The sequence below is a fragment of the Apium graveolens genome, chromosome 10 (assembly GCF_009905375.1).
Source record: "Apium graveolens cultivar Ventura chromosome 10, ASM990537v1, whole genome shotgun sequence".
NCBI lineage: Eukaryota > Viridiplantae > Streptophyta > Magnoliopsida > Apiales > Apiaceae > Apium > Apium graveolens.
Window position 1 is genome coordinate 83823000 of NC_133656.1, and position 144179 is coordinate 83967178.

General features: G+C 35.7%; 1 protein-coding gene across 1 annotated transcript; it reads right to left on the reverse strand.

Annotated features, from left to right (window-relative positions):
* Positions 1-79521: 79521 nt before the first annotated feature.
* Positions 79522-79974, reverse strand: LOC141690716 (uncharacterized). The gene has a single exon (XM_074495491.1). The coding sequence runs from the start codon at positions 79972-79974 to the stop codon at positions 79522-79524; it is 453 nt and encodes a 150-aa protein (XP_074351592.1).
* Positions 79975-144179: the final 64205 nt, after the last annotated feature.

Sequence of the window (144179 nt, forward strand, 5' to 3'; positions counted from 1 at the left end):
ATTAACCCAGATTCAACCAACAACAGTTTTTATCCAATCAACAACCTAAAACATCTACTAGAAAATTCAGAACATCTACATCAACCAACTAACAACAAATATATAGCGAAAATAGTTGTAACACATTGTCAAACATGCATCTTACAAGTTCGATCATCAAGTACATTATGAAACCAGAATTTATAGTAGCGAGGCAAGGAAATTTACTATCTACATTTTTTCTTGAATGAAGCCGATAACATCACAGCGAACCTGGTCCAGCTCCTCTAGAGTGTAAGACTTGCGAGTCTTGGTCGCCCACTAAAAATTGAGTAAACCGAAAAGGGAAATCAGAAAAAAATGCATCTAAAATGTCACATTCAGTCATACAAAAATGAATGTACAAACCTTAGAAGTAAAAGAAATTTCCTTGTCCTCAATAATTTTCTTCATGTACCTCATGACCACATAACCACATTCAACCCCACCAGGCTGTTTCGGGGATCCCTGTTAAGATAAAAATAAAAAAAGCTAGCTTTACAAACTAATCAAATCAGAATTACTGTCGTACTACAAAAATTATAATATAAATTACTTACTATGAGATTCTTGATTTAAGGAGCTTTGTTTCCCCCTCCTGTTTGAGAATTAACTTGTTTTATTGTCCTGCATATTATAATGACACATTATCAAGAGTCATATTTCGAATACAAAAAATAAATTAAAACAGCCTAAAAAATAATAGGATTAATGTTACTCTGATAAAGCTTTTTCCAAATCATCAAAATGAGTTAGATGAGGCAAAGGATTGAGAATGTAAATGTCACCATCCCATATTACGACCAGAATCCAGTGACAATTGTATTATTATAAATTTATACAAGTCAGATTTTTTTAAAAATAGCCTAAAAACCTAAAGAAAATAAATTAATAGATTACAATATGCATTTAAAAATACTTACTGATGATTATGTGGCAGGAAGAATATGTGATTTTTATTACCCTCTTTCAACCGACTACCAACATTTTGTTGAAATTTAGCATTCAAAATTAAAGTTGGCGCCGGGATCAAAAAATCCATACATGACCACATCATCATTCTTGCGAACCCTCTTAATTGTACTATACAAGTGCCTATACATATGTGGGAGAAATTAAAATTACTAACAGATATAGCAAAAAAAAAAAAAAAAAAAAAATTACTAACAGACCTGTTGTGCGATAATTCTAACAGTACCTATAACCACGAAAATAAATTACTTACGCCATATACGCAGATATCGCAGCTTGTCCAATCATGTCAAACTCTAACAATGCTTTAAAATTCTCATGCAATATATATATTATCTTCTCAACTCCAAACACATCAGAATCACATGGAATAAGGATCGATTCCCCGCTGGCTTTCATAAATATTGTAGCATGTTTGTACAATACCTTGTATTGACGTGGCACTTTCTTGCTGACCTTGACGTGATTGAACTCTTGCTGAATTTTTTGCACCTCACCCTTGTTCTTTGACTGCGACACGTCTCTTTTCTTTTTCTATAAAAAAATGAAAAAAATATAAGTAGACATTTATTCACCTAATTAACCCCTATTTTTCAACTTTTATACAACTTTAGCAACGAACAAGCACATGTAAATACCACAACTATCCGTAGGCCGATTAAATTTTGAGGCCATGCCAAGTGTGAACCAAAGACTTCACGAACTTGTTCTATTTCACCAGGTTTAGGCACGGGAACTAAAGCGTCTGGTTGGATATATCCATGAACCAACACATGATCATGTCCAGGCTTCAGGGGCACTCAATGAACCGAAACATTCATTTCATCATCTTTGAAAATAGTACCAAAAGCAACCTTATTTTTGATACTATCCACCGAAAGCTCACAAATTTGTGGACCCTATAATTATAAGGAGTAAATTATATAATTACTCTACAATTTGAGGAACCGTATAATTACAATAATATTTGTGAAATATACCTTCTTATCTGATGGAGGGGGTTTATCATAAGCAAGACAATCATCATTCACCAATATTTCTTTTGCTTTTGGTGGTTTACAATTTGCTTCTCCTTCAACTGGTTGGCAACTTGCTATATACGAAAAATTCAGAGAGTGCTGATTAGATCCAGTAAACAATGACTTGAGCTCAGCCATTTCCCGCCTTGTTTTTTCCAACTCCTCTTGTTGCACTCTATCACGGGCCAACAACTCCGCCTTGGTAATTGCAGGCTTTCTCTCTTTTGGCAGATTAAAGAACATTTTTGGGGTGACGAAACCTCCAACTCCTCGAACCCTGCCTGAATGCTCAGGAGTTCTGAGTGCCGTAGTCAACACATCATTAGTTCCAGATGGTATGAATTCACCCTTCTGCTTCTTTTCGAGTAATTCATCCTACCAATAAATCAAAAATAAACATTAGAGCCAGATTAATGGACCATTTCTCTAACTAATGCAGATATGAATAAAGATCAGATCTTAGGGACATATTATGAATAATGAAGGAATAAACAGATTTCTCATTATAATCTGTTTTTATCGATTAAATGCAGTTTTTTTCATAATTATTACTTACAATTCTGGAAAATACTGTTTCTTTATCTTCATCAAGCTCCTCATCATCTAGCTTTGACTTTCGAGCCTTTTTCCAAAATATTGCCCGATCTGGTTTCTCCTCGGGCTTCAGTTTGCCTTTCTTTATCTGTTTAAGATGAGAAAAAATTAAAAGGTGCTATTAAAAAGTGATATTTTGATTGACATTATAGCTAGGTTCTTACTTCATCCTCTTGTAAACCAATGTAACCCTTCCTTAACAAACGATGATGATATTTTTGATTACGCACTCTTTCGCTCTGTAGGGTGCGTAGTTTCTGCATCATACAAAGAATAATTATATCCAAGTAAATATACTAAATCCAAACAAAGAAAGGTGGAAAATAAAATGCATCCATACCAGGCACTTATCACCTGTCCTCTACGCGATAAATCTCGTCCAAGCTTCTTGACCCACAAATCGATAATTTTTTGGAGGCCTCTTTAGTTTCTTCTTTTTTCAGCATATGGCATCACGTGTTTAGTTGTTAAATCAGTTTTAAACTGTCTCCACTTATCTCCTACAGACTTAAGCACCATAGCCTCACTTTCCGGAGCAACTTTAAATGTACCCTATGGACAATAAAATACACAAGTTTATAAGGCTTAGATAGTAGTACTAAAAACAAGTTATGTGTGTCAACTATAATTTAATACCTTAATATCAAGCCATAATTTATCTTTCAATTCCTGATCCATATTTGGCCAACTTTCCATGTCGATAGGAATCATAGTTCTTGCCAGGTGCCCTATATAGGACTGTAAGGTACACCTAGTATCTCCGAAAGGAACTCCAAACTCATTGTATCTGATTTTAAATCTCTTGCCTTGGGCCTTCCTTACCAATACTTTTTTAAGAAAGGAAACACCTCGTGCGTCTCCTAACCTTCTTGTTAGATATATTTGTGATGTCATGTCTAATGATGATTTGTGTTTAGTTTTCAGATCTAAACTAACAGGACAAATCAGGACTTAACTGGAAATTAGTACTTATACTGAAGTGAGGACTTAAGATATTAGAACTTAAGTTGTCAGAACTTAAGTTATCAGAAGATATTTATCAGGAGATAATATCAGGACTTAAAGACATTCAGATAAGGAAGGCGGCTGATTGTAGGAAAGAAGATCGAGACTAAAACAAGAAGAGATATGCATGGAGAAGAATTCTATGAAGAATATAATACTTGGAAGAAAAGATAACTGATTGATATATTTTAGGATACAGAATCATATTCGATATCAATTAGAAGATTATCTTGTAACTGTGTGTCTATATAAACACAGCATAGGGTTTACACTATATGTGTTATCTTAATCGAAAATATTATTCTTTGTAACCCTAGCAGCTCTCGTGATAATTTGTTCATCACTGAGAGAGGACAGTTCTTTGTAACAGAGTTTATTGTGTTGAATAAAATCTGTGTTCTGTTACTTGAGTTCTTATATTCTATTTGATTGTAGTAAACACTGTATTCAACCCCCTTCTACAGTGTGTGTGACCTAACAAGTGGTATCAGAGCAATCTGTTAACATACATACAATAAAGATCCAAAAACAATCATGTCTGAAGAAACACAAACTCCAACCAAGCCCACCAAAACTGAAGAAACTCCAAAGACTCAAATCCATAATCGATATGAGACTATTAGGGTTCCCATACTGAAACCTTCTGAGTATCCCATATGGAAGGTGATGATGTCTATGTTTCTGGAAGCTACAGATCCAGAATACCTTGACAGAATTAATGAAGGACCACATAAGCCAACCAAGCTCTCTGTTGTAGTTACAGATCAGCCAGCATAGACTGTACCAAAGGAGAAAAGTGAATATACAGCTGAAGATATCTCATCTATTGCAAAGGATGCAAAGGTAAGACATTTGCTGCATAGTGTCATTGATAATGTCATGTCAACCAGGGTAATTAACTGCAAGACTGCAAAGGAGATATGGGATGCTCTGGAAACAAGATGCCAGGGAACTGATTTAATTAAGAAAAACAGGAAGACTATACTCACGCAAGAGTATGAGCACTTTGACTCAAAACCTGATGAGTCATTAACTGGTTTATATGACAGATTTGTCAAACTTTTGAATGATCTGTCATTGGTGGATAAGGAATATGATCTTGAAGATACTAATCTTAAATTCCTTTTAGCTCTTCCTGAAAGTTGGGACTTGAAGGCAACTACTATAAGAGACAACTATGCTCTTGATGAAACTACTCTTGATGAAATTTATGGTATGCTCAAAACTCATGAACTTGAGATGGATCAAAGAAGCAAGAGGCATGAGAGAAAGTCAAGAACAGTTGCTCTTAAGGCTGAGGAGGAATCCCCTAAAGTGGCTATCTCAAAGAAAGGCAAAGGAAAGGCTCTCATCATAAAGTCTGATACTGAGTTATCAAGTTCTGATAGTGATGAGGATTCAGAAACTGAAAGTCTATCTGAGATGGATGATGATGAAGAGATGATGAAATTGTGTGCTCTTATGGTGAAGGGTATCACAAAGATAGCTTACAGGAAATTCAGAAGGGGAAAGAAGTTTTTCAGGAAAAGTGGAAGTTCTGATAAGAAGGGATTCAGAAAATTTGAAGGCAAAGCTGGAAAGTTTGACAGAGGAGATTACTCAAATGTTAAATGCTACAATTATGGTGAGAAAGGCCACATATCTCCTGAATTCAAGAAAGCAAAAGGTGACAACTTATGCTTATAGCAGTTCTGAAGCTGCTTTGATGGTAAATGCTTATAGCAGTTCTGAAGCTGCTAAATTAAAGGTACCTCAAACAACTTATGCTTTTCATACTGATGATATTACTGAGTTGAGAAGATATCTTAAAACCATGTTCATTAGTTATAGAGATCAAACTTTAACATGTGAAAAGTTAACTTCTGAAAATTTAGCTTTTAAGAAAAGGAATGACTATTTAGAAAATGAGTTAGTTATGTTCCATCAAACTCAGAAAGAAAGAGATGATGCTTTTTATGTTAGAGATGAAATGTTAAAATTGAATCAATCTCTAAAAACTGAGTTAGAAAAGGAAAGAGAGATTATTAGGACTTGGACTAACTCTGGAAGAACAACTCAGAATTTGTTAAATAGTGGAAACTGGAAAGAGGGCTTAGGTTATGGAGATGATAAGAATAATAAAGGAACTGTAGAAATTGAGCCTATAGTTGTTAAACAAAAGCCAAAGGTAAATCCTGTTAAGTTTGTAGCTGTAAAGTCTGATATTGATAAATCAGAAGTTAAAGAAAAATTAACTTCTGACAAACCAAAACAGGATAAGCCAACTGAAGTTAACATAGGCTTAATGACAAAGAAGCAACTTAAGCATAAGCTGAAAGATGTTAAGAATGTAAACAAGGTAAAGCCACCTAGGAAAAATAGGAATGGAAAGGAAGGTGTGATTTAAAGCAATGATTATAAGCCTGTTCCTAATGCTCCTAGAAAGAAATGTTATAACTGTGGAAATTCTAACCATCTAGCTTCTTTTTGTAGGAAGAATAAAAAAATAAACTCCTTACCTTCAAAATTAGGAGTTAAGAGTCAGTCTGTTAGATATAGGCCACAAAATCCTTGTTTTCATTGTGGTAGTTTATGGCATTCCATTTATACTTGTAAGGAATATCATAGTGTGTACTATGATTATTATCAAATAAAACCTTATTTGAAGAAAGTTAGCATTATTCCTTCTACTATGATATTCCTTGTACTATGATAAAACCTACAACATTATTCCTTGTACTATGGCAATATCAATATTGGGAATGTCATCATTGAAAAAGTAGCTCTAGTCTCAGGATTTAAATACAATCTGCTAAGTGTTAGTCAAATCTGTTACAGAGGTTATCATGTGGATTTCTTTGAAGAACACTGTGAAGTTGTAAGCAAATCTACAGGCAAAGTTGTTCTGAAAGGATACATGCATGGTAACATTTATAAAGCCAAGCTTTCAACAAGTTCTGATGGTTCTGCAATCTGTCTGTTAAGCAGAGCATCAATTGAAGGAAGCGGGGATTGGCACAAAAAACTCTCTCATTTAAATTTTAACAATATAAATGAACTAGTCAAGAAAGATCTTGTGAGAGGACTGCCAAAATCAGTATTTGCTCCTGATGGCCTTTGTGATTCATGTCAAAAGACAAAACAAAGAAAATCTTCATTCAAGAGCAAGACTGAATCTTCAATTCTTGAGCCTTATCACTTACTACATGTTGATTTATTTGGTCCAGTGAATGTCATGTCTATTGCAAAGAAGAAATATGCTATGGTGATAGTAGATGAGTTTACCAGATACACATGGGTGTATTTCTCGCATACAAAAAGTGAAACTGCATCTATCTTAATTGATCATGTCAAACAACTGGATAAATTGGTTAAAGACTCTGTGAAAATCATAAGAAGTGATAATGGCACTGAGTTCAAGAATTTGATTATAGAAGAATTCTGCAAAGACCATGAAATCAAGCAGGAATTTTCTGCTCCTAGAACTCCACAACAAAATGGAGTTGTTGAAAGAAAGAATAGAACTCTTATTAAAGCTGCACGAACTATGCTTGATGAAGCAAAGCTACCAACCTATTTTTGGGCTGAAGCTGTGCAGAATGCTTGTTTCACTCAGAATGCAACACCTATCAATAAGCATGGTATTATGGATAAAAAACTAAGGTTATCATTTCCTATATTTATTACTAAGGAACGTGAGCTTCGAGGCTCGATTTGACTGCTCTTGTGTTTCGTGACTCGATCTGCCTTACAAGATGCCTACGTACCTTGCTGTATGCCAAGGACCAAGTCAAAAAATGTAGTTCTTGGTGATACTTGCCCTCGGGGCTATGGTGGCGAGGGCTCACCAAGGACGTAGTGACTTTCATGTCCTCCAAGGACTAAGTCTAAAATGTTTTTCTGCTTTGTGGGGTGAGGCCCCTTATATAGATGTTGGGAGTCCTTGAATTGGACTAGATCTAGGAGACTTAGTGGGCAAATCTCTGAATTAGAATGGACTTTGGAGTCCTGAGTGGTAGGAAACTGATTCCTTATCCTTTTAGGTCCCTTGGAGGCTAATGTACAAGGATTTATATCCCCATTGGGACTCATCTTAACAGCTGATTTCTCCATTATTAATTAATTACGAAATTAATTAATATTCAGGGTTTTGGGCCCTTTTCTAATTGGGCTTTGTTATTGGACCGTATCAGGTCTAATTAATTTTAACACTAATTATATTCCTGGGATATTTTTGGGCCCTATCAAGGGTCCTGGGCCTCTTATCATGGGCTTAACAACCAACCCAATTTTATTATAATTAATGCGATATTAATTACGCAATTAGGGTTTATTTTATTCCCTATCATTTGCCCTCCAACTTCTGGGAAACCGTAAAAGATTTTGCAGAAGTTAAGTCCATTCATTCCCTAACAGGGTATCATTTTTTGCGTAAAGTGTGGAGCGACCTACACATTTACAACGATTTACTTTTATCCCTATTATTTAGGAATTATCTTAATTTCCAGGAATTTCCCCTGAATTCTGGGATTTTTCCTTAATTATGGGATTTTTCCTTAATTTCCAGGAATTTTCCCTTAATTTTCTGGAATTTTTCCCTGAATTCTGAGATTTTTCCTTAATTTTTTGGAATTTTCCCTTAAATATGGGATTTTTCCTTAATTTTCAGGAATTCTCCCTTAATTATGGGATTTTTCCTTGATTTTCTGGATTTTTCCCCGATTTTCTGGATTTTTCCCTTAATTCTGGGATTTTTCCTTAATTTCCAGGAATTTTCCTTTAATTCTGGGATTTTTCCTTGATTTTCTGGATTTTTCCCTTAATTCTGGGATTTTTCCTTAAGTTCCAGGAATTTTCCCTTAATTTTCTTGAATTTTCCCTGAATTCTGGGATTTTTCCTTAATTTTCTGCAATTTTTCACAAACCCTTTTTTTAGCCCTTTTTCGACCAGGATCCTAGTCGAAAATTCGACCAAGATCTTAGTCGAAAATTCGACCTGGATCCTAGTCGAATTTTGGGCCAGCCACTCAATCCTAGTCGAAGGATTTCGACTAGGATCCACGACCTGGATTTTGACCAGGATCCTAGTCGAACCTTCGACCTGGATCTAGGTCGAAAATTTGTCCTTGTTTTGATTCCTGGTAGTAAGGTTTCGACTAGGATTCACGACCTGGATTTCGACCAGGATCCTAGTCGAACCTTCGACCTGGAATTAGGTCGAAAATTCTGTCATTTTCCTTGAAAAATATCGTGCTTGATTTGGGAATTCGACCTCAATCCTGGTCTTATTTGCCTGGATTTCGACCTCAAAATTCGACCTCAATCCTGGTCTTTATTGGGCTTCTTCTTTATTCAACTTGGAATGGGCCTTGTTTGGGCCTTCTCTTTTTCCAAATCCTAATTGGATTTGGCCTTTGATTTGGGCTTGTATCCTTCCAAATCTTAATTGGACTTGGGCCTCTATTTTTCCAAATCCTAATTGGATTTGGGCCTTTTATCGGGCCTCTTCCTAATTATAATTGGACTTTAATATATTTAAATACCTCATTTAGAATTCTCTAGAATTCTTGGGAATATTCTTGAATTTTTCTTCCCTGTTCATTTATTTCCTTTAGAATTTCTTGGAGTATTCTGGAACGTTCCACTTCGGGGTTTTCTTCTTTGGGATTTTAAACTTACTGGGCTTTTTGTCCCTTAAGACTATCGATTTGTGTTTAGCCTCAGCCAGGCTATTCTGACCGTTTTCTAGTAAACGTTCTATTATTCATGAAACTTGTTTTCGTGGATGTCCTAGTCTTCACGAAATTTTTTCTCATGGACTCTTTAGCCTTCGCGGAACTTGTTATCATGGACTCTTTAGTCTTCGCGGAACTTGTTCTCATGGACGTTCTAGTCTTCATGAAACTTGCTCTCGTCGGGTGCCTGATTTTTCAAGAATTCTCAAGGAATTTCATAGGAGTTCCTCCAGAAAACCTTTAGGAGGGTCTGGATCAACCCTACATGGGTTCCCGTCGGCTATGAGGCCTTCATGTGGCCTGGTCGGCCAATTCTGCTCTTTTTGGACGTTTGGCCCTTTTTCTAATGAGCGTTATGTACTTGTTCTCGTGAACGTTCTACTCTTCACGAGACTTATTTTCCTCTGTGAAGGTTCTAGTCGGCCTAATCCTTCCTTGTGGAGGACTAGGTGTCACTGACTCTTAATAGCCATAGAGACCAAGCCCTTGAGGCCCTGGTCGGCCGTAACCTTAATGTCTAGAGCTTCTTGGCCCTTCGGGATCCTATTTCATGGAAGTTCTTGAACTTCAATATTCTCAATATCAATTCGTGGATTTGACTTCTCTCTTTTTTATTCGAGGGAGTGCCTTACCAGGTGGGGACCTCATCCAAGGACCCTTTAGACGGTCAAAGGTCTTCGTGTATGGCTACTCGGCCTCCTCTGGTTGGTCAAAGGGAAACATTTTTGCTTTCTTGGACAACATGTCTTGATGGACCTCGAACATAAACTATCACGTTCGTGTTCTTGATGGGTCCTCATAATTCAAAGGAACCTTGTTAAAGCTGGCCTAACCCCCCTTATTTTTTCATTGGTTAAGTTTATTTCAATTAGGCGAACAGCTTCCTGAGGCGGGGATGTGCGGGGCTCATGCCTTGTATTTGGTACATCTATTCTTTTTAGATCTTTCAATACTTCACAAATTAAAGGAGGAGCCTGGCTGGCTTAAGGCATCTCTTGGAGGCCGGTCTGCTGGAGTTTGTAATGTAGACTTCAATTGACCATATACATTTCGTGAAGTTAGCTTTCTAATATCTTTTTCTTATTTGGCCAACGCCTACTTCGCAGCTTCTTTCACTAGGAGTGCAAAATGAAGGAGGGAGCACATGGCCTTGGAGGCTTTTGATGAAGAAACTTGAGAAAAAGCTTCTGAACTGGGATTCTAGAGCTCTCTTAGCGTTTATCGATGGTCGGAAGACTTATTCAATATGATGGACACCCATGATGATGAGGTGCGCTCCGTTAATATGTCCCTTGGCTCTATTTATAGCTTTTACCCGGATATGGTAAATTTGCAGGGCTTTCCTAGCTTTTGGGTTGTTTCTGAGGTTGCCATTATTGGCCAATCATCTGATTTTGGACTATAGATTGTTCTTCAGTGTTTAGGCCTTGCATGGCTTTGTTTGCCGTGTGTGGCTTTTATCTACTCGCGGTCCTTCATGGACTTGAACATCTTCAGTGTTTAGGCCTTGCATGGCTTTTCTTGCTTTTTCTACTATTTCTTTCAAGTACTTGTACTATTTTATGGGAGTTAGTTTGCTAGCCTTTTCATAGCTTTCCCTTATTTTTCCTCGTACTTGTACTAAAATAGATAAGCAAACTCAACCATATATGGTATGAACCAAACAGTTCTAAAACAAGTTTATGAAAACTCTTAGGATTCATCCCTTACACAAGTCTTAATAATCCTCAAACTAAAACATGTAAATCCTAAGCAAGCAAAGCCTCAGGTTTTGTGCATGCCAAGTTCTCGGGATTTTAAAACCATCCCTAGTCTCTAGCTTGTAGGTTCCTCTTCCCTGAACACTTTTGACCTTGTATGGCCCTTCCCAATTTGGGGCAAGCTTCCCTCCCTACACCAGAAGCTTCCACCTTCCTTAAGACTAAGTCACCCTGTTTGAAAAACCTTTCTTTAACCCTCCGGTTGTAGTAGAATGAAGCCTTTTTTTGATATTCCACTATTTCACATGTGCCTCATTTCGCACTTCATCAATTAGATCCAGGGCTAACCTTTGCCCTTCCTCATTTTCCTCAGCATTGAAAGCTTGAATCCTGGGGGAGGAATGTGATATCTCTACAGGAACAACTGCTTCTGCACCATATGCTAACATGAAGGGAGTTGCTCCAGTCGTGACTCTACAGGTAGTCCTATAGGCCCATAGTATTGGGAGTATTTCATCCACCAAGTTATTCCTTGACTTCTAGATCCTCTTCTTTAGTCCATCCAGGATTATTCAATTCGCCACTTTTGCTTTCCCATTGGCTTGCGGGTGAGCCACAGAGGTGAATCGCAACTCAATTTCATTCTCCTCACAATACTTCTTGAATTCCTCATTGTTGAATTATGTTCCATTGTCAGTGACTGGGATGCAGGGAATTCCATACCGGCACATGATATTTTCCCACAGGAATCGTGCAACTTGCTTAGTTGTGATTTTGGCCAAAGGCTTGGCTTCAATCCACTTAGTAAAATAATCAATGCCTACAATCAGGAACTTCCTTTATGTCGTGGCCATGGGGAAAGGCCCTAGTATATCCATTCCCCACATAGCAAAGGGGATGGGCGAGTTGATGGAGGTCAGTATCTCGGGGGTTGTCTAATGAGTGGTGCGTGCTTTTGACAGCGGTCACACTTTTTCACATATTCTTTGGCATTAGCCATCATTTCTGGCCAATAAAAGCCTAAACGGGTTATCTTATGAGCTAAGGCCCTGCCCCCCAAGTGTTGCCCACATATGCCTTCATGTACTTCTTCCAGAGCCAAGCGAGCCTCATCGGGCCTGAGACACCTTAAGTAGGGAACCATGGAAGATCTTTTATACAAAATTCCATCTATCAAAGAGTATCTTAGTGCTCGAACGACCAATTTTCGTGCTTCAGTAGCATCATTTGGTAACCAACCGGTTTGAATGTGAGCCTTAATGGGATCAATCCATGATATCCCCAGGCCTATAGGAGCCACAAGCTTAACATCAATGCTCCGTGTTTTCAAAATGCGATAGTATACACTTCCAGAACTTTCTTCCATCTCAGATGAAGCAAACTTTGACAATGCATCTGCCTTAGCATTTTCCTCCCTTGGAATGTGCTCAACATGGAATTCATTGAATTAGGTCATCACGCCCTTACTAGGCGGACATACTTAGCCATCATATTATCCCTTGCCTCAAACTCTCCCTTTACCTGGGATATGACCAACTTCGAGTCTCCACAGACTTTTAAGTTCTTGACTCTAAGTGTCCCTGCTAAGCCAAGACCAGCTATCAGAGCTTCATATTCTGCCTCATTGTTTGTGGTTGGGAAGTCTAACTTCATGGCATACTCAATTAAGAACCCATCAGGGCTTTGTAAAAGTAAACCTGCTCCACTTGAATTCGTTTCTGATGCACCATCAAAATAGAGAACCTAACATTCTTTCCCCTTATCATCCTTCTCTTTGTCCCCATTATCAACTTCCTTGTCTTGAGGTATGGTAGGTATGGTATCTTCCTGCCCCCTGACTTCTTAATTGGCTATGGTACATTTCACAACGAAGTCAGCTAATGCCTGGGCTTTTATTGCCGTCCGTGGCTTGTACTTAATGTCGAACTCTCCCAGCTCTATTGCCCACTTGATCAACCTCCCACTAGCCTTGGGACTATGAATGATGTTTCTCAGGGGCTGATTTGTGAGTACCTCAATTTGATGAGCCTGAAAGTAAGGACGTAACTTTCTTGAAGCCATCACCAAGGCTAGAGCAAATTTCTCAATAGTTGAACAATTCAACTCAGCACCATGCAGAATTTTGCTGACATAGTATACAGGTTTCTGGATTTTCACTTCCTCCTTAACCAATACAGCGCTCAAGGCACTCTCTGAAATAGCTAAGTACAAGAATAAAACTTCATTCAAAGCTGGCTTGGCGAACAACGGGGCCTGGGCCATATATTTCTTTAATTCCTCGAATGCCTTCTGATTTTCCTCATTCCACACAAAATCCTTAATGTTCTTTAGTGATTTGAAGAATGACAAGCACTTGTCTCCTAACTTGGAAATGAATCGTCCCAGCACAGCAACCCTTCCTGTAAGCTTCTAAACATCCTTGACAGTTTTTGGTGGTTCCATGTCCAGGATTGCCTTTATTTTATCGGGGTTGGCCTCGATCCCTCTCTTGGAGACCATCAATCCTAAAAAATTTCCAGATCCTACTCCAAAAGCACACTTTGTAGGATTTAACATCATCTTGTGGTACATCAGGACCTCAAAAGTCTCCCTCAAATGGGTTATATGATCAGTATTTACTAGACTCTTGACTAACATGTCATCAACATAGACTTCCATAGTCTTGCCAATAAGATCCTTAAAAATTTTATTTACTAATCTTTGATAGGTGGCTCCTGCATTCTTTGGGATGTCGCCTTAGTGCATCTTAATCTGATTGTATCCACTAAATCCATCCATGAAGCTCAGCATCTCATGCCCAGCAGTGGCATCAATCAAAGTATCAATCCTTGGCAAAGGAAAATAGTCCTTAGGGCATGCATCATTCAGATCAGTGAAGTCTATACACATCCTCCACTTTCCATTGGCCTTCTTCACCATTACAGGGTTTGCTAACCATTCCAAAAATTGAATCTCCTCAATGAAACCATCCTCTAAGAGCTTCTCTTCAACCTGTTTTATAGCTTCCTGCCTTTCTGGAGCAAAACTTCTTTTCTTTTGTTTCACCGTCTTCCGATTTGAATCCACATTCAATTTATGAGTGATTAGTTCCGGGTCTATGCCTGGCATATCAGCTGCTGACCATGCAAACAAATCACTATTTTCTTGCAGAAATTTCACCAATTTCCCTCTAAGGGGCTCCTCTAGTGTGGCTCCAACGAAAGTCACCTTCTCAGGATCATCAGGAGCTAAAGGAATCGAGACTAAGTCTTTTGCTGGCTTCCCTCTTTTCTCATCATTCTCTCGAATATCTAGATCTTCAATAGGCAGAACCTGCCCCCCGACTCCATCTGCCCTCATTGAGGCCACATAACAACTTCTAGCCATTTTTTGATCTCCTCTCTCTTCTCAAATCCCATTCCGGGTGGGAAACTTCATAACTGAATGATAGGAGGAAGGGATGGCCTTGAAGGCATGTATCCATGTTCTCCCCATGATAGCATTATAAGTTGAACTAGTCTTTACCACCACAAAGTCCAGCATCTGTGTTGCTTGCCTTGGTTCCTGACCTATGGTGGTTGGCAACTTGATTATCCCTTTCACGGGGCACTCCACTCCCGCAAATCCATATATCGGCATATCGGTCGGGGTTAGTTGAGAATCATTATAACCCATCCTTAAAAAGGTGTCATGACCAACATCTTTGTGAAATCTACAATACATGCTCTTATCTAACTTGGCAGGGTCGGCCTTCAAGGGCTTAGGCCAGCAAATATCTCGATCTTTCTCGATTTCCATTAAAATTTGGCTCCTTGGAGCATTCAGCTTAGCATACTCAGTAATTTTTGTCCAGGTCCTCCTCTCTTGGGAGTTGAGTCAGGGTTTTGCTCGATTCTAGGATACTTGTCCTAAGCGATATACTCCAGATCAGTTTTTCGCTTCTTGCCTCCAGTGGGCTCATTACTAACTACGGTCTTCCTCATACTCTCTTCCACCTTGATATACTTCCCTGCCCTATCTTGGAGCTGCAACATGCTTTCAGGGGGACGTTTGGCCAAGGACATCTTAAAAAACTCATCCCTAGTTCCTTGTTGCAGTGCTATCATGGCTACCTTATCATCAAGGTCTGGGACTTTTAAAGCCTCCTTTGTGAAACGATTCTGGTAGTCTCTCAAGGATTCCTTTGTTCCCTGCACAATGCTCATAAGAGATGCTGAACTTTTCTCATGTACTCTTCCGCTGATAAATTGCTTAATAAAAGCCTGACTTAATTCTGTGAACGACCCAATACAGTTTGGAGGCAAACGACTATACCACCTTTGAGCCATACCCGACAGGGTTTGAGGAAAGGATCAACACTTAATAGCGTCGTTCACAGGCTGCAACAGCAGTGCATTAGAGAATGTCCTAACATGATTAGCGGGATCTCCCGTGCCATCATAAGCTTTGATAGTTGGCATCTTAAAATTTTTTGAGATATGGGCATTCATTATATCTTCAATGAAGGGTGGAGTAGGATCATCAGGATCTCCAAGGGGAAGAAGATTGCTTGGATCAGCCCTTGGGACAACAACCCTTCTCTGCACTGGACCATCCAGGTCTATGATAGGAGGAGGATTTCTCCCCCTAGGAGGTACTGGGGGTCTGGTGGTTTGGTGCGCCTCCAAATCGCGCCTCAGCCTTTAAATCTCAGCCTCGTGAGCCCTGATTCTTTCCGGCACTTCTTGGGGATTCGTCCCTTGGGTGCTTTGAGGACGTTGGCTACCATCAGGCATCGGCTCTTTGCCAGCACATCTCCTTCTTGGGGCTACTTCATCATCCGAAGATTCGGAGTCTCTCTCAGTGTAAGGACCAGAAAATTTCTGGTCCTCAGGAATATGAGCCAAACCTTGTATATAGGGGGCAATCATCCTCGTGCATCACTCCGTCCAGCATGTCCGCTTCCTCCAACCTTGGGGTAAAGGAACATCCCATAAGGGGGGTTAGTAGTCACAACAGTTGAATATTTGTACCCAATGGGTCGAGAATTCAAAGGTGCATGTAATTGTTGAACTTGGGGATTCGTACCTTGAGTAGCCGAGGGAATCGTCCCTTGTGGCTGAGGTTCAGTTGCCCCTATCTGGGCTTCTCCTTGTGTGGTTGCATAAGTTGAATGAGGAGGTACCTCCACAGTTGAAGAAATCACTTGGGTTGTCCCTGTTGGTATTCCTCCTCGAAGGGCTCTAACTATTCTCCGTGTATTCTCCATGGTTATTGTTGTGCTTTCCCATAGACGGCGCCAAATGTTATGGATAAAAAACTAAGGTTATCATTTGCTGTATTTATTACTAAGGAACGTGAGCTTCGAGGATCGATTTGCCTGCTCTTGTGTTTCGTGACTCGATCTGCCTTACAAGATGCCTACGTACCTTGCTGTATGCCAAGAATCAAGTCAAAAAAGATAGTTCTTGGTGATACTTGCCCTCGGGGCTATGGCGGCGAGGGCTCACCAAGGACATAGTGACTTTCATGTCCTCCAAGGACTAAGTCTAAAATGTTTTTCTGCTTTGTAGGGTGAGACCCCTTATATAGATGTTGGGAGTCCTTAAATTGGACTAGATCTAGGAGACTTAGTGGGCAAGTCTCTGAATTAGAATGGACTTTGGAGTCCTGAGTGGTAGGAAACTGATTCCTTATCCTTTTAGGTCCCTTGGAGGCTAATCTACAAAGATTTATATCCCCATTGGGACTCATCTTAACAGCTGATTTCTCCATTATTAATTAATTACGAAATTAATTAATATTCAGGGTTTTGGGTCCTTTTCTAATTGGGCTTCGTTATTGGACCGTATCAGGTCTAATTAATTTTAACACTAATTATATTCCTGGGCTATTTTTGGGCCCCTATCAAGGGTCCTGGGCCTCTTATCATGGGCTTAACAACCAGCCCAATTTTATTACAATTAATGCGATATTAATTACGCAATCAGGGTTTATTTTATTCCCTATCACATGGAATGACACCATATGAGATGGTGAAGAAAAAGAAGCCAAATCTGAAGTATTTTCATGTATTTACATGCAAGTGTTTTGTTCTTAAGACTCATCCTGAACAGCTATCCAAATTTGATCTAAAAGCTGATGACGAAATTTTTGTTGGATATCCACTTTCCACAAAAGCCTTCAGAGTCTACAATTTAAGAAAAAGGGTTGTAATGGAATCTATCAATGTCTCTTTTGATGATAAGAAGATTACAGGACTTGAAGATTTCAAAGATCATGATCAGCTGAGATTTGAGAATGAAGTTTTAAATTCTGATTCTGTAAATTCTGACAGTCTAAATCCTGATGCTGCAAACTCTGATGGGTTAAACTCCAATGTTATTAAAACTGTGGTAACTACGCCAAAGGAAAATGCACCTGTACATGGGGAGCATATTGAAGATACAACCACATCTCAAGAAGCATCAGAACTTAGAACAGGCTCTTCAAGTTCTGATTCATGAAGTTCTGATGGGCCAAGTTCTGATAATTCTGGAAACTCAAATTCTGAAGGATCCAACTCAGAGAGCATAATTTTAGGGGGAGTATCAGAATATGTTGATGGAGATAGCAAGGATCATGGGAGAGCATCCAGTTCTAGAGATCACCTTCCATCTGCAAGGAAGTGGACTAAAGCACATACACCTGACTTGATTATTGGAGATCCTAAAGCAGGTGTTAGAACTAGAATAGCAACATCAAATGAATGTCTCTATCACTCTTTTCTTTCTCAAACTGAACCAAAGAAAGTGGAAGAAGCTCTTCAAGATGCTGATTGGGTGCAAGCAATGCAGGAAGAGTTAAATGAATTTGAAAGAAATAAAGTCTGGACCCTAGTGCCAAGACCAAAGAACAGATCTGTTGTTGGTACAAAGTGGGTGTTCAAAAATAAAACTGATAGTGATGGCATAATTACAAGGAATAAAGCAAGTTTGGTTGCAAAAGGATACTCTCAACAGGAGGGAATTGATTATGATGAAACATTTGCACCAGTTGCTAGATTGGTAAATGAACTTTGAATGGTTTCAGGTTCTTTCTCTAAATTTGCTTAGTTTATGTTCTGATACATCAGATTTTATAATCAGTATTTACAGATATTACTATCTTTGTGTATTATGTGTATTAATTGAAATTTTTCTAAGTGCTGATTATTGTCTGATGTGAATTTCTAAACTCTGATTGTGATATGAATGTTTCTGTGACTATTCAATCCAATGAGGATAACTGTGCTAAATGCTGACCTAGTAGTCTCTAACATACTGATGATCCCATGTATGAATTAATTGTTTATGTGGAAAACTTTTATCACAAGAAAATTCTGATATTGAGCTTGGTTAGGTTTACTTTGTGTATCTTATTACTAAGTCAAAACTAGAATAGTGCTTCTTATCTGTTAAGTTCTGATGTTGGTAAATCTTATGAATGTACTAAGTGCTGATAAACATCACTTATCAAAAGAAAAAGTGAGGAAAAGTATTAAATGTCAGGTACTCCTTTGAGATCTAGAGTAAAAATGTGGAAGGAAGACCCAAGTGTATTGCTGGTATTAATTAATATGCATTAGAAAAGCAAAAAATTTCTTGGTGACTTTTCATGCTCTATGATTACTGGAAAAATACTTTGACAATAGCATAAGTTCTGATAAGCAGTTGTGACTCACTTACACTAAGAAGCCACTGTAAAAAGGAATTTCAAAGGATGCATAAAATGAGCACAAAACAGTTGAGGGGGACTCATGCATGAACTCATTCTATAGTAGACTTCAGCATAATAACAGATTTTGAGCACAGTTCTTAATTATGCCTTATTTCTAAGATGTACTGAAGTGAATCAGACTTTACTCTTTGTCTGATATTTAGCTTAATGCACACATTTACACTCCATATGAATGATGAAAATTACTGTGGTGATCAATGTTGTTTTAGATGAACAATTTAAGTGTCAGTTGCATAAGTTCTGAGGACAAGTTCTGATGGAAGTTCTGATGATTAAGTTCTGAAGAAACCATATCAGTATTTGTGTGAAGAATTACAGAAATAAACATTAACTTTTTGAGTTAAGAAGCCATATTCTGATGACTTTTAAATTCTGATAATAATCAAGTTCTGATGCTGACGTGGCAGTATTTATTCACTTAATTTTCTTTTAAGTCATTACTTAAACGGTTATATTTTTCAGAATATTGGATTATGTGAGATAAAGCAGTAATAATCATTTGTTTAGTGGGAACAGTTTCTTTTTGAAAAACTGAACGTGCAAAGTAATCATTACTTATTTACCGTGCCCATTAACTTTTGTCTTAACTGCTGCATGGCTGACAGGTGTAAGGTCTGTTCCACTTCTCAATAACTGTTGTCACGTGGGTCGTCTAAGTAAAAGAGATAAAAGATTTTCAAATCTTTTATTCACATTTCTATTCTATTCAATCTCTCTCTTTTTCTTATTCTCTCACATTTTCTGATGGTTTTCTATACAGACATTTTCTCAACCACCTTTCAGGCACTATATTTTCTGACTTCTTTTCAATGGCGCCCAATGATATAATCATCGATGGAGCTAAGTTTGTACCAAACAACTATGCTGCCATTCTCACTAAGAGTGAAGCTCCATCTGAACTTCATTTTATTCAGGATTTCTTATCTTATAGTGAAATTGGGTTCGCCTTGACGCAGCCAGAAACTTTTTCTGGGACTCAAGTCCTGAAATTCTGGAGAACTGGGTTATATGATGATGGTGGTGCTACTGGTTCTCCAAGTATAATTTTCACATCAAGAGATGTCGAGTATGTGGTTACTAAATCGATTATTCGTAAAGCTCTCCATTTACCTGAAGACTGTACATTCTCAACAGTGGAGGAGCCTATTTTACAGCAGCTTATGGCTAATTTGGGCTATGAGCAAAGCTTGGGAAAGCTAGGTCAACTGAAAAGATCACATATCAGAAAGGAATGGAGCTTTTTCTTTTACTGTATCACCAAGGCATTCGCCAATAAATGCTCCAACTTTGATGATATTCCCATTTTGAGTCAGCAAATCGGGTATGCTCTTATAAATCAAACTCATTTTGATTATGCAAGTGATGTGCTAGGTTTTATAGGGGATAGGATGATAGAAGATAGGAATGTAGTATATTTTGCTTGATTCTGTCACCTTATATATAGTTTCTGTTGTGATGATGAACCCCAACTAGCAAGTAGCTTAACTTCACCTTTTAATCTTGCAAAAAGGGCCTTTAATGACCTGTTAAACTCTGATACTAAGAAGAGAGTTTTGAGACCATTACAAATCCCTCAGTCAGTAAAAAAAATCTTGGTAAATGTTGATCCACACACTTATACAACTGTCTATCCTGATGTTCAACCCACCAACTCATCACAACCAACACAACAACCATCAGAACATACCATCTCTCAACAACCTCAAACTCAACCACAACCTTCAGCACATCCAGTGAAGCCTTCATCTTCTAAACCCAAGAGGACACAGACTGTGCCTCAGTCTCAGCAAAAGAGAAGGAAAATTATTCTGAGAGATGAGTCAGATACTGAGGAACATGTTCCCCTATCAGAACCTATTGTTGTAGAAGATGAGAAGATCTCTTCTTAGAAAGATACTGAAACTGGGAGTTCTAGGCCCCTCAAAAGGCTTAGAAAGCTAAATTCTGATGATGAAGCTCCCAAAGTCTCTACTCCAGCAAAGAGACTTAAAAAGCAAAGAGCCAGTAGGGCTGTAAGTGAATCATCACACTCTGAAGAAATCCTGGAAGCAGCAGCTAAGGAAGGGGGTCAGGAATCTCTAATCCCAACAGAACCTATAGTAATTGAATTGCTTCCCACTGCTGAATCAGCTCACAAGTCTCCTATTCAAGAACAAGCGGATATTCCAGAGAAAGTGCCTACACCTCCTGTGTCTCCTGTAATTGATCCAGTACATGCTGAAGACCCAGGTACAATTGCTGAAATAGACATTCATAACTTGGTTGTGCCTGAGGTTCTGTACTTGAAATAGACATTCATAACTTGTAACTGTGTCTCTATATAAACACAGCATAGGGTTTACACTATATGTGTTATCTTAATCAAAAATATTATTCTTTGTAACCCTAGCAGCTCTCGTGATAATTTGTTCATCACTGAGAGAGAACAGTTCTTTGTAACAGAGTTTATTGTGTTGAATAAAATATGTGTTCTGTTACTTAAGTTCTTATATTCGATTTGATTGTAGTATACACTGTATTCAACCCCCTTCTACAGTGTGTGTGACCTAACTAATGGTTCACTTGGTGCTTGTCCATCCTGATCACAGTGCTTTTCAACCTCCTGATCACAACGCTCTTCGACCTCCTGATTACTTGGTGCTTGTTCGGACTCTCTGACCTCCGGAACCATTAGTTTAACTTTTTTAGATTTGCTTGTGTTGGTTCTCTGCTTTTTTGCCATTTTGGTCCTTCACTCTGAATAATAAAACAAGAAATCATTAGTCACTGAATAAATGAAACTCTACATGAATTAAAATGCATTCAAAATTACATATGCATGAATAAAAATGCATTCAAAATTACAACTGGAAAATTATAAAAAAATACAAAAAAAATACAAAAAACTTACAAGCAGTTGAAAAAATTATAACTAAAAATTACAAAAGAAAATTATAAAGAAAAATTATCAAAGAAAAATTATAAAAGAAAATGCATTAGTCACTATAATTCATTTACTCAAAAAAATTATAAAGGAAAATTAAATATGCTGATTAAATTACAACAAGCAAAAAGTACACAGAGCTAAATTAACAGGATCATTTTTTAACCCAAATTCCCTCAACATTAGGCCTAATACTATGCGCAACGTCTTCATTGGTCACATCAGAAGCAGGGATGTTAGAGAAAAAGGGAGGATGTTCCATGATTGTGTCACCCAAATCATCGTCGTTATACAACTTTTAATAGTCTCAAGTTGTGGAAGTTAACACGATCAACCAAGTAGGATCAACCGGATCTTTAATGTAAAAAACCTAGTTGACTTGGTCAATAGAGACATATTTATCCTTCTTATGGCCTTGTCAATTGAAATCCACAAGTGTGAAGCCAAGATAGTCGATCTTTATGCCATTATCATTCTCTGCCCATTTACACAAGAAGAGCGGGGCTTTGAACTCATGGTAATCCAACTCCCATACTTCCAAGATTATGCCATAAAAGGTCATATCACTCTCAATAGGGTTTAAATCTTTCGCACTGGACACCTGGACTGCCTTAGGAACCACAGAAACTCCACTTTTTTGAACTACCCGCGTATCATCTCGGTCTTTCGTAAAGTATCGGACTCCATTGACTAAAAAACCTTGATAAATTAAAACAGAAAATGATGGTTTTTCAACGAGCCATCGTATCGTCTCTAAAACAACATCGGGATTTCCCTTCATTTCATTACTTACCTATACATAATCTAATATAATTAAAAAATCCATCAATTGCAAACTACATCTAACAACTATTTAAGTAGACACTACACAAAACCTACTTTTTTTTCAAACCAATCGGCAAATAGCCGATTGTGCTCTCCCATGAGCCAATGAACACTTTTTTCTTCCCTCGGTAAATTTCATCCAAATACTCCTTGTGCATTCTGAGAATATGCATAAATATTAGAAATAACCCACAAAAATTTCATCTTCAAACAAATAGGACAAGTTAATAAAATAAACGTGCATGATATAGGGATACACTTCATCATTGTTTTGAAGGACATGCAGATGAGCCTCATCTCGCTCTTTTTCTTCCACGACCTTTATTATCGCGGAAGATAATGGACCAGATTGCTTGCCTTGCTCAACTGGAATGCCAGCAGTTGTACAAGTCTGGCTCATAAAATCTGTGCAGAATTTTACTGATTCTTCTTTAAGGTAGCTTTCCGCCATACAAGCTTCAGGATAATATCGATTTCGTACGTAGCTCTTTAGCACTTTATTGAATCGTTCCAAGGCATACATCCATCTATAAAATATCGGTCCATATAAACGCACTTCTAGGACCAAGTGGACAAGATGTAACATTACATCAAAAAATGATGAAGGGAATATTTTTTCTAGATCGCATAAGGTTATTATTACATCTGACTGCAATTTATCGAGTTTTGAGACATCAACAACTTTGCTGCATAAAGCATTACAAAAGAAGCACAATCGTATGATTGTGACCCTAACATTTTTCGGAAGAACATATCGAATGGAAACAGGGAGGAGTTGTTGGAGAAGGATATGGAAGTCTTGGGACTTGAGCCCGTATATCTTCAAATCAGACATGGATACACAATTTTTTATGTTTGATCCATGTCCAGAGGGAAGTTTCATAGACAAGAATGAGTTCAACACTTTCTTTTTCTCGGCCTTCAAAAAAGTAAAAGGGGAAGGGGGCAGATAGGTCTTCTTTTCTCCTACTTGAGGAGCTAAATCATGTCTAACACCCATATTAATCATATCACGACGTGCCGCCTCACTATCTTTTGACTTTCGCATATTTGATAACGTCCCAAGCAGATTATCACACACATTTTTCTCGATGTGCATAACATCGAGACAGTGGCGAACATGATGATATTTCCAATATTCTAACCAAAGAAAACAGATTTTTACTTCCATGGACATTCCACCTTCTTTGACTTTTTCACCTCTTTTCCAAAACAGAAATCAATTCGTTCCGGACGCGCTAACCCTTCTTCTCCGGAAAGGGGTTGACATGCGTTCCCCAACTCTTGTTGTCCGTTAAAGGATGCTTTTTGTATCCTATAAGGGTGCTGCCTAGGCAAATACCGACGATGACCTTGGAAGCACATCTTCCTACTGTGACTTAAATATTTAGCCACAGTATCTTCACCATAAATTGGACAACTCTTATAACCCTTATTCACGCAGCCTGACAAGTTTTCATATGCTGGAAAATCATTTATAGTTCACAAAAAAAATTGCTGTTAGAGTGAAATATGATTTACTATAGGCGTTATAAATGTTTGGTTCACCTTTTTCCCAAAGTTTATTCAGATCATCAATCAACGGTTGTAAATAAATGTCGATGTTATTTCCCGGCTCATGTGGACCATGAACTAAAAATGACAACATCATGAACTTCCTTTTCATGCATAACCACGGAGGAAGATTGTACGTTACCAATACTACTGGCCAACAAGTATATCGATTGACTAACCCATTAGTATGTGGGTTTATACCATCCGCTGATAAAGCCAACCTAATATTCCTAGATTCACTACCAAAGGAAGGCCACCGGTAATCGATATTCCTCCAAGAAGGAGAGTCGGCCGGATGTCGCATCTTGTCATCATTTATTCGCTGATTTGCATGCCAAGTCATGAGTTCAGCAATAGAGGGAGATTTAAATAACCGTTTAAATCTTGGAATTATAGGAAAATACCACATAACCTTGGCTGGAACATTGACCCTAAGCTGGCCATTCTTCCGTACTTTCCAACGTGATAGCTTGCAATGAGGACACTAAGAAGCATCAGAATGTATGCCCCTGTACAGTATACAATCATTGGGAAACAAATGAATTTTTATATACTCTAGACCTAAATCGGATAAAGTTTTCTTCCCTTCATATGCGTTAGGTGGCAACACATTATCTTTGGGAAGGATCGAGCCAACTGAAGAAAGCAGCTCAGTAAAGGCAATGTCGCTAATACCAAACCTAGCTTTCTAATTGTGCAATTTTAACATTGACTTTAACTTTGTGCACTCGCTGCCCTCAAACAACGGTTGTTCCGCATTAATAACAAACCTTTGAAAATTATATGAATCCTTATCATAATTATCCGAATTAAAAGTCGCTTCACAAACTTCAACAGTTTCTGATGCAGCAAAGTGCTCTGTAGGTTGGTCCGAAGCAGGACGTGTACTACCTATAGATGACCTAGTACTCCTAGTAGATTTATCTTCATGTCAAATCCAATCAACATACCCCAAACTAAAACCATGATCGTAGATATGACCCCTTATGATTTTGGTTGAGAATTTTTTAAAATTAACACATCGACCACATGGACAAGGAATTCTTTTAGGATCTTTATAATTTTTTTCAGCGAAAATCAAGAATTCTTCGACGCCAATTTCAAATTCTAAAGAATCCCTATCTTTCGATATCCACGACTTATCCATAATTGAAAATGTATGATCTGCAACCTAGCAACCTAACCACCTGATGGTCATTTCAACATCAAAATATTAGAGTAAGTTTATATATCATTTATATTCATTACATACTCATAATTCTACTATACTATATTTCTTGGTTATTAGTTTTAAATATTTATTAATTTTTATAGATATACTATATTTTATGTTTTATCCTCATTATGCAGCTAAAATACATACTTCATACTAAGAATTAGCGGTATATATTTATCACAAGTTATGCATCGCTTAATTTTCATACTAAACAAAACCAAGAAAGTCAACATTGTTAACTAGCATAATTAAGACAAGTGCACATATTCAAGCACGAATTAATAACAAACATGCCCTTAAAAAATTGAAAGATTTTACACAAATGACAACTAGTACATTCATGGCATCTCATCTATTAAAAAAGAATGATACACTAAATCTGATACATAAACAACAATCCAAAGCAAATAATGTATACATAAATAATGACAGATCGGTTACTGGTGAATCCCTTTCTAAATAATGTATACATAAAAAGGGAAAAAAGCAAACGAATAAGAATTTTTAACCTCCTTCTTGAAGTAAAATGTGCAGGCACTGTCAAATTCCGAGACTTGATGAGATAATCTGCAAATGGACAAAATTGAATGTAAATACATACTATTACTTAAAACTTTAAACGGACAAAAATCGGAAGATATCAACTAGAAAAGAAAAACACATGCAAATATCAAACCTAATTGATATATTTAGGCAAACCTAAATATATATACACAAGAACACAAACCTAATTTATGTTCAAAAAAATGCAGATTTATGTAAATATATATGCATGCATATTTAAAACAACTCAAGAAAAAATAGAAAATTAGAGTACAAACCTTATGAAACTCAATGAATCTCAAAATTTGTTCAAAAAATAAAAAAACCCATTAAAATTTATGAACAAACCTAATTGAACAAATTTAACCTAATCGAACATACAAACCCAAATGAACAAACATACCTGTTAGGAATATGTGTATTAGTTTGATGATAAGTTAAATAAAACACTTAAGTAGAAATCTAGTGTTTGTAGCCTCAACGGATAAGACCATCTTGGCTATCCGTTGAAGGAGTAGCTTTACTTAGAAATAAGTTTAGTATTGTAGCACATTTCATTCTCTGGATTCAAGTTGTAATTCTTAGATGTTGTAGGAAATTATCAGTCATGTTGACTACTAGTGGATATGCAAATAGGAGGGCTAATTGTAAATATTTCATGCCTTGTAATTTTGTATAAGTGAAGAAGTATCAACTGATATTGAAGACCTTCAACGGATAAGAAACAAAGCTTCAACGGATGTCTCTAAAGCTTCAACGGATAATATCCATCAACGGATAAGTGCTTCAATGGATAAGACTTCAACTGCTAATGCATCAATGGATAAAGCTTCAACGGATAAAGCCTCAACGGATAAGGCATCAACGGATGAAAGCTTCAACGGATGCTTAGTTCAATAGCAGTTGATAGTGACAATTCATAAGCTGACAGAGGCACATGGGTTGACAGAGACAAACTGGAATGTGGCAGCCTCTAGGAGGAATCAAGAAAATGCAGCATTTCCATTCTGGTGCAAACAAGGGAGTATTCAAAGATTAACAGCTAAACCTAAATTGCATTGGATAGAGAAATGAAGAAGAAACATGTGAAGAACCTTTTTAATTGTATTTTACAGTTTTATCTTCACTTGTAAACTTGGTGATATATAAACCAAGCAGCAGCTAGTAATTAGATGTGAATTTTCCAGAGCTGTTTAGAAAAATCCAGAGAGAAAATCATCTAGTTTGTACTAGGAAGCAGCTGTGATTTAATTCAACAGATTTTCTAAATAACACATCTCTGGTGGAACAACAGTTCCACCAGAAAAGTTTTTAAGTTCTTTGTGTTCTTTACATTTGTGTTTGAATATATTTCTGTCTATATCAGCTTCAAGCCATTCACACACATTTGCTCACTAAAACACTTAGCCTTAGAAACTGCTCAAAACTTGAAAAAGTTTTGAGATTTACATTCAACCCCCCTTCTGTAAATCTCATTGTTAGTCCACTGGGAATAATAATTGGTATCAGAGCAAGCTCTTAACATACAAAGAGTTTAAAGATCTATTCTGCTAACATCATGAGTGCACAGAAGAATCCTCCTGCTATCAACATGAGTAGGAAGGATATTATGATAAAGATTCCAGTCCTGGAAAAAGATAATTATCATCACTGGAAAGTGAAGATGCATTTACATCTTCTTTCTCAAGATGAAAGCTACATCAACTATATTGAAAATGGTCCTCACATCCCTCACAAAGTGGCCACAGCTGCTACTGCAATAGTTGCTGTTGGACAGTCCATTCCCAAGCCAAAAGCAGAATAGACTATTGAAGACATGGAAGAAATCTGCAAGGACAAGAAAGCCATAAACATTTTGTTTAATGGCTTAGATCAAGATATGTTTGACAATGTCATCAATAGCCAAACTGTAAAGGAAGTTTGGGATACTTTACAAATCATCTGTGAAGGTACTGAGCAGGTTAGAGAGAATAAGATGCAGCTTCTTATTCAACAGTATTAATATTTTCACTTTGAAGAAGGAGAATCATTAAATGATACCTTCAACAGATTTCAGAAACTATTAAATGGATTGAAGCTGTATGGCAGAGTGTACCAAGTCAAGGATTCCAACTTAAAATTTCTGAGGTCTCTACCAAAGGAATGGAAGCCTATGACTGTCTTTCTAAGAAATTCTCAAGATTATAAGAACTTCACACTTGAAAGATTATATGGAATTTTGAAGACTTATGAACTTGAAATGGAGCAGGATGAGCTGCTGGAAAAGGGAAAGAGAAAAGGAGGAACAGTTGCACTTGTAGCTGACAGTGAGAAGATTGAAGCTAGGAATAAGGAGAAGACAATGCCAAGTCTCAAAATTGGCACAAGAAAATCAGAATCAAGCAAGGGTAAAGAGCAAGTAGCTGAGGATGAAGACAATTCCAGTCAGGATGACTATGATGATATTGATGAACATTTGGCTTTTCTGTCCAGGAGGTTTGCAAAGATGAAGTTCAGGAAAAATATAAAATTCACTAAGCCAAACAAAAACATGGTGGACAAATCCAAGTTCAAATGTTATAACTGTGGCATTAGTGGACACTTTGCAAGTGAGTGTAGGAAGCCAACCTCTGATAAGAAGAAATTTGAGCAAGTTGATTACAAAAAGAAGTATTTTGATTTGCTCAAACAAAAGGAAAGAGCTTTTCTCACTCAAGATGATTGGGCAGCAGATGGAGTCAATGAAGATGATGATATGGAATATGTCAACCTAGCCCTGATGGCTAATTCTGATGAAAATGAAACTAGTTCATCAAGCAACCAGTTAATTACTACTGATCTCTCTCAGCTTTCTAAAAATGAATGCAATGAAGCCATAAATGATATGTCCAATGAATTATATCATTTGCGTGTTTCCCTTAAATCACTAGCTAAAGAAAACACTAGGATCAAGGAGAATAATGTGTTTTTAAGTGATAGGAATGCTGTGTTAGAGGATCAGGTAATTGAGCTTGAAAAGATTAAACTTAAATGTTTGACTGTCGAGAGTGAACTAGAAGAAGCTGTTAAGAAAGTAGAAATTCTTTTTAAACAGTTAGAAAGTGAGCAAGAGGTAATCAAAGCCTGGAAAACATCTAGGGATGTTAGTGTTCAGATTGCCAAGGTTCAGGGAATTGAATCATTCTGTGAGGATGCCTGGAAGAATAACAAAAAGAAGTTAGAATTAATTGATGGATTGTCAACGGATGTGGAATCAACGGATGATGAAAGTTATCCGTTGAAGGAAGAAAAAGAGCATCCGTTGAAGGCTCATCAATTAAAACAGGCAAGTAATTTCAAAAATAAAAATCTCAATAAGAAGGATGGTTCAAATTTCAAGAACTTTGTCAAAGAAGGAGCTAGCACATCCAAAGATGTCAGTAAGGTGAATATAGGACACATGACTTTAGATCAGCTGAAAATAGCCTTAAGTTGGTTGAGGATAAAAAGGAAACTAAAAAAAATCTAAAAGAAATGGGAAGGTAGGGATTAATAAACATAACAATTACACACCTGATAGGTATGCTCCTAGAAAAAGCTGTGTGCATTGTAAAAGTGTTAATCATCTATCTGATAACTATAAATCTGTTAAGAATGTTCCCATGCCTTCAAATCCCTCCATGCCTAACATGTCTATGTCACCTCTGCATGTTATGCCTGTTATGTCTCATCAGAATCCCCATGCACATTTTGCAAACATGCTATATATTAATAATCCTTATTTTACTGCATTTAGTATGCCTCAAATGCCATACAATATGTCTATGTGGAATAATATGTTTGCACAATCTATGCCTTATCAAATTCAATCAAATGTGCTAAATGATTCTGTGACTAACCCTACACTTCAACCAACCACATCTGAGACCAAGGTTGACCCAAAGTTACCTAAGTCAAAAGATGCAGGAGGCATGAAGTCTAGGAAAAAGACTAACAAGGCTGGACCCAAGGAAACTTGGGTACCAAAATCAACTTGATTGATTTTGTTGTGTGCAGGGAAAAAGAAGGAATCTATGGTACTTGGACAGTGGCTGTTCAAGACACATGACAGGAGATTTCACCCTGCTTACAGAGTTTAAGGAGAGAGCTGGCCCTAGCATAACCTTTGGAGATGACAGCAAAGGATTCACTATGGGATATGGCTTGATTTCAAAAGAAAATGTCATCATTGATGAAGTTGCATTGGTTGATGGTCTCAAACACAACTTATTGAGCATCAGTCAATTATGTGACAGAGGGAATACTGTTTCCTTCAATTCTGAAGCCTGTATTGTCACAAGTAAGAAGGACAATAAAGTGGTTCTAACTGGAGTTAGAAAAGGGAATATGTATGTAGCTAACTTCAACTCTACAGATGCAGAATCTATTACTTGCCTTTTCAGCAAAGCAAGTTCAGTTGAAAGTTGGCTATGGCACAAGAAGCTGTCCCACTTGAATTTCAAGACAATGAATGATCTAGTCAAAAAGGACTTAGTTAGAGGAATGCCTCTAGTAGAATTCACAAGGGATGGACTGTGTGATGCTTGTCAGAAAGGAAAGCAAAAGAAAGTATCATTCAGTAAGAAGCTTGAATCTACAATTGATGAACCATTACAACTGCTACACATGGATCTTTTTAGACCAGTCAATGTATTGTCAATTTCAAGGAAAAGATATTGCCTAGTGATTGTAGATGATTTCTCAAAGTTTTCATGGGTTTATTTTCTTGGATCAAAGGATGAAGCTAGTGAAATCATTATCAATCACATCAAGCAAGTCAACAATCATCCTGATTTCAAAGTAAGGAATGTTAGGAGTGACAATGGAACTGAGTTCAAGAATTCAACCATGAAGTTGTTCTGTGAAGAAAATGGGATCATGCATGAGTTCTCAGCTCCAAGAACTCCACAACAAAATGATGTGGTGGAAAGGAAGAACAGATCACTCATTGAAGCTGCAAGGACAATGCTTGAAGAGTCAAAACTCCCAACTTATTTTTGGGCTGAGGCTGTTAACTGTGCGTGTTACACTCAGAATATTTCTCTAATCAATCAGGCAAAAGGCATGACTCCCTATCAATTATTCAAGAGAAGAAAACCAACTTTAAACTTTCTGCATGTCTTTGGTTGCAAATGCTACATCTTAAGGAATCAACCTGATCACAAAGGGAAGTTTGATGCAAAGGCTGATGAAGGAATATTTGTTGGTTATTCTGCTGGAAAATCATATAGGGTCTACAATCTAAGAACCAACATTGTCATGGAATCTGTACATGTTGTGTTTGATGATAAAAAGATTGATGGATTAACAGATGAGGGACATCATGAAGGACTCAAATTTGACAATATTGAGATATATTGTGATGATAGTGAAGATGAGAATGATGAAGAAGGCATCTCAAGAAGTATTCAAAATCTGCCTTTGGATAATGCACAGAATGCTGCATCCGTTGAAAGTCATAATTCAGCTTCCGTTGAAAGAAGCAATGCAGCATCTGTTGAAAGACAAAGTGCATCATCCGTTGAAGTTCATAATGAAGCATCCGTTGATAACAGTCTGTCAACGAATAATCAATTCACTTCATCAGTTGATAGAGCTCCCAATTCCTTTCAAAGGATCAGCAACTCAGGGGGAGTTTCAACCAATCAACATTCTATCTCACATCATGACAATACTGAGGCAACCTCATCTAGAGCTAATCTACCACCTCAAAGGAAATGGACCAAGAATCACCCTTTTGAACTGATCATTGGTGATGCTATATCTAAAGTGCAAACTAGAAGGGCTACTCAAGATGAATGTCTGTATAGTAGCTTTCTATCACAGGAGGAACCTAAGATAATAGAGGAAGCTCTATTGGATCCAGATTGGATTTTAGCAATGCAAGAGGAGCTAAACCAATTTGAGAGGAACAAAGTATGGAAGCTGGTACCCAAGCCAAAGAACAAGAGTTCTATTGACACAAAATGGGTATTCAGAAACAAGATGGATGAAAATGGCATTGTCATAAGGAATAAAGCCATATTGGTTGCTAAAGGCTATTCTCAACAAGAGGGAATAGATTTTGATGAGACATTTACTCCAGTTGCCAGACTTGAAGCCATCAGAATCTTTCTAGCCTATGCAGCCCATGCCAATTTCAAAGTCTATCAAATGGATGTCAAGAGTGCATTTCTAAATGGGGAATTGGAGGAAGAAGTTTATGTAAGCCAACCTCCAGGATTTGAAGATCCAAACTTTCCAGAATATTTGTATTATCTGTTGAAAGCACTCTATGGACTAAAGCAAGCACCTAGAGCTTGGTATGAGACTTTGTCAAAATTCATTCTAGATAATCACTTCACAAGAGGTACTGTTGACAAAACTCTTTTCTTTAGAAATGTTAATGGCTCTAAAATACTTGTTCAAATTTATGTAAATGATATTATATTTGGATCTATAGATGATAAGCTTTGTAAAAAGTTTGCTAAGTTAATGCAAAGTAAATATGAAATGAGCATGATGGGAGAGCTAACTTATTTTCTTGGTTTACAAGTTAAACAAGTTAGTGGTGGAATTTTCATTAGTCAAACTAAATATATTTATGATCTTTTAAAGAAGTTTGACTTAATGGACTGTTCATCTGCAAAAACTCCCATGGCCACTGCCACCAAGCTTGAATTAAACAAGACTGAAAAGTTTGTGGACATTTCAAGTTATAGAGGCATGGTTGGCTCACTTTTATATTTAACTGCTAGTAGACCTGATATAATGTTTTCTACATGTCTCTGTGCTAGATTTCAGGCTGACCCTAAAGAATCTCACTTAGTGGCTATTAAAAGAATCTTTAGATATCTCAAAGGGACTCCAAATCTAGGAATTTGGTACCCTAGAGAGTCTGGTTTTGATTTAATTGGCCACTCAGATGCAGATTATGCAGGCTGTAAAATAGACAGGAAAAGCACAACTGGCACCTGTCAATTTCTAGGGAACAAGCTTGTGTCATGGTTCAGCAAGAAGCAAAATTTTGTTTCTACATCAACAGCTGAAGCTGAGTACATTGCTGCTGGTAGTTGCTGTGCACAGATGCTATGGATGAGGAATCAACTATTTGACTATGGACTAACTGTTGACAAAATTCCTATATTCTGTGATAACACAAGTGCCATTGCCATTACTAAAAATCCAGTGCAGCACTCAACAACCAAGCACATTGACATCAAGTACCACTTCATTAGGGAGCATGTGATGAAAGGTACAGTGGAACTTCATTTTGTTCCAAGTGAAAAGCAGATTGTAGACATATTCACCAAGCCACTTGATGAATCAACATTCACAAGATTAGTAAGTGAGCTAGGTATGCTTAATTATTCATAGATTTATGTCCTCTTTATAATCTGCCTTGAAGCCTGAAATGAATTTGCTGCAAGAACAAAGTTGGCTTTAAGTAAGAATTATTCTATCAACGGATATTCCCTATCCGTTGAAAGCCAAAATTGTTCTATCAACGGATGATCATTATCCGTTGAAAGACAAATACATTTCTGGTAATTTTATCCCTCAACGGATAAAATAGTGTTGATCATCAACGGATAACTATTTACCTTATCCGTTGAAGTGTCACGTCAGTTACTTTAAGTGAGTCACAGCCGTTTATTCTTTTACTTAACCGTTGATACAGATATACAATGTTATATGTATTTGTATTAAAGGCAGTTTTCAGAATTTCTACAGTTTTCTTTATTCTTAAACGGCTGAAATTTATTTAAAAGTATCATTTAATCATTTTATTTACGTTTTAATTCAAGAAAGTATAAAAGCCCATTGAATTTTTATTTTCACTTTACGCTTTCTTGCAATTGTTATTCTCCTTCTCTCCCAAAACTCTCAAGTTTTTCTCTGCAACCTCTACTCACAACAATGGCACCAGTAGTCAAAATTATGTCTCAGTCTGGATTTGTTTATGAAAAGAACAATTTCGTAGCCTTGGTTGAAAAGAATGAAGCCCATACTGATTATCACAAGATGATGGACTTTATCAAAAACTGCAAACTAAGCTATGCAATGCTGGAAGCCCCAACCATTTACTGTGAGGTAATTGAGGAGATTTGGACAACTGCAGAGTTCAACTCCACAGATATGACTATTGCCTTCTCTCTTAAAGGTAAGGATTATTGCATTAACTGTGATGATATACAGTCTTGCTTTAAGTTGCCTGAGAATAATGCCATGACACCACACACTGATAAAGATGTATCTGCTATGTTAGATTCCATAGGCTATGCTTTTGATTCTGCTAGTTTAGGTAGTATTAGAAGGAATGGCCTTAGGAAAGAATGGAGTTTTCTTGGAGATGCCTTTATCAAGGTTTTCTCTGGGAAGATTAGCAATTTTGATGCCATAACTTCATCTCTTGTTAATATGCTCTATATGCTAGTTTCTGATAGGTACTTTAATTTTAGCAATTATGTCATGCTAGAATTAGGTTCCAGGTTAGGTAACAAAGCTAATAGACCACATAACATCTACTATGCTAGATTCTTTATGTTATTGGCTAACCATGTTGCCAAAGGATTGGTTATATCTAATGAGAGCAATAAACTCAAATGCTGGGCGCAAGAGAAAAGGGTCCTTGCAGACCTTTTGAGAATCAACCTCAACAGCCAGGTGCCATTGGTATATTTTCCAATCATGAATGCACCACAGGTAAGTGAGGTAAACACTTCTATAACTCCTACTGTTTCCAACCCTATTGTTTCTTTGCCTTCCAGTGTGGCAATGGAATATGTGTCTTTGTCCAAACAGGTTCCTACCAAAGCCACCAAAACTAAACTGTCAAAACACAAGTCAAAGAAAACCACCTCTGTTGTTTCTCAAAAGACAATAGTTGTAATAACTACCATAAACCCTGAAGGGAGTGAACAGGGTGTGAGTGGTGAGGGGAGGGGTGAACATCAAAAAAACCCCCAGGATAAGGTGGGAGAGGTGAGTGGTAACCCAGCCAGCCAAGCCACAGTCTCTCAAAAGACTGTGGTGGTTCAAAAGGAGTCAAACACATCCCTAGTTGCATCCTCCGAAAAGGATGCAGCTATTGAAAATAGTTCCCAACCAGGGACACAGAACAAAAGAGGGAGGGACACTGAAGCCACACATTCACCAATCAAAGCCTTTTCAAGGAAGAAGAAGGCCAAAACCCTAGCTTCCACACAGGGGGTACACACAACACAGATACATCCACCTGTATCTTTGCCTTCTCAAATTCAGCTTGATGTGACTCCAGCAAATGTAGAGTCACAGCCCCATTCTCTCATAATAGAAACATATCAATCCTCCAACTCTCCATCACCCTCTCTGGATGTGGATATGATATTCACATCAATTCCTGATTCTCCCTCCTTAAAACTCAGGGAGGAGCCCCACTCAAAACCTGATGATCATCATCTTTTAGATTATTTGTTGGATCATCAGCCAATTCTTTCAGATATAGTTGAAGAATCTGTGTCACCTCACTTAAAATCAATTCACACAGATTCAATAATTATGTCACTTTCAATATCTACATCTTTTCCTTCTTCAACGGATATCTCTCATCCGTTGACAAGTGGTTGTTCTTCGACGGATAAGCTTAACAGCAGTTATCCGTTGATATCATCAGTTTCCACTTCAACGGATACTCCTTATCCGTTGATGGTGTCTACTCATATAACAGAAACAATTCCAACTGTAGAGGACATGGTTACTGTATAATCACTTTTAGGTTTGAGGGAAGGGAGTGATAATTTGAGTGAGAAGCTGGGTTGCTCCCAGGCAAAAGGAGAGGTTGAGAGTCACCATATGCATGCTATTTCTTCCAGCATGGCAAAAGTGAGTGAGGGGAGTGCCACCTTAGAAGGTGAGGATGAGGGTGTGAGGGTGTGTGTGAGCCAGGGGGAGCCCCTGATGCAAGAAAATAGAGAAAATGAGAGAAAGGCAGGTACAGAAGTTATAAGGGTGGATTCAGCCATTGCTAGTGAGTCAATGATTGTGGTTGATGCAGAAAAGGGAAGACAATTTCAACAACATTACAAAGCTGTAATTGATAACATTTCCTTGGATGCTGACACTTTTACTCACCCTGTTCCAGCCTACCAATTGTTGGCTGCTCAGGGCAATGTGGAGGCAGAACAGACTTTGAACATTGTACTCACTTCAGAATCTCTTCTCAGAGACAAAGCTGCTGTTAATAGGCTGCCTTCTCAAGCTGGTGAGCCATCTGAAGAATTTGGAGTAAATTCTAATGATGATGACTCTAATTCTTTGGATGAGAGCATGAACTTAGGGGGAGAAGCAGGCCCAAGTTCTGTTCCGGATCTACCTGATTGGGCATGGGAAAAGGCATCTACACTAGGAGAATTTGGTGTAACTTTGGTCAGGCAAGTAATGACTATTCAGAAGGCCCTTCAGGAGACTACAGATGCTGGTACCAAGGCAATTCTTCAAGCTCATCTGGACTCTCTGCATCTCTTGCAATTGCAGCATTTCAAACAGAATCTAAGTGTGGATGAACTCAAGCAGGACATTGCTGATCTGAAATCCTACAATGCTGAGAAGTTGGATTCAGTCATGCCTTATGGTACTATGCAAGATTTGTTGGGGAGACTGAGGAAAGAATCTGATGCTGACAAGAGGCTGGCCAGATTGAAAAACAGAGTTCAGATCATTGAAGACTCTATGGTCACCATTCTTTAGAATTAAAAAACTCAGACAAATCTACTAATGCAGCTGGCAAAAGCACAAGGCTTGACCCCTACTCTTGATGATAACAAAAAGGGGGAGAATAAAAGGGAAGGGGAAGGAGAGCCATCAACAACAGTTCAAATATCTCAAGTGCTAGTTCCTGCCATCACTACTTCTCCAACTATTCAAATCAAAGGAAAGCTTGATGGAATTGATCTAATCCAGATAGCAGCAGCTGAATTGCAAGTCAAAGAGCAAAGGAGGAAAATTGATGAAAAGATGCAACAAATTTTTGGTTCTACAACTTCTAAATCACAATCTGTGAAGCATAGCACAAAGGTGGAATCAATGATTTTGGAGCTCAAGCCAGTTAGGAGGAATAAGGTTGGAGAAACTTCTTCTAAGAATATGAAACCAATTGTTCTCAAGCCCAACAACAGATTCAATAAGGACTCTACAAAGAATCCTCTAAGCCTTGCTCAGATGAAAGAAGTGGATTTTCCTCTTCCAAAGCCTAATGAAGACAAGGTTTTGGGTAGAAGTATCATAAAGCACAAAGAGACCATGGATGTGGTTGAAAGGATGAACATGGCTATTATCTTTAGAGAGGGAAAGAGCATCTGTGTGATGCAAGGACATCCCAAATTCTCAATAGCCAAGAGGGAAGAAGCCAGAAGGTTGAAGGAAGAAGCCAAAAAGCTAAAGGATGACAAAAGAGCACAAGCAAAGCTTGAAAAACAGCTAAAGTCAAGTCAAGCTGAAGAAAAGAAAGAAATTGAAGACAAGAGTGAAGATGTAGGTATGGGGGATATGTTGAGTGATGATGTGGGAGAAAGAAGTAAGGAAAGAGAGGAATGGCAGAAAGGGAACAGAAAGAAGGCCAATGCAAAAAGAAAGATGGTAGATGAGATTGAAGAAACCCAATCAAAATCCAAACCACTACCTTCTATTCCTGAACCCATTGTGCCTAACCCCTTCATAAATATCCATGGTGAAACAATCACTCCTAAGGAGGAACCAATTGATTGGGACACCATCAAATTGCCCACCTTCTTAACCACTTCTCCACCAAAGAAATAGAAAAGGAAAATCAAATCAACACCACCTCCAACCTCAATCAAATTCACTCAGAAGCCTAAGCCTAAGCCACAAGCCTCTAAGGATGATCATGTTCACATTTGTGATATAAAAGAATTTTCAGACATTGAACTCTATCTGGATGAGCTGGAGGAAGTAAGGGGAATAGATGCCTAAAGACAGCTACCAGAAAGACTAGTGTTCAAATACAAAGGAAGTGGGGAAAGAACTTGGCCTCTCTACAGGATTCTGAATGAAGGCTACTCTACCTTGGTTAGAGTCTACTCAGCCATAAAAAGGGATTCTGGCTTTACCAGGACTGCCAAGACTGAGATTCTCAACAAGATTGCCAACATAAGGAAGACTTGGTGGGAGCCCAATGCCTTGCCTAGAACATTACTCATTCAAGAAAGAGGAATTACAGTTCACAAATCACCTCATTGGTTGATGGAGTTCAGAGACAACAAAGGAGTCAGAAGATTTTTCAGACTTGAAGATCAGCTCAAGATTGCCAGTAATGAAACTCTCAAGGATATTCAATCTAAGTTGGACATCAATGAAGAAGATGAAGCTGAGTTCTACAGACAACTTCAACTTCAAATAGAGGAGAATGACAGGAGGCTAGGAAAGAAAACAAAGGATCAAAGGAAAAGAAATTAATCTGCTCAGGCTAAAGGAGCACCCTTGGAAACAATGTAATTCCTCAATTCCATCTCAGCATACACATTTTTGTAGCACTTTTGAATTTCTGCCTTATTACAGTTAATATGTTTGTCAAGTGTTTTGTTATCATCAAGCTAAACCCAAATTTATGCCTACAGTTCTACTAGACATAAATAGGGGGAGATTGTTAGGAATATGTGTATTAGTTTGATGATAAGTTAAACAAAACACTTAAGTAGAAATCTAGTGTTTGTAGCCTCAACGGATAAGACCATCTTGGCTATCCGTTGAAGGAGTAGCTTTACTTAGAAATAAGTTTAGTATTGTAGCACATTTCATTCTCTGGATTCAAGTTATAATTCTTAGATGTTGTAGGAAATTATCAGTCATGTTGACTACTAGTGGATATGCAAATAAGAGGGCTAATTGTAAATATTTCATGCCTTGTAATTTTGTATAAGTGAAGAAGTATCAACTGATGTTGAAGACCTTCAACGGATAAGAAACAAAGCTTCAACGGATGTCTCTAAAGCTTCAACGGATAAGTGCTTCAACGGATAAGACTTCAACTGCTAATGCATCAACGGATAAAGCTTCAACGGATAAGGCATCAACGGATGAAAGCTTCAACGGATGCTTAGTTCAATAGCAGTAGTGACAATTCATAAGCTGACAGAGGCACATGGGTTGACAGAGACAAACTGGAATGTGGCAGCCTCTAGGAGGAATAAAGAAAATGCAGCATTTCCATTCTGGTGCAAACAAGGGAGTATTCAAAGATTAACAGCTAAACCTAAATTGCATTGGATAGAGAAATGAATAAGAAACATGTGAAGAACCTTTTTAATTGTATTTTACAGTTTTGTCTTCACTTGTAAACTTGGTGATATATAAACCAAGTAGCAGCTAGTAATTAGATGTGAATTTTCCAGAGCTGTTTAGAAAAATCCAGAGAGAAAATTATCTAGTTTGTACTAGGAAGCAGCTGTGATTTAATTCTTTGAATCACAGATTTTCTAAATAACACATCTCTGGCGGAACAACAAATCCATCAGAAAAGTTTTTAAGTTCTTTGTGTTCTTTACATTTGTGTTTGAATATATATCTGTCTGTATCAGCTTCAAGCCATTCACACACATTTGCTCACTAAAACACATAGCCTTAGAAACTGCTCAAAACTTGAAAATTTTTTGAGATTTACATTCAACCCCCCTTCTGTAAATCTCATTGTTAGTCCATTTGGAATAACAATACCTGTTCAGAAATTAGGGTTTCTCGTAGATGGAGTTTGATTAATTGATGATGTTCATCAATTTGGGTTTAATCAAAACCCTATGTACTTACTATAAACTGATACGGTGTGAGAGAGAGAGAGAGATGGAAGAGAGAGAGAGAGAGGGAGAATAACAGAGAGATGGAAGAGAGAGGGAAAGAGAACCAGAGAGAGCAGAGAGAGCTCTGAGAGAGAGAGAGAGCAGAAAGAGTGAGAGTGAGAGAGAGAGAGTAGAGAGAGCGAGAGTGAGAGAGAGACAGGAAAAAGAATTAGGGGGGAAACAGTTTTTTTTTTGGTTAAGGGGGGGAATATTTGGGGAATAAAAGGGGGGAAATTTCCGCGAGCTTTTTTTAATTTTTTTAAGTTAACCATCGACAACGGTTGTAAAATATAACCGATGTCTATAAAACAAAGACATCGGTTATATAAAAAACTGATGTCTAACTACCATTTTTCATTTTTGAAAAATAACTATAGACAACGGTTATTTTCTGGACTGATGTCTAAAATAAGCAGTAACATCGGTTTTAAAATAACCGATATCTAAATATAACTTTAACATTGGTCATCTGAGCAACCGATGTTTAAGGACCGATGTCTATTGACAGAATTCTAAGTAGTGTCCACCCACACTCAATCAATTCCTAGATTTAACTTTATTAGCAGCTTCCTTAGAAAATTCTAATCAAAGAAATTGTATGTTTTACTCATATCAATATCCACTCACATTCCAAAAAATTATTTCATATTATATCTAAGATTTATATATTACAATTTAATAAGAAGTTATGTAACTCCATTGATACAAGATTTTTTAGGATATGTCCAAAAGTAAATTTGATCTAAATTTAACAACATTATATTGCTGTGAAGTTATGAGTTACTTGCTAGACAACAAATAGACTATAGCACATCACAACAGTTACAATTGCCTTTTTGTAAATCACTCTTTCGAATCAATTTAATACCTCTAACATGTTTATCACACATAATTATTAACATTTCAATATTTGTTTTGACAATAATTTTTATTTATATTCGATTTGATTTTAGAGTCAAACGTTAACATAATCTCAATGTGATACTCATTCAATTACGACAAATTAATCGATCAAACTTGGCCAATTTTTTAAAAAATGTCATTTTTAGTAGAATTTGATAATAAATCGGTTATATTTGTCATTTTTTTTTTAAAAAATACACCTACTTATCAAAAGTGGTTGACTTATATTTCTAAATAACTCAAATTTTAAAATGATATATATCCTTTCATATTTTGTTATGTTAGCGAGAAATACGACAAAAGACTGGGAGGAGGTACATGGGTGAAACAAAAAAAATGGGGGAGGGGCGAAATTTCGGAAATTTCTAACAAATATTTTTTAAGATGAAAATGAATGTGACATTTTATATTTTCAAGAATAATATCATGAATTTATGCGTATAAAAATAAAAAATATAAGTGATTTGTGAATATATATTGTGGCACTATCAGCAATTTCTAATTTATGGACGGATCGAATATACAAAATTATCAAATTTTACACATAAAATTGAAATAATAAATACTGTTTGGGAAGGATATGAGGTTTTGGGGGAGCATGTAGCCACCCCATGCCCCTCTTAAATCGGTCCTTGAGAAGGTACTCGTTGTTCATTCAATCCATGTCAATAAGTTATATTCATGAATACCAACAAATAGTAGATACATAAACAATATCAATACATAACTAGCAAATTATTAGATTTCTTATAAAAATTTCTTATACATATTCCTGAATCTATTTGTTCTTTTACTAGTTAAATTATAATGTACTTTATCATGCAAATATTATATAAATTACTGAATTTTTATTCCAATATCTTTTATGATGATGTTCATAAATTGATGAACATAATATGTAAATATGTAATTTTTTTTGTAAAGTGTTGGAAATGGTCATTACTTTATGTTGGTACACACTAGGTTGCAACACTATAATTCCAAAGAAACACCATTCATATTAATAAATAACAAAAATCCATAGCCGTAACAAAAAAATCATAATATTATAATGGCCTGAATAAATAAATCTCGTGCTATTGTCATTGATATTACTGAAAATCAAAACTCCTAAACGTAGCTAGTTTTGGGGACAAGAAGGGTGTTTGTAAGTAGGATTGGCAAGACATCCACAAACATTCTTGTGACAAACTGGTGAACCAGCGGACAGAGAGCACATACGTTGGCAATCACAAGCAGTTACACATTTTTGAGGTGCGAATGGTAATACTTCTATTTTCTTTTTTTGTTCATAAGCGCAATAACAGAGTCCACCGGAGCAAATGGCTACAATCCCAAATGGACACTTCCCATAACAGTCCTCAGCTTTTTGGCATACTCCTACTGGTCCATGCAAACCTGAAACACTGGAAATGAAAACTAGGGACAAGATCATTGTAAGGCTTATTGTTAGTGACTTCATATTTGATAAGAGTAGTGGCTTCAAAGCTATAATGATATTATATTATGTATATATTAACTAAATTGTTGCAAGATAAAAATGGGGGTGACTCGGCTTCATGTATGTATATATAGTACAAGAATTTGACACGTTTAGAAATTGTAACAAATGATAATATCTAGAAAATTTATTATTATATTTATTAACTTTTTTGATTCAGGATTGTATTTAGTTATATCTGAAGAAGATATTAACATATTTTTATTCCTGTTAATTTGAACGGATTTCTTGAAAATTTGTATTTAGTTATATTTAAAATAGATATTTATAAATTTTTGTGCTGTTGATTTGAATTGATATTCTTAAAAATGTTTTTTTGTAAATATATGGTGATTGGTATTCCAATTGTGGACTTTATGTTAATATCTACGATTCCTCTGGGTTTTTATTTATTAACTTTTGTGAATATATGGGTTCTATTTTGGTAGTTTTGAAAAGTTGTTTATAAAATTTATTGATTTTTTATAATAATAATTTTATTCTTTAATCTATGATTCATCTAAATCTGGCTGATTTCTTTCATGATGTCATGCGCCCGTCTGAAAAATGATTCCTAATTTTTATCACTACTTGTACATTATTTGAATACTAAATCTTGTATACGTTTTATGCATTATAATTAAACTAGCATAATAATCCGTACGAGACACGAGTCATTTTCTAGAGTTTTTTTATACATCATGCAATTATAATGTTTGTACAGCAACTCCAACAATATCCTTATATAATATCCTTTTATAGGCTCCTAAGTCAAATTTTGAAGAAATGGAGATAAAATCTCTCCAACAAACTCCATATCCCCCTCTATAATATTAGGAGCTTCAAATGCTTCCTCTCTTTTAGGAGTGAATATCCCCTCAACTATTATTATATTATATTTTTCTTACCCATTATTTTATATTTAATAAATGAATATAAACAGGGTAGTAAGTGTACGTTTAAAATGAAACGATTAAACTTAATCTGTAGAATGCCGTTAGTATGTTTACAAATAAAAAGTTATAAATAAACATATATGTTGAATACAAAGTTGACCAATTCGAATCTTACGGGAGAAAAATTTATGATTATGCCTCCTGAGTCAGAGCATATCGCTTAAATGCGGTTTACCTTGGTTAACGTGGTTGGCAGACTATTGCGTGAACCGGTAGGGTTGCGCACCCGAAGGGTAGCGGCTGGGGTTACTTAGATAAAAAAAATCTTGAATTTTATTTAAATAAACTATATGTACTGCTCTATATTATTACTGAGTTCACTATTAACTTACAATTAACTTACTCAATTTAAAATGATAAAAAATGCCTAACTAAAGTTAGAATGACTTACAATCATAATATACAATAATGTAAAATTTACATTATTGTTAATATTAAAGTTGATTTTAATGAAAATATTAGCTTTTGAAATTCAACGTATGTATGTATGGGAAAATGTTAGTTTTTTATTTACACTACTGTTAACAAAATAAGATTAAGTTATATGTATGTGTGTTAGCATGTAAATTATTGTATGTTACATCTATTAGTAAATTATGATGGTTTCAATTATTTATATGCTAAATATCTGATTTATGTACATGTATAATTATTATTAACATCTAGTGAGATACTCCCTCTGTCCCTCCCATTTGTTTACACTTTCCTTTTTTGGATGTCCCTTCCAATTGTTTACATTTCAAAACTTTCCAAAAATAGTAAGGTTTTTATAATTTTTAAATTAACTACATCCACTACTTTCCTCCACTATACCCACTTTATACATATAATATTAATCGGTCCCACTACTTTACTCACTTTTTCAACTTTTCTCCACTACTTTATCATTTTTCTTAAACTCCGCGCCCCACCCAAATGTAAACATTTGGGAGGGACGGAGGGAGTAATTGATTACTTAAATAACATGCATTTATAATTATTCAAAAATTAAAATTATGTAATAAATAAATTGCTATAATTTATATATGGTATTCACATTATCAGTGACAAACAATCCATATCTATTTTTTATGCAACCGGGTATCAATCATGGTTGTAATATAAAAATGAATTATATATTTTTAAGATTTTTATTGATATTCATGATTTTTTTCAAGAATTCGAAAGAAAAATTATATTTATATCGTTATTTAAAATGTTTTTAAGTTTCTTTCATTACGACTCTAATATTTCTTCATATAATAATTTGATAACATTTTATTCTATTATTCTAAAATTAAAAATTTCCAGTTTGATTAAGTTTTATAAATATCAGTTGAACTGATTAATTCTTTCAAATTATTGAACAATTTATGTTTTTTCCTTAAATAATATAAAATGCATTGAATTAAATGCTACAATCTAGTATAGATATAACTTCTATTTGAATAATTCAAAATATTTGTACAATATCATCTTGATCAATGAATATTGCTGATCTAAAAGAATTCTTTTTTAAAACGTTAGTTTTTTTAATGTGAAAAATTGAAAATAAATTGATTTAATATATTATCGTAGTTTTAACAAATCTAGTGAGATTTCATTTCAAATTTCAAATATTCTTAAAATTGGGACAAATCCCAAAAATAATAATGCATTACCAGTGAAGTTAGTATTTTAATATAAATAATCAATTGACTTGATCCTATAAAGACCTCAAACACATTTATTTATATTAACATAAGATATTAAAAAATTTCACATTATTGGTAAAATATTCTCGCCGAACTTGTAATTTAAATTTACTAAACGTAGAATGTGATGATGTTTTTCGGCCGGGTCATGTAGTCAAATTTCGAGTATTTTTTAAATAATGACCCAAGTTCTAAAATGCATTGACTCATTATAATTCAAACTTATCTAAATATGTAATACCAATATAGATTATTTATATATAGGCGATTCTATTTTCAATATTTTTTTTAAAATTATATATGTACATTTTAATTACTTTTTATAATAAAAAATATGTTAAAAATATATGAGATATATTTTTAAACTAAAAAATGATTAATAAATAAGGTAATAATCCATTTATGTACTATGCCTAGTTTTATATCTGGAATTCAATTCTTTAAAATTATATGTACAAATATTCAACTAACTATCTTTTTTTTTGCGGAATTCAAGTAAGTATTTTTAAACTTAAATAAAATATTCATATAGCACACTTACATATTATGTGTATGATAAAAAGCACATGTGGCAATATGGTGTAGTGGTAAGGTTGTATAGTTAAATGAAATAACTTGAGTTCGATTCTCACAAAACATATTTGTTAGGTCACACACACTGTAGAGGGGGTGAATACAGTGTATAGTACACTCAAATCGAACTTTAAGAACTTAAGTAACAGAAAACAAACTTTATTGAAACAATAAACTCTATTACAGTATGAAACTGTTACCTCTCAGTGATGAACAAATATCACGAGAGCTGCTAGGGTTACAATGAATAATCTTCTCTAATAATGATAACACTTATAGTGTAAACCCTATGTATGTGTTTATATACTACACAGTTACAAGATAATCGCTAATTGATATGGAATATAATTCTGCTTCCTAAAATATATCAATCAGATATCTTTTCTTCCAAGTATTCCATTCTTTACAGAATTCCTTCTTCATGCATATCTCTTCTTATGTTTATCTTGATCTTCTTTCCTTTAATCAGCTACTGTCCTTATCTGATCATCCTTCAGCACTTAAGTTCTGATATCTATCTTCTAATGATTATCTCCTGATAACATAAGTACTGATATCCTTAAGTCCTGACTTCTAGTATAAGTACTGATCAACAGTTAAGTACTGATTTATCCTGTTCAAGTAAGATCTGAAAGCTAAACATAAAACATATTAGCCATGACATTATCAAATATATCTAAGAATCTCCCCCAACTTGTAAATTAACATAATATACAAGTTTAACAGATATTTGATGATGTCAAAAACATTAAGTACAAATGCATGAGAATTAGACTAGATAACTACAACTTACAGTCCTTAAAGCTTTTACCAATTTCAACTTCTGATAACAACTTCAGTCTGTATAAATATCAGAATTTAAGCAGTTGTAGATCTTCGACTTGGCTTCATCATTTTCTGATCTCTCTGATGTCAGGAGTTGTTCTGAGATAGTTCTTCAACAAACATTTCTCAGCATATCTGAGTTCATCAATCATTCTCCTTTTGACATCTTTAAGCTCTGCAGTATCTTCACCAGTTTGAAAGATTGCAGCTCTGAGATCATTGATCTTTGCTTTTCTCAACTCTTGATCTAGTCTTATGACATAAGCTTTGTCAGACTCTAGATTGAATTCAAGTCCCTTAATACCAAGATATGTTCTGATCTGTGCAGTATTAGGCTTCATATCAACAATATCACCATTGTGATCTCTATACTTTGGAACATATATGCTGTCAGACTTAACAGAATAAAGCCTTTTCTGTCTCTGAATCTGTTCTTTTAAGTAGTTTGCAGCAGTCCCTGTTATTCTGTCATCCACTTGAAGTAAGAAAAGTACATGCTCCAATTCTTCAAAATACTTCAATGGAATGGCATTTTGTCTTATATGAATATGATGTATTCTTTCAAGTAGGTATGGTAAACCATCTGTACAGATTCCAGTTGATTCAATCTCTCAGGAGTTGCTCCAATACCTGGTTCACTCAAGGAAGTTGGATCATTGGTAGTGTTGTGTACTCTTCTTTCATCAGCACTTCCCAATCCAGTTTTATCTCTAGCTTCCTTTCCAGTAACTACTCTTGCTTCAAAACCACTTGCAATAGTCTTCAAAGATTGAGTCTGTTTTGCTTTAGGGAATCCTGGTAGGAGTGTCTTTGATCTATTTTTTGATATCAAGTTAACTTGAGCTATGTCAGAGGTTACTTGCTTCTTCTGAATATCAGAACTTACAATTTCTTGACTCTGAACAACTTGAGCCATGTCAGAGGTTGTTTTAAGAACTTTTCTTGAAGTCAGAGCAAGATCATCCTTTTCATCAGTAATTTCTTCTTCCTCAGGAGGTACATAAACCTTGATAGGTTCACCAACCTTTTCTTTACCCTTGGATCTTGGATCTATCTGTGGTTGTGATCTAGCCAATGTTTCTTCAGTATGTGTCCTTTCTTTGATCACAATGCCTTTGAGTTTTGGAAGTGATTTTTTACCAGAAGCTTCAGGTTTACATGTGACTTTCTCTGATTTAAGTCTGGCTTCTTCTTCCTTTAAACTTTCCAAGTCCATTCCTAGATTTTCTTGTAGAAATAACTGTCTTGACATTTCCTTATCAAGATCTAGAAGTTCATCAGAACTTATCCTTTTACCAGCAGCAGAACTTATTCTTTTCACAGTATCAGAACTTGTCCTGTGACTAGCTTGTCTTGATGTAAACCTTCTACCTTGACTATGACCGCTACCCATTCCAGAGTATCCTTGATCATCATTTCCATCATCCTTTCCTTGCAGTGTCTTGTTAGTTTTGCATTTGGACTTAATTACCTTCTCCCCCTTTTTGGCATCAGCAGGTAGTAAAAGAGAGATAAGTAATTCCACTGAGGATTCGATTTCAGTAAGTTGCGATTGCTGAGAAGCTTGATTTGTCAGAATTTCATCAATCTGAGCTTGTTGTTTCTCTTGAGTTTTCTCAATATAAGCAATCATGTCAATGGTAGGTTGAAAGAACTTTTTCTTATCAATTTTCCAAACTTGTTCATGTTTGATAAAGTTCTCCTGAATCTTGTGTAGCTCTGCATGAGTAGTTGAATGAAGACCTTGTAGATGTTTAGTACTCAATGCAGTGACTCTAAGCTGGGTTTTAAAATCATCAGAATTTAATATTTCATCAGCTTTAGTCAAGTGCTCAGCAAGATGTTTTTCAGTTGGAACACATGAAACTGAGTTCCATTCCTTAGTCCACTCCTGACCTGCAGGAGTTTCACTCCAAGGTAATGGTGCTTCCCCGGTAACAAACTTCTTTACCAGTTCAGACTTAGGAAGAGTTTGTTGAGGAGTATGTCCTGAAGGACCTGCTTCATCAGCATCTACAGTTGGAGCAGCATCACCAGTATCTCCAGCATTTGCAGCATCAGAACTTAAAGAATCAGTATCTTCTGATAAGACAACAGTGTGAGTAGAAATGGAGGCTTCAGCATCCTCTAATTGCTGATCTGATACTAAGTTCTGATCAACAGCCATATCCTGATGCTCACCTAAAGTCTGATCATCAGCATCTTGATGCAGAGAAGGTGTTGTTGATAACTCTGGAGTTTGAACAGCATCAGTAACAGGTGTTGTGGAAGGATTATTTGCTGTTGGAGCTTCTAAGAGAAATACTTCAGACACAACCAAATGTTGAACATCAATATCAGCACTTGTGCCTGGATCAACAAGAGACACAGATGGTGAGTTAGCCTTGTCAGATACAGCTTCCTGAGATGGAGTTGATGGAGAAGAAGTGACTGGAGCAAATTCCTTGTCTTGTGAGATCAGAGATTCCTGATCCCCTTCCTTAGCTGCTTCCTCTTCATCATCTGAAACTGGCCTTTGTGCCCTCTGTTTCTTGTACTTCCTTGTTGATTTGGATTCCTTGGGAGTTTCAGGAACTTTCATTCATCTAAGCCTCTTGAGAAGCCTAGAACCCCCAATTTCAGAATCCTTCTGAGAAATCTCTTTCTCAGCTTCAGTTACAACAGGTTCTCTAGCAGGAACCGGTTCCTCAGTATCAGATTCATCTCTTAATGCAATCCTCCTTCTCTTTTGAGGTGTTTGAGGAACATTCTTTGTCCTCTTTGGCTTGGAAGATGAAGATTTCACAGTAGGTGTTGAAGATGAAGGTTGAGCAGTCTGTGAAGTGGAGAGATAGGATTTGAGATATGTTCTGAGGGTAGGTTGAGTAGAATGAGAGGTAGGTACTGAGGTTGATGGATTTTGGGTGTTTGGAGTTGGTTGGACATCAGAGTAAACAGATCTATAAGTATCAGGATCAGCATTTACTAGGATCTGTTTTACAGACTGAGGAATCTGTAATGGTCTAACCACTTTTTTCTTAGTATCAGCATTTACCAGGTCATTAAAGTATCGTTTTGCAACCTTAAAAGGTGGGGTTTGGGTGCTGACTAAATGAGGTTCATCAGTACAATAAGTGTAAATAAGTTGACAGAATCTAGCAAAATAAACAACATCTCGATCCTCTGTCATCCTATCCCCAATAAAACTAATTAAAGCAGTTGCAAAATCAAAATGAGTTTGATTGATAATTGCATACCCGATGTGCTGACTCATAATTGGAATAGCATCAAAATTCGAACATTTGTTCCCAAAAGCTTTGGTGATGCAATCAAAGAAGAAACTCCATTCTCTTCTGATATTAGCCCGTTTCAACTTTCCAAGTTTTGTCAGACTCTTTTCATATCCCAATTCAGCCATTAACTCCCGAAGGGCTGAGTCCTCTGGAATTGAGAAAGTGCAATCTTCTGGAAGATGTAAAGCCCTGCGTACTGTACCAGGAGTGACTACAAAGGATGAATCACCCACTTGGAAGATAATACTGGGAGTTCCATGTTGACCACCATCATCAAAAAGTCCAGTCCTCCAAAACCTCAGAACTTGTTGGCTTGAAAAGAATTCAGGCTGTGTTAATGCATACCCAACCTCACTATGTGCAAGAAGATCTTGCACAAAGTGCAATTCAGATGGAGCTTCAGTGTGATCAAGAACTGCAGCATAGTTGTTGGGAACAAACTTAGCTCCATCAATGATTAAATCCTTTGGTGCCATGTGAAAAAAAATTGAGATTCAAGTATGCCTATTAGGTGTTTGATATAATGTCTGTATGAAAAACCAACGTGAGAAATAAAGAGAAAGAGAGTAAAAGTAAGGAGAGAGATAAAATATGAAGAAAATAAAAGATTAAAGAAATCTTCTCTCTGTTCTACTTATACTCTGAACAAAAATGTTACCGTTGGACACCTGTCAGACATGCAGTAATAACGGACAGTTATTGGGCTCGAGAAAACAGGAATCATTACTTACCCATTTGCCTAGTTTCAAGGAAAAACCGTTCAATTTATCAAGAGAAACAGTTTTAATTCAAAATTTAAACCGTTATCACTGATTAAATTATTTTTCACTGCATCATTAATATTCTGAAAATACATCACATGAAAATGACCAAGATAAATTAGATAAGTAAGTGCTGAAAATGAATCAGAACTTAATATAAAACAAAATTTATATGGTTATCAGAATATCAATCAGGATTTATCAACACAAGATAAAATAACTCAGAGACAAAATCTTGAAGTAAAAACAACTTTCATTAATATATCAAGACAATACATTTATGAAATGGAAATTACATCAATACTTATACAAGATTTTCCCTAAGCTTCTAAACCGAACATCAACAGCCTTAGTCCTAGCTAAGAAGCCTGACAAAGCTGATGATGAAGAAAAATAGGAAGAAGACAAGATTAAATCATTTCTTCTTCTTCCTACTCTCGACAAATAGAATGGCGAGTCTGATGATTCGCTCTTGCTGGCGGAGAGCTTCCAGCCTTTCCTCCTCCAATCGCTCCAGATGGCGATGGTAGTCCATATAGAAGAACATGAGGTGTGTCAGTACCTCCTGTGGGACAGAGTCCCATATCTCCTCAGGAATGGCTGTGACATGCCATTCCTGCTGCCAATCGGCACAGCTTAGCTCCATATTGAAGTTTTGGTAGTTCAAAAACATGTTGTATCTGACCATTGTGTTTTTGAAAGAAGAAGTATGAAGATAAGTGTGTGAGAAGAATTTGATGGAAAGACTGATGTGAAATGGCTTCTTATATAGGCAAGAGAATTCCAGGAGATGCAAATAAATTGAATGCTGACAGGTAGAATTAATTCTACCTCGTCTCCCTAGACTTTGAAAAAGAATAACATTCATTGGAAAGAGGAAACATGGTTTAAAGCGCACACGAAACAAGTAACATTGGACTGTTCAGGTACAAATACCATTAACCCTAACCATAGTGACTATTAATCTTCCACTTCAACATATTCAATTTTTAACTGAGACTGTTATCAAATTTTATTCACAGATAAGTCAAGTAAAACATTAGACTGTAATATCAGAACTTAGACTTATATCAGAACTTAACAGTCATCAGAACATAATTTCTTAACTCAAAAAAGGAATGCCCATCTTAGTAAATCCTCATACAAGTTTTGATGTATAGACTTCAGAACTTAATCATTAGAACGTGTAACTAGAACTTGTCCTCAGAATTTGTGCAAAGTGACACAGTGACTGTTTATCTAAAATAACATAGACCACCACCGTAATTTTCTTCATTCATATGGAGTGATTAGTGTGTGCATTAAGCCAAATAACAGACAAAGAGTAAAGTCTGAGTCACTTCAGTACATCTTAGAAATAAGGCATGTTGGGTCCCAATGTGTTTGTAGAAGGGGGGTTGAATACAAACGTTACCGAATAATCGAATTAAATGCGGAATAAAAAATGTGAAACAAAATTCAAGTTAAATAAAATATTATTAAACTTGAAATGTGTTACAACAACTGTATCGATTACAAGGTATTAATCTCAAATCAATTATCACAAATCTAGAATAAATTCGACATGAACTTTTTCTATTTTTTGCAATAATTAGAATCAAATGCTAAACGCGATTTGAGATTAAGTTCTAGGGATTTTAATCCGCTAGATTGATACACAAGAACAAGATAAAGATTTCTAGTGGATTAGATTTAACATTACAATCTAGAAATTATGATCTTGAATAAAGCAGATGAAGAATAATATGTTTTAGAGGCGGCTGCACTTTTGTTCTTGTATTTTGATTGAGATGATAAATGATATGCTGCTTCTCTGCTTCTATTTAATCAATCAGCTGAATCAATTGAATTGGAATGACAATCCTTTAAGCTTGCAAGACTTTCGGTAGGACAATTGAATGAACTAGCAAGACAATCTGAATGAACTAGCAAGACAATCAGAATGAACTAGCAAGACAATCACCCTCCTGATGTAACTTTCGGTATGACAATGTAAAATGGCCTAGCATGACAATCGGTATGACAATCCAGATTGTCATGCTAGTTCATTTTCAATTGTTTTGCTGATTTAAGATTTGAATTTAATCCAATTAAACTTCTGAAAATTCCTAAAATTCCTAGAATTAATTCAGAATTAATTAATCAATTAATTCAATTAATAAATAAATTATTCTTCGCAGATATAATTTATTTTCTTAATTAAATTAGATGACTTAATTAATTAATAGAGAATTAATTCTAGTCTTGAGCAGCAACCATTCTTCTGCAAATCTTCTGAAAATCACTGAAAATTATGAATCAATTCCACCACTTCAACGTTGACACTCGATGTACTGTCTGGTTCATGAGTGACTAACTTCCGTGACGTTTCTTCATGTCTTGACTCTGACACTTTGATTTTCTTCAGATTAAATCCTTGTAATTTATTGATACCCTGACGAGATCTCTGTCACTTGATTAAATCCACGATCTTGATTTATATCACTGAGGCATGATCAACTTCTTGAACTTCTTCCAGTGAATTAACTCCTCAAGTCTGTAGATGAACCTTGTCTCTGAATCCTTTGACAGATATTACTTTGCGAGATCTCTCTGACGGTAGATCCACTATTTACTTATTACATTCTTATTTGAGTTGAGTTGAATCCTCGAATATACAAATAGGCTATGACATATGACTTACAATCTCCCCCTATTTGTTTGTTAGACAATAACACACAAATACCTAGAGGATAACTCAACTAACAAATAAGAAAAAGATATAAACATACATGCAAAGTAAATAGCAGAAAAGTTCTGGATGAGATTTAACATTTTCCAGATTCCAAGTAGATGTTCCTCTAGACTGAACATATCTTCAAGTAGTTCCATCTTCATTTGTACAACCACATTTCCTGTTGAGAAGCCCATATCTCTTGCTTCTCCCCCTATGAGAATCAACTGATTAAAGAAGATCACCTTCGTTTTACCACCTCTCCCGTACAATAGGATCCGCAGATAAAAACCAATGGTACTCCCCTAACAGCTTCTTCCCTTATCAGAAAATCACCTTGTGTTTACCACCTCTCCCGTACAATAGGATCCGTAATTAGAAACAACAATGGTATGGTGTAGTGTACATTTTTAGGATCTTTTTCTTCCTCCCTGCTATTTCTCCCCCTTAGTTGAGGAATCCTCCAAACTATTACTTAAGCTTTTATCTCCCCCTTAAAGAAGGAATTTATGCCGTCGTCTGAAGGAGTTCTCATATTTCACTTGGATGGAAAAGAAATAACAAGTAGTTTCTCTTTCTACCTCACTGTGAGTGTGTGATTCTGTTTAGTGTACCTCACATGTGTTTCACTCTTCTCTCCACTCGTGTTTACACTCATTCTCACAAGTGTATCACTCCTCTCATAGCTCCATAATCCAGCTATACCTGCAAGGAAAATCACCTTAGCCATCCTTTAAGGAGGTCACAGGTGGTGCAATGGGAGTTCACAAATCCCCATCCTTGTTAAACTCGTCAGATAAATCTGAGTCATAATCTACAAGTTGCTAGTTTCCCTTTTAGGGTTCCAGATTTGAATTCTGGGAAGGTAAACAATGATCCAACGATTTTAGCATAAAGATCAAAGTTCCCTTCTAATGTCTGTGAAGACACTTCCTTGTGACTCATCAGGTAATATCTGAATCATTGTCAACAAGTTGCCGATCTGCACCTATGTCAGATCCACTATCCGCAGATGCATCCAGGGGATTTAAGCCTGGGGAGGTAGACACTGACCACTGACATATGGCTTTTGGATCAGTATCCTCTCCTAACACCTGTAAAGGCAATTGGTCCACTAACGAACCTTGAACAATTGAATCTGACCTTAAAATGGTCGAAACTCTTGTTTCCGTCAACTCATCCTTTGTGTGTGTAACCTCTCCTTGTGCATCAAGAATTGATTATATTTGAAGTGGTGACACTACATCGGATACCTTGGCCGACAGGCAAAATTCAATAGACGCACCCTGTTGAGAGAATGAATCTAGTAACTGTTTTTGTGCCTTTTCAGCCATTACATCTTTTTGAGAAGATGTATGGGGGCTAGCAGTTGTCTCGGTTTAAATACTACTCATCTATGTAGGAGACAGAGCTACTGGGTTGACTACAGAACCTTCCTTATGTGGTGCACTAAGGCACTATCTCCCTCACGCTCATTCATACTACATTTAGTGGTAAGAGAGTGTTGGTTGGTTCTGTTTCTGTGTTTGTCTTTACAGTCTGGGATAGATGTTGTGGGTTTTCAACCTCATGACTGTCAATGAAAAGAAAGTCATTGGAGACTGAACCTGTATCATAGAACATATGGTAATAGAGAGAAAATGATTTACAATAGTGATTTTAAAAGATTTTACATGACATAAGAAATCACTAATGTAGAAAGAAGTTTGATTTTGTTTTTCAATATGAATGAGTTTTTGATAAAACATTGATCACTTAGGTAAAGTCTAAGTAATTCTCATTCATGTCAAAAGCTTACAAATATCTGCAACATAATGTTAACAAGATATCATTGACCGATACTTGTCAAGTACTTTAGATACTAATTGTTATGTTGCATAATCAATATACCACTGCACATATAAAACAATATGATTGTGCTTAGTGATAAGATAGTTATTAATATGACGACTCTACTAGTTCATATAAAATTACAACTTCTGTTAGAGTGCCATACCATGTTCTTGACGATTGCTTGAGCAGTATACTAGTTCATACCAACCTGAATTGAGATTGTGAAGAAGAGATTGCATAGTCCAATAGATCTGCAACTGCAAAGTCCATGAACTGTGGTACACTGACTTCCTCTTTTAACTCACCAACCAGGAGTACACTTGTACACATCTTACTAGAGTACAATTCCAAGTGTAATGTGCAGCAGGTGCCTGATATGTCGTAATATTCTCAAGTCTCGTCACTGGTGCTATATGTTAGATACTGCTTCCTGATAATAACCTAGCACAATATACAAAATTACAATGATAACATTCCCAGCTTGCAAACAGCCATATCCCTCAGATAAACCTTTGCTGTTATCTCCAAAGGTAACCAGGGGGCCAGCTTTCTCAATCCACATTTGATAGCAGGGCTCTATCTCCGGTCATATGTCTTGATGATCCACTTGTCAAGAATCCACACTACCGGTTACACCTGTATACTGCCCTGCACTTCAAATGGATTAGACCTTCTTCGGAACCCAAACTTGGTTGGGCCCGGCATACTTGTAGAACTGTCCTTTGTCAGACAAAACAACATTTTTAATTTTAATGGTCTCAACATTCTCAATGACTAAACATTTGACCTTGTAAACAGCCTTAACAAATTTCTGTTTAAGCTTAGGCACAAATGTCTCCTTTCTAGCCTTAGAAGGACTAGCAGTCTTAGACCTATCATGCTTCTTGTTATTCACATGCTGACGAGGAGTAGTCTTATCATTAGACATATACTTACCATTAAAATAAGCATACATCATATTAAAAGCACAAGACATACAATTAGCAACACCACATGCTTTATGAGAGTGATTAACAGCAGGCAATTTATGCATGGTAGACATGGCATTATTGTTATCCAACTCATGTGTGTCTGAGTTAGTCTCAGTTGCTTTCACAACTTTGACTGGAACTTTCGACTCACTTGACTTGGAAACAATCTTCTCATAAGCATGATCCTCAGCACGTATTTCTTCTTGAATAACAGAAGAGGTCGCATCAAATGGTTCAGCAATTGATGCTTTATAGAGGGGTTCATTAACACCCTTAAGCACATGTGGTACTTCCCTCCCTTTAGCACATACATGAGGAGGGGAGTTTATGCCTAATTCTCCAATAGCAGCATTGTAATCATAACCTATTCCAGATGTTTGATTAACAGCTTGCTTACTGTAGAACTCTTTAGCCTTCGAACAAGAATTGAAGTAGGCTCTAACCTTAGTCTCAAGACCGGTGATCTTGTCTTTGAGAATAGTTTCGAGTTTTCTATAACAGTCAACTCTATTCTCTAGAAAAGATACCTGTTCTTTTAATTTGTCTTGATTAATGTGCACAAGTCTTAATTCATTGACCTCTTTCTCAAGGTCTGTGATCTTTAAACTTAACAGTTCATTATCACGACGTGCACAATCTAAGTTACCTCTTAGATGATAAACCATTTCAGCATCAGAAAGTTTTACCTCTATTCTTGACGATGAAGCTTTTCCATCAATAGCCATAAGAGCAAGATTTCCTTCATCTTCATCTTCACTGTCAGTATCATCCCAGCTTCTTCCCTTTGCCAGATAAGCCCTTTCAGAGTTCTTTCTTACTTGCTTTGGCTTCCTACATTCTGTGGCAAAGTGTCCCAACTCATTGCAGTTATAGCATCTAATGGTGCCCCGATCAACCATCCCTGTTTGGTATCCACCACTGCTGGTGTTAGAGGATGAAGATCCACCTTTCTGGAATTTGTTGTAGTTGGACTTATACTTCAGCTTGGGATTCCTCTTGAATCTGACATGGGAGAATCTCTTGACAATTTGGGCCATTGACTCGTCTTCCAATTGCTCCAGCTCTTCCAAGGAATAAAAATCATCACTTGATTGATTTGTAGTAGGAGGATCATATTCTGCTACTAACATATTTTCCTCAGCCTTGGAATACTGTACCATTCTCTCCAATTGTTGAGATTGCTGTTGTTGTTGACCTTCAGCTACAAGTGCAGTAGATGTGCTGACCATTCTATCCTTCCCGTAGACTTCCTTCTGTTGAATCTGCTCCAACTCATAAGTTTTTAACACTCCATAGAGCCTGTCCAAAGAAATCTCACTCAGATCTCTAGCTTCTCTAATGGCAGTGATTCTATGTTCAAGATGAGCTGGCAGTGTTAAAAGGAACTTTTTGTTGACCTCCCTGATTGAATAATACTTTCCATTGATGTTCAGGTTGTTGATCAACGCATTGTACCTCTCAAACACTTCAGTAATTCCTTCTCCTGGATTTGATTTGAAATGTTCATATTCAGAGGTTAGGATTTCCAACTTGTTCTCCCTAACTTCCTCTGTGCCTTCATTAATCACCTCAATAGTTTCCCACATGTGTTTGGAATTTTTACAGTTCATCACATGTCTGTTCATCAAGGGATCAAGGGAATCAATTAATATTAATTGAAGGCTGGCATCCAAGGAGGCTTCTTCCTTCTCAGCAGGAGTAAAATCTTCAGGCTCTTTTGGATAGGTTCTAGCTTCAGTAGTCACCACACCATCTATTATTACCTCCGGTTCAATAACCATCGGAGTTTTTATACCCTTCTTTAACAAGTTTGAATATTTGGGATTTGCAACTTGTAAAAATAATAGCATCTTCTTCTTCCACATGATATAATTCTCTTTATCAAATTGTGGAATTTTAACGGTTCCAACTTTATGTGAAGTCATTATGAATTTTTGAATAAATAAAAATTCAAGGAGTTGAAAAATCACAAAAGTCTAGGATCTTGATTTGTTCATTAATCAGAAGGCTCTGATACCAATTGTTGGGTCCCAATGTGTTTGTAGAAGGGGGAGTTGAATACAAACGTTACCGAATAATCGAATTAAATGCGGAATAAAAAATGTGAAACAAAATTCAAGTTAAATAAAAATATTATTAAACTTGAAATGTGTTACAACAACTGTATCGATTACAAGGTATTAATCTCAAATCAATTATCACAAATCTAGAATAAATTCGACATGAACTTTTTCTATTTTTTGCAATAATTAGAATCAAATGCTAAACGCGATTTGAGATTAAGTTCTAGGGATTTTAATCCGCTAGATTGATACACAAGAACAAGATAAAGATTTCTAGTGGATTAGATTTAACATTACAATCTAGAAATTATGATCTTGAATAAAGCAGATGAAGAATAATATGTTTCAAAGGCGGCTGCACTTTTGTTCTTGTATTTTGATTGAGATGATAAATGATATGCTGCTTCTCTGCTTCTATTTAATCAATCAGCTGAATCAATTGAATTGGAATGACAATCCTTTAAGCTTGCAAGACTTTCGGTAGGACAATTGAATGAACTAGCAAGACAATCTGAATGAACTAGCAAGACAATCAGAATGAACTAGCAAGACAATCACCCTCCTGATGTAACTTTCGGTATGACAATGTAAAATGGCCTAGCATGACAATCGGTATGACAATCCAGATTGTCATGCTAGTTCATTTTCAATTGTTTTGCTGATTTAAGATTTGAATTTAATCCAATTAAACTTCTGAAAATTCCTAAAATTCCTAGAATTAATTCAGAATTAATTAATCAATTAATTCAATTAATAAATAAATTATTCTTCGCAGATATAATTTATTTTCTTAATTAAATTAGATGACTTAATTAATTAATAGAGAATTAATTCTAGTCTTGAGCAGCAACCATTCTTCTGCAAATCTTCTGAAAATCACTGAAAATTATGAATCAATTCCACCACTTCAACGTTGACACTCGATGTACTGTCTGGTTCATGAGTGACTAACTTCCGTGACGTTTCTTCATGTCTTGACTCTGACACTTTGATTTTCTTCAGATTAAATCCTTGTAATTTATTGATACCCTGACGAGATCTCTGTCACTTGATTAAATCCACGATCTTGATTTATATCACTGAGGCATGATCAACTTCTTGAACTTCTTCCAGTGAATTAACTCCTCAAGTCTGTAGATGAACCTTGTCTCTGAATCCTTTGACAGATATTACTTTGCGAGATCTCTCTGACGGTAGATCCACTATTTACTTATTACATTCTTATTTGAGTTGAGTTGAATCCTAGAATATACAAATAGGCTATGACATATGACTTACAAGGCATAACTAAAATTTTGCTAAAGAGCTGTCATTGTCCTGAAACCTACTGATGAATGAGTTCATGCTTGAGTCCACCTCAACTGTTTTGTGCTAATTTTATGCATCTTTTGAAATTCTATTTTACAGTGGCTTCTCAGTGTAAGTGAGTCACGACTATTTATCAGAATTTATGCTATTATCAGAGTATTTCTCCAGTAATCATAGAGTGTGAAAAGTCACCAAGAAAATATTTTGCTTTTCTAATGCATATTTACTTAATACCAGCAATGCACTTGGGTCGTCCCTTCCACATTTTTACTCTAGATCTCAAAGGAGTACCTGATTTTATTCTTTGATCTTTTTGCTTTTCCTTTTGATAAGTGAGGTTTATCAGCACTTAGTACATTCAGCAGTTTTACTAGTATCAGAACTTAACAGATGAGTAGCATTATTCTAATTTGTGACTTAGTAATAAGATATACAAAGTAAACTTAACTAAGCTCAATTATCAGAATTTGCTAGTGTCATAAGATTTCCACTGAAATAATTACTTCTTACATGGAATCATTTGTTTATTGAAGACTACTAGGTCAGTATCTAGCACAGTTATCCTCATAGGATTGAAGAGGTACTTGAACAGACATATCACTTATCAGAGTTTAGAAACATATATCAGACAACAGTCAGTACTTAAAGACATTTATCAATTAAGCACAGAATATACAATGAGATTAATTCTATAAATACGGAGCATAAAGTCTGATAACACATAACAAGACTAAGCAGATTTAGTGAAAGAACCTGAAACCATTCCAAGTTCATTTACCAATCTTGTAAAAGTAGCTTCACACAGTGGTTTTGTGAAGATATCTGCTAGTTGTTGATCTGTGGAAACAAAATGCAATTCCACTGTACCTTCATCCACATGTTCCCTGATGAAGTGGTACATGATGCTGATGTGCTTTGTCATAGAGTGTTGAACTGGATTACCTGTCATAGCAATAGCACTTTGATTATCACAATAAATAGGGATTTTGAAATATGTTAACCCATAATCCGGTAACTGATTCTTCATCCAAAGAATCTGTGCACAACAGCTTCCTGCAGCAATATACTCTGCTTCTGCAGTTGATGTGGAAATTGACTTTTGTTTCTTGCTGTACCAAGAAACCAATCTGCCTCCAAGAAATTGACAGCTTCCACTTGTGCTTTTCCTGTCAATTTTGCAACCTGCAAAATCTGCATCTGAGTAACCTATTAGTTTAAAATCTGATTCTCTAGGATACCATAATCCCAGAGCAGCTGTTCCTTTAAGATACTTAAAGATTCTTTTTACAGCTGTTAAGTGAGGTTCTCTTGGATCTGCTTGAAATCTTGCACAAAGACAGGTAGCATACATGATATCAGGTCTACTAGCAGTTAGATAGAGTAGAGAGCCAATCATACCTCTGTAGTCAGTAATATCTACTTATTTACCGGTATCCTTATCCAGTTTTGTTGCAGTGGCCATTGGAGTGGATGCACTTGAACAATCTTGCATTCCAAATTTCTTCAGCAAGTTTCTGGTGTACTTGGTTTGACAAATAAAAGTGCCTTCCTCATTCTGCTTGACTTGAAGGCCCAGAAAATAGCTAAGTTCCCCCATCATACTCATCTGATATCTTGACTGCATTAGTTTGGCAAACTTTTTACAAAGTTTGTCATTTGTAGATCCAAAAATGATATAATCAAAATAAATCTGGACCAGAAGTAAGTCCTTTCCATGGTTGAGGTAGAATAGTATTTTGTCTATTGTCCCTCTATTGAATCCACTTTCCAGAAGAAACTGAGCTAAAGTCTCATACCATGCTCTAGGAGCTTGCTTAAGTCCATAAACTGCTTTATCAAGCCTGTAGACATAATCTGGATGTTTGGTATCTACAAAACCTGGAGGTTGTTCAACATATACCTCCTCCTCCAATTCTCCATTGACAAAAGCACTTTTCACATCCATTTGAAAGACAGTAAACTTTTTGTGAGCAGCATAAGCCAAGAATATCCTTATGGCTTCTAACCTAGCAACTGGTGCAAATGTTTCATCATAATCAATTCCCTCCTGTTGAGAATATCCTTTTGCAACCAGCCTTGCCTTATTCCTTGTAATTATGCCATCACTGTCAGTTTTGTTTCTGAATACCCACTTTGTACCAACAACAGATCTAGTCTTTGGTCTTGGCACTAGGGTCCAGACTTTGTTTCTTTCAAATTCATTCAACTCTTCCTGCATTCCTTGCACCCAATCAGCATCTTGAAGAGCTTCTTCCACTTTCTTTGGCTCAGTCTGAGAGAGAAAAGAATTGTAAAGACATTCATTTGAAGTACCTGTTCTAGTTCTGACACCTGCATCAAGGATTTCCAATTATCAAATCAGGTGTATGTGATTTTGTCCACTTTCTTGCAGATGGAAGGTTTTCTCTAGAACTGGATGCTCCCCCATGATCCATGCTATCTTCATTTTCATTTTCTGATGCTCCCCCTGAAACTATGCTCTCTGAGTTGGAGTCTTCAGTATTTAAATTTTCAGCACTATCAGAACTTGGCTTATCAGAACTTGACGAATCAGAATTTGAAGAGCCAGATGTATGTTCTGATGTTTCTTGAGCTGTGGTAGGATCTTGAGTATGCTCCCCCTGCATCGGTGCATCTTCCCTTGGCGTAGCCACCACAGTTTCAATAACATCAGAGTTTATTCCATCAGAGTTTACAGTATCAGGACTTAGACTTTCAGGATTTTCAGTATCAGAATTTGAGTCTTCATTTTCAAATCTCAGCTGATCATGGTCAATGAAATCTTCAAGACCAGTAATCTTCTTGTCATCAAAAGAGACATTGATAGATTCCATGACTACTTTTGTTCTCAAATTATAGACTCTGAAGGCTTTTGTGGAAAGTGGATATCCAACAAAGATTCCTTCATCAGCTTTTAGATCAAACTTTGATAGCTGTTCAGTATGAGTTTTGAGAACAAAATACTTGCATCCAAATACATGAAAGTATTTCAGATTTGGCTTCTTTTTCTTCACCATCTCATATGGTGTTTTTCCATGCTTGTTAATGAGTGTTGCATTTTGAGTAAAACAAGCAGTCTGCACAGCTTCAGCCCAGAAATAGGTTGGAAGCTTTGCTTCTTCAAGCATTGTACGTGCAGCTTCAATGAGAGTTCTATTCTTCCTTTCAACAACTCCATTTTGCTGTGGAGTTCCAGGAGCAGAAAATTCCTGCTTTATTCCATGGCTTTTGCAGATGTCTTCCATTATCAAATTCTTGAACTCAGTGCCATTATCACTCCTTAAAACTTTCACAGAATCTTTGACCATTTTATCCAGATGTTTGACATGATCAATCAAGATTGATGCAGTTTCACTTTTTGTATGCAAGAAATATACCCATGTGTATCTGGTGAACTCATCCACTATGACCAACACATACTTCTTCTTTGCAATAGACATGACATTTACTGGACCAAATAGATCAACATGTAGTAGATGATAAGGCTCAAGAATTGATGATTTAGTCTTGCTCTTGAATGAAGATTTTCTTTGTTTGGCTTTCTAACATGAATCACAAAGACCATCAGGAGCAAATACTGTGTTTGGCAATCCTCTCACAAGATCTTTCTTGACCAGTTCATTTATATTGTTGAAATTTAAATGAGAGAGTTTCTTATGCCAATTCCAGCTTTCTTCAATTGATACTCTACTCATCAGACAGATTGCAGAACCATCAGTACTTGTTGAAAGCTTAGCTTCATAAATGTTACCACGCCTGTATCCTTTCAGAACAACTTTGCCTTTAGATTTACTCACAATTTCACAGTGTTCTTCAAAGAAATCAACATGATAACCTCTGTCACAGATTTGACTTATACTCAGTAGGTTGTGTTTAAGTCCTAAGACCAGAGCTACTTGTTTAATTATGACATTTCCAAGATTGATATTGCCATATCCCAATGTTTTTCCAATGTTGCCATCTCCATAAGAAACACTTGGGCCAGCTTTCTCCACAAAGTCTGATAGCAGGGTCTTATTTCCAGTCATATGTCCTGAACATCCACTGTCCAGAACTAGAATATTTTTCCTGTTGCCCTGCAATCACAAAGACCACTAATTATTAGTTTTAAGGACCCAGACTTGCTTGGATCCTTTGGCCTTATTAAGTTTGTTAACATTTGCAGCGGATTTAACATCAGAGTTTATGTTAGCATTTTTCTTATCAGAACTTACACTATCAGACTTTGAATCAGAATTTACACTAGAAGGAACAATGGAAACTTTCTTCAAAGAAGGTTTTATTTGATAATAATCATAGTACAATCTATGATATTCCTTACAAGTATAAATGGAATGCCATAAACTACCACAATGAAAACAAGGATTTTGTGGTTTGTATCTAACAGACTGACTCTTAACTCCTGACTTTGAAGGTAAGGAGTTAATATTCTTATTCTTCCTGCAAAAAGAAGCCAGATGGTTAGAACTTCCACAGTTATGACATGTTTTCCTAGAAGCATCAGGAACAGGTTTATAATTATTGCTTTTATTCACACCTTCCTTTCCATTCCTATTTTTCCTAGGTGATTTTACCTTGTTTGCATTCTTAACATCTTTCAGCTTATGTTTAAGCTGCTTCTTTGTCATTAAGCCTATGTTCACTTCAGCTGTCTTTTCCTGTTTTAGTTTGTCAGAAGTTAATTTCTTTGTAACTTCTGATTTTTCATTTTCAGATTTTACAGTTACAAACTTAACAGGTTTTAACTTTGGCTTTTGCTTATCAACAGACTTAATTTCTTCAGTTCCTTTATCATTTTTATCTTCTCCATAACCTAAGCTCTCTTTCTAGTTTCCACTACTTAGCAAATTTTGAGTTGTTTTGCCAGAGTTAGTCCAAGTCCTGATAATCTCTCTTTCCTATTCTAACTCAGTTTTTAGAGATTCATTTATTTTTAGCACTTCATTCCTAACATAAAAAGCATCATCTCTATCCTTCTGAGTTTGATGGAACATGACTAACTCTTTTTCTAAGAAATCATTTCTTTTCTTAAATGCAAGATTTTCAGAAGTTAATCTTTCACATGTTAAAGTTTGATCTCTATAACTAACAAACATGGTTTTAAGATATCTTCTCAACTCATTAATATCATCAGTATGAAAAGTATAAGTAGTCTGAGGTACCTTTGTTTCAGCAGCTTCAGAACTGCTCTCAGCACTTTCTTTATCAGCATTTGCCATCAATGCATAGTTTTCCTCACTTTCAGAGTCTGAGGTGTCTGTCCAGCTTTTCTGCTTTGTGACAAGAGCCTTGCCTTTGTCACCCTTTACCTTCTTGCAATCAAGAGATATGTGGCCTTTCTCACCACAGTTATAGCATTTAACATTGGTGTAATCTCCTCTGTCAGACTTTCCTCCTCTGCCTTCAGATCTTCTGAAATTCTTCTTATCAGAACTTATGCCTTTCCTGGAAAACTTCTTTCCCTTCCTGAACTTCCTGTATGCAATCTTTGTGATTCCTTTCACCATAAGAGCACACAGCTTCATCATCTCCTCATCAGCATCAGTCTCAGGCAAGCTTTCAGAATCTGAGTCATCATCACTCTCAGAACTTGATGACTCAGTATCAGACTTTATGAAAAGAGCTTTACCCTTGTCTTTCTTTGAGGAAGCTGCTTTGGGGAATTCTTCTTCAGCCTTAAGAGCAACTGTCCTTGACTTTCCTCCTTTCCTCTTGCTTCTTTGTTCCATCTCCAGCTCATGAGTCTTGAGCATTCCATAGATTTCGTCAAGAGTTGTTTCATCAAGATTGTAGTTGTCTCTTATTATCGTTGCCTTCTAATCCCAGCATTCAGGAAGAGCTAACAGGAACTTAAGGTTTGAATCTTCAAGATAATACTCTTTATCAACCAATGACAAATCATTCAAAATTTTGACAAATCTATCATATAAATCATTCAATGACTCATTAGTCTTTGAGTCAAAGTGTTCATACTCTTGAGTGAGTATTGTCTTCCTGTTCTTCTTAATTGTGTCAGTTCCCTAACACCTTGTTTCCAGAGCATCCCATATCTCCTTAATAGTTGTGCAGTTGATTACCCTATTTGACATTACATTATCAATGGCACTATGCAGTAAGTGTCGTACCTTAGCATCCTTAGCAATTGATGTTATGTCTTCAGCAGTATAATCACTCTTCTCCTTTGGTACGGTCTTTGCTGCTTCACCTGCAACTGCAACAGCGAGCTTGGTTGGTTTGTGAGGGCCTTCCTTGATTCTATCAAGGTATTCTGGATCTGTTGCTTCCAGGAACATGGTCATCCTTACTTTCCATATGGGATATTCAGATGGTCTCAGTATGGAAACTCTGATGGTCTCATACCGACTCTGAATTTGTGTCTTTGGTGGTTCCTCAGTTTTGGTAGGCTTAGTTGGAGTTTCTGTGTCCGACATGATTGTGTTTGGATCTTTAACTGTATGTATGTTGACAGATAGGCTCTGATACCAATTGTTAGGTCACACACACACTGTAGAGGGGGTGAATACAGTGTATAGTACACTCAAATCGAACTTTAAGAACTTAAGTAACAGAAAACAAACTTTATTGAAACAATAAACTCTGTTACAGTATGGAACTGTTACCTCTCATTGATGAACAAATATCACGAGAGCTGCTAGGGTTACAATGAATAATCTTCTCTAATAATGATAACACTTATAGTGTAAACCCTATGTCTGTGTTTATATACTACACAGTTACAAGATAATCGCTAATTGATATGGAATATAATTCTGCTTCCTAAAATATATCAATCAGATATCTTTTCTTCCAAGTATTCCATTCTTTACAGAATTCCTTCTTCATGCATATCTCTTCTTATGTTTATCTTGATCTTCTTTCCTTTAATCAGCTACTGTCCTTATCTGATCGTCCTTCAGCACTTAAGTTCTGATATCTATCTTCTGATGATTATCTCCTGATAACATAAGTACTGATATCCTTAAGTCCTGACTTCCAGTATAAGTACTGATCAACATTTAAGTACTGATTTATCCTGTTCAAGTAAGATCTGAAAGCTAAACATAAAACATATTAGCCATGACATTATCAAATATATCTAACAATATCTTTTATATAAATATTAAACACATGGGTAATTTAGTCTTTTTAATTAGAATTTTTAATCTCATGAAATTATACTCTTGTTCTAATATTATAGAAGAGATATATGATTTAATTTTATGTCTAAGAAATAAATATTTATTCTAACATATATTGGAGTGAGGAGAATCGAAGGGGACATGCAATAAGTGATAAGCCCTCCCTTTACCAAAACGTGATCTCACTTTTTAGTACGTTTTTTTTTAACAAAGTATGAAAAAATAACAATTATAATATATGTGAGCGGTTCGTCGCAAAACCTCCTCACGGAAAGTGGTGATATGTTTGTAATACTGTAATAACCGGAATTAGGTATAATTTGGTATGTTTTTTTCCGGTTTGATTATATATGCCCATTATGATCATCAGAATATTCCTGAGTACCTGTCCTGTGTGTAATTTAGAGGATGAATCAATATTGCATATTCTTGTTAAATGTCAATTTGCAAGGTTGTGTTGGGAGCGTGCCGGAATAATTGTAAACGATCAGGAGTTTTTCTGCTTAGCACAATGGTTAGGCAAAATTCTTGAAGTGTGTACGAGGACAGAAGCACAGATAGCCTGTATGTTATGCTGGGAATTGTGGAGAAATCGGAATGCTATTGTGTGGCATCAAAATGAGAAGAATTAGAAAGAGTAGTAGCCTCAGCAAAGCTCACTTTCAGTCACCGGTGGAGTGCTCAGGACAAGTTGTATGATCGTTTTCTCGGTTATGACTCACAGTGATGACAAAGAGCACTGGGAATATCCAAGGATTGGAGACCTGAAAGTCAACACTAACGCTGCGATTTTTACAGATTCTAACATATACAGTTTTTCCAAGGTGGCTCGAGATCATCTAGGAGTGTTAGTTGAAGTCAAGTCCAGTTGCAAGTAGGGTACAATTGATCCAGTTTTAGCAGAAGCGATAAGGATCAGGGAGGCGTTAAGCCGGGTGAAGGAACAGGGGTGGTGCAGCATAGTAGTGGAGACGGACTGCCTTGCTGTGGTTCAAGCAATTCGGTGTTCGAGTGTTACATTATCATATCTGGGTCGTGTCATAGATGAATGTAAGGGTCTATTAGCTCAGTTAAAGGAGAGAAATGTTACTCTCATGTTTGTAAAATGGTATGCGAACAAGGTGGCTCACTACTTAGCGAGACACTCGAGCTTGTTCTCACTACTTAGCGAGACACTCGAGTTCTATAGCTGATCGTAGTTGGCGCATGGAGGATGTTAGCCCTGACTTTTATCATGTAATGTTGGATGATTTGAAAGTTGAATAAATCGATTTTCCCTTTGTGACAAAAATAAATAAATAAATATTTATATTATTACCAACAAATTTATTGGACCAAAGCAAGTTTTAAAGAGCGAACTTCCTCTAATTAAACGACACCGTATTTCTTAACTTTAAAAAAAAATTGGCACTGCTCCTAACCAACTAAAGTCCCTTTCGTCCCCGCAAAAAAGTCAAAATCTTTATTGAAAATTACAACTCAACTCTAATCTCAAGTCTCAATACATTAAATATAATTACATGCCCCGAAAAATATTCTGCACTTAGCCTTAAACAAATATATTTCAATAATTCTCTATTATCTTTTTTTTTTTAAATCTAGAGAAATCTGCTTACATTTTATATTCCTTGTGTCTAATCGAGTGCAAACAGTTAAAAGGATATAACGTGCACAGTAAGATTTTTGAATATCTAATCTCGTTAGTCATTACGATAAACAAAACGTGACATATTTAGAATTGAAATTTTGCTACTGTTACATTTTTAATTTACCTCAGGTAAGTGATGACAGGAGAGCAAATGATAAGGAGAGATATGCCGTTAATGGCTGGAAACCATAATAACGTTGCACCTGCAATATAAAATACACATATATACTTTACTAATTAATCCAGTCATCAAATAATTTTTAGTTTACACGCGTGAATGTTTAAATTTCCGCAAACCGATGTTACTGTACTAAACAACTTAATCCTTTAAAAGAGTACTAATCCTGCTATGCATGTGCAACGGGTTGATACAGTAATTGATTTCTTATAAAGATTTGTGTGTTGGCGTTTGTAATTAATTGGCGCAATTTTTTTTTTGATAAGAGTGATGAAAAGTGAACGAAGAAGGTATACCTTTAAAATCCATGCAACAGATGCTTGTCGAGCAGCTTGATCAACCGATTTTGATTGATTCTTCCGGGCAGAAATAATTCCCGGTACCAACTTTCTCTCATTTTCTATAAATAAAGCAATATATTCCTCTATATCCGGTGACTCAAAGTCCGATGAACAAGCTTGCAAGTCTGCGGACAAAATTTCGGAGTCCTCACAGCAAACCAAGTTTGAAAACAAGTCTTCAGTGCACAATAAAGCTGACATGATTGGCGATGAGTGTTGTTCATGTTGGTTTCATCTTTCTTGTATATATAGTATTCGGTATATATCGTTTGAACGTCGTCATTCTTCTTGTCAAAAGTAAAAATAACAATGGCCTCGTTTGTAGTATCATAAGAAACATAATTTATAACTTAATATGATATGAATATTGTGATTTATAAGGTATTTAAGTATTTGGATAATTTTACGTATAATGTATTTGGTAAATTATAACTTATAAATTATAATTTTTTGATAAAAAAAATTATCAAATAAACTCCAAATATTATAATTTATACTCCACTTCAATATATATTACTTAAATTTCCATAATTTACTATTTAAAATTCATCCTATCATAAGTAGTTACGTAATTAAAATATCAAAATGAAGTTTGAAAAATAATCCATAATTTTATTAATTTTAATATGCATTTATTTATTCAAAATATTTTAAGTAAAATAGGTAAGGAGTTTTTTTGAATTGTGAAATATAAAAAAGATTTAAGACAATTCTGAAAGAAGGGAAAAAAAAGAGAAATAAACAAAAAACATGATTTGTTAAGTGAAGACCATAACATGAGAAAATGAAGATAAAAGAAGAAGAGAAATGAAGAATGAAAACGTGATAGTTAAGGATTACGACATTTGGTTCAAAATCCAAAATGAGTAGAATATGACGGATATAATTTTCTGCCGGGACAAACGTGAAACGGGCTTTTGGCCCAAATAAAGCCTAAAAATGGGCCGTCAAACATGCCCTATATATTTTGGCCAACCCCTTTTCTTTATTTATTAGGAATTTTTTACCCGCGCTGCGCGCTCCAAAATTTTTCAATTTTGAATTTTTTTTCTCGAAGTTTGTAATTTTTATAACATAAACGGTTATCTTCTACTTTTATTTAATTTATTTATTACAGTTATTTAGGTTCCGTTTATTTTGAAATATAAAATTGATATTATATTTTAACGTTAAAACACATAAATGGCGTGCTCGATATGATTCAGAAATCGGAAAAATATGTGGTCTTACTCGCTTTATGGATTTTATGGAATTACGATATATAATCTTATTTTATTTGATTATCATGGAGATGGGGTCTTTAATGTCAAGATATATAAGGAAGCGGCAATTGAGATAAACTACCGGATGATAGAACCAAATGAGTTGATGTTAAATAAACCGGAATGGAAAGACGAAGAATTCATGGTTTTCTATGGAAACATTCAGTTTCAGAAATCTGTTGCTATGTTAGTTTATGATGGTTTCCTGAACAAAACTGAAGCTTACCGTATTAGCGTAAATAGTGCAGACTTGCAAGGTGATGGGATTGATCTGGTAAGATTTATTTGCAATTGTTTTCCATATCAGGTCGCATTCATACTTTAATACCAGTGTGTATATGCTGGATACATGAACAAATTTATTATTTTCTTAATTTTTTTCGATATTTTTTTCCATTTTTATTAAATTAATATAAGTATATTAAATTATTTTACGAACCTAATTAAGAAAGAAAAATAAAATTTTGTTAAATTTAACGAATTGCTTCCGTTTTTTATGTATTTGTCCTCGTTTAACGTTTAAATATATTATTATATTTAACTAACTGCATTGGTTATTTTTCGTGCATCTGTCTTCGTTTATTGTTTATAGATATGAAAAGTGAAACGAAGTAGTACAATATTTTCATTATAAAATTATGGAAATATTTTTTTTGTCCGCTAACACAAAAATTCGTCCACAACTCATACAATTTTAACTATATTATAAAAAATGCCAAAGTCTTACTTAAAAAAATGCTAAATCTTAACTTTTAAAGTTGTAAAAATTTACTTATTATATTCAAAAATGATGTAATATATTATAATTATAAAATTAGTAATCACTATTTTTTTCTCCACTAACACAACATTCCGTCCACAACTTATATAATTTAAAATTTATTCTAAGAATTATGCAAAATTCAAATATTTTCAACATATCTCATTTGATTTATTACGTAATTAAATTAAATTAGTTTTAAATTATTTAGTGATACATTAAAAAAAAATTATTGATTCATAGAAAGGTTATTTTTTTCCCGCAAACACTTAAATTCGTCCACAGCTCATATAATTTTCATTGTATTCTAAAAAATGTCAGAGTCTTGCTTATAAAAAATGCTAAAGGCTTATTTTTTTAAAATTTTCTTAAATTATGTAATATATTTTTATTAAAAAATTATTAATCAATATTTTTTTCTCCGCTAACACAACATTCCGTTCACAACTCATATAATTTTAAATTTATTCTAATAATTATGTAAAATTCAAATATTTTCAACATATCTCATTTGATTTATTACGTAATTAAATTAAATTATTTTTAAATTGTTTAGTGATACAATAAAAATTTATTTATTGGTTCATAAAAAGGATATAGGTCAAAAGTAGTTGAATTTATTACTTCTGTCTAGTGTACAAGAGGGGTTGCATGCAGATATATGACCGGCCGTTTTTCTCAATTCCTGCTCAAATCCCCGGCGTAGAAAGTCTATCAATCCTCATACCAAGCTCAATCCTCAGATAATATACACTACGGTACTAATTCCTCAATCTTTTGTTACTGTTTCTTTAATTTGAAGTTCAGTTGTATGCTTCAATTTGAACCAATCGGTTGTTATAGTAGTTTATCTAACTTATCTGGTCTGATCTGTATGATCATTGAGAATGTAATTCAAGTCGTATTGATCTTAATTGATGCCTGTAAAGACTTAATCAGATCGGGTTATGAATAGTAGTATCCGCATAATTTGAGAAGCAGAGCAAATTGATATTTTATTTTATGAGTAGTAAACATCTAGGTATGTTCTATTTGATATATGCATTCACAATTGTAGTTTTTCCTTTTGTTTAAAATCATGGTAAGGAATTTGATATGGGATACTCTTCCTTAATTGTACATTATATGTTATACTCGGTGCCCAATTTATCCTTTTTTTAGTAGTCACCGCACAATGTGAGAAGCAGAGAAAATTGATGTTTAATTTTAGCATTAGTAAATATCGAGGTATGTAGAATTCGATATATGAATTCACAATTGTAGTTTTTTATTTTGTTTAAAGTCATGACCAAGTTATTTGATATGCGATACTCTGTTGTAATTGTACAGTACTTGTTGTTATACTTGGTGTAGAATTTTGATAATTTAGTAATGGTGAATATAGTGGCCTTTAGTAATAGTGAATACTTGTTGTTCTACTCTGTATTTTTCAGTCGTGATACCATAGATGGATTTCCAAAGTTTAGTTTGTTGCAATGGGTATAATGATTCGAATGTGTTCCTCATTCTTGCTACTTAATTGACAGTTGATTTAGTACAATTTTTCTGGAAAGTAAACATCGAAACAGTCTTGCTACTTTTTAGATGGATTAGGAGATGATAGTGTTACAGAAGCTCCGATATACAATCATTGTCATTTCATATGAGCTATATTGCCTGTTTATATTACAGATATGAGTGGAAATACTGATTTCCGTAGTGCAAACATGCAAACCTTGAAAGATTCAGAGATGGTAAACTAAAATTCACTATCAATCCTTGTAATGTACTATAGTATATTTATCATTTTTAACTCTACATATTATGTGTGCTCTTTATCCAACAATACATCAGCTTAGGTACTTTAGCGAGGAAAATCCATCGTTCTTTGTAACTCTCCCACGTGATGACAGAGACCTTCGTGAAATGGTATATTTTACTAATATAACGCTAATGTGCATTCTACTATCATTTGATCTTATTGCATGCCTGAAGAGTTTAATGATATTATATGATTTAAAAGTACTAATGTGAAAACAAATTTGTCAATTTCCAGAAACTACCTGATAACTTTGTCAATAGTCTTCGAGAATCTATTCCTAGTAAAGTAATTCTTGTACTTGCTAATGGACATGAAACCTATGTGAATTTCAAGAAGTCGGAACAGTCTATCTGTCACATGAAAGAGTTCAACATTGATTGTCGAGGTTTGTTTGGTTCCACTTTGATTTACTCTTATAAGGGCAACGGGAAATTTCTTGTGAATTGTTTGAAGTATGACCTCTGCGAGGTTATATACTTCAAGAATAGGACAATTCCACACGGAACTTTCTATGATCAAGGTACTATACACAAACTTCATAAAAATCTTGTTGGACTACTATGATAAAAATAAAGTTTCTTATGAATGCTATGTTTTTTCAGATTTAATGACTGGTATAGGATGGAAGTTCCTGGTGTTTCTTAATAATCATGCATTTCAAAATGGAGAAATTGTAAGAACACTATTTTCTGTCGAAGTCAGTTATTTTATGTTTCTGATATTTAGGTTAAAAAAAGTAGATTACAGTGTTATCGGCCATATCCACTTGTACAGAGCCTATAATTCTGTGCACTTTAGTAATTTATCCATTTATTAGTAAAATGTAAAAGCTGGTACTTTATTAATCTTTGATCTTTGATAGCCAATTCCTGCACATTTCCGGAGAGCATTTGAGAAGCTGCTACCACCTAAAGTCCAGTTCTACATGAGAAATGGAAGTCGATATGAAGGAACGTGTTCCAAAACTGAGAGAAAGATGTATGGCCTTGAAGATCTTGTGCGAGAATATGGTTTGAGCGAGACTGACAAAGTTTTGTTTACCTACTTTGGTGAAGGAAACTTTTTTGTTATGATATTTGATAATTCAAATGTGGAAGCAATGATGCTTGACCAAGATTCCGAAAGTTCAGGTTATATCTACTATACAAAGCATGTAATTAATTTTAAACTTACATATTCGTTTTTTTAATTTAATGTTATTTATACTACAGAGTCAGAGATGGAGATTGCTGATGAACCTGTTCAAGTTCTTGTTAACCTGGAAGTTGATGTTCACAACAATGAGAACATGACTTTTACCAATGTCATGACAGCATCCAATGTGGACAACACATCTCATGGAGTGGTACGAAAATATTTTATAAAATTTTATAACACAGTTGCCCTGTTTTTTTTAATACTTTGACTGGTACTCATCCGTATTGTAGTATATCCTGAGCTACATTGAATCAACAAATGGACATTGGATAGCTAGTGACATGGTAAATTTGAGAACGGTTGTCGGGAGTTGGTATGTCGTTGATATCAAATCGGGGAAGATGTTTAGATTTTCAAGTGGATGAAATCAGTTTGTTAGAGACAATGAGATCTCATTACATGAAACAGTTGTATTTCAATTGTTGGAAGAAGATCAGGTTGTAGTTTTTCTGATGACTTTCCCACACAGGCCTTGAGATGTTTTTCCCATATAAGCAGCTTTAAGACTATGTTTTTTCGGTTATGTTAATGTCTCAGACTACTGCTTTTCGTTCTCATCATGTTTTTCTAACATGTTACTTTACTATGGCTGTGTAACTAATTTATTGATTTGGGAACATTTTGTTCGAATTTAATTACCGGCTTTAAGTTGTTATATTTTTGTAGAGTAATTAGAAATTCTATTATTTTATCGCATGTTTACAATTTCTGATTGTCTACCAAAAAATATAAAGTCATAAGTTTAATAATTGGTTATCAAAAAGTTTAATAATATCGTATGTTTACAATTTATCATATGTGTATCGAAAAGTTTGATTGAGTACTTGTGGAGTATAAATAATTGGTCAATCTTTTATATCTTAAGTTTAATAATTTGTACAACGGATAGAATTAAAGAAAACTAAAAACATGAATCTAAATACCGGATTACATAGATTAATATATGAAGCAATCCTTATTAATGATATAAGGTATTGAAGGAAATTATTATAGAAATTCTGGAAATTGAAAGAAACTGGATCATAGTACGTACAACTTGTCCAATCTGCAAAATTCATTTGCATCAATTCCAGAAAACAAAGTTATGAAAGATAGAATATGATGATCACAACTTGATAATGGTCATTATTTAAAACGAAATTCAGAAATGCTAAACACCAATCCAATCCAGCTTTCGTACATAACATCAAGCAAAATAATTGATTGATAAACTTCTGTATTACTTCTCCTGCAAATTTTATCAAATTAAAAATTCTCGGAATATGACCAAAACAACAGAAAAAACTTATAGAATATAGGTATATATTAATATATTTATACCAATCAATTCATATCAAATTGTAATGTAACTCAGACTTTCATCAAGAACCAAAACCAATATGTAATCCTTTAAATTTAACGTAGAAAAACAACTTATCTTACAACTTATGAGGATAATTAATGAACGGAATGTAAGTGATTTAATGCAAAAAAACAAAATACAATGCATAAATGTATCTTACCTTTTTAATTTTTTTGGTAACTGATTTTGCAGAGCCTAGAGTATGATCAATGGCATCAAGATCGACAGACTAACACAAAAACAATTACGCTTTATAAAGATTTGTTGGAAGACTAAAAATTATAAAATTATAATGGTTCGAGTATTATAACATATAAAAACCAAACTTACATTAACGGAAAAGTTGATGGAGGAAGATTCTAATATATGTGCAGATTCAGATGGACTTGGACTCTGTATATTCGTGTCAAATATGTCATTTGCATCAAATATGGTACTACCCTCAGTTACATTTGCTTTGTTCAACTGAATAATGACAGTGACTTCCTTTCCAACCAAATCTTTAAGTACCTGAGGAAGTCCTTCTTCAGGAGCCTGAGACAATGTAATAATTATTAAACACTTTAATTGATAATTTAGAACATTACATTGGATCTGCTTTGTTGTAATAAATTTATACCTTCTCAAAATCATTATACACTTTTGCTGCACTTGTGCCAACAATCCTTCTAGCAGCTCGGTCCATGAGCATAACATTACATGAAAATGTATCATCTTCGGCAAGGACCATGATACGAAACCTGAATTTATAAGGAATTATGTGATAAGTATTGAAAGTTGACTTTAATACAGAGTAAAACATAATAAATGTTTGATATAAATCTAATTTGTTCTACCTTTTAGGGGCAACCGGAATTATGCGAGGGCAATTATTACATCGAAATCTCCTGTTAAGCCGCTCAACCTCTTGTTGACATTTGTTACAACTGTAAAACCACCATGCTACATCCTCATCCACCTTAACAACTGAGAACGTGGTGTATATCCTTTTCCTGTTTAAAGTGAAAAAAGTTCAGATTAAAAAATAAATCATATTCAATATGGTTGTGTCGTGCAAATTTTATAAAGGTTATAAAACCTCCAAGTCATCATATGTCATCTTTTCATTGAGATCCTTTAATGTCATTCTTTCCATAAAGGTTTGAACAAATTCAAATTTTCCCGCCTTAAGATATTTTTCTCTCTTTGACAAATATCCCTCCTCCTTCAACCTACAAAGGTAAACATTGATGTTTATTAACTCAACCTCCTATCAACTGTTATTAAACATGCAAATATGCTATAATTATGTAATTATTATAATTCTTAATCGTAGTACCTCATCCTCATATCAGTCACAGATTCATCATCTAGGTTGAGGTACAATTTTGAAGATGGCAAAGTACCAATCTGCAAAGTATCTAAATCAAAGCAATATAGTTCAGGAAATTGTTGTATAATGACAAGGTCATTTATACTAAGTAGTTAAAGATAACTTACTCATAAAAGTTGTAACTTTTGTGCTCGTTATTATTGCAATGACTGGAGACTGGAGTTCCTTAGTATAAATGATATTGGCCAACACAGCAAGATCTCCCCAAACACTGACTTTATGCTGATTACTATATTAAAAAATGAACATATATTTCAGGATATAAAACTTCCACATTAGAGGCGGACTCAGAAAATAATTAAAATTACAGGATAAATATTAAAACATTCGATAAATCTGGAATCGCAAATCCTGAATTCGACAATGTCTCAAATGCCAAATTTTGAGTCAAGTTTCGGTAGAGGTTCAAAATCCTCAATAACTCCAATTACATCTAAATTAAACAGAGCAATATATTTAATTTAGTGAAAGATAAAATGCAGTGAAATATTAAGGTACGCATTTTAAAAAACTAATAATCTGAACCATAAGAGTATTATATTAAGGTCACCTATAGCAAATTCAGGCTGTTGTTGTGGCTAATATTTGCTGGCCTCAACAAAAAGATCACCTAAATGCAGAAATTCGAATTTGTAGGAAGGAATCATGCCATCGTCTTCAACAGTGGTGACCGTAGTATATTGTGAAAATCTGATGCAGATATCAGCTTGTACAGGCTTCAGATTACCGACAACATCTTTCACAGAAAATTGGTCAAAAACATAAACGCCTCCTTCAATCACCGGAGTTTTGAATCCATTCCAAATATGGGAATAAGCAAATGCATGGACGTGATTATTCTAAAACAAAAAAGGATTTACATTTGGTATACAAAAGAAGTTAGGATTTTACGTAATACCATAATAAAATTTTAGAACATAAGACTTACATCATCATCAAGCAGAATGACATTATATCCTTTGACTAATCCATTCTCAGAGCTAACGCTGGTCCACATCCTAGTTACTCTAGCCTTAATCTTCCAATTGATAGTCGATTGATCAAGGTCTTCAATAAGATTGAATACTGCAGACTCCATTGAAGCTTTTGTTCAAGTCAATTAAACAAAGTGTCAAGCATTAACAATTGAGGAATTAAAGCCTACAAAATATTAACAAAAATTGACAGCATGCAAGATGAAGAAATAATGTTAACATATTAGATTAGTTCCTACCAATCGATGATGTTTTTAGAGAGAACAAATTGAGAGGAAACCTAAAGTTTTATTTTTAGTGTCAGAGTATGTTTGATGTTTATCTCAAGGCATGAAGTTTAAATGCATTTGCAAATGATATATGCAACTTGATAGGTTATGATTACTATTCAAACTGGTAAATTGATGCTAATTGATACTCTTTTTTAACTGTATGATAAAGAATGCCAACAATATGGTCCTGATTGATTCTCTAATTATTCATCAATTATCTTATTCAATCTGGTAAGTTGATGCTAATTGATACTTATTAACAAATCTGTACGATAAAGACCGACAACAATATAATCCTGAATGATTATCTCATTAATCATCAATTATCTTCCTATCTATTCAATATAATTCTTAAATATATAAGTACATTTTAGATGTAACGGAATATTATATTTTAAATTTTGAGTTAATTAGTTAATTAAGGTTAATCAATTATATTAATCCAATCATCACAATCAAAGTGTTATTAATTCAATTTTTTTATCAACTTGTATATTTTTGTTCATAACTCTGTCTGTTTCTCTAATTCATTTAAAAATATGCATAAGATATGAAAATGATATGAATATTTATAACATAATCTATTTGATTCTTTCGAAATGGAATTATAACATCTTTTTCAGAACTTTAGAATATACATATTAAATTAATGTATTTATTTAAACTGTTGAGTTGAGATAATGTGATCAAATTTAAAGACAAATACTGAGAGAATTATGTTTTACACAGAAATTATAAAATAATCCATAGCGTGGTAAATAAGTTTAATAAAAACAAATACAACAATGCGGTTGAATCAGAAAGTTTATCAGTATTCCAACAATTGAAAAATGACATGTCTCATCAATTTAATAGAAATGCAGTAAAAATAAAATGTCTTCAAGATTCGTTGACGGGAATGGTTCTACAGCGTTAAATTTGGATTTGTCAAATGTCTATCAACCTATATGGCAAAGTATGTAAAAATTATAAGCGTATATATGAAAAAAATGATGTAAAAATAAAAAATATATAATTTATATTTAGTTACCTCTGCCTCAAATAAAAGACATCAGGATAATCAAGATTGACAAAAAGCTTTGTTGACGGAATATTGCTGATTTGCGCTCTTCCTGTTTTTAAGAGTGAAAAATATATATTATTTAAGAGCTAGAAGAAATTCTATAACTTATGAGAAGGCTTACAATTTTAAAGATTTTTAATATAAAAAATAAGACATTAACCTCGATACATAAAGACTCTAACAAATGCCAGAATCATAATTTTGGGTACAATTTTAGTAACTTGGTACAATGATTCAAAATTTGTTGGCAAAGAACCGCTAAAATACACTTGGATGACCCTCCTAAAACGAATATTATAAAACGTCAAACACTTATGGATGTTCAATAGTGTTAATACGTAAAATATGAAAATTGGAGGATCTTAGATATAAAACGTCAAACACTTATGGATCATCTATATCCTCGGGATCAAATGTTTTGACCCAACATGGGATCCGCATAATATTTCACAATAAATACTATTCTTCTTACAGGATGTCACAATCATTCGCATGCAGTTACACAATCCCATAATTTCGTTTAAATTTCTCATAAGCATGACAACGACGCCAACCTTGATGTTTAACTCGTGCTTAGGAATGCAAGGCATATTTAATGAGTTCAGGTACTCTACTGGAAATGCTGATCTGAAATCATTATCTTCATCACCAGCATCGTCAATTGAATTCTGACTAAGATATGTGTGTAAAGTTCCAGGAATTTTCTCAAGAATGTTGTTATTGATGTCTTCCACCATAACATTAGTTGGTGTTAGGATAACTCTTGATCTTAGAAAAGAATGTGAAGACATGTTTCTTAGAAAATCCGGGTAAGTAATTTCAAAAAGACTTTTTATAGGATTTTGCGTGGTATGAACAACATATTGATCTGGAATCTTTATTAGCATTTCACCAGTGTCTGCATCAGGACTAAAGTTCTCAACTTTACCATCGCTAACTAAAAGCTGCCATTTACTGAAATCCGCTATAACCTTATTCTCCATTTCTGTATTTCCTGCATGAAGCCGCATATTTTGCTTAAGTAAAAATACTTGGCAAAATTCCCAAATCTTTGATTTATTGAGGGTGGAACCTACTACTTTAGCTCTGGATGCCTTTGGAATCACGGGCAAATCTGCCTATAATCTCCGCCCAAAACTACTGTGATACCACCAAATGGCTTCTTTGCTCTCCTTTTGTCAATAGCAGACATTATATCCCTCTAAGAACGGTCAACAGATTCAAAGGCATGACGATGTTACATTGGCGCTTCATCCCAAATGATCAAATCAGTTTGTTGGATTAATTCTGCAATATCGGTTCCATGTCTGATTCCGGCTGTACTGTCCTGATTAAGTTTCAAAGGAATATGGAATCTTGAATGTGCAGTTCTACCACCAGGAAATAATACGGCTGCTATTCCACATGAGGCAACAAGAAGCACAATCTTTCCTTCTGAACGAAGGTGACAACATAATGTCTGCCATAGAAATGTCTTGCCGTATCCTCCACTTCCATATACAAAGAAAACACCAGCTACCTTATTATAAATATTTTGTATGATAGAATCGTAAACGTTCTTCTGTTCAGGTTTGAGCATTCCATGATTCTTTTCATGCAAAATTTTCAGTTCTTCTTTATCATATGAAGTTTCTTCTTGGAGTAGTCTGTTAACAGCATTGCTAAAATAAACTTCACTTGGAAATGGCATTGTCGCGTAGTCCTTCAAACTCTTCCCGATGTCATTAAAAAAAATTCAATTTCTGCGGGCAAAAATATATATGAAGTGTTATGTTAGTTTAAAAGTATACTACATATAATATCTAAAACAGAATTATGTTAATTATTCAGGTAGTATGATAATGAGATATAAAGCTGCAAGTGCATAATTCTTCAAATCTTCGTCTGATAGGTATAGATGGGGATCATTAAGCATATATCGCCTGATGATGAGAATATCGTCTGACATACATTGCCAATTAGATTCCCAAAGTCTAAGTGGATCTAAAATAGGACTATATGCCAAAATATTGACAAATATTGCACGTAACTGTGGAGGCAATGATATATGGGAGTTCTCGGCAATTGCTTCATGCCATTGGTTATCATTTTGTAGAAGACCAAGGGCCGCGCATGCTTCCTTGAATGTTTCGTGGATGTGTCCATTAACAGTTTTAAGATCTTCAAAAGACCTGGAACCTTTCTTCCTAAGTAACAGCATGCGGAGATATAATAGTTCACCACTTGATGAATGCACTTCAGAGAGTCTCCCAATAACATCTCCTCTTTTCCATTCTTTCCAAATGCAGGTTGAGGATGCCAAGTAAATTTATTTGGAAATTCAGAATAACTATAATTCCTCGCATTTGGGAAAGTCTTATTTGCATCAAACCATGCTTCTAACTTGTTTTTTTTTATATTGCCTTGTCGCAAACATCCTCCAAGACATCCACAGCCTTAAATGAAACATGCTTCTCGCCTGGTAAATGTATCGGTAACCTCTCTACCGATGGCCAACGGGAATGAATGTCAAAACCAAATATCCTCCAAGATGCTTCTGACGTGCAACCATATCTCCCATCCAAATAATGTTTTACCTCATCAATCGGACCTTTTGGTGTTTTTTTGGGATTGTTGCAGAAGTACCTGTACGTATTTTCCTCAAACACATTGTTGCCATTTCATGACCCTTTAGACAGTATTTGAAAAGGTATTTAGTGATCTTGAATTATTGCAAATCTCCATATTCATGTGACATTGAAACTGCACCAAAAGATCGCTATTGAATGGGACAACAAAGCGATTATCAAGATTGACCCCCTTCTTGTTAATGGTAATTCCAGTCCTCCTTCTTTTATATATGGGGAATCCACACTCGTCAAAAAATTTATGAGAATTATACCTGTAACAAAACATATTTAAAATTGTAAAAAATTTGGTAATAAAAATGGAGGTATTAACAAAGTAAAGTATTTATAATTTAAGGATCTTAATGAAAATACCGCTTAGAAAAATGCTTTATATAGTTGTCTTTGACCATGCATGGAGATTTAGTATAATCAAAACCACATGGTCCGTGGATCATAATATTGCTCACGACATTATATCCAACTAGATCAATTTCTGGATCGGGAATTTCAGCTGATACCATTTTATCAATTTGCTCAGTTGTTTTAGGTCTATCGTCGGGGTGCAACCAAATTAATATATGAGCGTGAAGCAATCCACGCTTCTGGAATTCAATTACATGCATCACTATGGAAATATTGTAGAAAAACGGTTAGTACCAGGAAAAATATTTACTAAAAGTGCATTTTGATAGAACAATTTAGGAATAATTATGTGAGTATAAAAAAACTTAGTGAAAATTATATCTCCTATACATCTGCCAAAATAAATTTTCTTTTTAATCATATCCATAAGTTGATCAACCTTCATTTTAAAGACTCTGGCTACAACATCAGATGCATCAGCAACATCAACACTAGGCATATGTTTTAACATGCGCTGAATTTCGGGCCATTTTGTATTAGTGATCATAGTAAGGAACAATGAAGGATGTCCTAAAGTTTGACATATTGCTAATGAGTCTTTAAAATACTGAGTCATATAGCGCTTACTTCCGGTGAATGAAGCGGGAAGAATGATTGCTTTACCAATATTGGATGGATTTCTATCTCCCTTTTGCATTGCATCTCTGATATTATGATAGAGATAAGATCTTATAGTAGTTTGATGGTCTCTAATCCAGTCCAATCTGTACTGCTCAATTGTGGTGAAAGCATCCATAACATATTGCTGCTATAAACGACCTCCAAGATGTGGTGTCAAACCTGTTACAGTAAAAGGTATAAATGAATTAAATATAAACTAATTATCACAAAGTTGAACAGCTGAATGAGAAATTATACTTCTGTTAAATAGCAAATTTGTACCTTCTGAAAGACGTATCATTAGTTTATAATTATAAAACTCTCTCATTGTAATATACTCTCTAGCACCTTTTTCGTCTGGATCTTCAGATTCGGTAACTTCTACGTCTCTCTTAGAATTCTTCACATGTCTATTTAATGGGATCTCATGGTAATATTCAATATCTCTGTGAAGGAAAAATAATGGATATTGAAGTTGCATGAAACGTGGATCGGTCTAAAAAAATCCTCTGTAATCCGTCAATTCTAGAATCAATGACAGTATCTCGACAGCCTTTTGCATAAGGAGAAGTAAAAATCAATCCTGTTACCTCATTTGATGGAGTAATGTGATTTGGTCGGCCACTTGCTGAACTCGATGAAATCAGAACCAATTTAGACTCATCTACTGCATTTTGCCTAACCCTTTTGCGAGCCATACAAAAACCTTTAACCAACCTGTTATACTCATCCAACATATGCAACAAAGATTGTACAATTTCTTCATTAACAGCATCCCTGCCACCATTAACTGCATTGATCCTGTTGTTGATTTCGTCCTATGTGTCATAGATATAAAGCTGACAAAACTTTGGATTGTTATCGTCAGTTGGGACCAGACTTCCTTTATTGTGGTAATTAACACCTTGGACCTTGAAGCAATATGGCGCACCACCTTTGTTTATTGAATGGTCAATCTTTCCTCCAGTAGAACTCATGGCAAACATGCAGTTGTAAAACCTTATGTTTTGTTTGAAATGCTTAAAATGAACACCACCAGTAAGGAGAGTAGCCAGAGGTTCAGGAGGCTGTTTCTCCTTATCCAGTACGACTTGACCATTTTTACAACAAAGAGAAAATGTTGGTGGCTTATTAGGAGAACTCTTATTGTTTTTTTCGTGATTCCACAAGACAGCATCACACTTCGAACAGATTTTATCAGGAGCTCCGAGATCCAAGTATCCGTCCCACATAGATTGATTATTGCTCAAATATTCTTCATCAATATCCTCAATATCACTTGCCATGTTTGTCGCAAAAAATGCAAAATTTTAAAAATCATCATTGAGCAAAAGTATGCGATGCTTCAGACAGTAAAACATTTATTAATGTCCTGCAGAATTAAACAAATTATTCGAAAACAAAAAATTAATACCTCCACATGTTGTATCACTGTCGATGGTAACATTGTCATCAACATCGTTGAACTCATTCATTAAATTTTTTTGCCTAGAACTTTCACCTTTTTCAAATGTACTCTTTACATTTGATGTATTGAACGACGAAGGACCTGGTGATAGTTTTCCAAAAAACTTTTTTGAATGATTCTATTCTTCTTCACTGTCAGCAACAATTTTCTTTTTAACACCTTTTTGTTTGTGAACGGTTGTCACACAGTGTAATATCCGGGATATATCGTGTAATTATTTTTGATATTAAATAATTATTATGCGTGTTCAGTATCTATTCTATGAGTTAATTGTTAAGTGTTATCTGTACTTGGATATTCAGAAATAATATTAATTGAGTATTTTAATTTTTATATGTCCAAAATAAAGTATAAATAATTGTCATATCTTCCTAAGTATTTTTATGTTGATTTATGGATTTATAAGAATCATATGAAATTTCTAAAATCTTTTTCCGGGTAATTAAAATCTATTTTATAAAAATGGGAACCAACCGACGTCACCCGTTGTTACGTTTTTGGAAGCCGAAACTCTTCCGAAAAATCCTTCCTAACCTAATTGTAATATTCCGAGCATATTCCATGTTTCGACTTTTTCGATCCGGCGTGCGGTTTGTTCTGCGCGGGTCCCAGCGCAACATTTTCGATACAATATTCGTTTCGGTAAATCAATAAAACCCGTATTTTCGATAAACGGGAGCTTTTTATTAAACTATCCCAATTATCACTTCGTAGTACGCGTAACCAGGCGCTGAGACCAAGACCGCAGTACAAATTGTACTGATTTGGATAATTATCCCGAAAATCGATACCGTTTGGATCAGTTTTTATAAATAAACGTACCTTTTTATATCCGGAATGATCCAACGGGATACTAATTTTCCGTAAATATAAATAGCCTTTTACCGTATTTTATTTTGTATCAAAATCATTTGCAGACAGATAATTATATAATTTTACAGAGAAAAATCATATATTCATAAACTGTTCCAAGAATCAAACCAACTTTTGAAGGTGTTAGTGATCTTTGTTTGAAAAGCTCGAGTACTGGATTTGAAGGTCTTGAAAAGCTCTATCAGAATCTGTAATCCATATACCTGCAGAATCAAAGGTTTATTTTCTGAAAATTTATTTATTTTCGAATTTATTTTATTAAAAATATGAATTTTTATTCGGATGATTGTTTGTATGATTTGATGATTGCATGTTGTAGAGCTTGTTTTCCTGATGATTTTCATATGTCATACGTCTGATTTGGAGTTCAATACCATGCTCAAAAGTGGGTTTAATTTTCGAATTTCAAAATTAGGGTTTATAACCCGTATGAATGTTTTCAATTGAAATTTGGGGGTTTTTGATTCAGGGGTTATTAACTGTTGATTTATAGTGGGTTGTGTTCCTTATGAAATTTGCAATCGATTGATATATAGCTCGTTAACAGAGGATGCTTGAATCGTAGGGAGTTGTGTTTTTAAAATTTCCGATGTTCGCCGAAAACCGGCGATGTTCTTGGCCAATTTCCGGCCAAAACATGGATGATTAGAATGATTTGTTTGCATGGATGTGTTCCTGGTAATCTGTAGTTTAATTCTGGAGGTGATGGTGGTGGGAGGATGCCGGAGGTGAGTTCTCCGGCCACCCCCGATTTTCCGGCGACTGAAATTGCAAAATTACAGTTTAGTCCCTGTATTTTTGAAGATGGTGAAGTTTAGTCCCTGTAGTTTGCAAAGTTTTCAAAAATAGGATTCCTGTTTATAATGTTTAAAAATCATATTTCCTATTTATTTTTATTATAAAAATTCATTTTTTATTTCTGAAAATTCTAAAAAATTATTATTTTAATTCCGAAAATTATTTTTAATTCACAAATAAAATTTTAGTTAATTTTAATTGATTAATTGGTCAATTAATTCGAAAATTAATTGATTAATTGATTTAATTAATTATTAATTGATTTTAATTAATTATTTAATTAGATTTAATTATTTAAAAATGATTTAAAAATTCCGAAAAATAGTTTCGAGCTTTAAAATATTATTCTAAATTATTTCCAAGGCTCGATAATTATTCTAAAATTATTTCGGAGCCAGAATTGGCCAACCGAACCCTGTTTATTAATCCGAAATTGAACCAACGACCCATTTTAATTCCGAAAAATGTTTTAAAAATCATTTTAAATACCAGAAAGCCTATTTATGATCCGAAATGTCTTTATAAATGATATGTTATTGATTATGTGACGTATTATGTGTTATATGTGATATGTTGGTTGACTGTCAGTTTGTATATTCGATGTTTACTGTTTATTGCGTAACTTTCAATCCGTTAATCGAATTTGGGTAAAACGAAGGGTAGATAGAAGTATGTGTTGAATAGAACTTTATAAGTCGATTATTGATAGATGCTTATGATATATGAGCAGAAGAGGCAAGACGTAGGAAAGGGAAACAGATAGTTGAGGAGTAAGACGGTTGTGATTGGAAGCGAGTGCAGTGTAGTAAGCTAATACCAGGCAAGTGTTCTGATCTTTCTCGAGATATTGTAGTACTTGATAGTCTTGTTGATATTGCAAGTGCTTGAAGCACTAAAACCCAAACCCTGATTCCAGTTATTGTTTTTGAGCTATGAACCTTATTCTTTCTAGACCATTGATTGTTGTATACCCAAACACGAACCTCAAGTATACAATACTACTCCACAAATACATACACATTAAATATAAAACACGGAACCAGATTGCTTATACCTTCAAACCATTGTATTTTATGCTTTGAAAGCCCAAATCTTTGAACCCTGAAATGTTGATTCCTTTGTTATCCAATTCTTTCATTACCCAGCATCCAAGCTTTTAAATTACCTTATTGATCCTTACAAAGATTAAAACCCTTTCATTATTAAACACTCATTGTTGTTAATGATCCTGGTTATTGTTTATTATTGCATATTCTGTTATTTTGTTAGAATTGGATTGTTTTATTAAAATTGTGGACACGATTCGTGGTCAGACCATATAATGGTCAAGTTAGGCCAATATGTGCCTTGGATCCAGTAGTTAGAGCAATGTTGTGTGCCTTGCTCGGGGTTAGTGCATGACTGATCAGCAGCCTAACCTTGGTTTTTAAATTAAAAGTATAATATCCAATTCTAAATCATAATCCATTGTTCACTTGATATCATAATCATGTTCACCTGATGATCATTATTCTCAGTTTTGTCATTGTGACTTGCTGAGCTAGTTAGCTCATTTGTGCGATGTTGTTTATATTCTTTCCAGTTAAAAAGGAACCAGTTGGTAACGAGGATCCCCAGTCCAGCGCGACAGCTAGGGGTTCAGGTTGAAGAAGCTGAGCTAGTAGGCTTCTTTTGGAATAATTTAAGTCTTTAAAGGTTGTAATAATGTTTAATACTCAGTTTGAGTTTGGAATAGTTGGGATTTGAACGGTTTGTAATATATTAGTGTGTTTGACTTATGTGCATACTTTAACCTGTTGCGGTCCGTGGTGGTTGGTAAGTAGGGTCACTGCATATATTATCATTATCTTTATTATTGTTATAAGCAGTTTATAAATAAGGTGTGAGTGTGGACCCCAAACTTCTGACCCGGGTTTGGAGGGCGCCACAGGTTTGGTATCAGAGCTACAGGTTATAAGTCACTGACACAAGCCTAGGTTAACGGGAATGGGTAGAGGGTTAGGATTAGAAGTAAGGAATAGAAAGATAGAACGTCGAGAGGTTGAGTGCTTCGGTATATCAGGTATTAGTGTAATTCGCGTTATGGTTCGAGATTTTTATATTGCGATATGATTTCAGATAGCAGTGATGGCCGACTCTTTTATTCCCGTATCAGCTGATCACTCAGAGCCTTCAGTTGGAGTGCCGTCTTCGGATCCACGTCCTGTTGTTCCACTAGTATTGGCTATATTACCTCCACCCGTGTTGCAACCCATACCATTGCAGGCTATTCCACCTCCAGGCATGAGGCCACCTATCAGAGGACCCCCACCAGCGGATTCAGATTCCACTGGGCATTCAGTTGCGGGTGCCCTATTTCAGTCCACATTGCCCCCAGTTCCTTATTACCGGTATGAGGCTCTTCTATTGGAGCGTGATTCCTTGTTGGCTCAGATCAGAGAGCTATAGCATATCATCAGGACTACAGATTTTGATCGTGGTGTGAGGGAGCTTCGACAGGAGATTCATGTGATACGGAGGGTTCTTGAGGCTAGGCTACATGGAGCTACACTACCTGGCAGAGGCCCTGATGCACTGATGGGCTGGGCTACTGAGGTGATGGAGGACTTTGAGAGGCTGGCAGGACCAGAGTTTCCTTGGAGCTAAGCCAGAGATTCAGAGATGGAGATGCTGAGCAGTGTTGTTATGGTTATGTAGTATATACAGTAGTGTGTAGTGTGTATTAGTAGACTTTTGAGTTGTATTTATAGACCAGCTATGCTGACTAGTGAGTAGGTTGCTGTACCCTTTTTGCTTTTACTTCTGATGCGTCTTTACGCTTGTACTACCTAAAACTTTTGATCTATATATATCAGTACCTTTTTCCTTTCCAGCACTGTCATTTACTTTATTGCACCTGTTTTACCTTACCTTATTTATTGCACCAGTTATACCCCTGTGATACCATGTGCCCTGTTTTCCATAACTGTTTATATTCTGTAAAGAAGCATGCAATTTATTTAGTTACAACTGTTTTCAAAAAGAGATATTTCTGTTTTGCAAAACTATTCTTTTGTGCAAAAGATTGATTCAAAAGCTAAATAAGTTGATTGATTCTTTACAGAAAATGCCTCCTAGAAGAAATACCCGCACCAACACCCAGAATGAAGAAACCAACAACAATAACAACCAAGATGATACAAACCCGAATGTGAACCCAGGACCCATGGACCCAGCAATAGCCCAGATTCTTCAAATCTTGGCCCAACAAATAGTTCACCTGGCACAACAACAACAAAGACAGGCCAACCCCCAGGTAACTTTTAAAACTTTTCAGGCAGTAAACCCACCAGAATTCAAGGGTTCCTTAGAGCCAATTGAAGCAAATGTTTGGTTAAAGGAAATAGAGAAGGTATTTGCCTTACTGAAAGTAAAGGAAGAACAGAAGGTTGAGTTTGCAAGTTACTATCTGAAGAATGAGGCCACCTATTGGTGGGAAATGGTGAATACATTGGAAGGCACAGATGCTATTACTTGGAAAAGGTTTAAGGAATTGTTTTTAGAAAAATATTTTCCTCAGTTTGTTCAGGATCAAATGGAGCTGAAGTTTTTAGAATTAAAGCAAGGAAACAAGTCGGTAACAGATTATGAGGGTAAGTTTGAGGAATTGTCAAGGTATGTACCGTCGTATGTGGATACTGATAAGAAGAAAGCTAAAAGATTTCAGCAAGGTTTGAAACCATGGATCAGAGGGAAGGTAGCCATTTTTGAATTGGATACCTATGCTGGAGTAGTACAGAAGGCTATGATCGCAGAGACAGAGAGTGAGATGTTCCAGAAGGAAAAGTAAAGCAAGAAAAGGAAAGTTGAGGGAAGTGAGGGTCAGTCACAAACAGGGAAGTTTCCAAATTTTAAGAAGGGCAAGTTTCAGTCAGGGAGAAATTTTAATTTTAGGAAACAGAATGCAGGAGACGGAGGCCAGAGCAACCATCCAGTTAATACAAATCAGCCAAGTCAGTTGAGACTAACTTTTCCAGATTGTCAAGTATGTGGAAAGAAGCATGGAGGAGTTTGTCATAAGTTGAATGTGGTATGTTTTAAATGCAACCAGAAAGGGCACTATTCGAGGGAGTGCCGAAATCAGCCAGCAAGAGAGCCAACAAATAAGGATCAGCCTATCCGGAATCCAGCAGTGAAGGTTCCAGCCATTGGATTTACATGCTTTAAATGTGGGAAGCCAGGACATATGGCCAGGGATTGCAAGACACCAGCCCCAGTCAGTAATGCATTGAGGATTATGGGATCTACCCCAACAGTGAATGAGACTCCAAGGGCTAGAGTTTTTGACGTGTCGGTGAAGGATGCGATCCAGGATACGGATGTCGTGGCATGTACGCTTAATGTGAATTCTTTATGTGCCAAAGTGTTAATAGATTCGGGAGCAACTCGATCGTTTATTTCACAAGATTTTGTTAGTAAGTTAAATTGTCCAGTTGAGTGTTTTAATGAAATAATGACTGTGGAATTAGCAAATCAAGAATGAGTAACTGTTAACCAAGTTTGTGGGAATCGTGAGATTGAGATCTCTGGTAGTAAATTTTGTGTAGATTTGATACCATTTAAGTTAGGAGAATTTGATGTTATATTAGGGATGGATTGGTTATCTAAGCATGATGCTTAGATAGATTGTCGAAATAAGAAAGTAATGGTGAAAACGCCAGATGAAAGAATAGTAACGTTCAAAGGTCAGAAACAAGTAAAGAAGTTCTTGACGATGATTCAAGCCAAGAAGTTACTACGACAAGGATGTGAGCATTTCGTAGCATATGTGATCGACAAAAGTCAGGAGTTAGCAAAACTTGAAGATATTCCAGTTGTGAATGAATTTCCAGACGTGTTTCCCGACAAGTTACCAGGACTTCCTCCAGATAGAGAAATTGAATTTGCGATCGACTTAGCACCTGGGACGGAACCAGTATCCAAGGCCCCGTACAGAATGGCGCCTGTTGAGATGAAAGAGCTAGCGAAGCAATTACAGGAATTGTTAGAAAAAGGAGTAATCAGACCCAGCGTATCCCCGTGGGGAGCCCCGATATTATTTGTTAAGAAGAAAGATGGAAACATGAGACTGTGTATCGACTATAGGGAGCTCAACAAGCTTACAATCAAGAATAAGTATCTGTTACCCAGAATTGACGATTTGTTTGACCAGTTGAAGGGAGCCAAGTACTGCTCCAAAATTGATTTAAGATCGGGATATCAGCAACTGAAGATCAAGCCGGAAGATATACCAAAGACAGCTTTCAGAACAAGGTAATGACGTTACGAGTTCTTAGTGATGTCTTTTGGATTGACCAATGCCCCGGCAGCGTTTATGGACCTGATGAATAGAATTTTTAAGGAATATTTGGATAAGTTTGTTATTGTGTTTATAGACGATATTTTAATCTATTCAAAGACGGAAGAGGATCATGCGGAAAATGTGAGAACGGCTTTGAAGATTTTAAGGAAAAAGAAGTTATATGCTAAGTTCTCGAAGTGTGAGTTTTGGCTACAGGAAGTTCAATTCTTAGGACACATAGTCAGTAACGAAGGGATCAAAGTGGACCCGGCAAAGATCGAAGCAATTACGAATTGGGAGAGACCGAGAACACCCACTGAGGTAAGAAGTTTCTTGGGATTGGCAGGATATTATCGACGATTCGTTCAGAATTTCTCAAGGATTGCAACACCATTGACAAAGCTTACATGAAAGAATGAAAAGTTTATATGGAACGACAAGTGTGAAGAAAGTTTTCAGGAATTGAAGCGGAGATTAATCACGACACCTGTTTTGTCACTTCCAGATGATCAAGGGAATTTCATAATTTATAGCGATGCTTCTCACAAAGGACTAGGATGTGTTTTAATGCAGCACGAAAAGGTGATTGCGTATGCGTCAAGGCAATTAAAACCACACGAACAGAAGTATCCTACTCATGACTTGGAGCTAGCAGCCATAGTTTTCGCTTTAAAAATTTGGAGACATTATTTGTATGGAGAAAAGTGCGAAATTTTCACGGATCACAAAAGCTTAAAGTACATATTCACACAAAAGGAACTTAATATGAGGCAAAGGAGATGGTTAGAGTTGATCAAAGACTATGGGTATGTTTGGTATTGCTGTTGCAGACAGCAACAACAGCTTTTTACTCAAAAGCAGTTAAAAAACTGTTTGGTAAAATTTAAAAGCTGCTTTTCGGAAAAGTGCTTTTGGCCTAAAAACTGCTGTTAGAGAAAGCAAGTCCCCCCATGCTTTTAGAAAAAGCTGCTTTTCAGCTGTTGCGGGAAGCAGATGCTGATTTTACCATCAAACCTTACCAAAATCATCATTATTTTTAATTTTTTGCATCAACACATATACGTATCAAAAAAATTACCAAACAGTCATCTGATTTTTACAACAACACTTTTTTCAGCAGCACTTTTTCTAACAGCACAACAATTTTTAACAGCAATCCCAAACAGAGCCTATGATTGCTCGATTAATTATCATCCCGGTAAGGCGAACGTGGTGGCAGACGCATTAAGTCGGAAGGAAAGGTTAAATGAGTTATCAGTACCTGAAGATATATATAAGGAATTTCAGAAATTGGAATTGGAAATTAGAGTTTGCAAACCTGAGGAAGCGAAAGTGTACAGTATGACTTTCCAGCCGGAGTTGTTGGAGAAAATAAAGAAATGTCAGGAAGATGTAATGGATCAAGATATAAATCATTTGGTAGGTGAAGAATTATGCACGCAGAAGGATGATCAAGTCATTTTGAGATTTTCATCTAGAATCTGGATTCCACCGGTGACGGAGTTAAAGAATGAAATTTTACAAGAAGCACATAGTTCAAGATATTCCATCCATCCAGGGAGTACCAAAATGTACAGAGATTTAAAGAAGAATTATTGGTGGCCAGATATGAAGAGGGAAATTGCGGAATGGGTTAGCAAATGTTATACCTGTCATAGAGTTAAAGCAGAGCATCAGAGACCAAGCGGATTACTACAACCATTGGAGATTCCAGAGTGGAAGTGGAAACATATTACCATGGATTTCATAGTTGGATTACCAAGGACAAGGGCTAATCATGATGCCATTTGGGTTATAGTGGATAGACTTACCAAGTCAGCTCATTTTCTGCCTATAAACGAAAGATTTTCGCTCGACAAGTTAGTCCATATGTACCTGAAGGAAATCGTAGTTCGTCATGGAGTTCCTGTGTCTATTGTATCTGATCGAGATCCAAGGTTTAATTCAAGATTTTGGAAGAGTTTTCAAGAAATTTTGGGAACAAGACTGAATATGAGTACGGCCTATCACCCCCAGACGGATGGCCAAAGTGAAAGAACGATCCAGACAATCGAGGCCATGTTACGTATTTGTGCTATTGATTTCAAAGAAAGTTGGGATGAACATTTACCTCTGGTAGAGTTTGCTTACAACAACAGTTATCATGCCAGCATTGGAATGCACCCTATGAAGCCCTTTATGGACGTAAATGTAGATTTCCAGTATATTGGGACGAAGTAGGAGAACGCAAGATATTTGGACCTGAACTGGTACAACAGACAAAGGAAGTTGTTGAACTGATCCAGAAATGATTAATAGCCATACAAGATCGTCAGAGGAAATATGCAGACCAGTCAAGGAAAGACATGGAATTTGAAGAAGGAAGCTTGGTATTATTAAAAATATCACCGTGGAAAGGACTAACGAGGTTTGGGAAGAAAGGGAAGCTAAGCCCAAGATATGTCAGACCTTTTGAAATCCTAAAGCGCGTTGGCAAAGTAGCTTACGAGTTGGCGTTACCACCGCACATGGAGCACATTCACAATGTTTTTCACATATCTATGCTCAAGAAATATAATCCAGACTCCAGGCATGTAATAGAATATGAGCCAATAGAGCTTCAGGCAGATTTATCATATGTAGAGAGTCCGATAGAGATTCTAGAGGAAAGCGAGAAAGTATTGAGAAATAAAGTCGTAAAGTTAGTAAGAGTATTGTGGAGAAACCCAAAGGTTGAAGAGTAAACCTGGGAGTTAGAAAGTGATATGAGAGAAAAGTACCCTCATTTATTTTCTTAGGAGATTCTGAGGACAGAATCCTTTTAAGGGGGAAGGACGTAATATCCAGGATATATCGTGTAATTATTTTTGATATTAAATAATTATTATGTGTGTTCAGTATCTATTCTGTGAGTTAATTGTTAAGTGTTATCTGTACTTGGATATTCAAAAATAATATTAATTGAGTATTTTAATTTTTATATGTCCAAAATAAAGTATAAATAATTGTCATATCTTCCTAATTATTTTTATGTTGATTTATGGATTTATAAGAATCATATAAAATTTCTAAAATCTTTTTCCGGGTAATTAAAATCTATTTAATAAAAACGGGAACCAACCGACGTCACCCGTTGTTACGTTTTTGGAACCCGAAACTCTTCCGAAAACTCCTTCCTAACCTAATTGTAATATTTCGAGCATATTCCATGTTTCGACTTTTTCGATCCGGCGTACGGTTTGTTCTGCGCGGGTCCGGGCGCAACATTTTTGATACAATATTCGTTTTGATAAATCAATAAAACCCGTATTTTCAATAAACGGGAGCTTTTTATTAAACTATTCCAATTATCACTTCGTAGTACGTGTAACCAGGCGCTGAGACCAAGACCGCAGTACAAATTGTACTGATTTGGATAATTATCCCGAAAACCGATACCGTTTGGATCAGTTTTTATAAATAAACGTACCGTTTTATATCCGGAATGATTCAACGGGATACTAATTTTCCGTAAATATAAATAGCCTTTTACCGTATTTTATTTTGTATCAAAATCATTTGCAGACAGATAATTATATAATTTTACAGAGAAAAATCATATATTCATAAACTGTTCCAAGAATCAAACCAACTTTTGAAGGTGTTAGTGATCTTTGTTTGAAAAGCTCGAGTACTGGATTTGAAGGTCTTGAAAAGCTCTATCAGAATCTGTAATCCATATACCTGCAGAATCAAAGGTTTATTTTCTGAAAATTTATTTATTTTTGAATTTATTTTATTAAAAATATGAATTTTTGTTCGGATGATTGTTTGTATGATTTGATGATTGCATGTTGTAGAGGTTGTTTTCCTGATGATTTTCATATGTCATACGTCTGATTTGGAGTTCAATAACATGCTCAAAAGTGGGTTTAATATTCGAATTTCAAAATTAGGGTTTATAACCCGTATGAATGTTTTCAATTAAAATTTGGGGGTTTTTGATTCAGGGGTTATTAACTGTTAATTTATAGTGGGTTGTGTTCCTTATGAAATTTGCAATCGATTGATATATAGCTCGTTAACAGAGGATGCTTGAATCGTAGGGAGTTGTGTTTTTAAAATTCCCGATGTTCGCCAGAAACCGGCGATGTTCTTGGCCAATTTCTGGCCAGAACAGGGATGATTAGAATGATTTGTTTGCATGGATGTGTTCCTGGTAATCTGTAGTTTAATTCTGGAGGTGATGGTGGGGGGAGGATGCCGGAGGTGAGTTCTCCGGCCACCCCCGATTTTCCGGCGACTGAAACTGCAAAATTGCAGTTTAGTCCCTGTATTTTTGAAGATGGTGAAGTTTAGTCCCTCTAGTTTGCAAAGTTTTCAAAAATAGGATTCCTGTTTATAAAATGTTTAAAAATCATATTTCCTATTTATTTTTATTATAAAAATTCATTTTTAATTTCTGAAAATTCTAAAAAATTATTATTTTAATTCCGAAAATTATTTTTAATTCACAAATAAATCTGAATTAATTAGTTAATTAATTTCAGTTAATTTTAATTGATTAATTGGTCAATTAATTCAGAAATTAATTGATTAATTGATTTAATTAATTATTAATTTATTTTAATTAATTATTTAATTAGATTTAATTATTTAAAAATGATTTAAAAATTCCGAAAAATAGTTTCGAGCTTTAAAATATTATTCTAAATTATTTCCAAGGCTGGATAATTTTTCTAAAATTACTTCGGAGCCAGAATTGGCCAACCGAACCCTGTTTATTAATCCGAAATTGATCCAACGACCCGTTTTAATTCTGAAAAATGTTTTAAAAATTATTTTAAATACTAGAAAGCCTATTTATGATCCGAAATGTCTTTATAAATGATATGTCATTGATTATGTGACGTATTATGTGTTATATGTGATATGTTGGTTGACTGTCGGTTTGTATATTCGATGTTTACTGTTTATTGCGTAACTTTCAATCCGTTAATCGGATTTGGGTAAAACGAAGGGTAGATAGAAGTATGTGTTGAATAGAACTCTATAAGTCGATTATTGATAGATGCTTATGATATGTGAACAGAAGAAGCAAGACGTAGGAAAGGGAAACAGATAGTTGAGGAGTAAGACGGTTGTGATTGGAAGCGAGTGCAGTGTAGTAAGCTAATACCAGGCAAGTGTTCTGATCTTTCTCGAGATATTGTAGTACTTGATAGTCTTGTTGATATTGCAAGTGCTTGAAGCACTAAAACCCAAACCCTGATTCCAGTTATTGTTTTTGAGCCATGAACCTTATTCTTTCTAGACCATTGATTGTTGTATACCCAAACACGAACCTCATGTATACAATACTACTCCACAAATACATACACATTAAATATAAAACACGGAACCAGATTGCTTATACCTTCAAACCATTGTATTTTATGCTTTGAAAGCCCAAATCTTTGAACCCTGAAATGTTGATTCCTTTGTTATCCAATTCTTTCATTACCCAGCATCCAAGCTTTTAAATTACCTTATTGATCCTTACAAAGATTGAAACCCTTTCATTATTAAACACTCATTGTTGTTAATGATTCTGGTTATTGTTTATTATTGTATATTCTGTTATTATGTTAGAATTTGATTGTTTTATTAAAATTGTGGACCAGATTCGTGGTCAGACCATATAATGGTCAAGTTAGGCCAATGTGTGCCTTGGATCCAGTAGTTAAAGCAATGCTGTGTGCCTTGCTCGGGGTTAGTGCGTGACTGATCAGCAGCCTAACCTTGGTTTTTAAATTAAAAGTATAATATCCAATTCTAAATCATAATCCATTGTTCACTTGATATCATAATCATGTTCACCTGATGATCATTATTCTCAGTTTTGTCATTGTGACTTACTGAGCTAGTTAGCTTATTTGTGCGATATTGTTTATATTTTTTCCAGTTAAAAAGGATCCAGTTGGTAACGAGGATCCCCAGTCCAGCGCGAGAGCTAGGGGTTCAGGTTGAGGAAGCTGAGCTAGTAGGCTTCTTTTGGAATAATTTAAGTCTGTAAAAGGTTGTAATAATGTTTAATACTCAGTTTGAGTTTGGAATAGTTGGGATTTGAATGGTTTGTAATATATTAGTGTGTTTGGCTTGTGTGCATACTTTAACCTGTTGCGGTCCGTGGTGGTTGGTAAGTAGGGTCACTGCATATATTATCATTATCTTTATTATTGTTATAAGCAGGTTATAAATAAGGTGTGAGTGTGGACCCCAAACTTCTGACCCGGGTTTGGAGGGCGCCACACACAGGATTCAGGAATTGAGAATATTCCTTAACTGTTTCCACTGCTGTTAATATTCTGAATTTCTGTATTTTTACTATTACGTTCTGCATGATATACAATAGTAGATGCAGAGTATTAAACATGACACATTGTTTAAATAATCCTTCAGAGTTTTGTAATTCAGGAATAAGCCGCAAAATTTAATACCTTTGACAGGAACGTTTGGCGATATTATGCGTTGAAATTTATTTTTACTTTGTTCAGCTGTCTGAGAAGAGGAATACATTCCTGAAAAAATATTTTTGAGAATACTAAATTTTTTAGAATTTGACATAATTTCGTAATCAACTGATACATCCAGAATTGCATTTTATTGTTTAAAAAATTACCTGATGACTGTGTGTTAATTGCAGAAGAAAACTGAATATTAGGCGATAATGTACATTGTCTAGATATTTTTTTCAAATCTGGTAAGGTGCTACGAAATACACCGAGATCTTCTTTGTTGAAATTCTTTGGACGAATCCTAACTTTATGCACTACATAGAAGATGGGAAACATATTTTAGCATCTGCGCTGATAAACACTCATACATAGACTGAAATAAGAAGTTAATGAGAGTAATGAAAATTAACCTGATTTTGAATTTGATGGAATATTAGGAGATATATTTTGATCAAATCTTGATAGAGGACTCGGCAGACACGATTTTGATTTTTTTACCGTAACAGGCTGCATCATAGATCTATTGTTCATTGCTGTAACTATTCCCACAAAATCCACAATTTCAAAAGCAATTTTATAACAGATGTATCAGAAAAATGAGATATATCAAGAATTATACCATTAGGTTCTTTTGAACAAATTATGTGGCTTTCAAGATTTTCTGCAAGAGAGGTTTGCAGAACACTTTGTGTCTGCTGTGTTAACCGTGAATTCTGAGATGAAATACTACCTGAAGCATGTCTCCGCTATAAATTCTGGCAATTAGATGTTAAAAATATTAATCGTGAAATAAATCCAACTAAATTTTACCTCTTGATGATATTAATGATATATTAGGCGGCATACGTTCATCAGTTCTTGATAGAGGAGTTCTCATTGGATGGCGTATATTATTAACTGAAATACAGCAAATATAGGCAAATTGATGGCACAATTATAAAAAGGTATGATACATCTCAGAATGGAGTAAGAATGATACCATTATTGTGCTTTGGTGTCATTCTATTGCTTTCTCCATCTGCTAAGGTGTTACGAAAAACACCAAGATCTTGTTTGTTCAAATTCTTTGAACGAATTCTTACTTTTCGCACTATATAGAAGATGGAGAATAAATGGAAGCATGAAACATGATCAACATCTCCTAATAGACTGGAATAAGATGTTGATCAAACTATTTTAAAATTAACCTGATTTTGAGGCTGCTGAAATATTAGGAGATATATTTTCATCAAATATTGAAAGATGACTCTTTAGAACACTTTGTGGCTGCTGTTTTAAACGTGTAAACTGACATGAAACAGTACCTGCATGAAGTTGTTAATTAGTAGTAATGGGTAAAATCCATCCTTATTTTACCTATTGATGATCTTAACAATATATTAGGCCTAAATTATAAACAGCAACACAACAGATATAATAAATGATCGAAGACAAAATCGCAAAAAATGTATAATACCATTGATTGCAAAGAATGGATAAAGAATAATACCATTATTGTACTCTGATGTCATTCTATTGCTTTCCAGATTTACTGCAACTCGGCTATACAAAACACTTTTCGAAAACTGTCTTATTCCTGAGTTAATAAAAACTTCAAGTCACAATTATAAATGCACGTATAAAAAGAATCAGATGGATAAACAATGATACAAATACCTTGTTCTAGTGTCAAGCTTTGATCAATCATTGATTGAGGAGTTGTTACAGAATGACCTATTTTATTATTAACAACAACACGACACATATGTTAGATATATTTGTGATGTCATGTCTAATAATGATTTGTGTTTAGTTTTCAGATTATGACTAACAGGACAAATCAGGATTTAACTGGAAATCAGTACTTATACTGAAGTCAGAACTTAAGATATCAAAACTTAAGTTATCAGAACTTAAGATATCAGAAGATATTTATCAGGAGATAATATCAGGACTTAAGAAGAGTTTCAGATAAGGAAGGCGACTGATTGAAAGGAAAGAAGATCAAGACTAAAATAAGATGAAATATGCATGGAGAAATATTCTATGAAAAATAGAAGACTTGGAGGAAAAGAAAACTAATTGATATATTTTAGGATACAGAATCATATTCGATATCAATTAGAAGATTATCTTGTAACTGTGTGTCTATATAAACACAGCATAGGGTTTACACTATATGTGTTATCTTTATTGAGAATATTATTCATTATAACCCTAGAAGCTCTCGTGATATTTGTTCATCACTGAGAGAGAACGGTTCCATTGTAATACTATTATATTAATAAGATTATTCTGTGTTTCATACTTGTGTTCTTAATTCGATTTGATTGTACTATAAACTATATTCAACCCCCTTCTACAGTGTGTGTGAATTAACAAGTGGTATCAGAGCCTATCTGTTAACACATATACAGTAAAGATCCAAAACAATCATGTCTGAAGAAGAACAAACTCCAACCAAGCCCACCAAAACGGAAGAAACTCCAAATACTCAAATCCACAGTCGATATGAGACTATTAGGGTTCCCATGCTGAGGACTTCAGAGTATCCCATATGGAAAGTGAGGATGACTATGTTTCTGGAAGCTACAGATCCAGAATACCTTGACAGAATTAAAGAAGGACCACATAAGCTAACCAAGCTCTCTGTTGTAGTTGCAGATCAGCCAGCAAATATCGTACCAAAGGAGAAAAGTGAATGTAAAGCTGAAGATATCTCATCTATGGCCATGGATGAAAAGGTAAGGCATTTGCTGCATAGTGCCATTGATAATGTCATGTCAAACAGGGTAATCAACTGCAAGACTGCAAAGGAGATATGGGATGCCTTGGAGACAAGATTCCAGGGAACTGATGCAATTAAGAAGAAGAGGAGGACTATACGCACTCAAGAGTATGAGCACTTTGACTCAAAACCTGATGAGTCATTAACTGGTTTATATGACAGATTTGTCAAACTCTTGAATGATCTGTCACTGGTGGATAAGGAATATGATCTTGAAGATACTAATCTTAAATTCCTTTTAGCTCTTCCTGAAAGTTGGGATTTGAAGGCAACCACTATAAGAGATAACTATGCTCTTGATGAAACAACTCTTGATGAAATTTATGGTATGCTCAAAACTCATGAACTTGAGATGGATCAAAGAAGCAAGAGACATGGGAGAAAGTTAAGAACAATTGCTCTTAAGGCTGAGGAGGAATCCCCCAAAGTGGCTGTCTCAAATAAAGGCAAATGAAAGGCTCTCATCACAAAGTTTGATACTTAGTCATCAAGTTCTGATAATGATGAGGATTCAGAAACTGAAAGTCTATCTGAGATGGATGCTGATGAAGATATTATGAGATTGTGTGCTCTTATGGTAAAGGGTATCACAAAGATATTCAGAAGGGGAAGGAAGTTTTCCAGGAAAAGTGGAAGTTCTGATAAGAAGGGATTCAGAAAATCTGAAGGCAAAGCAGGAAAGTCTGACAGAGGAGATTACTCAAATGTTAAATGCTACAATTATGGTGAGAAAGGCCACAGATCTCCTGATTGCAAGAAAGGAAAAGGTGACAAAGGCAAGGAACTTGTCATAAAGAAGAAAAGCTGGACAGACACTTCAGATTCTGAAGATGAGGTGAATTATGCCTTGATGGCAAATGCTGATAGCAGTTCTGATGCTGCTGAGTTAAAGGTAACTCAAACAACTTATGTTTTTTATACTGATGATATTACTGAGTTGAGATCTTATCTTAAAACCATGTTCATTAGCTATAGAGATCAGACCTTAACATGTGATAGGTTAACTTTTAAAAATATGGCTTTTAAGAAAAGGAATGACTATTTAGAAAATGAGTTAGTTATGTTCCATCGAACTCAGAAAGAAAGAGATGATGCTTTTTATGTTAGAGATGAAGTGTTAAAATTGAATCAATCTCTAAAAACTGAGTTAGAAAAAGAAAGAGAGATTATCAGGACTTGGACTAACTCTGGAAGAACAACTCAGAATTTACTAAGTAGTGGAAACTGGAAAGAGGGCTTAGGTTATAAAGATGATAAAAGTGAAACAGGAACTGAACAAATTAATCCAACTATTGTTAAATAGACTAATAAGCCAAAGGTAAATCCTGTTAAGTTTGTAGCAAAAACTGTAAAGACTGATTCTGAAAAGATGAAAGATACTGAGACAGAAGTTAAGGCAGATTCAACTTCTGACAAATTAAAACAGAATAAGCCAACTGAAGTTAACATAGGCTTAATGACAAAGAAGCAACTTAAGTATAAGCTGAAAGAGATTATGAATGTAAATAAGGTAAAGCCACCTAGGAAAAATAGGAATGGAAAGGAAGGTGTGAATAAAAGCAATAATTATAAGCCTATTCATAATGCTCCTAGAAAAAAATGCTATAACTGTGGAAATTCTAACCATCTGGCTTCTTTTTGCAAGAAGAATAAGAATATAAAATCCTTACCTTCAAAGTCAGGAGTTAAGAGTCAGTCTGTTAGGTTTAAGCCACAAAATCCTTATTTTCATTGTGGTAGTTTATGGCATTCCATTTATACTTATAAGGAATATCATAGTTTGTACTATGATTATTATCAAATAAAACCTTCTTTGAAGAAAGTTGCTATAATTCCTTCTAGTGTAAGTTCTGATGCAAAGTCTGATACTGTAAATTCTGATAAACAGCATGTTAGCACAAACTCTGAAATTAAATCCGCTACAAATGCAGACAAACTTAATAAGGCCAAAGGATCCAAGCAAGTTTGGGTCCTTAAAACTAATCATTAGTGGTTTTTGTGATTGTAGGGCAACAGGAAAAATATCCTAGTTCTTAATAGTGGATGTTCAGGACATATGACTGGAAATAAAGCCCTGCTATCAGACTTTATGGAGAAAGCTGGCCCAGGAGTTTCTTATGGAGATGGCAACATGGGAAAAACTCTGGGATATAGCAATATCAATCTTGGGAATGTCATCATTGGAAAATTAGCTCTAGTCTCATGACTTAAACACAATATGCTGAGTGTTAGTCAAATCTGTGACAGAGGTTATCATGTGGATTTCTTTGAAGAACACTATGAAGTTGTAAGCAAATCTACAGACAAAGTTGTTCTGAAGGGATACATGCATGGTAACATTTTTGAAGCCAAGCTTTCAACAAGTTCTAATGGTTCTACAATTTGTTTGTTAAGCAGAGCATCAATTGAAGAAAGTTGGGATTGGCATGAAAAACTCTCTCATTTAAACTTTCACAATATAAATGAACTAGTCAAGAAAGATCTTGTGGCAAAACAAAGAAAATCTTCATTCAAGAGCAAGAATGAATCTTCAATTCTTAAGCCTTATCACCTACTACATGTTGATCTATTTGGTCTAGTGAATGTCATGTCTATTGCAAAGAAGAAATATGCTATGTCATAGTAGATGAGTTTACCAGATACACATGGGTGTATTTCTTGCACAGAAAAAAATGAAACTGCATCTATCTTGATTGATCATGTCAAACAACTGGATAAATTGGTCAAAGACTCTGTGAAAATCATAAGAAGTGATAATGGCACTGAGTTCAAGAATTTGATCATGGAAGAGTTCTGCAAAAACCATGGAATAAAGCAGGAATTTTCTGCTCCTAGAACTCCACAGCAAAATGGAGTTGTTGAAAGAAAGAATAGAACTCTTATTGAAGTTGCACGAACTATGCTTGATGAAGCAAAATTACCAACCTACTTTTGCGCTGAAGCTTTGCAGACTGCTTATTTTACTCAGAATGCAACACTTATCAACAAGCATAGAAAGACACCATATGAGATGGTGAAGAAAAAGAAGCCAAATCTGAAGTATTTTCATGTATTTGGATGCAAGTTTTTTGTTCTTAAGACTCATCCTAAACAACTATCCAAATTTGATCTAAAAGCCGATGAAGGAATTTTTGTTGGATATCCACTTTCCACAAAAGCCTTCAGAGTCTACAATTTAAGAACAAGGGTTATCATGGAATCTATCAATATCTCTTTTGATGATAAGAAGATTTCTGGACTTGAAGATTTCAATGATCATGATCAGGTGAGATTTGAGAATGAAGTTTTAAATTATGATTCTGTAAATTCTGATAGTTTGAATCCTAATACTGCAAACTCTGATGGGTTAAACTCTGATGTTATTGAAACTGTGGTGATTATGCCAAGACCAAAGAAAAGATCTGTTGTTGGTACAAAGTGGGTGTTCAGAACAAAAACTGATAGTGATGGCATAATTATAAGGAATAAAGCAAGACTGGTTGCAAAAGGATATTCTCAACATGAGGGAATTGATTATGATGAAACATTTGCACCAGTTGCTAGATTGGAAGCCATAAGGATATATTTGGCTTATGCTGCTCACAAAAAGTTTACAGTCTTTCAAATGGATGTAAAAAGTGCTTTTCTTAATGGAGAATTGGAAGAAGAAGTATATGTTGAACAACCTCCAGGTTTTGTAGATTCAAAATTTCCTAATCATGTCTACAGACTTGATAAAGCACTTTATGGCCTTAAGCAAGCTCCAAGAGCATGGTATGAGACATTAACTCAGTTTCTTCTGGAAAGTGGATTTAACAGAGGGACTATTGACAAAACTTTATTATATCTCAACCATGGAAAGGACTTACTTTTGGTGCAGATATATGTTGATGATATCATTTTTGGTTCTATAAATGACAGACTTTGTAAAAGGTTTGCCAAGCTAATGTAATCAAGATATTAAATGAGTATGATGGGAGAACTTAGCTATTTTCTGGGCCTTCAAGTCAAGCAGAATGAAGAAGGAATTTTTATTTGTCAATCTAAGTACACCAGAAATTTGTTGATGAAATTTTGAATGCAAGATTGTTCAAGTGCATCCACTTCTATGGCCACTGCAACAAAATTGGATAAGGATACTGGTACATCAGTAGACCTGATATCATGTATGCTACTTGTCTTTATGCAAGATTTTAAGCAGATCCACGAGAAGCTCACTTAACAGCTGTGAAAAAAAATTTCAAGTACCTTAAGGGTACAGCTGATTTAGGATTGTGGTATCCTAGGGAATCAAACTTTAAGCTAATAGGTTACTCAGATGTAGATTTTGCAGGGTGCAAAATTGACAGGAAAGCACAAGTGGAAGCTGCCAATTTCTTGGAGGCAGATTAGTTTCTTGGTTTAGCAAGAAACAAAAGTCAATTTCCACATCAATTGCAGAAGCAGAGTACATTGCTGCAGGAAGCTGTTGTGCACAGATTCTTTGGATGAAGAATCAATTACTGGATTATGGGTTAGAATTTTCTAAAATCCCTATTTACTGTGATAATCAAAGTGTTATTGCTATGACAGGTAATCCAGTGCAGCACTCAATGACAAAGTACATCAGCATTAGGTACCACTTCATAAGGGAACATGTGATGGAAGGTAAAGTGGAATTGCATTTTGTTCCAACAGATCAACAACTAGCAGATATCTTCACAAAACCACTGTGTGAAGCTACTTTTACAAGATTGGTAAATGAACTTGGAATGGTTTCAGGTTCTTTCTCTAAATCTGCTTAGTTTATGTTCTGATACATCATACTTTATGATCAGTATTTACAGATATTACTATCTTTATGTAATCTGTGCCTAAATTGAAATTTACTTAAGTGCTGATTGTTGTCTGATGTGAATTTCTAAACTCTGATAGTGATATGAATGTTTCTGTGACTATTCAATCCAATGAGGATAACTGTGCTAGATGCTGACCTAGTAGTCTCTAATATACTAGAGATCCCTTGTTTGAAGTAATTATTTATGTGGAAATCTTTTAACACAAGCAAATTCTGATATTGAGCTTGGTTAGGTTTACTTTGTGTATCTTATTACTAAGTCAAAAACTAGAATGGTGCTTCTTATCTGTTAAGTTTTGATGTTTATAAATCTGATGGATGTACTAAGTGCTGATAAGCCTCACTTATCAAAAGAAAGAAAAGAAAAGAAATAAATATCAGGTACTCCTTTGAGATCTAGAGAAAAATATATGTGGAAGGGAAGACCCAAGTGCATTGCTGGTATTAAGTAATATGCATTAGAAAGGCAAAATAAAATTTTCTTGGTGACTTTTCACATTCTTTGATTACTGGAGAAATACTCTGATAATAGCATAAATTCTGGTAGCAGTTGTGACTCACTTACACTGAGAAGCCACTGTGAAAAAGAATGTTAAAAGATGCATAAAATGAGCACAAAATAGTTGAGGTGGACTCATGCATGAACTCATTCTATAGTAGACTTCAGACTAATGACAGATTTTGAGAAAAGTTCTTAGTTATGCCTTATTTCTAAGATGTACAGAAGTGAATCAGACTTTACTCTTTGTTTGATATTTAGCTTAAAGCACACACTTACACTCCATATGAATGATGAAAATTTACTGTGGTGATACATGTTGTTTAGATGAACAGTTTAAGTGTTAGTTGCATAAATTATGAGGACAAGTTCTTATGGAAGTTCTGATGATTAAGTTCTGAGGAAACCATATCAGTATTTATGTGAAGAATAACAAAAATAAACATTCACTTGAGTACAGGAGCCATATTCCGATGACCTTTAAATTCTGATAATAATCAAGTTCTGATGCTTACGTGGCAGTATTTATTTACTTAATTTTTTTTGGTCATTACTTGAACGGTTATATTTTATCAGAATATTGGATTACGTGAGATAAAGCAGTAATAATCATTTGTTTAGTGGGAACAGTTTTTTTTGAAAAACTGCATGTGCATAGTAATCATTACTTATTTACCGTGCCCATTAACTTTTGTCTTAACTACTGCATGGATGACAGGTGTAAAGTCTGTTCCACTTCTCAATAACTGCTGTCACATGGTGTTTCTAAGTAAAAGAAATAAAAGATTTTCAAATCTTTTATTTACATTTCTAATCTATACTCTCTCTCTCTTTTTCTTATTCTCTCATATTCTCTCAACGGTTTTCTATCCAGACATTTTATCAAACACCTTTCAGGCACTCTAAATTCTCACTCATTTTTCAATGACACCTAAAGATATAATTTTTAATGGAGCAAAGTTCGTCCCCAACAACTATGCTGTCATTCTCACTAAGAGTGAAGCTCCTGCGGAACTTCATTTTATTCAAGATTTCTTAGCTCACAGTGAGATTGTGTATGCTTTGACTCAACCTCAATCTATTTCTGGAAAACAAGTGCTGATGTTCTGGCAAACTGGGTTATACGATGATGGTGGTGCTGCTGGTTCTCCAAGCATAATTTTCACATCAGGAGATGTCGAGTATATGGTCACTAAATCGACTGTTCGTGAAGCTCTACACCTACCTGAAAACTGTCAATTCAGTTCTCCTGTGGAGGAGCCATTGCTACAGCAAATAATGGCTACTCTTGGGTATGAACAGACTTTGGCTAAGTTGGGTCAACTCAAACACCCATATATTCGAAAGGAATGGAGCTTCTTCTTCGATTGCATCACAAAGATGTTTGCCAACAAGTGCTCAAATTTTGATGCCATTCCTATTCTGACACAATAAATTGGGTATGCACTCCTAAACCAGTCTCATTTTGATTATGGAAAGACTGTGTTATATTTTATAGGAGATAGGATGAAAGAGGACAGGAATGTAGTTTACTTTGCTAGGTTCTGTCAGTTAATTTACAGTTACTGTACATCGGATGAACCTTAATTAGCAAGTGAACAGCAAGAACCATTTAGATTAGCTTAGAGGGCTTTTACTGATCTTTTAACTGCTGACAACAAGAAGGGAGTTTTGAGACCCCTTAGAATTCCTTTATCATTAAAGCAAGCCCTTGTAAATGCTGATTATGAAACCTATTCCTTGCTATATCCTGATGTCCAACCCACCAACACACAATAACCATCAAAACCAACCACCACCCAAACATCGGCACATACCAATCAACCATCAGCACCTACTATGAAGCCTTCTTCTTCTAGAGCAAAGAGGACAAAGACTGTACCTCAGACACAACAAAAGAGAAGGAAAATGATTCTGAGAGATGAATCTGATGATGAGGCACAGGTTCAACCATCAGAACCTGTTGCTGAAGCAGCTGAGGAAGTGTCTCCTCAGAAAACAAAGGAAACTGGGAGTTCTAGGCCTCTCAAAAGGCTTATAAAGATAAATTCTGATGATAAAGCTCCCAAAGTTTCTCCACCCTTGAAGAGATTGAAGAAACAAAGAGCTAATAGGGACATAGCTGAGTCAGATTCAAGGGATGTGGAAGCAGCAGCTAAGGAAGGGGATCATGAATCTCTGATCCCAAAGGAGCCAATTGTGATTGAATCCCTTCCATCTATACAACCAGAATTTGCTGAAGCCACTGAATCTACACCTCCACTATCACCAATTCAAGCTGAAGAAACTGCTCAAGTCAGAGTGCCTACACCTCCTGTGTCTCCTATCATTGATCCAGTACATGCTGATACTCCAGGTACAAGTGCTAAAATAGATATTCACAACTTGAATGTGCCTGCAGTTCTATACTTGGAAGCTCCAACTATTCCTCAACAAACTCCACCAGCAACTCCACTGCTAGATGATGATGTCAATGCAGATGAATCTTCTATTACTTCACATACAGTTATTCTATCACAAGATGCTGATACTGAAGATTCTGCAAGTTCTGTTGAAGTAAATGCTAAGAATACTGGTGAAACTGCTACAAATGAAAATGTTGATGCAGCTGGTCCTTCAGGACATGCACCTCTACAAACAGTTAATAAAGCTGATTTGATTAAAAAGTTTGTGAGAGAGGATGCACCATTACCTTGGAGTGAAACTAATAGAGGAAGGGAATGGATAAAGGAGTGGAACAAAGTTAATTTTGTTCCTACTGCAAATATTCTTGCTGAGCACATGGCTAAAGTTGATGAGATGCTGATGAATGATGACTTCAAAGCACAGCTCAGAGTTACTGCATTGAGTACCAGGAACCTTCAAGGTCAACACTCAATAACTCAAGCCAATGTGGATGAAATTCAAGAAACACTGATTCAGCAAGACATGAACTTTAAACTTGATAAGAACAGATTTTTCAAGCCTGCCTTTAACATAGTTGAGGCTATTGAGAAAGCTCAGGAGAAACAGCAAGCTCAGATTGCTGAAGTACTAAAGAATCAAGCTTCTCAGCAAGCTTAACTAAATGAAATCCAATCTCCAGTGGAATTACTTCTCTCTCTCCTAGTACCTGATGATTCCAAAAAGGGGGAGAAAGTGATTAAGTCCAAATGCTCTACTAATTTAGCACTGAAGAAAAAGGATGATGGAAATGATGACCAGGGAAACTCTGAAAAGGGTAAAGGTCTTGGTCAAGGCATAGGCTCTTCATCTAGGAAAGCAGGAACTTCTACACAGAGATCAAGCTTTGATGCTGAAAGAAGAATAAGTTCTGATAAACAAGTTCTGACTAAGCCTGATGTTCTGATACAAGGTGAGATTCAAGAATCACAGAAGTTTATGCAGACACTGAAGCTTAAGGGGAAGGAAACAATAGTCTACTATCAAGACCCCAAGTTACAGGAGCTGGATGAAGAAATTTCAAAAAGACTATTTCTTAAAGACAATCCAGGAATGGACCTTGAAAGTCTGAAGGAAGAAGAAGCCAGACTTAAAGCAAAAAATGTCGAATCCAAATCAAAAGCTTCTATTACTGCAAAGAAACCTCCAAAGCCTAAGGGCATTGTGATTAAAGAGAAAACAAACTCCGAGGCAACCAAATCAGAATACAAAGCTAAATCACAAATAGAGGTAGATCCAAGGTTCAAGGGCAAAGCTAAAGTTGATGATTCTGTGAAAATCTATCTGCCAACCATGGATGAACAAGTAAATTCTGATGAAGATACTAGTCTGATTTTGAAAAAGAAGAAGAATATTCAAACAACCTCTAACAGAGCTCATGTTGTTCAAGATCAGGACTTAGTAAATTCTGATATTACAATAAAGCAAGCAACCTCTGACAGAGCTCAAGTTGTCTTGACATCAGAAGAAAAGGAAACCTCTGACATTGCTCATGTTAAACCTTCAAAAATTCTACTACCTGGGTTCACTAAAGCTCAACAATCTACTCAACCTTTGAAGACTACATCAAGTGGTTTTGAAGCAAGAGTTATTCGAGGGAAGGAAGCTAGGGATAAAACAGGACTGGGTAATGCTGATGAAAGAAGAGTAAGCAATTCTACCTTAGATCCTACATCTCTTTCTGAACCAGTGTACCACCCCCAGATCCGGGGTCAGGGATCCGGGTCGTCACGGTCTTTCTTTCAACAATATCACTTCACTTAATTAACAATAAATAACCTCATGCTGTGACCCCACACTAACACACACCACAACCCGTTATAGTCTCAGAGATGAAATTGAAATAAGTACAAGTTTTTGAATCCATAATTTAAAAGTTATTACAACCCAAAAATGATTACTTGATAAGTTTACAATTAATTGCCATTATCTGCCACAAGTTATAATTATACATAATTGATTCCCAAAAGTAGAAGGTCTGATCTACAAATAGATCTACCTCTGCAGCTATAACAGCTATGATCTCAACGGGAAGGCGCGGGGCGCTTCCCACGCTCTTGCGCTGGGTCTGCTTGAGTCTGGCCATCTTTCCTAACTATTGTTGTGTGATGAAGAAATAAAGCAAGAGTGAGCATTACAGCTCGCAAGATAATATATAGTATAAACAATAACGCAAGCATCTAAATGGATAACTTGCTGAAAACCTTTATCAGGTGAAAGATAATTACTTACTGGATATAAGCAAAAATAAGGGATGAAGTTATCAAATACTTCACTATACTTATATCATTTATAAAGCTACTTGAACTACCACTGTTCAAAGTATTATAGGTTTCAAAAGGTCGTCCCATAGATGAGACCACAAGTTAAGACTTGAATAGATTCAATCTTTGAAATATTATTGAATGAAATAAAGTTACGAAATACTTTATTTAGTCCCGATATATATATACATATATATATATATATCTCTTAAACATTTCCTGGAACCTCTGTTATGTAAAGTATGAACAGAGTTTGTAACATCCAATGAATTTTGGAAAGGAAAAGAATTTTGGCATAAACCCGATGTCTTGCTGATCAGGCAAAGATACCAATAAGTAACCTTTTCTACTAGTAGATGGATGAATTCCCCACCGGTCATCACCCTGGCCACATAAGGACCTTGTGCTGGACCGCCACCCGGCCTCTTACGCGTTGATGGACTGCCTGTAACACCCCCAAATCCAGGGTCGGGGATCCGGGTTGTCACGAGTTCCATTTCCCTTAATAATACCCAATCTTAATAAATAATCAACTACTCTGTACTGTGACCCCACAATAAACACACACACCACAACTTATAGTCTCAGAGATGAATATCCAAAAATAATCACAAGTCGTTTTATTCCACAATTATATGCCAATACACCTTAAAAGGGTTTCTGAATAAATTTACATTTCTTTGCCATTATTACAATTGATAAAGATACATAAGTCTGGTACATCAAAAGTTGAAAGCCTAGCCTATTGGTAGTTCCTACCTCAGCTACAGCGACATCAACGCCTATAGGAAACTGCGGAACGTTTCCTAATCGCTTGTGAATCGGGAGCTTGGTCCTGTTCATCTTTTCTATCTGTTGTTGTGTGATGAAAGAAGAAAGCAAGGGTGAGCAGCAAGCCCACCAAAATAATATGTATAATGATTAACAATATGTGAGCCTTCTCATAGTACTCATGAAAGTCTTGGTCAAAAGAAATGAATCAAGTTTGATATCTTAATGCGATGAAGTCGCAAAATATTCAGTATATGTACATATATACTTTTCACAATCTTTGAAATCCTCTGACGTGTATAATATACATAGAGTTCCAGTTTATAACTGTATAAAAAAAAATATCGCTGCAAGGTGATCTCATATATCTAACCTTTTCTCAACGTTTTTCCGAAAATCTTTGACACGCACAAGATAATCATTTACTAGATATAAGTTTAAAAGATGAAGTTACAAGATACTCCAATATACTTATATCTTTCCGAATACTACTTGAACTACCACCGTTCAAGTTATAATTAGTTTCAAAATTTCATCACATGAGAATACAAGATAAGACTTGAATAGATTCAATCTTTGAAATATTATTGAATGAAATGAAGTTACGAGATACTTCATTAGGTCCCGATATATATATATATCCATATATATATCTCTCATACATTTCCTAAAAACCTCTGTCATGTAAAGTATGAACAGAGTTGCAATATCCAATGAATTTTGGAAAGAAAAGAATTTTGGCATAAACCCGATATCTTGCTGATCAGGCAAAGATACCAATAAGTAACATTTTCTACTAGTAGATGGATGAATCCCCCACCGGTCATCACCCTGGCCACATAAGGACCTTGTGCTGGACCGCCACCCGGCCTCTTACACGTTGATGGACTGCCACCCAGCCACTTACAGTTTGATAGACCGTACCCCGGCCTGTCGCTTATGCCGACTCAATTAGATGGACTTACTTCCCGAACATTGGGTAAGTAATCAATTCATTTATCAAAACAGCAACCTTGTTGTGAATATAAAATACACCACAGAGCCGGATCCCTTAGATTTTTGAGCGAGTATTCAAGTCCCCTTCAAAAAGGAAGATCTTAAATTTGAAAACGAGTTTTGGGATCCGCTCTAAGCTTTAAAAATCATTTTGAAGACTCGAAAACACTTTAAAGAGTGTTTGGAATAATGCTGATTTAATAAAGTAAATCAGTCCCGATATATTAGAAAATATCTGAATATTATTAAATAATATTCCCATAAGGATAATCTCTATATAAATAACTTGAAGTAGAAGTTGTAAAACTTATACTTGAAATGAGTATTAAATAATCAAAGATATACTTATACGAAAGTACTATCTTTATTTGAATAATAAAAAATAAGTTTGATTATCGATACCTTATTCTTTAATAAAATAAAGAATATATTTTAGTAAATAATCAGAGTCATAAGTCCTCAAATGAATATTCAAATAATATTCAATAAATAATATAAAGTGAGTCATAAGTCCTCGAATGAATATTCAAGTAATATTCATTAAATAATATAAAGGAGTCATAAATCCTCGAATGAATATTCAAGTAATATTCATTAAATAATATAAAGGAGTCATAAATCCTCGAATGAATATTCAAGTAATATTCATTAAATAAAATAAAAGGAGTCATAAATCCTCGAATGAATATTCAAGTAATATTCATTGAATAATATCAAAGGAGTCATAAGTCCTCGAATGAATTTTCAAATAATATTCATTAAATAATATGAAGTTATCGAATAAACCTTATTTGATTAATAGTTTTTAAAAACCATATCATTATATATATATATAAATATATATATATATATATCATATACTCGGGAACATCTACTCCCGGTTTTAGAAAAGGGTTCACCTTTGGGTCTCCTATACTCAGGGTATACGCAACTACTGCTTATCTCTAGCATAGGTATTATGCAACTAATAAGCATTTGAACCAACAGATATATAAGTCAAGAATACGAAACAGGCATGCATATATACCATATCACATGCTCCAATATATCGCAAGAATTTGCTAATAACAAATATGAATTTATCACAAGATCATGCATATACACATATACATCACAACAACAGTTATACGGGTAGAAAACTTGCCTGAGTGCTCCCGGATAGACTTAAGCTTAGAGTGGGTCCGATAACCTATGAACAACAACATAAGTTGGAATTAAACCCCGGTTGCTTAAGAAACTAGACTTTAACCATTTAGAGTCCTAATGTTCGCTTTCGCGCTTAACGATTTACTTAAGTCGCTCGAGTACCCTCGGCTCCACCATTTTTAATAAATTAACCATTAAGGGTTTTATGGCGATTCTTTGGCGAGTACCTTACCAACTGCCTAATCCACTTTAAATAATTTTTTCTTACCCCAATTAGTCCTTTAAGGTCTTTAACCTATGTTTCAAAGTAAGGCGAGGGAAAATGTTTCGTTCGCGAAACGTCGTTACTTAAAACGGCCGTTTCTCCTAAACCGTACATCGGAATCAAACAAACCACATATCAAAACGAAGCTCGTAACATGAACTATCTAAAAATGGAAATGGTCAAAACCTAGCAGGGAGTTCTCGGGTCCTAATGTTATGAACAAAAGCAGTCTAAAGTAAATCGGACATTACGACAGCTATGTTTACGATTTCCCAAATTTAAACCATTCCAAAACAACCACCAATCAATCCCAATTCATTCATACAACCAACATCCATCCAAAACACACTACAACAGTCCCAACACCTCAAGTTCTTCCAATTTATGTTATTCTCATAATGAATTTAAACTATACTTAATTCCTTTAACAAATCAATAAGATTCAACATTCATTTCACTACCACTCCAACCCAAACTCTAAACAAACAAGCTTGATACTTCACATATACTATATCAATCATAACCATTCCTAAATACTCAAAACTAAAGCTAGGGTTTGGAGTTTATACCTTCTTGAAGCTTCTTAACACAACACAAGAGCTTTGAATGCCTAAAGAACCTTGATCCTTGCTTGTATAACCTTAAACTTTCATAAAAATTCAAGAAACTAAAGTTATTTCTTTGAAAGTTACTATTAACCATCTTCTTCCTTGAATTATTAGAAGAGATTGTGAAGGAATTTGAAGCTTAAACTCATGGAATAACTATATCTATGCATAAGGAGTACTAGATAATTATCTTACCTATTAAGGAAGCTTGGAACTTGAATTTTGAAATTCTTCTTCTTGAAAATGGGGAAAAGCCGAGAGCAAGCTTGGAAGAAAGAGAGATTTTTGTGTTTTTGCTCTGATTTGTTTTTGGTTGGTTGTTTTTGTTTAGATTTTGGTTAATTACCTTAATAACCTTGAACTTTGTGTGGTTATCATTCATCCACACCTCCTTCCCTCCTATGTCATGCTTATGTCATGCTTATGATGTCATCATCCCTTACTTGCCCTCTTCTTATTGGTTGGATGACCTCATCATCCCTAACCTCCTTGATTAACTTCCTAATTGTTTGCCTAATGACCGCTGATCTGTTATACGGTTCGCTTAACTTTGGTTCTCGTTTCTCGTTTGAGGGATCATACCCGGGATCTTATTACCTGGGTTTCCTTAACATTTCTCAATACATTATAATCCTTTTATGATCCTCTCTTAGAATCCTTTATTTTAAATCCTTTTTATCCTGTTACCTTATACTCAATTCTTTCCGTATCTAGTGGATTTCTGGGAAAAATCAAAGTGTTCGGAATTGGATTCTGACGATCTTTACATACACTTATATACCATATAGAGTACTAATAAAATCTCAGAATATCAATAACAGAACCCCTACATAGTTTGGCATGAAAAGTTTTCTCATTTAGCATAATCTGCAAAATCACTATTCATAAGGGTTTCAAAAATTTCCAAAAAAATTGGGGTTATTACAGTCTCCCCTCCTTAAAAGGATTTCATCCCCGAATCAGATAGAAAATGAATAGGGATACTCTCTTAGCATTGCACTTTCTAACTCTCACTTAATTTTCCCTCATTGGGGTTCTACCATCAAACTCTGACTAGTTTGATAACCCTTACTGGTTGCTCCATATAGGTCAAGTCTGGTTGCATGTCTATGTGCTCATATGCCCCTATTTATCTGGCATCCGAATTACACTACCTTAATATTGATACGTGGAACACGTTATGAACTTACTACATGTTCGGGGGTAGGGCTAGCTCATATGCTAACTTCCCAATACATCTTACTATATCCAAGGGTCCAACAATTCGTGGGCCTAGCTTTCCTTTCTTTCCGAACCTCATCCATCTTTTCCAAGGGAATACCTATAACAGCACTAGGTCCCCTACTTCCTATTCCTTGTCCTTTCGTGTCAAATCAACATACTTCTTATGTCCATCATGGGCTACTACCAGCCGTCCTCTGATTAGATCTATTATATCCTTGGTCCTTTGGACTACTGCGGGTCCAAGCATCTTGCGCTCTACAACTTCATCCTAACATAAGGGAGATCGACATTGTCTTCCCTCAAGGATCTCATAAGGCGACATCTCGATAATGACATATTATCTATTGTCGTAAGAAAACTCAATCTGTGTTAAGTGATCATTCTAATTTCTTTCAAGTCTATTGCACAGACTCTCATTATAGCTTTTAGGATTAGAGCTTTTGCTTCTCAATACCCATTCTTTTCCAGTTCGTAATCGCTACTACCTTCCGTTCCTAATATTATACTGGTTATACTTTTGCTCGTTAGCGTTCTATAACCTTTTAATAACCTCGTCAACCTTAGTATCACGAATGTGTTTCCATTCCGAATACCACCACAACTTTACTACTCCTTTTTCAGCTGCTTCTATCTTCGAAAGCTTAATCCTTCATATAGAAGTAAAAGAATTTATTGAGAGATCACTACGATCATGAACACTTGTTATATCGCATAGTTAGTACAGAAGGTGGCCAGCCTTTAGTACTTGACAAGCAATTAAACAATAGATGGTATCCTACTAGGCTTCTATCACACAGATAGATAGTCATTCGGCTATACCTCCCCTTCTGGAAGGGTTGTTCTTCTTAGCTTATATGAAATGAAAAGGAGAGAAAAGAATGAACTGAAGAGAATTGTATATATTAAAAAAATATACTGCCATAAAATATCTGGCTTGGAACCTACCTCTGAACTATAGAGGTTTGTCATAGGAGAACAAAACATATATGTATACATATCAACATCAAGTATTATAGCATCGCATTTCACGTGCTTAAATATTTTTGCTATTCCGTCCATCATTCTATGGACCCTTGCTCTTCCTCGAGCTTATACACAATCACCTTTGAAACTCCCTCGATATCGAAAATCAAATCTGGGATCTCATTCTAGACTTCATCGTTACTAAAATTCTATGCTTGCACCGCAACCTTCCTCATATAGTAATACGACTCTCTTTTCATAAGAGGGAATAAATATTCAATAGGTAGATACTCTACTTAATTAGTCTATCAGTGATAACTTATACACTACCATGACCCGACTAGTGGTACTCAATCTCAACATCGATTCCCATACAACTCTCACGGTTGTAATCAGCTCATTACTCGTAGAATCATTGCTGCATTACTATGGTCCACTACAGACCTACTGTCGTCATTCACGTTCCATGAAATCTTAATATCTAACCATACGGAGTTCATACATGTCGTATCAAATCCTTCTAAGGAGGTAACATAATCACCATTTATGATTCATGAAGAACACTCCTGATCCTAACATACATACATGACATGAAGCAGATAAAATTGCAGAAGAGTTTCAATCAAAGCAACAATAGCAGGTTAATACCCTTCTTAATCATATGCCTTCAATAGAAGACTTAACTCAAAGGTTCATTTAGTCCTTCTTGAAACATGGTCCTGGCTTATCTCAAGATAGTACCTTCTAAGATAGATAGCCCGCTCATGGCGATTACACGAATTAAACCTTTACCCAACTACTATTACGGTTGAGTATTGCGCAGTCATCAGAAGGAATGTTAATCTTCCGAACCGTAATACAACCTTCCCGGCTTCAACCATCATCACTGTATTCCTCTCGCACGAGCGCCTATAATTATCCTCTTACATTTAAAGTGTCGGCCACCTCTTTGGCCTTTCCTGATAGTAAAATTTCCTTACAATCAATGTCATTTTAACCACCTCCAACTAAATTTTCTACCTCATTTCAATCACTACTTATGTGAAAATGTTTTTCTTAAATCCTGGTGAGAGAAATTTTTTTTTACCATTTTTCCATAAGTTATTGCCTCAGTCTTTAGAGGTTAATCACTGTCACGACTGACTCTCAATCATACTTAGAACATCTTTTATCTTAGGCCCTAATTGCCCTGAACAATTTCGACCTTTACTGGTTCGATCCATACTTTCTCGTGATTTAACACGTGCCCACCTGGCATTATTATAATTACGCCATATTTCCTTCATTAAAATTTCTATTCTTGAGAACTTTGAATATTACCTTTCTCCTTGTAAAACCTCTAAGGTTATCCTTAAATCCTTCATCAGGTACACCCTAGGCACAGGGCATATCAAGATACCATTTATTAATACCAGAATCATTGTCTATATACTTCTAAAAAATTTCTTTACTGATCTTTAAAGGTTGTTGTTACCTTGTCCCTTTCCAATTCATACTGTCAAAACTCATGATGTCCCTATTAAGGGTGGATGCCAACCTTTATGCATTCCCCTAGGATTCATCTCAAGTTATCAAAGTTATATCCTTAATTTCACCTTTAAAAAAATACTTGCATCCTTTCATGGATAAATCAAGTCATATATCCTTGATAGATTATCTTATTCATCATTCCCACCTCGATAGTCTATACCTAATTTCATAATAGCATCCTTATTCAAATTGAGGTCAATCCATATGGCATCCAAAAGATAACAATGGTTATCTGCTTTTCTTTCCTGATTTGGTAATGATAACATGGATGTTCTGGAAGATATTGGTCGTGTTCAACATGAACATCTTCTTAATAATTCCTTATTTACTTTTGTTGTTTATCTCAACAGTCACCTCAATGTTGGGATATCTTTCATACATGGCGTCTCCCTTTCTGGGTATCAAGCCACCGGTCTTACACTTCACATTCTTGAAGGTCACTTCCTTCATCCAATTTTCCTAATTTCTTACTTCCTTGTCTCCTCAGTCTATCCGCGTTTCATTATTTATCCTTCGAATTATCTCAAGGTTTCCTCGAATCCTCCCAACTTACAGGGGATAAAGTATATGTATCTCTTATGCCCTCTACCATCAATTTTAACTCATGGTGAATCACCCTCATCCTGACGAATGCACACTTTTCTATTTCTATTGCTATGAGTCTTTAGGGTTTCCTCATACCCAACTCCCTTATCATACCTCAAACTCTATTTCCTTTATATTCCTTTCCACTTCAGTTTCTTTTTATTTTCCTTTCTCTTATCATTATTTCATGAACCAACATAACATAAGCATTGATTTCAAACATCCCGTCATTCTGGATTCGTGTCCTCAGAACGAATCTTGATAACTTTTACAACTTAGATTCATAATTCATCATACTCGTCTGCCTTTGTTCTAGCTCTAAAGCTTTTACACTATCTCCATAACCTTGGGAAGTACTTTCCTGAAAACAATTGACTGAACTTAAATCAGTTTATTATAATCTCTTACTCCGTGCCTTCCTTGACCTTTCACCAGCGGGTGGCCTCTCTCTTAGGAGGGTAAGTGACAAAACAGTCTTTTGTGATTCGTCAATCATTTAGAATTTCAAATGATTCCTATATTTCCTTTAGCCAGGCTCTTGCCTCGACTGGGTCAACCTGTTCCTTGGAACTCTGAGAGCTTAGCAATTTAAAGGTCATGAAAGAATCTCTTACCGCATTGTTTCCTCAAGGTGGTGGTTAGGGATAATAGTCTAAGTTCTTTTTAGACAGGTCCATGAATTTCCGTACAGGAGTACCGTCTCGGGTCTCCTTTCCTTACTTGACTTTCTGTTTCCTTATTATGAAATGTTTCATCCTCCTCCCATACTTGGGGTTATCTTATACGTTAAAATCCTTGTTTTCCACTTCATTATGTTATGAGCTCCTTCTTTCTTAATGGCAACCTCCCTGACTATCATTGTTAGGTCCTAATGTGTTTGTAGAAGGGGGGTTGAATACAAACAGTACCAAATAATCGAATTAAATGCGGAATAAAAAATGTGAAACAAAATTCAAGTTAAATAAAAATATTATTAAACTTGAAAGGTGTTACAACAACTGTATCGATTACAAGGAATTAAACTCAAATTAATTATCACAAATTTAGAATAAATTCGACATGAACTTTTTCTATTTTTGCAATAATTAGAATCAAATGTTAAACGCGATTTGAGATTAAGTTCTAGGGATTTTGATCCGCTAGATTGTTACACAAGAACAAGATAAATAATTCTAGTGGTTTGGATTTAACTTTACAAACTAGAAATTTAATCTTGAAGTAAGCAGAGAAGAAAATGAAATATTTCAGAGGCGGCTGCTTCTTTTTCTTTTTGTTCTTGACTTCTGTTTTATATGTGTGTTTATGAATTGCTGCTTCTGCTTCTTTTTAAACAATCCAACCGAGAGAAAAGAACTGGAATGACAATCTCTTTTGCTCAGCAAGACTTTCGGTAGGACTATCTTTAGAACTAGCAAGACAATGAGAATGAACTAGAAAGACTTTCGGTATGACTATTGATTGTCATACCGATTGTCATATTAGTTCAAATCAGATTGTCTTACTGAATTAATAACAGATTTTAATCTAATAATAATTCTGATAAGACAATCAACTGAATTAGCATGACTTTCGGTATGACTATTGATTGTCATACCGATTGTCATACTAATACAATCAGTTGTTTTGTTGAATTAATAACAGATTTTAAATCAATTAAAATTCTGTAAAACCTTAATATTAATTCTGAATTAATTAATCAATTAATTCAATTAATCAATAAATTAATTTTTGCAGATATAATTTATTTTCTTAATTAAATTATATGACTTAATTAATTAATAGAGAATTAATACTAACCCTGAGCAGCAACCAATCTTCTGAATATCTTCTGAAAATCACTGAGAATTATGAATCAATTCCACCACTTCAATGTTGACACTCGATGTACTGTCTGGTTCATGAGTGACTAACTTCCGTGATGTTTCTTCATGTCTTGACTTTCATACTTTGATTTTCTTCAGATTAAATCCTTGTAATTAATTGATACTCTGACGAGATCTCTGTCACTTGATTAAATCCACGATCTTGATTTATATCACTGAGGCTTGATCAATTTCTTGAGCTTCTTCCAGTGAATTAACTCCTCAAGTCTGTAGATGAACCTTGTTTCTGAATCCTCTGACAGATTTTACTTTGCGAGATCTCTCTGATGGTCGATCCACTATTTACTTATTACATTCTTATTTGAGTTGAGTTGAATCCTCGAATATACAAATAGGCTATGACATATGCCTTTCAATCTCCCCCTATTTGTTTGTTAGACAATAACACACAAATACCTAGAGGATAACTCAACTAACAAATAAGAAAAAGATATAAACAGAAATGCAAAGTAAATAGCAGAAAAGTTCTGGACTACATTTAACCTTTTCCAGATTCCAAATAGATGTTCCTCTAAACTGAACATATCTTCAAGTAGTTTCATCTTCTTTTGTACAACCACATTTCCTGTTGAGAAGCGCATATCTCTCTTACTTCTCCCCCTATGAGAATCAACTGATTAAAGAAGATCACCTTCGTTTACCACCTCTCCCGTACAATAGGATCCGCAGATAAAAACCAATGGTACTCCCCTAACAGCTTCTTCCCTTACTAGAAAATCACCTTGTGTTTACCCCCTCTCCCGTACAATAGGATCCATAGCTACAAACAACAATGGTGTGATGTAGTGTACATGTTCTTCATCTTTTTCTTACTCCCTGCAATTTCTCCCCCTTAGTTGAGGAATCCTCCAAACTATTACTTAAGCTTTTATCTCCCCCTTAGTGAAGGAATGTATGTCATCGTCTGAAGGAGTTCTTATATTCCACTTGGTTAGAAAAGAAATAACAAGTAGTTTCTCTTTCTTCCTCACTGTGAGTGTGTGATTCTGTTTAGTGTACCTCACATGTGTTTCACTCTTCTCTCCACTCGTGTTTACACTCATTCTCATTAGTGTATCACTCTTCTCTCATAGCTCCGTAATCCAGCTGTACCTGCAAGGAAAATCACCTTAGCCATCCTTAAGGAGGTCACAGGTGGTGCAATGGGAGTTCGCAAATCCCCATCCTTTTTAAACTCGTCAGATGAATCTGAGTCATAATCTACAAGTTGCTAGTTTCCCTTTTAGGGTTCCAGATTTGAATTCTGGGAAGGTAAACAATGATCCAACAAATTTAGCATAAAGATCAAAGTTCCCTTCTAATGCCTGTGAAGACATTTCCTTGTGACTCATCAGGTAATATCTGAATCATTGTCAACAAGTTGCCGATCTGCGCCTATGTCAGATCCACTATCCGCAGATGCATCCAGGGGATTTAAGCCTGGGGAGGTAGACACTGACCACTGACATATGGCTTTTGGATCAGTATCCTCTCCCAACACCTGTAAAGGCAATTGGTCCATTAACAAACCTTGAACAATCAAATCTAACCTTAAAATGATCGAAACTCTTGTTTCCGTCAACTCATCCTTTGTGTATGTAACCTTTCCTTATGCATCAAGAATTGTTTATATTTGAAGTGGTGACACTACATCTGATGCCTTGGCCGACAGGCAAATTTCAATAGACGCATCCTGTTGAGAGAATGAATCTAGTAACTGTTTTTGTGCCTTTTCAGCCATTACATCTTTTTGAGAAGATGTATGGGGCTAGCAGTTGTCTCGGTTTAAATACTACTCATCTATGTAGGAGACAGAGCTACTGGGTTGACTACAGAACCTTCCTTATGTGGTGCACTAAGGCACTATCTCCCTCACGCTCATTCATACTACATTTAGTGGTAAGAGAGTGTTGGTTAGATCTGTTTCTGTGTTTGTCTTTACAGTCTGGGATAGATGTTGTGGGTTTTCAACCTCATGACTGTCAATGAAAGAAAGTCATTGGAGCCTGAACCTGTATCACAGAACATATGGTAATAGAGAGAAAATGATTTACAATAGTGATTTCAAAAGATTTTACATGAAATAAGAAATCACTAATGTATAAAGAAGTTTGAGTTCAATGATAGCATTATCAATATATCACTGTACATATAAAACAATATGATTGTGCCTAGTGATATGACGATTTCTTGAGTAGTACACTAGTTCATACCATCCTGAAGTGAGATTGTGAAGAAGAGATTGCATAGTCCAATAGATCTACAACTGCAAAGTCCATGAACTGAGGTGCATTGACTTCCTCTTTTGACTCACCAACCAGGAGTACACTTGTACACATCTTACTAGAGTCCAATTCCAAGTGTAATGTGCATCAGGTGTCTGATATGTCGTAATATTCTCAAGTCTCGTCACTGGTGCTATATGTTAGATACTGCTTCCTGATAATAACCTAGCACAATATACAAAATTTCACTGATAACATATCCAGCTTGCAAACAGCCATATCCCTCAGATAAACCTTTGCTGTTATCTCCAAAGGTAACCATGGGGCCAGCTTTCTCAACCACATTTGATAGCAGGGCTCTATCTCTGGTCATATGTCTTGATGATCCACTGTCAAGAATCCACACTACCGGTTATACCTGTTTAATGCCCTGCACTACAAATGGATTAGACCTTCTTCGGAACCCAAACTTGGTTGGGCCCGACAAACTTGTAGAACTGTCCTTTGTCAGGCAAAACAACATTTTTAATTTTATTGTCTCAACTTTCTCAATGACTGAACATTTGACCTTGTAAACAGCCTTAACAAATTTATGTTTAAGCTTAGGCACAAATGTCTCCTTTCTAGCCTTAGAAGGACTAGCAGTCTTAGACCTATCATGCTTCTTGTTATTCACATGCTGACGAGGAGTAGTCTTATCATTAGAAACATGCTTACCATTAAAATAAGCATACATTATATTAAAAGCACAAGACATACAATTAGAAACACCACATGCTTTATGTGAGAGATTAATAGCAGGCAATTTATGCATGGCAGACATGGCATTTTTGTTATCCAACTCATGTGGGTCTGAGTTAGTCTCAGTTGCTTTCACAACTTTGACTGGAACTTTCGATACACTTGACTTGGAAACAACCTTCTCATTAGCATGATCTTCAGCACGTATTTCTTCCTGAATAACAGAAGAGGTCGCATCAAATGGTTCAGCAATTGATGGTTTATAGAGGGGTTCATCAACACCCTTAAGCACATGTGGTACTTCCCTCCCTTCAGACACGAGGAGGGGAGTTTATGCCTAATTCTCCAATAGCAGCATTGTAATCATAACCTATTCCAGATGTTTGATTAACAACTAGCTTACTGTAGAACTCTTTAGCCTTCGAACAAGAATTGAAGTAGGCTCTAACCTTAGTCTCAAGACCGATGATCTTGTCTTTGAGAATAGTTTCGAGTTTTCTATAACAGTCAACTCTATTCTCTAGAAAAGATACTTGTTCTTTTAACTTGTCTTGATTAATATGCACAAGTCTTAATTCATTGACCTCTTTCTCAAGGTCTTTGATCTGTAAACTTAACAGTTCATTATCACGACGTGCATTATCTAAGTTGCCTCCTAGATGATATATTAATTCAGCATCAGTATATTTTACCTCTTTTCTTGATAATGAAGCTTTTCCCTCAATAGCCATAAGAGCAAGATTCCCTTCTTCTTCATCTTCACTGTCAGTATCATCCCAGCTTCTTCCCTTTGCCAGATAAGCCCTTTCAGAGTTCTTTCTTACTTGCTTTGGCTTCCTACATTCTGTGGCAAAGTGTCCCAACTCATTGCAGTTATAGCATCTAATGGTGCTCCGATCAACCATCCCTGTTTTGTATCCACCACTGCTGGTGTTAGAGGATGAAGATCCACCTTTCTGGAATTTGTTGTAGTTGGACTTGTACTTAAGCTTGGGATTCCTCTTGAATCTGACATGGGAGAATCTCTTGACAATTTGGGCCATTGACTCGTCTTCCAATTGCTCCAGCTCTTCCAAGGAATAAAAATCATCACTTGATTGATTTGTAGTAGGAGGATCATATTCTGCTACTAACATATTTTCCTCAGCCTTGGTACACTGTACCATTCTCTCCATTTGTTGAGATTGCTGTTGTTGTTGACCTTCAGCTACAAGTGCAGTAGATGTGCTAATCATCCTATCTTTCCCGTAGACTTCCTTTTGCTGAATCTGCTCCAACTCATAGGTTTTCAACACACCATAGAGTCTATCGAAAGAAATCTCACTCAGATCTCTAGCTTCTCTAATGGCAGTGATTCTATGTTCAAGATGAGTTGGCAGTGTTAAAAGGAACTTTTTGTTGACCTCCCTGATTGAATAATATTTCCCATTTATGTTCAGGTTGTTGATCAACACATTGTACCTCTCAAACACTTCAGTAATTCCTTCTCCTGGATTTGATTTAAAATATTCATACTCAGAGGTTAGGATCTCCAACTTGTTCTCCCTAACTTCCTCTGTGCCTTCATTAATCACCTCAATAGTTTCCCACATGTGTTTAGAATTTTTACAGTTCATCACATGTCTGTTCATCAGGGGATCAAGGGAATCCATTAAAATTAACTGAAGGCTGGCATCCAAGGAGGCTTCTTCCTTCTCAGCAGGAGAAAAATCCTCAGGATCTTTAGGATAGGTTCAGGCTTTGGTGATCACAACATCATCTACTATCACCTTCGGTTCAATAACCATCGGAGTTCTTATCCCCTTCTTTAACAAGTTTGAATATTTGGTATTTGCCACTTGTAAAAATAAGAGCATCTTCTTCTTCCACATAATATAATTCTCTTTATCAAATTGTGGAATTTTAACGGTTCTAACTTTTTATGAAGTCATTATGAATTTTTGAATGAATAAAAATTCAAGGAGTTGAAAAATCGCAAAAGTCTAGGATCTTGATTTGTTCGTTAATCAGAAGGCTCTGATACCAATTGTTAGGTCCCAATGTGTTTGTAGAAGGGGGGTTGAATACAAACAGTATCGAATAATCGAATTAAATGCGGAATAAAAAATGTGAAACAAAATTCAAGTTAAATAAAAATATTATTAAACTTGAAAGGTGTTACAACAACTATATCGATTACAAGGAATTAACCTCAAATTAATTATCACAAATTTAGAATAAATTCGACATGAACTTTTTCTATTTTTGCAATAATTAGAATCAAATGCTAAACGCGATTTAAAATTAAGTTCTAGGGATTTTGATCCGCTAGATTGTTACACAAGAACAAGATAAATAATTCTAGTGGTTTGGATTTAACTTTACAAACTAGAAATTTAATCTTGAAGTAAGCAGAGAAGAAAATGAAATATTTCAGAGGCGGCTGCTTCTTTTTCTTTTTGTTCTTGACTTCTGTTTTATGTGTGTGTTTATGAATTGCTGCTTCTGCTTCTTTTTAAACAATCCAACCGAGAGAAATGAACTGGAATGACAATCTCTTTTGCTCAGCAAGACTTTCGGTAGGACTATCTTTAGAACTAGCAAGACAATGAGAATGAACTAGAAAGACTTTCGGTATGACTATTGATTGTCATACCGATTGTCATATTAGTTCAAATCAGATTGTCTTACTGAATTAATAACAGATTTTAATCTAATAATAATTCTGATAAGACAATCAACTGAATTAGCATGACTTTCGGTATGACTATTGATTGTCATACCGATTGTCATACTAATACAATTAGTTGTTTTGTTGAATTAATAACAGATTTTAAATCAATTAAAAGTCTGAAAAACCTTAATATTAATTCTGAATTAATTAATCAATTAATTCAATTAATCAATAAATTAATCTTTGCAGATATAATTTATTTTCTTAATTAAATTATATGACTTAATTAATTAATAGAGAATTAATACTAACCCTGAGCAGCAACCAATCTTCTGAATATCTTCTGAAAATCACTGAGAATTATGAATCAATTCCACCACTTCAATGTTGACACTCGATGTACTGTCTGGTTCATGAGTGACTAACTTCCGTGACGTTTCTTCATGTCTTGACTTTGATACTTTGATTTTCTTTAGATTAAATCCTTGTAATTAATTGATACTCTGACGAGATCTCTGTCACTTGATTAAATCCACGATCTTGATTTATATCACTGAGGCTTGATCAATTTCTTGAGCTTCTTCCAGTGAATTAACTCCTCAAGTCTGTAGATGAACCTTGTTTCTGAATCCTCTGAAAAATGTTACTTTGCGAGATCTCTCTGACGGTCGATCCACTATTTACTTATTACATTCTTATTTGAGTTGAGTTGAATCCTCGAATATACAAATAGGCTATGACATATGCCTTTCAATCACATTCGGGGTTTGCCCTAAATCTTATTCCTCGAGCTATGGATTTCATCTGAGATCCAGTCCTTACGCTCTTAAACGTTTGGAACCAAAATTCTGTAGGAATACCTCGTTATTCCTTTATCATCTTTCTTGGTATTAATCTCTTCTCCAGTCATTGACTCTCTGCCTTCATTCATCACTTTTTCTTGGCACAATATTATATTTTCCAATAATCCAGACCGCATAGCGATCTCAAACAGCTTTTCGGTACCGGCTCCGGTTACCTTCACTTCTATTTTCATTTTCTCAAAATCTCTCATAAACTCTCCCAAAGACATTATCGTAATCCCACATTGGCTTTCCCCGGATGGTAAAGAATCTCATAATCATAATCCTTGATTAGCTCCAACCACCTCATTTGGCGCATGTTGAGCTCTTTCTGCGTGAAAATGCACTAGAGCACTTATGGCTTGTATAAATCTCGCACTTCTCTCCATACAAGTAGTGCCTCCAATCTTTAGGGCAAAACTATTGCCACGAGCCCAAGCTCATGGGTGGGGATATCGAATTTTATATTCCCTTAATTTTCTTTACGCGTACGCGAGTACCTTATTGTGCTGTATAAGAGCATCCTCATTCCTTATGCGAAGCATCAATACAAATCACAAAATCTCCTTTTTCCATCCGATAATGACAACATAGGGGCCGTCACCAACCTTTGCTTCAGTTGTTAAAAGCTTTTCTCGTATTTCTCTGTCCATTCAAACTTCTCAGTCTTACGAGTAAGCCGCGTTAAAGGGGCTACTATCTTTACAGACTTGAACGAACCTCCGGTAGTGACCGTCCAATCCTACCTCTGGTAGTTTCCCTAACCATGGCCATCAATTCCTCAGTGGTCCTTTATTCATTCTTATCAGGATCCTCCACGGGATTCTTCTCAGCAACAATCCCTTCTAGGACAACATCCTCAACCGCTACATCCTCAATATGAACATCATCTGGTCCCGCGTCAAGACACTCTATCGGATCCATAATCTGATCTCCAATAACTAATGAAACATCATCGCGTTGTTGCTCCTCAACCTCAGGGTTCGGAGTCCCGCTAACATACACGATAACGAACTACGCTTCTATCACGATATTTATAAGGGTTCCCATAAGGGTTTTAACTGTCAGTACTACGTTAGGTAGCCCGACTATGAACTTGGCAAGAGTTCTTATTATCTTAGTGAACTTATTATCTTAACGTCACATCATCTCTGAGGTTTATAACGCTTGGCTCTGATACCATTTCTGTAACACCCCCAAATCCGGGGTCGGGGATCCGGGTTGTCACGAGTTCCATTTCCCTTAATAACACCCAATCTTAATAAATAATCAACTACTCTGTACTGTGACCCCACAATAAATACACACACCACAAGTTATAGTCTCAGAGATGAATATCCAAAAATAATCACAAGTCGTTTTATTCCACAATTATATGCCAATACACCTTAAAAAGGTTTCTGAATAAATTTACATTTCTTTGCCATTATTATAATTGATAAAGATACATAAGTCCGGTACATCAAAAGTTGAAAGCCTAGCCTATTGGTAGTTCCTACCTCAGCTACAGCGACATCAATGCGTATAGGAAACTGCGGAACGTTTCCTAATCGCTTGCGAATCGGGAGCTTGGTCCTGTTCATCTTTTCTATCTATTGTTGTGTGATGAAAGAAGAAAGCAAGGGTGAGCAGCAAGCCCACCAAAATAATATGTATAATGATTAACAATATGTGAGCCTTCTCATAGTACTCATGAAAGTCTTGGTCAAAAGAAATGAACCAAGTTTGATATCTTAATGCGATGAAGTTGCAAAATATTCAATATATGTACATATATACTTTTCACAATCTTTGAAATCCTCTGACGTGTATAATATACACAGAGTTCCAGTTTATAACTGTATAAAAAAAATATCGTTGCAAGGTGATCTCATATATCTAACCTTGTCTCAACGTTTTTTCGAAAATCCTTGACACGCACAAGATAATCATTTACTAAATATAAGTTTAAAAGATGAAGTTACAAGATACTCCAATATACTTATATCTTTCCGAATACTACTTGAACTACCACCGTTCAAGTTATAATTAGTTTCAAAAGTTCATCACATAGATGAGAATACAAGATAAGACTTGAATAGATTCAATCTTTGAAATATTATTGAATGAAATGAAGTTACGAGATACTTCATTAAGTCCCGATATATATATATCCATATATATATCTCTCATACATTTCCTGAAAACCTCTGTCATGTAAAGTATGAACAGAGTTGCAATATCCAATGAATTTTGGAAAGAAAAGAATTTTGGCATAAACCCGATATCTTGCTGATCAGGCAAAGATACCAATAAGTAACATTTTCTACTAGTAGATGGATGAATCCCCCACCGGTCATCACCCTGGCCACATAAGGACCTTGTGCTGGACCGCCAGCCGGCCTCTTACGCGTTGATGGACTGCCACCCAGCCACTTACACTTTGATAGACCGTACCCCGGCATGTCTCTTATGCCGACTCAATTAGATGGACTTACTTCCCGAACGTTGGGTAAGTAATCAATTCATTTATCAAAACAACAACCTTGTTGCGAATATAAAATACACCACAGAGCCGGATCCCTTAGATTTTTGAGCGAGTATTCAAGTCCCCTTCAAAAAGGAAGATCTTAAATTTGAAAACGAGTTTTGGGATCCACTCTAAGCTTTAAAATTCATTTTGAAGACTCGAAAACACTTTAAATAGTGTTTGGAGTAATGCTGATTTAATAAAGTAAATCAGTCCAGATATATTAGAAAATATCTGAATATTATTAAATAATATTCCCATAAGGATAATCTCTATATAAATAACTTGAAGTAGAAGTTGTAAAACTTATACTTGAAATGAGTATTAAATAACCAAAGATATACTTATACGAAAGTACTATCTTTATTTGAATAATCAAAAATAAGTTTGATTATCGACACCTTATTCTTTAATAAAATAAAGAATATATTTCAGTAAATAATCGGAGTCATAGGTCCTCAAATGAATATTCAAATAATATTCAATAAATAATATATAGTGAGTCATTAGTCCTCGAATGAATATTCAAGTAATATTCATTAAATAATATAAAGGAGTCATAAATCCTCGAATGAATATTCAAGTAATATTCATTAAATAATATAAAGGAGTCATAAATCCTCGAATGAATATTCAAGTAATATTCATTAAATAAAATAAAAGGAGTCATAAATCCTCGAATGAATATTCAAGTATTCATTAAATAATATAAAAGGAGTCATAAGTCCTCGAATGAATATTCAAATAATATTCATTAAATAATATGAAGTTATCGAATAAACCTTATTCGATTAATAGTTTTTAAAAACCATATCAATATATATATATATATATATATATATATATATATCATATACTCGGGAACATCTACTCCCGGTTTTAGAAAAGGATTCACCTTTGGGTCCCCTATACTCATGGTATACGCAACTACTGCTTATCTCTAGCATAGGTATTATGCAACTAATAAGCATTTGAACCAACAGATATATAAGTCAAGAATACGAAACATGCATGCATATATACCATATCACATGCTCCAGTATATCGCAAGAATTTGCTAATAACAAATATGCATTTATCACAAGATCATGCATATACACATATACATCACAACAACAGTTATACAGGTAGAAAACTTGCCTGAGTGCTCCCGGATAGACTTAAGCTTAGAGTGGGTCCGATAACCTATGAACAACAACATAAGTTGGAATTCAACCCCGGTTGCTTAAGAAACTAGACTTTAACCATTTAGAGTCCTAATGTTCGCTTTCGCACTTAACGATTTACTTAAGTCGCTCGAGTACCCTCGGCTCCACCATTTTTAATAAATTAACCATTAAGGGTTTTAAGGCGATTCTTTCGCGAGTACCTTACTAACTGCCTAATCCACTTTAAAAAATTGTTTCTTACCCCAATTAGTCATTTAAGGTCTTTAACCTATGTTTCAAAGTAAGGAGAGGGGAAATGTTTCATTCGCGAAACGTCGTTACTTAAAACGGCCGTTTCTCCTAAACCGTACATCGGAATCAAACAAACCACATATCAAAACGAAGCTCGTAACATTAAATATCTAAAAATGGCAATGGTCAAAACCTAGCAGGGAGTTCTCGGGTCCTAATGTTATGAACAAAAGCAGTCTAAAGTAAATCGGACATTACGACGGCTATATTTACGCGATTTCCCAAATTTAAACCATTCCAAAACAACCACCAATCAATCCCAATTCATTCATTTAACCAACATCCATCCAAAACACACTACAACAGTCCCAACACCTCAAGTTCTTCCAATTTATGTTATTCTCATAATGAATTTAAATTATACTTAATTCCTTTAACAAATCAATAAGATTCAACATTCATTTCACTACCACTCCAACCCAAACTCTAAACAAACAAGCTTCATACTTCACATATACTATATCAATCATAACCATTCCTAAATACTCAAAACTAAAGCTAGGGTTTGGAGTTTATACCTTCTTGAAGCTTCTTAACACAACACAAGAGCTTTGAATGCCTAAAGAACCTTGATCCTTGCTTGTATAACCTTAAACTTTCATAAAAATTCAAGAAACTAAAGTTATTTCTTTGAAAGTTACTATTCACCATCTTCTTCCTTGAATTATTGGAAGAGATTGTGAAGGAATTTGAAGCTTAAACTCATGGAATAGCTATATCTATGCATAAGGAGTACTAGAAAATTATCTTACCAATTAAGGAAGCTTGGAACTTGAATTTTGAAATTCTTCTTCTTGAAAATGGGGAAAAGCCGAGAGCAAGCTTGGAAGAAAGAGAGATTTTTTTGTTTTTGCTTTGATTTGTTTTTGGTTGGTTGTTTTTGTTTAGATTTTGGTTAATTACCTTAATAACCTTGAACTTTGTGTGGTTATCATTCATCCACACCTCCTTCCCTCCTATGTCATGCTTATGTCATGCTTATGATGTCATCATCCCTTACTTGCCCTCTTCTTATTGGTTGGATGACCTCATCATCCCTAACCTCCTTGATTAACTTCCTAATTGTTTGCCTAATGACCGGGATCTTATTACCTGGGTTTCCTTAACCTTTCTCAATATATTATAATCTTTTTATGATCCTCTCTTATAATCCTTTATTTTAAATACTTTTTATCCTGTTACCTTATACTCAATTCTTTCTGTATCTAGTGGATTTCCGGGAAAAATCAAAGTGTTCGGAATTGGATTCTGACGATCTTTACATACACTTATATACCATATAGAGTACTAATAAAATCTCAGAATATCATTAACAGATACCCTACATAGTGTGGCATGAAAAGTTTTCTCATTCAGCATAATCTGCAAAATCACTATTCATAAGGGTTTCAAAAATTTCCAAAAAAATTGGGGTTATTACACTGCCACCCAGCCACTTACACTTTAATAGACCGTACCCCGGCCTGTCGCTTATGCCGACTCAATTAGAGGGACTTACTTCCCGAACGTTGGGCAAGTAATCAAATTGTTTTCTCAAAACAGCAACCACGTTGCGAATGTAAAATACACCATAGAGCCGGATCCCCAGATTTTGAGCGAGTATTTAAATCCCCTTTGAAAGGAAGATCTTAAATATAAAAAAAAGTTTTGGGGTCCACTCTAACTTTAAAAATCATTTTGAAGACTCGAAAACATTTTTAAGAATGTTTGGAGTACTGCTGATTTATTAAAATAAATCAGTCCCGATATATTAGAAATATCTGAATAATATTATTTAAATAATATTCTCATAAAGATAATCCTTATAAAATATTCGAAGTAGAAGTTTTAAAACTCATACTTGAAATGGATATTAAATAACCAAAAATATACTTATATGAAAGTACTATCTTCATTTGAATAATCGAAAATAAGTTTGATTATCGAAACATTATTCTTCAATAAAATAAAGAATATTATTAAATAATAAGCGGAGTCATAATACCTCGAATGAATATTATAAATAATATTCATTAAATAAAATAAATGGAGTCATACATCCTCAAATGAATGTTCAAATAATAATCATTAAATAGAATAAACAGAGTCATAAGTCCTCGAATGAATATTCAAATAATATTCATTAAATAAAATAAAGTTAAAGTTATCGAATAAACCTTATTCGATTAATAGTTTTGAAAACTATAACCATATATATATAAAAATATATATATATATATATATTATACTCAGGAACATCGACTCCCGGTTTAGAAATATGTTTACCTTTGGGTCCCCTATACTAAGGGTATACGCATCTACTGCTTATCTCTAGCATAGGTATTATGCAACTATAAGCATTGAAATCAATAGATAGATAACCAGATTATGAAACAGACATGCATATATACCATATCACATGCTACAATATATCGCAAGAATTTGCTAATAACAAATATGCATTTATCGCAAGATCATGCATATACACATATACATCACAACAACAGTTATACATGTAGAAAACTTGCCTGAGCGACTGGGGGTTATTAATGGCTTGGGACGAGTCTGGTAACCTATAAACAACATATAATTTGGAATTAAACCAAAGTCACTTGTAAATCTATACTTTAACCAATTTAGACTCTAACGCTCGCTTTGCGCTTAATGATTCTCTTAAGTTGCTCGAGTACCCTCGACTCCACTATTTTTAATAAATTAACCATTACGAGTTTTAAGGGAATTCTTTCGCAAGTGTCTTACCAACTGCCTAACACACTTTACATAAATGTTTAATTCTCCAATTATCCCTTTTAGGTCTTTAACATATGTTTCAAAGTAAGGCTAGGGGTAATGATTCGTTCGCGAAACGTCGTTACTTAAAACGGCCGTTTCTCCTAAACTGTACATCGGAATCAAACGAACCACATATTAAAACGAAGCTCGTAACATGGTCAAAACCTAGCAGGGAGTTCTAGGGTCCTAATGTTATGAACAAAAGCAGTCTAAAGTAAATCGAACATTACGACGGCTATGTTTACGCGATTTCCCAATTTTATACCATTCCAATTCAACCACAATCAATCCCAATTCATTCATACAACCAACATCCATCCACACTACATCATAACAGCCCCAATCAACTCAACATTAACAATTTATACTTATTCTTAAACTTGAATTTAAACTATACTTAAGTCCTTTAACCAATCAATAAGATTTCAACATCCAATTTACCACAACTCCAACCCAAACTCTAATTATGCAAGCATCAAGCTACTCTTTTACCATAACTATCAAAATCATCCTAATATACAAAGTAAAGCTAGGGTTTGGAGATGTTATACCTTCCTTGAAGTGATGTGAGTAGCTAGGAAGCCTTAAGAAGCCTTGAGATGTCTTAGGGATGCTTGGATCTTAAAGGAAAAACAAGAAAAATTAAGTTAAAAATCTTGAAATCACTATTCATTATCTTCTTCATTGATTTCTTGGAAGAGATTGAGAATGAATTGGAGGCTTAAACTTATAGGATAGCCATATCTATGCATAAGGAGTACTAGATAATTACCTTACTAATTTAGGAAGCTTGGAACTTGAATTTTGAAAATTCTTCTTCTTGAAATGAAGAAAAGCCGAGAGCAATGTTGAAGAAAGAAATGATTTTGTGTTTTCTTTGATTTGTTTTGGATAGCTTGGTTGTTTTTGTTTTGTTTTTGGTTAATTACCTTTCTAACCTTGAACTTTGTGTGGTTTTAAATCAACCACACCTCCTTCCCCTTATGTCATGCTTATGTCACTTTGTGATGTCATCATCCCTTACTTGCCCTCTTCTTATAGGTTGGATGACCTCATCATCCCTAACCTCCTTGATTAACTTCCTAATTGTTTGCCTAATGACCGCTGATCTGTTATACGGTTCGCTTAACTTTCGTTCTCGTTTCTCGTTTGAGGGATCATACCCGGGATCTTATTACTTGGGTTTCCTTAACCTTTCTCAATACATTATAATCCTTTTATGATCCTCTCTTATAATCCTTTAATTTAAATCCTTTTTATCCTATTACCTTATACTCAATTCTTTCCGTATCTAGTGGATTTCCGGGAAAAATCAAAGTGTTCGGAATTGGATTCTGACGATCTTTACATACACTTATATACCATATAGAGTACTAATAAAATCTCAGAATATCCATTACAGAACCCCTACATAGTGTGGCATGAAAAGTTTTCTCATTCAGCAAAAACACTATTCATAAGGGTTACAAAAAGTTCAAAATTTTGGGGGTTATTACAGTCTCCCCTCCTTAAAAGGATTCCGTCCCGGAATCAAATAGAAAACAAATGGGGGTACTTTTCTAGCATTGCGCCCTCTAGCTCCCAAGTTGATTCTTCCACATTATGATTCTGCCATAGCACTCTGACTAGCTTGATCACTTTGTTCCGAAGCACCTGCTCCTTCTTATCTATAATCCTTACTGGTTTCTCCACGTAAGTCAGATCTGGTTGCATATCCACATGCTCGTACTCCACTATGTGTCTGGCATCTCGATGATACTTCCTTAGCATTGACACATGGAACACATTATGAACTTGTTATAGGTTCGGGGGTAAGGCTAGCTCGTAAGCCAATTTCCCAATCCGTCTTAGTATCTCAAAAGTTCCAATGTATCTTGGGCTAAGTTTTCCTTTCTTTCCAAATCTCATTAATCCCTTCCAAGGGGATACCTTCAGCAGTACTAAGTCCCCTACTTCATATTCCTTGTCCTTTCGGGCTAGGTCTGCATATTTCTTCTGTCTGTCTTGGGCTGCTACAAGCCGCCCTCTGATAAGATCCACTATGTCTTTGGTTCTTTGGACCACTTCGGGTCCGAGCATCTTCCGCTCCCCTACTTCATCCCAGTATAAGGGAGATCGACACCTTCTTCCATACAGGGCCTCATAAGGTGGCATTCCGATTCTAGCATGAAAGCTATTGTTATAAGAAAACTCGATCAATGGCAAGTGATCATCCCAACTTCCTTTAAAGTCTATTGCACAGACTCTCAACATATCCTCTAGTGTCTGGATGGTCCTTTCACTCTGCCCATCCGTCTGGGGATGGTACGCGGTACTCATGTTTAACTTGGTCCCCGCACACTCTTGAAAGCTCTTCCAAAATCTGGAGTTGAATCTGGGGTCTCGGTCTGAGACAATGGACGCTGGGACTCCATGTCGCGTCACTATTTCCTTAAGGTAAATGTCCACCAGTCTATCGACTGTGTATCTCTCATTGATAGGAATGAAATGAGCTGACTTTGTCAGTCGGTCTATAATTACCCATATGGCGTCATGATTCGCTTTCGTCCTTGGCAAGCCTACAACAAAATCCATCGCTATCTGTTCCCATTTCCACTGGGGAATCTCCAGGGGTCGCAAAAGTCCACTGGGTCTCTGGTGCTCTGCCTTTACTCTTTGGCAAGTCAAACATTTGCTTACCCATTCTGCTACGTCCCTCTTCATGTTGGGCCACCAGTAATATTCCTTCAAATCCCTATACATCTTGGTGCTTCCCGGGTGAATGGAATACCTTGAACTATGACTCTCATCCAATATCTCGTCTTTAAGTTCTTGAACATTTGGAACCCAAATCCTGTAGGAGTACCTCATTATCCCCTTATTGTCTCTCTCAGTATGGATCTCTTCTCCAGTCATTGACTCTCTGCCCTCATTCATCATTCTTTCTTGGCACAATCTAATCTTTTCTAATAACTCTGGCTGTATTGATATCTCAAACAGCTTTTCAGTTCCGGTTCCGGTTCCAGTTACCTTTACTTCTATTTCCATTCTTTCAAAATCCCTGATTAATTCCTCCGAAGTCATTATCATTCTGAGCCTTTCCTTCCTACTGAGGGCGTCAGCCACCACATTGGCTTTCCCCGGATGATAGAGAATCTCACAATCATAGTCCTTGATTAGTTCTAACCATCTCCTCTGGCGCATGTTGAGCTCTTTCTGCGTAAATATGTACTTGAGGCTCTTATGGTCTGTGAAAATCTCGCACTTCTCTCCATACAAGTAGTGCCTCCAAATTTTTAAGGTAAAAACTATTGCCGCTAGCTCAAGATCATGGGTAGGATATCTAATCTCGTATTCCTTCAGTTATCTCGATGCATACGCAATAACTTTACCGTGCTGCATAAGCACACACCCTAATCCTTTGTGCGACGCATCACTATATATCACAAAATCTCCTTTTCCGTCTGGCAATGCCTACACCTGGGCCGTTACCAACCTTTTCTTTAATTCCTGAAAACTGTTCTCGCATTTCTCCGTCCATTCAAACTTCTCTGTCTTACGAGCAAGTCGTGTCAAAGGGGCTGCGATCTTCGCAAAGTCCTGCACAAATCTACGATAGTAGCCGACCAATCCTATGAAACTCCTTACCTCTGTGGGTGTGGTTGGCCTTTCCCAATTTGAGACCGCCTTTATCTTGGAGGGGTCGACCAATACTCCTTCTTTATTGATCACATGTCCTAAAAATTGTACTTCATTCCGCCAGAATTCACACTTCGAGAATTTGGCATATAACTGTTCCTCTCTGAGTATTCCTAGAGCTATCCTCAAATGCTCTGCATGTTCTGCCTCAGTCCTTGAGTAGATCAAAATATCATCGATAAAAACTATCACACACTTGTCCAAGTACTTCTTAAATACTCTATTCATTAAATCCATGAAAGCCGCTGGGGCGTTGGTTAATCCAAAGGACATTACCAAGAACTCATAATGCCCATACCTGGTACGGAACGCTGTCTTGGGAATATCTTCGGGTTTAATCTTTAGTTGGTGATATCCATTCATCAGGTCAATCTTGGAAAAATAAACAGCATCCTTTAGCTAGTCGAACCAGATCGTCTATTCTAGGTAATGGGTACCTGTTCTTTATGGTTAGCTTGTTCAACTCTTGATTGTCGATGCACTGCCTCATGCTCCCATCTTTCTTCTTAACAAATAAAACTGGTGCTCCCCACGGAGACACACTGGGTCTTATCATACCCTTATCCAAGAGTTCCTGCAATTGGGTAGCTAATTCCTTCATTTCTAACGGGGCTAACCGGTAAGGTGCTTTTGAAACTGGCGCCATCCCTGGGGCCAACTCAATAGCAAATTCAATCACTCTATCGGGTGGTAATCCTGGAAGGTCTTGTGGGAATACATCTTCAAATTCGTTGACTACTGGAATATCTTGTAAGTTGGGCACCTCCTTTTGCGTGTCTACCACATAGGCTAGGTAAGCCTCATTTCCTTTTCGTAGCATCCTTTTGGCCTGGGCCATGGTCAAAAATTTCTGCGTCTGCCTCTTTCCCCTAAATATGACTTCTTTCTTTCCTGGAATATTTAACTTAACTTTCTTCCTCTTACAGTATATCTGAGCATCATTGCTAGATAGCCAGTCCATTCCCAAAATTATATCAAATTCCCCTAACTTAAAAGGAATCAGATCAACACTGAAAGATTGTTCCCCTATGCCTAACTCACAGGCGGGGTGAATCAGATTAACAAGAATAACTTCATGGTAGGCTATTTCTACTTGTAAGGGCTCTATCAAGGGTTCGGCTTTAAGTCTTAATTTACGCGCAAAGTCCCTTGATATAAAAGATTTAGTTGCTCATGAATCAAATAAAACGTTTGCATTGACTGAATTTAGAGAAAGGGTACCTGCTATCACATCTGAATCTTTCATAGCATCCTGGACTGTCATGTTGAAAGTCCTTACAGTAGGTGGCTTATTAGAAGCAGCCCTGCTTGCTCCCGAAGCTGCTGGTTTGTTCATTGGGAATTCCCTCTTCCAATGACCCGGGCGTCCATACTGATGACAAGTGGTGGTTGGGCGGGTAATGGGGATTGGCGAAGTGCACTTGTCCGAATAGTGACCCTCTCGACCACACTTGAAGTAGATTACCGGCTTTCCTTTACACTCCCCAGAATGCATCCTTCCACAAGTGTTACAGGCTGGCAATGGGGGTCGAGACTGGTTGGAATAGGACATTCTTGACTTCTGGCCGCTCTGGCTCACATTCATGCTCATTGGCCGCTTAAACCCGGTGTTCTTTCCCGGTAGGGACACTGCTCCCCTCTTAACTCTAGTTGGGAAGTTCCTTCCTGCGGAACCTCCACCCATGCTCATACTTTTCCTCTTTATTCCCTTCTTCTCTCTTTCCTTCTGCATCTGTTCACTTCTGGCTTCTAAAATTGTTGCCTTTTGCACCAGAGTGGCATAATCAGTAAGCTCAAGGATTGCCACCCTATTCTGAATCCACGGTTTCAGTCCCTGCTGAAACCTCCTAGCTTTCTTTTCCTCGGTGCTCACAAACTCCGGCACAAACCTTGATAACTCAGTAAATTTCACTTCATACTCTGCTACAGATAAGTTATTCTGCTTTAGCTCCAAGAACTTGAGCTCCATCTGGTTTTCCATAAACCTCGGGAAATATTTTCCCAGAAACAACTGACTGAATCTTTCCCGGGTTATAATAGCATCTGTCTCCATATTTTTCTTGGCCTCCCACCAGTAGTTAGCCTCTCCTTTCAGAAGGTAGGTAGCAAATACAGTCTTCTGTGCCTCATCGATACTCATAATCTCAAAGGATTTCTCCATTTCCCTTAACCATGCCCTTGCCTCAACTGGGTCGGCTGATCCGTGGAACTCAGGGGGCTTAAGGGACTTAAAAGCCCTGAAAGAGTTTGCCACAACATTGTTATTTCCTTGAAAGGGTGGGTTGGGTTGATGTTCCAAGTTCTGCCTTGGTAGTTGCATGAACTGGCCCATGGGATCCATGCCTGGGTTTGGTATTGGTTGCTCAACCTCAGTTTCTCCTTCCTCAGCCTCTATCTCAAATCCCTCAACATCATATGTCTCCTCCTCCTCTTCATACAGGGAGTCATCCTGTTCAACATAATCCTCGTCTTCCTCTTCACTGTGTTCCTGGTTCCTATCGTCCTGGTTATGGCTTCCCTGGTCCTCAGATCCAGGGTTCGCTCTAGTTCCAATCTTTCTTGGCGGCATGATACTGATAATAAAAAAAATTTTATTGGGAAAAATCAACATTAGGTCACAATCATACTCAACATTGTGCCTTGCACAGCTCTATAATGGGGAGAATGTATCTCGCAATTCTAATGTTTTATGACAGTTCTAATAAGAAGTGCAATAATAATAATGATAAAAACAGTGATCTCGTCACTAAGGAACTGAACTAAAAGGAAACAAATATATACATAATGCGAGAAATACATAGTTTGATCTGGTCAAAAGTACAACAGTGCTACAGCCATCTGTCCCAAAAGTGATACACAATAGTCTATATGTCTAGTCAGAAAAAGGGATGCTATATACAAGTCAACTATCCCGGAAAATTGGCTCGTACTAAGGCCTCGACTAACTAGACAACTAGACTATCCCATCGTCAGTCCTGAATCACACACCGGAGCGGGTCAGCTCCCATACCCTTTCCATCGCACGACGGAAGATATAGTCGGCCTGCCGCCTGAAGATCCTTCCATGCATGTCCCCCTGGAGCGATCTGAGTCTCGCTCGGGACGTGAGCTCTATCCCCGTCAGCTCCCTCCTCAAGGATCGGGGTATAGCAGCCCTAGTCTCATAAGCTCGGGTACGCCTACCCGCCCTCTCTGCATCCAACTCCCTCTTGGCCTCATCCAGCCGGGCCTCAGCAACAGCCACTCGGGTCCTCAGTACATCCTGAACATAGCCGTGGGCTAACAAAGACTGCCTATGGGCAGAGTCGAGAGGTGGTGAATCCGGAGCCGCTGGGGGTGCCTCCTCGGTCTGCCTAGGCTCGGAAGTATGGGTCTCTGAGCTGTCATCATAGGGGATCCAAGATAGTGGTGGAGGGGTAGGAGCTCTGACCACCGGAAGTGTGGGTAAAGAGGTACCAGTGTACACTACCATAGGTCCGACACGCTCCTCAGCTACTGGGACCTCATCCGGGTCCTCCTCATCTGAAATAGCAATGACCTCTGTCTCTGACTCCTCTGAGGGGTCCTCCTCATCCTCCTCCATCTCAGGCTCCTCCTGATCCTCGACATCTAGCAGTGCCTCATTATGCTCACGCTCGAACATCTCAGGGTCCTCTATCTCATGAGCCTACACATTAAACGAGCTAAGTTACTATCATGATACTTATAAGGGTTCCCGTAAGGGTTTTAACTGTCAGTACTACTTTAAGTAGTCCGACCATGAACTTGGCAAGAGTTCTTATTATCTTTGTGAGTTTATTATTATATCGTCGCATCATCTCTGAGGTTTATAACGCTTAGCTCTGATACCATTTCTGGAACACCCCCAGATCCGGGGTCAGGGATCCGGGTCGTCACGGTCTTTCTTTCCACAATATCACTTCACTTAATTAACAATTTTTAAAAATCATTTTTAAGAATCATTTTTAAGAATGTTTGGAGTACTGCTGATTTATTAAAATAAATCAGTCCTGATATATTAGAAATATCTGAATATTATTATTTAAATAATATTCTCATAAAGATAATCCTTATAAAAATATTCGAAGTAGAAGTTTTAAAACTCATACTTGAAATGGATATTAAATAACCAAAAATATACTTATATGAAAGTACTATCTTCATTTGAATAATCAAAAATAAGTTTGATTATCGAAACATTATTCTTTAATAAAATAAAGAATATTATTAAATAATAAGCGGAGTCATAATACCTCGAATGAATATTATAAATAATATTCATTAAATAAAATAAACGGAGTCATACATCCTCAAATGAATGTTCAAATAATAATCATTAAATAGAATAAACAGAGTCATAAGTCCTCGAATGAATATTCAAATAATATTCATTAAATAAAATAAAGTTAAAGTTATCGAATAAACCTTATTCGATTAATAGTTTTGAAAACTATAACCATATATATATAAAAATATATATATTATACTCGGGAACATCGACTCCCGGTTTAGAAACATGTTCACCTTTGGGTCCCCTATACTAAGGGTATACGCATCTACTGCTTATCTCTAGCATAGGTATTATGCAACTATAAGCATTGAAATCAACAAATAGATAACCAGATTATGAAACTGACATGCATATATACCATATCACATGCTACAATATATCGCAAGAATTTGCTAATAACAAATATGCATTTATCGCAAGATCATGCATATACACATATACATCAAAACAACAGTTATACGGGTAGAAAACTTGCCTGAGCGACTGGGGTTATTAATGGCTTGGGACGAGTCTGGTAACCTAAAAACAACATATAAGTTGGAATTAAACCAAAGTCACTAGTAAATCTATACTTTAACCAATTTAGACTCTAACGCTCGCTTTGCGCTTAATGATTCTCTTAAGTTGCTCGAGTACCCTCGGCTACACCATTTTTAATAAATTAACCATTACGAGTTTTAAGGCGATTCTTTCGCGAGTGTCTTACGAACTGCCTAACACACTTTATGTAAATGTTTCATACTCCAATTAGCCCTTTTAGGTCTTTAACATATGTTTCAAAGTAAGGCTAGGGGTAATGATTCGTTCGCGAAACATCGTTACTTAAAACGGCCGTTTCTCCTAAACCGTACATCAGAATCAAACGAACCACATATCAAAACGAAGCTCGTAACATGAACTATCTAAAAATGGCAATAGACAAAACCTAGCAGGGAGTTCTCGGGTCCTAATGTTATGAACAAAAGCAGTCTAAAGTAAATCAGACATTACGACGGCTATGTTTACGCGATTTCCCAATTTTATACCATTCCAATTCAACCACCAATCAATCCCAATTCATTCATACAACCAACATCCATCCACACTACATCATAACAGCCCCAATCAACTCAACATTAACAATTTATACTTATTCTTAAACTTAAATTTAAACTATACTTAAGTCCTTTAACCAATCAATAAGATTTCAACATCCAATTTACCACAACCCCAACCCAAACTCTAATTATGCAAGCATCAAGCTACTCTTTTACCATAACTATCAAAATCATCCTAATATACAAAGTAAAGCTAGGGTTTGGAGATGTTATACCTTCCTTAAAGTGATGTGAGTAGCTAGGAAGCCTTGAGAAGCCTTGAGATGTCTTAGGGATGCTTGGATCTTAAAGGAAAAACAAGAAAAATCAAGTTAAAAATCTTGAAATCACTATTCATTATCTTCTTCATTGATTTCTTGGAAGAGATTGAGAATGAATTGGAGGCTTAAACTTATAGGATAGCCATATCTATGCATAAGGAGTACTAGATAATTACCTTACTAATTTAGGAAGCTTGGAACTTGAATTTTGAAAATTCTTCTTCTTGAAATGAAGAAAAGCCGAGAGCAATGTTGAAGAAAGAAATGATTTTGTGTTTTGCTTTGATTTGTTTTGGCTAGCTTGGTTGTTTTTGTTTTGTTTTTGGTTAATTACCTTTCTAACCTTGAACTTTGTGTGGTTTTAAATCAACCACACCTCCTTCCCCTTATGTCATGCTTATGTCACTTTGTGATGTCATCATCCCTTACTTGCCCTCTTCTTATTGGTTGGATGACCTCGTCATCTCTAACCTCCTTGATTAACTTCCTAATTGTTTGCCTAATGACCGCTGATCTGTTATACGGTTCGCTTAACTTTCGTTCTCGTTTCTCGTTTGAGGGATCATACCCGGGATCTTATTACTTGGGTTTCCTTAACCTTTCTCAATACATTATAATCCTTTTATGATCCTCTCTTATAATCCTTTAATTTAAATTCTTTTTATCCTATTACCTTATACTCAATTCTTTCCGTATCTAGTGGATTTCCGGGAAAAATCAAAGTGTTCGGAATTGGATTCTGACGATCTTTACATACACTTATATACCATATAGAGTACTAATAAAATCTCAGAATATCCATAACAAAACCCCTACATAGTGTGGCATGAAAAGTTTTCTCATTCAGCAAAAACACTATTCATAAGGGTTACAAAAAGAAAAAAGAAAAAATATGATGATTTTTCATTGTTAATAACGTTAATAAACAAAAATTTTTGTTTCAAAATTTTGGGGGTTATTACAACCAGGAATAGGAACTACTTTTGAAAGATTGAATCATCTGGAGTCTGTACGAATGTTCTACCACTCTATATTGAAAGAAGATATTATGTTATATTTTATGACAGATGGGAGGGTATTCCAGATTAAAAAGAATGCAATTCGGTTGAAGTATTATAAAGAACTGCAACATGTTCTATTTCTACTTCAAGTGAAGAACAGGTCAATAGATGGTGCTGCTAGTTACTTAAAATCTGATATTCAAAGGAAGAAGAAACTTTACTCTGTAAAGTCTGACAGGCCATACTATCCTAAGTACAGAGCTCACAATGGTGATATAGTTGAGATGAAGCCTAATACTGCCAAAATCACTACATTTCTTGGTATTAAGGGTCTTAAATTCAATCTAGAGTCTGATAAAGCCTATGTCATCAGACTGGATCAGGAGATAAGGAAAGCAAAAATAAATGATCTCAGGGCTGCTATCTTTCCGACAGGAGAAGATACAGCTAAACTCAAAAATGCAAAAAGGAGGATGCAGAATGAACTTGAATATGCTGAGAGGAGTCTGTTAAAGAACTATCTCAGAACAACTCCTTACATTAAAGAGATCACACACTGAAGCCAAGTCAAGAACTACCGCTGATAAATTTTGAAGGATATACAGGCTAAAGCTGATATCAGACTTTAAGGATGGTAAAAGCTACAAGGACTGTGAGTTGTAGTTATCTAGTCAAATTCTCATATGCATTTGTACTTAATGTTTTTGACATCATCAAATATCTATTGAACTTGTATATTATGTTAATTTACAAGTTGGGGGAGATTGTTAAATATATTTGTGATGTCATGTCAAATAATGATTTGTGTTTAGTTTTCAGATCTTGACTAACAGGACAAATCAGGACTTAACTGGAAATCAGTACTTATACTGAAGTCAGAACTTAAGATATCAGAACTTAAGTTATCAGAACTTAAGATATCAGAAGATATTTTATCAGGAGATAATATCTGGACTTAAGAAGACTTTCAGATAAGGAAGGCGGCTGATTGAAAGGAAAGAAGATCAAGACTAAAACAAGATGAGATATACATGGAGAAGAATTCTATGAAGAATAGAAGACTTGGAGGAAAAGATAACTAA

Coding starts and splice junctions, on each gene's coding strand:
- LOC141690716 (XM_074495491.1), bottom strand. CDS start 79,974: ATGCCATTTCCAAGTGAAGTTTATTTTAGCAATGCTGTTAACAGACTA.